Source organism: Amia ocellicauda, chromosome 1 (genome assembly GCF_036373705.1).
Source record: "Amia ocellicauda isolate fAmiCal2 chromosome 1, fAmiCal2.hap1, whole genome shotgun sequence".
In the NCBI taxonomy this organism is placed as follows: Eukaryota; Metazoa; Chordata; class Actinopteri; order Amiiformes; family Amiidae; genus Amia; species Amia ocellicauda.
Window position 1 is genome coordinate 64135100 of NC_089850.1, and position 142957 is coordinate 64278056.

Here is a 142957-nt window from a genome sequence, read left to right on the forward strand (position 1 = left end):
TCGGCCTTATTCCTCCTCAGACTCAGCAGCTGCTCATATTCTACTAAATCATTCACATCTGAAAAACTGGGGAAAGAAGGAGCTGTAATTATATGATACAGACACTAGAGGGCATACATTCCCATTACATCACCCCTTCTGGAACAGCACTGCTCTGCTACACTGTTACTACAGCACAGCCCCCTCCATTACAAAAGCGTCTATCCGTCTGTGTCTCTCTCTCCTCGTCTCTGAGTGTCAATCTGATCCACATGTCATATCTGGGTCCTGGGGAGGATTACTGATTCTGGGGGGGATGGAGGGGACAAGGGATAACTGTTGTAATTAACACTGTTTGTACTGTGTGTGTTTCTGTATTACACTGTAATTAATAACGTCAGCCTGACTGATGATGAAGGGGAGAGTAAGAGAGAGAGAAGGAAAGACAGAAGGAGTGACAGAACCAAGGAGAGATAAAGAGATTGACAATGAGGAAGGAATATTGTTAATATCCCTCCCTCATTCTCTATAAGTCAGTGTTAATGTGCTGTAGTGTCCAGTCAGTCAGTCAGTGTTAATGTGCTGTAGTGTCCAGTCAGTCAGTCAGTGTTAATGTGCTGTAGTGTCCAGTCAGTCAGTCAGTGTTAATGTACTGTAGTGTCCAGTCAGTCAATCAGTGTTAATGTGCTGTAGTGTCCAGTCAGTCAGTGTTAATGTGCTGTAGTGTCCAGTCTTGTATCTCTGTGTCTCTCCCTGTCTGTCTCTGTGTATTCCTGTGATGTATGGAAAGAGATGCAGGTGCAAAGTGTAGAACTCTCTCTCTCTCTCTCTCTCTCTACTCTTTGTGAGTCACTCTGGTCTAAACCATCTAATCTGACAGAGGAGCTGAACTGATTAGCTCTGACAAGCCTTGCTCCACCCCTCCCTCCCTTGCTCCACTATTATTGTTACTATTTTATCATTATCATTATCATTCTTTTTATTATTATTATTATTATTATTATTATTATTATTATTATTATTATTATTATTATTATTATTAGGGAAGAGGGGTTTAGGTTTATGGAGCATTGGTCTTTCTTCTGGGACAGATGGGACCTGTACAAACCGGACGGTCTACATCTAAACAGAAGGGGGGCTAATGCATTGGAAGAGCATATGGGCAGAGAAATTGAAAGTCATTTAAACTAGGGACCAGGGGGGCAGGGAGCTCTGACAATGGGAGATATTCCTCTAAGGAAAGAAAACCAAGGGAAACTGCTAGTTTGTAGTCCTGAAATGTTTGTACCTCAGTGCCAGGAGCATAAGGAACAAGATGTTAGACCTAGAAGCCACAGTGCTGGCGGGTGATTATGTTGTAGGAGTGACAGAAACATGGCTTAAAGATGCTGCATTGTACAGTGTAATCAGGACTGCATGTAGCAAGGATGTGGCTGTTATAATGGGGGATTTCAATTTCCCAAACATAGACTGGGAAAGCCCGGTTGGGACTACAGAAGCAGAAATAGAAATGGTTGAGATGGTAAATGACTGCTTTCTAACTCAATTTGTCAGGAAACCAACCAGGGAGAGAGCATGCATTGACTTGATCTTTTCAAATGACCAAGATAGAGTCAGAGGGACACTAGTTAGAGAACCAATGGCAAATTGTGATCACAACATGGTTAGCTTGGAGGCATTCTTTCAAAAAACAAGGTCCAAGTCTAAAACAATGGTCTACAATTTCAGAAAAGCAAACCTTGAAGGTATGAGGCAGCACTTAGAAGAGGTAGACTGGAGCACAATGGATACAGAGTCAGTTGAAAATGGATGGGTATATTTTAAGAATATACTACTTGAGGCTCAGGAGCAATTTGTACCTAAACTTAGCAAATTGAGGACCAAAAAACAGTGGCCAAAATGGTTTAATAGAGGTATGCAAAAAAATATCAAGAGGAAGAAAATGTTGTATAGCACATACAAAAGGGACGGAGACGAAACAAAATACATAGAATACGTTGAGCTGCAAAGAGATCTTAAGAAAGGGATCAGGAAAGCAAAGAGGGAAATAGAAAGAAACATAGCTCTTGGAGCTAAAACTAATGCAAGAGATTTTTTCAATATTACAACAGCAAGCGGTCAATAAAGGAGGAAGTGAAACAGATAAAAGGCAAAAATTGAGGTATCTTGGAAAACGAACAAGATGTAGCAAATATTCTAAATGAGTATTTCACAGAGGTTTTTACAAAAGAAAAGACAGATAACATGCCACAGGTTAACAATCAGTCCAGTCAAACCCTAAGAGAGATCAGGATAAATGAGGAGGAGGTACTAGGGAAGTAATGTTAAGACTGTACAATGTGCTAGTTAGACCTCGTCTGGATACTGTGGACAGTTCTGGGCTCCACACTTCAAGAAGGATATCGCTGCTCTAGAGCCAGTTCAGAGGAGAGCAACCAGACTTATTCCAGGTCTGAAGGGAATGTCCTACTGAGAGACTGAGGAACTGAACCTTTTCACCCTGGAACAGAGGAGACTACGTGAGGACTTGATCCAAGTCTTCAAAATCATGAAAGGCATCGACCACATCAAACCAGAGGAGCTTTTCCAGATCAGCAGGGACACACGCACCCGGGGACACAAATGGAAATTGGACTTCAAGGCAATCAAGACAGAAAACAGGAGAATCTTCTTCACACAGAGAGGCGTCACAATCTGAACAAACTCCCCAGCGATGTGGCTGAAGAGACAATTTGGGAACATTCAGAAACAGACTGGATAGGATCCTTGATCACTTAGTTATTAATGGACACCAAACAAGCACGATGGGGCGAATGGCCTCCTCTCAATTATAAACTTTCTTACTGTATGTTCTTATGTTCTTATGTACTAAAGGGACTAGCAGAATTAAAAACAAACAAATCACCTGGGCCAGATGGGATATGTCCAACAGTACTTAGAGGGAAATTATTTATAGGCCGCTAACTCAAATATTCCAAATGACACTTAGAACAGGGGATGTGCCAACTGACTGGAAGACAGCAAATGTCATACCAATCCACAAGAAAGGGGACAAAACTGAGCCAGGAAATTACAGACCAATCAGTCTCACCTGCAACACCTGTAAAATGTTGAAAAAAATGATTAGACAGAAAATAGAGGAGCATCTCAATGAAAAACATATTCTTGGAGATAGTCAACATGGGTTTAGACGAGGCAGATCATGTCTTACTAATTAATTAGAGTTCTTTGAACATGCAACTGCAGCTGTAGATCACGTGAAAGCATATGATATGATATACTTAGATTTTCAAAAAGCATTTGATAAGGTTCCACACCAAAGACTGATGCTCAAATTGGAAGCTGTAGGCAGGGTAATGTAAGTACTAGGGCCTTTGCTTTTTCTATTCTATATTAATGATCTGGACTCTGGGATAGTTAGCGAACTTGTCAAATTTGCCAATGATACTAAAATAGGTGGCTCAGTAGATACAATCTCGGCAGCACAGGCTATTCAGAGGGACTTAGATAACATTAAGGTGTGGGCTGACACCTGGCAGATGAAATTCAATGTGGACAAATGCAAGGTAATACACGCAGGTAACAAAAATGTCCACTATAATTACACTATGGGAGGAACAGAACTAGATGAAGTATCGCACGAGGAAGACCTAGGAGTCTACGTGGACTCCTCACTTTGTCCATCCAAACAATGTGGGGAAGCAATAAAAAAGGCAAACAGGATTTTAGGGTATATTGTCAAAAGTGTAGAATTGAGAACAAGGGCAGTGATGTTCAGACTGTAAAATGCACTAGTTAGAGCTCATCTGGATACTGTGGACAGTTCTGGGCTCCACACTTCAAGAAAGATATCGCTGCTCTAGAGGCAGATCAGAGGAGAGCAACCAGACTTATTCCAGGTCTGAAGGGAATGTCCTACTGAGAGACTGAGGAACTGAACCTTTTCACCCTGGAACAGAGGAGACTACGTGGGGACTTGATCCAAGTCCTGCCAGTTCAGCGACCCAACAGGGGCAGACGTCCCAGTCCAGTCCAGCTCTACAGGCCCAGTTACAGTGTAGTGACATCAGCGCTCACAATACATACGTTAGCAGGGTCAAGAGGAAGGTAGTTCAATTCCTCCCTCCGTCTCTCCCAGTCCACTCATCAATCTATCCACCCCCCCACTGCCCAGACACCAGCACTGCAGGGAACTATGTGATAAACTATTGAAGATAACTGCACTGTGTTTTCAGTGTATACTGCATTACACTGTATATATGTCACGTACCATCGAGGGTTAATACACCGCCGTGTCCAATCTCTCTCACTCCTCTCTCTCTCTCCCTAATCTCTGGTGATGTCACAGGAAGTGCTGTGTCCTGGTTTCGATCTCTGCTTCCTGTTCAGTCAACACCTCTTCCTGTTTACCTGGTGACCTTGTTAACCAGTTAGTGTCTCTGTGTCTCTCTGTGTCTCTGTCTCTGTATTTCTGTGTGTGTCTCTCTGTGTCTGTGTGTAACAGAGAGAGCTGGGGACACCAGCTACAGTACAATAACACACTGCATAGGCAGACAGAGAGAGAGAGCGACAGAGAGACAGACAGAGGCGCATTTCTCTCTGACCTGCAGCAAATACACACAGATCAGAGGTGCCTTCCTCCCCAGATTCAAATTGAATTTGAATTTGAGGGAGGGAGAGAGAGAGAGAGAGAGAGAGAGAGAGAGAGAGAGAGAGAGAGTTTATCTGTGTTATTAGCAGGGCTGCGTCTCTAATCCAGGATCAGTCTATACCAGGAGCAGCTCTGATGCAGGACACCAAGAGACACCGACAACACAGGTGAGACAGAATGACACACAGGGACACAGGGACCGAGAGACACACAGGGACACGCATACACACAGAGACAGAGAGACAAAGAGACACACAGGGACAGAGAGACACACAGAGACACACAGAGGTGTGGAGATACAGCCACACACAGAGGATGAAAGAGACGCAGTCACATAGAGAGATAGACAGGCATGCACACACACACACACACACACACACACAAAGAGATAGAGACACACAGATGGAATTGTAAACACACTCTGTCTCCTCTGTCTCTGTCCAAAGCTTTCCCTCTCTCTCTCTCTCTCCTGTATTATGTATAGAGTACTGGTGTGCCGCTGTACTGTAGTATACTGTGTTTTACTGTGCTGTAGTTCAGTCTGCTGTGCTGTGCTGTGCTGTGTTGTGTTGTGTTGTTCTCTATTGTGTTGTGTACTATGAGGTTGATTCCTTGGGTAACAGGGAGACAGTATAGACAGTACAGTACACCCCCCTCCCTCCTCTCATCTCTCTCTCTCGCTCTCTCTCAGACAGTTAATTCTGGGGCCAGATGGACAGTCTGTCCCCTTTCATTCTTCTCATTGTTCCAATCCACGATAATTAAACAGTTAATTGTAATTCTTAATCACTGAGCTCATTAAGACAGCTCTTTAGTGAATTAATTAGTGAGACTAATTAGTCTAGTAAATTAACCACCACACCCAGTACAGTGTGACAGAGTACAGTATTATGTACAGTATTATTATGCTTCTCGCGTTCTTGATTGTTTTCCTCCTTGCTCCCTTCCCATAGCCCTTGACTGTGACCCTACATCTTGACAGTACTTAGCTTTCACCATCCAGGATGTAGGACCTCACTTACTGTACTTGTGTAAATTGTAAATTGGAATTTGTAAAATGTATTATTTTGTATTGCTATGTTTTAGTTACATTGAATTTGTATTGATTGATGCCTTGTACTTAACTGTATTTTTACACTTTTTTTGCACTTATGTTGTAAGTCGCCTGGATAAAGGCATCTGCCAAGAAATAATAATAATAATAATAATAATAATAATAATAATAATAATAATAATAAAATTAATAATAATATTAATAATAATAATAATAATAATAATAATAATAATAATAATAATAATAATAATAATACAGTACAGTGTGATGTGATACAGCGAACTACAGTGTGACACAGTACAGTGTGATAGAGTGCACAAGGTTCCGCACCAAAGACTGATCCTCAAATTGGAAGCTGCAGGCATTCAGGGTAATGTAAGTAGATGGATTATGAACTGGTTGATGTATAGGAAACAGAGGGTGTCGATTAGAGGAGTCGCTTCTAACTGGAGTGAGGTTGTTAGTGGAGTTCCACAGGGATCAGTACTAGGACCTGTGCTTTTTCTAATCTATATTAATAATCTGGACTCTAGGATAGTTAGCAAACTTGTCAAATTTGCAGATGATACTAAAATAGGCGGCTCAGCAGATACAATCTCGGCAGCACAGGCTATTCAGAGGGACTTAGATAATATTCAGTTGTGGGCCGACACCTGGCAGATGAAATTCAATGTGGACAAGTGCAAGGTAATACATGCAGGTAACAGAAATATCAAGACAGAAAACAGGAGACACTTCTTCACACAGAAAGGTGTCACAATCTGAACAAACTCCCCAGCGATGTGGTTGAAGAGACAATTTGTGAACATTCAAAAACAGACTGGATAGGATCCTTGGATTACTTAGTAATTAATGGACAACAAATGAGCACAATGGGGCGAATGGCCTCCACTCGATTGTGATACAGAACAGTGTGATACAGTACAGTACAGTACACTACTGTCTCTCTCTCTTTCTCTCTCTCTCTCTGTAATAACAATACATCATTACCTCATTAATCCTCCGATCCAATTAATAAACTGACCTTGGGATGAGATGACACTGTGTCCATTCTGTCACAATGACAACACTGCTACAAACACACACACATATATATACAGTATTGTTCTGTGTGTGACTGTACTGCACTATACTATTGTTATATCTGGTGTTGTACCTCTCTCCACCCTTACCAATGCTTTATCTTTTGCAGGGCAAACTCTCAGATGAAAGGAGAGGAGTGTCTGCTCTGACAGACTCAGAGAGAGACTCAGAGACGGACAGAAGAGCCTTTCTATGAAGGAGCACTACTACCACTCCAACAACTGTTACTGTTAGTACTACTGCCGCTACTACTACTTCAGCTACTAATAATACTGCCAGTTTTATTACAACTACAATTACTACATCTACCACTATACTACTACCACTTCAATTACTGTGACTTACTACGCTCCCACTACACCAAAAAATAACTCCTGGAGAAAGGCAGAATAGGAGAGAGCGAAAGAGAGAGAAAGAGAGAGAGAGAAGGGGATCACCATCCCCTCCCATCCCCCCATCCTCTCCCAGCCATGCCCTCCTGCCCTCTCCTCATTCCTCTCCTCCTCTCCCTCTCCTTCTCCCCCGGACGGGTGTCTTCCTCCCTTTCTGCGGCCGCACAGCCGCCACCGCCCCCCCCACACCCCGCCTCCCCCGCCCCCCCGCAGGACTATGAGTACGGGGTGCCGCCCCCCCACAGCGGCCCCGTCCCCAAGTTCGTGTGCACCCCCATCCCGGCGGAGGCGGAAGCAGGTTGCCTGGGGGCGCTTGGCGGGGGGCGTGCGCCGGGGCCCCAGCACTGGTGGGAGGGGCCTGGGGGGGGGGCGGAGGACTCCCAGAGCACCATCATCCACCTGCGGGAGAACCTGGTGCAGCAGAGGGAGACCATCCTGGACCAGAGGGAGACCATCCGCGAGCTGACGGCCAAGCTGACCCTGTGCGAGGGCTTCGGGGCGGGCGGGGGTGCAGGGCGAGGGGGCGGGGCTTCCCACGGATACCCCCACCACCCCTCTTCCTCCCACCACCCCCCCGCTGCCTCCTCCTCCTACGCTCTTCACCACGGGATCCACAGCAACCACCTGCATCCCTTGGACTTCCACTACCAGCACCGAGGGAAGGGAGGGGGAGGGAACACTGGGAAGCATGGCGGGGGAGACCACGTCTTCTCCTCCTCCTCCTCCTCCTCCTCCTCCTCTCCAGAGCAGATGTCCCGAATGCTGCAGGCAATGAAAGACAGATTGGAGAATTTGCAAGTAAGAGAGAGGGAGAGGGGGAGGGAGCGGGAGAGAGGCTGTATGCGCTGTGCGAACTTGTCGTGCCAATAAAGTTAATTTTTAATGTGAATTGGGGGCAGAGGGAGAGAGCTGCCCTGGCTCTGTAATCTCCCTCTGGGACAGGATGCTCAGAGTGACGGGGGAGGGGTAATTGTCCAATCAGGGTTAATTAGCCAGATCCCAGCCGAAGCCTGTTTAAGCAGGGGCGCTTTGGGGCAGCTAATCGCATTAGTTCACTGGGGGCAGGCAGAGGCAGAGCGGTCAGTCGGTGTTAATGCACTCCCTCCCCCTCTCAGAGCAGGAACTCCTCCAGCTCATACTCCGCCTCCCTCAGGGACCTCCTGCAGAGGAAGATTATCGCCTTGGAAACGCAGATCCTGCACCGCTCCCACGGCAACGAGGGAGACCACCATGGGGACGGTCGCCATGACGACGACCACGAGGATCACCGCCGTGGCCACCCTCACCATGACGACGAGCACCACGGCCCCCACGACGACCATCACCACGACGACCACGATGACCACCGCCACGTCGACGAGCACGACGCCAGTCACCACAACGACCACGAGGCGGCCGGCCACGCCCAACCGCACCCCCAGCCGGCCTATCACCAGGGCCCGAGAGCCGCCGCCCACGGGGTCCACGCCAACAAGCTGGACGCTGTGCTCAGTCACCTGCATCACCGCAACTCAGACACGGGTTAGTGGACAGAGCTGACTGGACTCTACACACTGGACAGAGCTGACTGGACACTGCAGACTGGACTCTGCGGACTAGACACAGCTGACTGGACACTACAGACTGTACTCTACAGACTGGATTCTGCAGACTAGACTCTGTGGACTGGACAGAGCTGACTGGACGCTACAGACTGGACTCTACAGACTGGACTCTGCGGACTGGACTGCATCTAACTGGACTGGACACTGCTGGACACTGCTCGACTGTAATGAACTGCACGGACACTGGTGAGACTGGAAGCCTTGGCAGTGGTCAGAATGGACACTATCAGATAGACTTGTGGTACTCAAGTCCGGGACTAGGATTTGGGACTCGGACTCGGACTTCGTTTAACATAAGCTATGATTTCTTTCCCCGCCCCCCAATACACGTGCACAATTTGTTTTTAAACAAATACATTACAAATGTTTTGTGTATGTGTCATAAAAAAAACGTAAGATTAAAGATTATAAGCTGTGTGCAAAAAAACAAACGGCTGTCATACTACAACTGATTAAGGATACAGTAGAGCATGACTGTGCAATGAAAAGAATACCGCAGGCAAGTCTTATTCTGGGACTCACAGTAATATCAATGGCCACTGCTCTTCCTCCCATTACAGTGGTTAAGTACACTGCTCAAAAAAATTAAGGGAACACTTAAATCACACATCGGATCTCAATGAACGAAATATATTAAAGATCAAAATCTTTACTGTACATTGTGTTATTCGTTGAGAACAAAATGATGTAACAACGGTCAATGGAAACCAAAATCACCAACCGATTGGGGGCTGGATTCAAACTTGCACCGAAAATCAAAGTAAACAATTGAAATCACAGGCTGTTCCAACTTGGGTGAATTTCATCACGGCAACTCATAATGTGACTCAGTAGTGTACATGCCCCCCCCATGCCTGTATGCACTCCCAACAACGTCTGGATGGTGTCCTGGGGATCTCCTCCCAGACCTGGATCAGGGCATCAGTGAGCTCCTGGACAGTCTGTGGCGCTACTTGTCGGTGTCGGATGCATCGATACATAACGTCCCAAAGGTTCTCAATTGGATTCAGGTGTGGGGAACGTGAGGGCCAGTCAATGGCATCAATGCCTTCGTCATCCAGGAACTGCCTACACACTCTGGCCACATGAGGCCGGGCATTGTCCTGCACCTGGAGGACCCAGGGCCCACTGCACCAGCGTAAGGTCTGACGATGGGTCTGAGGATTTAATCTCAGTACCTAACAGCAGTCAGGGTACCGTTGGCTAGTATGTGGAGGTCTGTGCGACCCCCCAAGGATATGCCTCCCCAGACCATCACTGACCCACCGCCAAACCGGTCATGCTGGATGATGTTGCGGGCAGCATAACGTTCACCATGGTGTCTCCAGACTTTTTCACGTCTGTCACATGTGCTCAGTGTAAACCTGCTCTCATCTGTGAAGAGAACGGGGCGCCAATGGCGGACCTGCCAATTCTGGTGTTCTCTGGCGAATGCCAATCGAGCTGCACGGTGCTGGGCTGTGAGCACAGGTCCCACTAGAGGACGTCGGGCCCTCATGGAATCTGTTTCTGACAGTTTGGTCAGAAACATGCACACCAGTAGCCCGCTGGAGGTCATTTTGTAGGGCTCAGGCAGTGCTCCTCCTGTTCCTCCTCGCACAAAGGAGCAGATACCGGTACTGCTGCTGGGTTGAGGCCCTTCTACGGCCCTGTCCAGCATTCCTCGTGTAACGGCCTGTCTCTTGGTATCTCCTCCATGCTCTTGAGACTGTAGTGGGAGAACAGCAAACCTTCTTGCGACAGCACGTATGGATGTGCCATCCTGGAGGAGCTGGACTACCTGTGCAACCTGAATGGGCTGCAGGTACCGCCTCATGCTACCAGTGACAAGGACACTAGCAAAACTCAAAACTATAGAACAATCAGTCAGGAAGGATAAGGAGAGAGCAATTGTCTGTGGCCACCTGCAAACTTCCATTTTTGGGGGTTGTCTTGCTGTTGCCCCTCCATTGCACCTGTTGTCACTTTCATTTGTACCAAAACAGGTGACATTGATTCACAATCGCTTAGGCTTCCTAACTGGACAGATTGATATCCCTGAAGTTGAATTGACTTGGTGTTATACTGTGATGATTGTGTTCCCTTAATTTGTTTGAGCAGTGTATATCATCGGGACAATTGACAGTGGACATTTTTGTTTAGATTTTAATTTTATTTCATGTTGATAATGGTAAGAAACATAAATAAACAAAAAAGATAAATGGAAACACAGACCAACTAAACTTTAATCTTTGTAATCTGGACTTTCTCTGGATCGTTAATGTTGTTCATTAATTTAATTAAGATTTGAGTCTCCAAAACTCGGATGGACTCGGACTATGGTGACTCGGACGCAACTACAAGTCTGCTATCGGACAACAGACTGCATTACACCAGACTGGACTAGATTGTACTGGACTGGAGTGGACTACACTTTACAGCACTGGATTCTCTTCTACTGGACTGAACTGGACTGACCAGCTCTCTCTCTCCTTCTCTCAATTCAATTAAATTCCTTTCCTTCCCCTTCTCCCTCTCTCTCACTGCCCAGTCCCCAACGGCAGCAGCTCCCTGAAGAAGCCGGCCAACTCTCCCGATGGCTTCCAGGTGGGCTTCCCCATGCGCACCAACTACATGTACGGCCGAGTGAAGCGCACGCTGCTGGAGGAGATCTTCGCGCTGACGCTGTGCCTATGGCTGAAGGGTGGCGCCGGGCCGGGCCTGGGGACACCCTTCTCCTACTCCGTCCCGGGGCAGGCCAACGAGATCGTGCTCATCGAGTGGGGCAACAACCCCATGGAGCTTCTGGTGAACGACAAGGTGGGAGAGAGAGTGTGTCTGTACTGTGTGTGTGTGTCTGTACTGTATGTGTGTGTCTGTACTGTGTGTGTGTTGTGTATGTGTACGGTACTGTGTCTGTACTGTAGTGTGTACTGTGTGAATCTGTACTGTGTGTGTGTACTGTCTACTGTACTGTATCTTTCTTTCCTCCTTTAGTAACCACTGTATGAACTAAATATCTTCATCCATTCAGAGCTCAAGATTTTACGTTGTATTGTATTGAATTGTATGTTGTACTTACTGCATTAACCCCATCTCTTTCCCGCTCTCCCCCAGGCGGTCACCCTCCCTCTCTCGCTGTCGGACAGTAAGTGGCACCATGTGTGTGTGTCCTGGTCCACTCGGGACGGCCAGTGGGAGGCGTTCCAGGATGGCGTGAAGAGGGGCGCCGGGGAGAACCTGGCCAGTTGGCATCCCATCAAGCCAGGGGGCGTCTTCATCCTGGGCCAGGAGCAGGTACGACCTCTGACCTCTGAAGCAAGCAACCAGTCAGTCAGTCAGTCAGTCAGTCTGTGTTAAGGTACTGTATTAACCCATGTGGACCCCCTCTCAGGACACGCTAGGGGGCCGCTTCGACGCGACGCAGGCGTTTGTGGGGGAACTGGCCGGAGTGCAGCTGTGGTCGCGCGCCCTGTCTGCCCACGAGGTGTACAGCCTGGCCTCCTGCACCAGTCACATGACGGGGGACGTCATCGCCTGGACTGAGTCTGCCGTCGAGCTGCACGGTGGTGTCACCAAGTACCCCTTCGACCCCTGCCACTGACGACCCCTGACCTGCCCTCCTGTGTGTAACTGCTATAGTATTATACTATGGTGCAGTCCAGCAAACAAACATAGTACAGACACACAGTACAGTACACACACACACAGTACAGTACAGTACAGACACACACACACACACACAGTACAGACACACAGTACAGTACTCTAACACAGACGTGTAAAATGGTACGATATGCATTTCACACTATATAATAAAATAATAATTGTAATTATAATATAATCAAAATCTTTATTGTCTTCCTTGAACTGTATGACAATGTGTTCTTTCTACAGTATTACTCTCGCGCGGCAACAAAGGGGCAGACTGACAGTACCAGTGCTGAGAGAGAGAGAGAGAAAGAGGGAGAGTGGGGACAAGAGGATGTCTCTCTAGTTGTCTATATATCCATCCAGGCGTCATCTCCCTCGCTCTCTCCAGAAGGCAATATCTTTCTCTCTTTCAGGCTGTTGCACTATTTTTCTAACTTTTTCTCTCCCTCTGAGTTTAACCAACAGTCTCTATATAAGGCTTCCTCCACACCTTCTCTCCCTTCCCCCTCTCGCCAGTGTGTTACCTGCAGAATTAAGCTCTAGTTACACAATGTTAAAATAATAAGTGGGTGTCAATCCCCAGGGTTTGTAAATAAAGTTTCAACTTTTGACAAATTGGAGCGTCATTTCATCTGATTATTTTCAGCTCAGATAGACGAGACACACACACACACACACACACAGATAGACACAACAGAGAAACACACCTACAACACACAGAAATACAGGCACACTGACACACAGATAGACACAGAAATACAGAGACACACTCCGACACACACGACATACACAGAATCTGACACACACACACTCTCTCCGATGTCACGTCAACATCAGGGTGTGCTAACGAGGCCTAAGGAGATCAATTCGCACTAATAAGCTACTGACGTGCCTCAGAGTCAATTAATGACACAGAGAGAGTATGAAGGTGAATCTCTCCGTCACAGAGAGAGACACACTGAGAGGGACACAGAGACAGAGACCAACACACACACAGGCAGAGACAGAGACAGACAGACAGACAGACAGACACACACACACACACTACCAATGAACAGCCAGTAACAGACTGTGAATTCAATAATACATCTTTAATGAGCGACAGCAGCAGCCAATTACAGCGACAGAGGGGCGTGGTCTGTACAGGAAGCACAGGAATTGGGGGGAGGGCTCTACATCTTCTTCATCCAATCGAGCGAGGGCCCCTGGGGGTCGCAAGGGTGACTGGGGACGTCTGGGAGTCGCCCATCATCTCTGAGAGGAACTGAGGGACAAAGGGGACAGGGTTCGGTGTCATTAATCAAATCAAAGCCATTAGCTTCACATGCAGACACTTCTCTGCTGTTCGAAGTCACTCGTGTAGCGTTATGTTGGGTGTATTTTGATAAGAGCATTTTAGCTCTGAGCTGAAGCACTGATATAAAGAAGACCTCTCTCCCCCCCAAAGTTATCAGATTTCCTAAACTCATCAGCTTGGAACTGGTTTACATCAAAATGACAGTTTTGGGGAGGATGGCACCGAGAAAAGGCCAAATAGTTTGGAATCCTGCTATGAGATGTCTGGAGAAAGGGGCCTGTAGGTAATAAAAAACTCTTTGAAGTGGACGAAAGCCGAAATCCCGACATAGAGCTACGAACCCGGGCCAACCGGCATTTCCAAAAGATGGCATGGATTGACATCAGTCATAAATCAAGCCCCCCTCCAATAGGACACTGGGGGCTGAAACCGAAATCCAATCTAAAAAAATCAAGAACCAATCACCTATTGATCGGACAGACGTATAAAGAACAGCGCAGTCTCTCTCTCTCTCTCTCTCTCTCTCTCTCTCTCTCTCTCTCTCTCTCTCTCTCTCTCTCTCTCTCTCTCTCTCTCTCTCTCTCTCTCTCTCTCTCTCTCTCTCTCTCTCTCTCTCTCTCTCTCTCTCTCTCTCTCTCTCTCTCTCTCTCTCTCTCTCTCTCTCTCTCTCTCTCTCCTGAACCAGTAACTCGCTGCCACAGCTCAACCTGTAGCTCTGTAGCCCGAACCGGAGCCAGAAACCAGCCAAGTCTTTGCCGGCAACAGAAGAGTTAAACTGGGAGAAGGAGATTGAGCCGTCCGAAGAATTCTTTTAAAGGATTTTATTAAATAAAGAACTTTACAGACTGCGCTGCCCGCCTGTGCCCACCTGATCAGTGGAGTTTTACAGCTGGACAATTGACTAAGTCGACTGTATACGAAAGTGTTCAGTCATTTAAATAGTTATTTGAGTCTTAAGAAACTGGACCCTTGGAACGAACAGGGCCCTGCTTTCCTCAAAGACTTCATCTTCAAGTAACTATGGTGGAAACCCTGCTTACAAAGAAGATTTTGTGCACAACCTTGGAGCCTTCAAACCAGTGGAAAATCTGTTTGGAAAAGACTCTACATTCGCGAAACCCCAACTTCCAGGTGCATCGACTGAGTGGAAGTTCTTGGACAAAGCCGAACCGGACTGCCTTTGTTCCAACCACACGGACCTCGTGCCGTGTGCCGTTATCTGAGCCCGAAGACAGAGAGGCCTCTCTGCGATGAAGTTCAGATAAGTTTAACAGTTTGGAGTTTGTGATTCATGACATTTGAAAAATTTAATTAGAAATGTTAATCTGTGATTCATAACTCTAGAATGTGTAATATCATTTAGTTTTCTTAAATATAAATGTGTGTTGCATTAAACTGTTTTGTTGATAATTTTAGAAATAAAATCTGTCAACGCCGAGAATGCTACCAGTGACAAGGACACTAGCAAAACTCAAAACTATAGAACAATCAGTCAGGAAGGATAAGGAGAGAGCAATTGTCTGTGGCCACCTGCAAACTTCCATTTTTGGGGGTTGTCTTGCTGTTGCCCCTCCATTGCACCTGTTGTCACTTTCATTTGTACCAAAACAGGTGACATTGATTCACAATCGCTTAGGCTTCCTAACTGGACAGATTGATATCCCTGAAGTTGAATTGACTTGGTGTTATACTGTGATGATTGTGTTCCCTTAATTTGTTTGAGCAGTGTATATCATCGGGACAATTGACAGTGGACATTTTTGTTTAGATTTTAATTTTATTTCATGTTGATAATGGTAAGAAACATAAATAAACAAAAAAGATAAATGGAAACACAGACCAACTAAACTTTAATCTTTGTAATCTGGACTTTCTCTGGATCGTTAGTGTTGTTCATTAATTTAATTAAGATTTGAGTCTCCAAAACTCGGATGGACTCGGACTATGGTGACTCGGACGCAACTACAAGTCTGCTATCGGACAACAGACTGCATTACACCAGACTGGACTAGATTGTACTGGACTGGAGTGGACTACACTTTACAGCACTGGATTCTCTTCTACTGGACTGAACTGGACTGACCAGCTCTCTCTCTCCTTCTCTCAATTCAATTAAATTCCTTTCCTTCCCCTTCTCCCTCTCTCTCACTGCCCAGTCCCCAACGGCAGCAGCTCCCTGAAGAAGCCGGCCAACTCTCCCGATGGTTTCCAGGTGGGCTTCCCCATGCGCACCAACTACATGTACGGCCGAGTGAAGCGCACGCTGCTGGAGGAGATCTTCGCGCTGACGCTGTGCCTATGGCTGAAGGGTGGCGCCGGGCCGGGCCTGGGGACACCCTTCTCCTACTCCGTCCCGGGGCAGGCCAACGAGATCGTGCTCATCGAGTGGGGCAACAACCCCATGGAGCTTCTGGTGAACGACAAGGTGGGAGAGAGAGTGTGTCTGTACTGTGTGTGTGTGTCTGTACTGTATGTGTGTGTCTGTACTGTGTGTGTGTTGTGTATGTGTACTGTACTGTGTCTGTACTGTAGTGTGTACTGTGTGAATCTGTACTGTGTGTGTGTACTGTCTACTGTACTGTATCTTTCTTTCCTCCTTTAGTAACCACTGTATGAACTAAATATCTTCATCCATTCAGAGCTCAAGATTTTACGTTGTATTGTATTGAATTGTATGTTGTACTTACTGCATTAACCCCATCTCTTTCCCGCTCTCCCCCAGGCGGTCACCCTCCCTCTCTCGCTGTCGGACAGTAAGTGGCACCATGTGTGTGTGTCCTGGTCCACTCGGGACGGCCAGTGGGAGGCGTTCCAGGATGGCGTGAAGAGGGGCGCCGGGGAGAACCTGGCCAGTTGGCATCCCATCAAGCCAGGGGGCGTCTTCATCCTGGGCCAGGAGCAGGTACGACCTCTGACCTCTGAAGCAAGCAACCAGTCAGTCAGTCAGTCAGTCAGTCTGTGTTAAGGTACTGTATTAACCCATGTGGACCCCCTCTCAGGACACGCTAGGGGGCCGCTTCGACGCGACGCAGGCGTTTGTGGGGGAACTGGCCGGAGTGCAGCTGTGGTCGCGCGCCCTGTCTGCCCACGAGGTGTACAGCCTGGCCTCCTGCACCAGTCACATGACGGGGGACGTCATCGCCTGGACTGAGTCTGCCGTCGAGCTGCACGGTGGTGTCACCAAGTACCCCTTCGACCCCTGCCACTGACGACCCCTGACCTGCCCTCCTGTGTGTAACTGCTATAGTATTATACTATGGTGCAGTCCAGCAAACAAACATAGTACAGACACACAGTACAGTACACACACACACAGTACAGTACAGTACAGACACACACACACAGTACAGACACACAGTACAGTACTCTAACACAGACGTGTAAAATGGTACGATATGCATTTCACACTATATAATAAAATAATAATTGTAATTATAATATAATCAAAATCTTTATTGTCTTCCTTGAACTGTATGACAATGTGTTCTTTCTACAGTATTACTCTCGCGCGGCAACAAAGGGGCAGACTGACAGTACCAGTGCTGAGAGAGAGAGAGAGAGAAAGAGGGAGAGTGGGGACAAGAGGATGTCTCTCTAGTTGTCTATATATCCATCCAGGCGTCATCTCCCTCGCTCTCTCCAGAAGGCAATATCTTTCTCTCTTTCAGGCTGTTGCACTATTTTTCTAACTTTTTCTCTCCCTCTGAGTTTAACCAACAGTCTCTATATAAGGCTTCCTCCACACCTTCTCTCCCTTCCCCCTCTCGCCAGTGTGTTACCTGCAGAATTAAGCTCTAGTTACACAATGTTAAAATAATAAGTGGGTGTCAATCCCCAGGGTTTGTAAATAAAGTTTCAACTTTTGACAAATTGGAGCGTCATTTCATCTGATTATTTTCAGCTCAGATAGACGAGACACACACACACACACACACACAGATAGACACAACAGAGAAACACACCTACAACACACAGAAATACAGGCACACTGACACACAGATAGACACAGAAATACAGAGACACACTCCGACACACACGACATACACAGAATCTGACACACACACACTCTCTCCGATGTCACGTCAACATCAGGGTGTGCTAACGAGGCCTAAGGAGATCAATTCGCACTAATAAGCTACTGACGTGCCTCAGAGCCAATTAATGACACAGAGAGAGTATGAAGGTGAATCTCTCCGTCACAGAGAGAGACACACTGAGAGGGACACAGAGACAGAGACCAACACACACACAGGCAGAGACAGAGACAGACAGACAGACAGACAGACACACACACACACACTACCAATGAACAGCCAGTAACAGACTGTGAATTCAATAATACATCTTTAATGAGCGACAGCAGCAGCCAATCACAGCGACAGAGGGGCGTGGTCTGTACAGGAAGCACAGGAATTGGGGGGAGGGCTCTACATCTTCTTCATCCAATCGAGCGAGGGCCCCTGGGGGTCGCAAGGGTGACTGGGGACGTCTGGGAGTCGCCCATCATCTCTGAGAGGAACTGAGGGACAAAGGGGACAGGGTTCGGTGTCATTAATCAAATCAAAGCCATTAGCTTCACATGCAGACACTTCTCTGCTGTTCGAAGTCACTCGTGTAGCGTTATGTTGGGTGTATTTTGATAAGAGCATTTTAGCTCTGAGCTGAAGCACTGATATAAAGAAGACCTCTCTCCCCCCCAAAGTTATCAGATTTCCTAAACTCATCAGCTTGGAACTGGTTTACATCAAAGTGACAGTTTTGGGGAGGATGGCACCGAGAAAAGGCCAAATAGTTTGGAATCCTGCTATGAGATGTCTGGAGAAAGGGGCCTGTAGGTAATAAAAAACTCTTTGAAGTGGACGAAAGCCGAAATCCCGACATAGAGCTACGAACCCGGGCCAACCGGCATTTCCAAAAGATGGCATGGATTGACATCAGTCATAAATCAAGCCCCCCTCCAATAGGACACTGGGGGCTGAAACCGAAATCCAATCTAAACAAATCAAGAACCAATCACCTATTGATCGGACAGACGTATAAAGAACAGCGCAGTCTCTCTCTCTCTCTCTCTCTCTCTCTCTCTCTCTCTCTCTCTCTCTCTCTCTCTCTCTCTCTCTCTCTCTCTCTCTCTCTCTCTCTCTCTCTCTCTCTCTCTCTCTCTCTCTCTCTCTCTCTCTCTCTCTCTCTCTCTCTCTCTCTCTCTCTCTCTCTCTCTCTCTCTCTCTCTCTCCTGAACCAGTAACTCGCTGCCACAGCTCAACCTGTAGCTCTGTAGCCCGAACCGGAGCCAGAAACCAGCCAAGTCTTTGCCGGCAACAGAAGAGTTAAACTGGGAGAAGGAGATTGAGCCGTCCGAAGAATTCTTTTAAAGGATTTTATTAAATAAAGAACTTTACAGACTGCGCTGCCCGCCTGTGCCCACCTGATCAGTGGAGTTTTACAGCTGGACAATTGACTAAGTCGACTGTATACGAAAGTGTTCAGTCATTTAAATAGTTATTTGAGTCTTAAGAAACTGGACCCTTGGAACGAACAGGGCCCTGCTTTCCTCAAAGACTTCATCTTCAAGTAACTATGGTGGAAACCCTGCTTACAAAGAAGATTTTGTGCACAACCTTGGAGCCTTCAAACCAGTGGAAAATCTGTTTGGAAAAGACTCTACATTCGCGAAACCCCAACTTCCAGGTGCATCGACTGAGTGGAAGTTCTTGGACAAAGCCGAACCGGACTGCCTTTGTTCCAACCACACGGACCTCGTGCCGTGTGCCGTTATCTGAGCCCGAAGACAGAGAGGCCTCTCTGCGATGAAGTTCAGATAAGTTTAACAGTTTGGAGTTTGTGATTCATGACATTTGAAAAATTTAATTAGAAATGTTAATCTGTGATTCATAACTCTAGAATGTGTAATATCATTTAGTTTTCTTAAATATAAATGTGTGTTGCATTAAACTGTTTCGTTGATAATTTTAGAAATAAAATCTGTCAACGCCGAGAAATATCTTCTCATTCCTGTTTAACTGTTTAGTCTGAAATTGACACAAGTTAATAGACGTTAGATTATTGGTGGCCCTGCCTATCCTTAATCATTGAATAATAATCAGTTAAGGGAAATTGTGGTAACAAGTAATGATAGGATCTTTCTCGGCACCTAAACGTGAATGAGACTGATATATATATAACGAGAAGTTACCTGACATAAATATTAACCTGCGTAGTTATTTAATGTCTGACTAACAATACTAATGAGAGACTCACCTTCGTCTTACTAACCAGTAATGTGTTTATAACCTTTTTTGTTTAACGATTTGTGTGTTATCATATGCGATCCCATGGTCTTTGATTTGGTCACGGAAGTGATTTGTCTTTGATTTGTTGATCTAGAGTTGAATTTTAATTAGTTTTTCACTTTTGTATAATTAGTGTAGCGCTACATTTAGTCTTTGTTTTTGAATAAATTTGACAATTTATATCTTTGGAATTGGTGTCTGCGTCCAATTATTACAGAAATTGAGTTCTACAAGATTCCAGGATTCGTGATAAGGCGATACTATAAATTCACTTCTTTAATTGAAATTTGTAAGTGTACCTTACGCTACACTCGCGTTGTGCAACTGGCTTCACACACCAGAAACGCTCCAACCCTCTCACTACGCCCCTCCCCCTCTCACTATGCCCCCTCTCATAAGAACATAGTGTCCAGTCGAGAGGAGGCCATTCACCCCATCGTGGTCGTTTGGTGTCCATTAATAACTAAGTGATCCAAGGATCCTATCCAGTCCGTTTTTGAATGTTCCCAAATTGTCTCTTCAGCCACATCGCTGGGGAGTTTGTTCAGACTGTGAGACTCTCTGTGTGAAGAAGCGTCTCCTGTTTTCTGTCTTGATGCCTTTTATGATTTTGAAGACTTGGATCAAGTCCCCACGTAGTCTCGTCTGTTCCAGGGTGAAAAGGTTCAGTTCCCTCAGTTGCTCATACCCCATTTCCACTGGCCCTGTTCAGCTGCACCTCAGCGTGGCCGTGCCGTATCTGTGCACCTAAACTATGCCCAGTAGCGTTTCTACTCATTGTCCCGAGGTCCAGCTGCCCTAAGAAGTGACTGAGGCACGAAAGGTCAAAACGCATCTGGGAAGCTCGGCACTCTGTGATTTAGTATTTTAAACTAGAGGCTGAAATACCGCTAACATTAAAGTGCAATAAACTTTGGTCAATATCTAACACACATAGTATAGGTTATACCAGATATTAAAACGTAGAAACCGGGACACATTGAAACAATATAGAAAACAAATTACATCACTTAAAATGTCATCTAGTTTATTTTGCTTACCAGCGCATCGTAAATAACCGTGTTACTTCTCCCTGTATCATGATCTGATTAACATTAACAAAATAGCTTAATTTAAGTATCCTAGATATTCTCCCTTATTATTTATCTGTGGGAGAATGAGCTGCGTTGCATTATTGAATACAGTTTGCTGGGTTTAAATCTGTCCCGTGTAGCCACTACATGTCTATATCATGAAATATACAGTATGACAGTCACAGCCAGTTTCTTAAGCAAAACTCATAAATATAAATACAGCTACAACACTCTGGGATCCATAACTTACTCAAACAGTTTTCCTACAAATTCAGTGTCAGCATGTTTTCTCAGCATACCTGCAGCTTTATCAATGTGCAAAATAAAAGAGTCACATCAATAACATCACGGGGCATCAGTTTTTATTGTGAACGGGATTCCTTTAAAAACACCTTTGACACCGTATTGAATGGAGCAGTTGTATGAATCGCTCAGTTGTGTGAGGTTGTAAGGTTTGTATTTCTGCAGTCAGTAAAGCGTCTATAGTTGGATTACCATTAACATATAATTATAGCGATAACGAGGGATTACAAATATAATTAAAATATACGATTCTTCATGCGATTGATCACATAAAATTTAGCCTGTTTTAAACATTTTAATAGTTTTAAGACAGTGTAAACAGGGGGAAGCAAAAAAACGTTACATTTAAATAATTCTGAGAGGATGTACAAGACATCGGGACATTTAATTTAAATCCAGGATGAATATTTAATGTTTGCGTGTATTAATAACAAAAAATGAATGTATTTTGTCACGGCACATTGTATTACAGTCCGATGCAGTCCTTTCTCCTGCAGGATTTTTGCCTTTTTTCATTGCTTCCCCACATTGTTTGGAAAGTGAGGAGTCCACATAGACTCCTGCAGCTCCAGTGTGATCGCGGTTAAGCTGGACACTCTCAATGTGTTGGGTTTCTGGCAGGAACCTCCCTGAACATCACCAAAAGCACACATCTGTAACACTTAAAGTTTTTTCAAAAGAGCACAAATACATAAACATGAGAAAACTAATAAAATTACCTTTACACAATAAACCATGTGAACTGGTGTATAAAAAGAGTTTTGGAGCAACGCCCCGCCCCAAAACAAACACGCTGCGGAGATTCCAGAGTATCATCTAGTAGAATGGTATTCAATGACAAAATACAGAACTGGCTATTAAACGTATCGTGCAGCAGACCCCTGTGCTGGACCGGGTTAAAACGAGGTGTCGATCAGTGTGGAAGAGGGCAGAGCAGTACTGATTGATCAGTGTGGGTTACTGGTCAGTACCTGGGTAGTTGTAGGGGATGGCGGCGTTCATCATCCCAGTGTACCTTGTGTAGGGGCTGAGCAAGGGCAACAGCACCGCTAGAGACAGAGAGAGATCAGTGTGTCAATCAGACAGTCAGTCAGTATGTAAGTAAGTGTGTCAGTCAGTCAGACATCAGAAAATCAAGGACTTCTACTAGAATAGAGATGCAGTACAGCAGGGGGACAGGGCCATGACACAAACATGCAGTACAGCAGAGGGACAAACACGCAGTACGGCAGGGGGACAGAGCCGTGACACAAACACGCAGTACAGCAGGGGGACAGGGCCGTGACACAAACACGCAGTACAGCAGAGGGACAAACACGCAGTACAGAAGGGGGACAGAGCCGTGACACAAACACGCAGTACAGAAGGGGGACAGAGCCGTGACACAAACACGCAGTACGGCAGGGGGACAGAGCCGTGACACAAACACGCAGTACGGCAGGGGGACAGCACAAACAAGGGACCCACCGAGTGCTCCAATCCCACAGGACACCAGCACCACCGGCTCCTTATTCCACGCGTTCTTCAGAAACGAGCCCACTCCTGAGAGAGAGAGAGAGAGAGAGAGAGAGAGGCCCGCACTGGATTACAGGACGCCAGGAGAAGATAGAGGCCTACACTTTCCCTCCGGAGCCTCGACCTACAGTTGACACCCAGGACGGGCTAGTACGTCCCAGAGCCGGCCAGCTCGGCGCCAGGTGCCGCCAAGGTCACCTCTAACCACAAGCCGTTTAACGGGGTGATGTTTACAGACAAAACTCATTTAACTACTAACAACAAGAATAACACAAACATAATATATCTGCGCTGCTGTGCAATGTATTATACAATGGAAAACGTATTTAAAATGTTTAAACTTGAACCGCAAAGGACTCACTTCCAGCCATGTTCGACTCGATCCGTTCACCGGTCCAATCATCCACCACTCCCGGGGGCTTCTGGGAAGTGTAGTTTCGGAGGAGCGGCTTGTAGTTCTGAATCGCAGGGCGGAAACTGAGGTTTTGTGAGACACCATTTTGGATCCAGCTCTGGGTGGGATTGGAGAGTTTAGTTCTAGGAACCAAAATGGCAGCTAGACACGAAACACTGTATTATCGTAAATCAGCAACTGTCCTGCTGTATTCATAATAGTATATGCCCAGCCTGTACAACTGTGCTGTTAACACAGTAAAGTGTAGTGTGGTGGCCTGTGATTAAAAATACACATGATGAGCTGTTGTGTTGTTGTGTACTGAGATTAGATTTACACAGTATGTGTTGAGATCAAACTGCATCGAGGCAAAGTCAGTTTTTGGTATTATATACTGTAGTATAATGGGGTTATAAACAGCTGAATTAGTCTTGTGGTTATTTACATTGTATGATCAATAATAATGTGATGACTTCCGGTCGATCACAGTTGCAGAAAAGTAAAGTAAATAATAAAGACAAAAGGAGTTTGCACATCAAATAAAGTCACAAATAAACGGTTTATGTGTGCCCCTTTTCTCGGCTCGAGCACACAGCCTTATACAGTCAAAAGAGACAAACAGCTGTCCTCAGTATAGCCGAACTCATTGGAAAAGTACACAGTAAAACGAACAAGAGTTTCCCTCCTTTCCTCCATTCAACACTCTTCTCCCGTGCCGACTAGCGCACTTCCTCCTGCCGCTCCCAAGACTCCTCCGCCCGGACACTTCTCCCCTCTCTCCCCCTCCCCCCTTAGAGCGCTACAATAATAAGCATCCATTTACTTACATACTATTTCATACCTGCTATTATAGGGTGAATTATCCATGTTTGAGTTCAGACTCACTCCATGTTTGAGGCCTGTTTGAGGGTCAGTCAGTCAGGGGTCTCTGCCAGGTTAGACACCCTGTATACTGGGTCAGAGCTTCCATATATTTATTTATTAAGATATCAGCCAAACAGCTTCAGTACCGTACACTCACCAGACAGCATGAAGACTCAGTACATTTGTCATTAAAACGTATTACTATTTTATTCACATTTCATTGTCATATTTAAGTACACATATGTACATAGTAGGCCTATATAATGACACTTTCTTGAACTTTCTGTAACTGAACACTACGCTGTTCCCCACAACAGGCATCGGACACTTCAGAGCGCCAAACTTTCAAATATTGACATTGCGGTTTCTGGCATGGGGGGCATAATAAATAAGGTTTCTCCTCTGTATATTTCCTGTCTATGTATTTATTACACTGACAGTAAATACCAAATTAAAACAATACCATCATTAACCACCAATGACAATAAATACCACAAATGCAAAGATAAACGTAGATACAGAGACTGGACCAGATGCTCAGTGATATTCACTGCAATAAAAGTACACTTTTAAAAATAGTTAAACTTACACAGACGATTAAAATACATTACACTGAAAAAGTAAATGCAACTTTATTTCGCACATAAACACATACAAAATTACAAATTGGCTCCATCCTTATGAGTGTTTTACAGGGGCTTGAGTAGCTGTGACCCCGCGCATGCGCTGAGTGAGCGGGGTCTGTGAGTGAGAGAAACAGGACGCATCTATGGACTCAAATTAGCGCCATAAGTACCGCATTATATATATATATATATATATATATATATATATATATATATATATATATATATATATATATATATATATATAGTAAACAAAATTTAAAAAACTTGAGAAAAAATTGATGTCGAGATCCAAAATAAAAAAATCGAAAGCAAAATGTATAGAATTGTAAACAACAACAAAAAAAATTATCAAAAGCAAAAAAAAAAAAAGTGAAACCGAGAGCAGCCCTGTGTCTGTTGCGATGCTGCGATCTTTGCTTTCGCGCCGGTTTCTCTGTTTTCGATTTATTTATTTTCGTTACGAGTTTTGGCGCCGTTTTGTCGTGAGGGCGGGATTTACAGGGAGGCGTGGATGCTGGGTCTCCATTGGTCCAGCAGGTTTGAGTGACGGTTCTTCTAACCCAATCAGTGAGCAGGTGGGCTGGTCTGCATGGTATCGACTGTCTCGGTTTCGGCAGCAGCGCCGGTTCAGCGACTCATTAAAGCCCCTGTCTGCGCAGACCTGCAGTCAAGAGCTGCGCAATCACTGATCACCGCCATCGAGCCCAACATACAGCACTGACACACAAGTCTTCAACATCATGAAGGGCATCGACCACATCAACCCAGAGGAGCTTTTCCAGAGCAGCAGGGATAAATGGAAATTGGGCTTCAAGGCATTCAAGACAGAAAACAGGAGACACTTCTTCACACAGAGAGGCGTCACAATCTGAACAAACTCCCCAGCGATGTGGCTGAAGAGACAATTTGGGAACATTCAAAAACAGACTGGATAGGATCCTTGATCACTTAGTTATTAATGGACAGCAAACGAGCACGATGGGGCGAATGGCCTCCTCTCGACTGGACACTGTCTTATGTTCTTAAAACACAGGATCCACCTGCTACGTGCACAGTAACATGTTTAATATCATGTTCATATTAATGTAACCTGCAGAGCACTTCAATTCAGCTGCTCAGATAACACAGCGCCAGACTGATGGAGATCACGTCATTTAGCAAGAGGCAAGTGGAGGGGCATCGTATTCATTAAGAGCATGTGATGTCCCAGTTTATGTTTAGGTAAGAAACGCACACACACACACATACATACATACATACATGCACACATACACACACACACACACACACACATATATATATATATATATATATATATATATATATATATATATATATATATATTTTGTAGGTGACTGTGCATATATACACTCACCTAAAGGATTATTAGGAACACCTGTTCAATTTCTCATTAATGCAATTATCTAACCAACCAATCACATGGCAGTTGCTTCAATGCATTTAGGGGTGTGGTCCTGGTCAAGACAATCTCCTGAACTCCAAACTGAATGTCTGAATGGGAAAGAAAGGTGATTTAAGCAATTTTGAGCGTGGCATGGTTGTTGGTGCCAGACGGGCCGGTCTGAGTATTTCACAATCTGCTCAGTTACTGGGATTTTCACGCACAACCATTTCTAGGGTTTACAAAGAATGGTGTGAAAAGGGAAAAACATCCAGTATGCGGCAGTCCTGTGGGCGAAAATGCCTTGTTGATGCTAGAGGTCAGAGGAGAATGGGCCGACTGATTCAAGCTGATAGAAGAGCAACTTTGACTGAAATAACCACTCGTTACAACCGAGGTATGCAGCAAAGCATTTGTGAAGCCACAACACGTACAACCTTGAGGCGGATGGGCTACAACAGCAGAAGACCCCACCGGGTACCACTCATCTCCACTACAAATAGGAAAAAGAGGCTACAATTTGCACAAGCTCACCAAAATTGGACAGTTGAAGACTGGAAAAATGTTGCCTGGTCTGATGAGTCTCGATTTCTGTTGAGACATTCAGATGGTAGAGTCAGAATTTGGCGTAAACAGAATGAGAACATGGATCCATCATGCCTTGTTACCACTGTGCAGGCTGGTGGTGGTGGTGTAATGGTGTGGGGGATGTTTTCTTGGCACACTTTAGGCCCCTTAGTGCCAACTGGGCATCGTTTAAATGCCACGGCCTACCTGAGCTTTGTTTCTGACCATGTCCATCCCTTTATGACCACCATGTACCCATCCTCTGATGGCTACTTCCAGCAGGATAATGCACCATGTCACAAAGGTCGAATCATTTCAAATTGGTTTCTTGAACATGACAATGAGTTCACTGTACTAAACTGGCCCCCACAGTCACCAGATCTCAACCCAATAAAGCATCTTTGGGATGTGGTGGAACGGGAGCTTCGTGCCCTGGATGTGCATCCCACAAATATCCATCAACTGCAAGATGCTATCCTATCAATATGGGCCAACATTTCTAAAGAATGCTTTCAGCACCTTGTTGAATCAATGCCACGTAGAATTAAGGCAGTTCTGAAGGCGAAAGGGGGTCAAACACAGTATTAGTATGGTATTCCTAATAATCCTTTAGGTGAGTGTATATGCACAGTCACCTACAAAATTACTGGTGCCATTGATAAAGATGCGAATAAAGACTGTATGAAATAAACACACGTAATATGTAGAAAGCGATTGTCCACAACTTTGATTAAAAGCATGCTTTGTTTATAATTAAATTCCCATGTCGCTGCTCCTCTCAGTCTATGGGTCAGTCAGCGGTGACTGTCACACCAGCCCACCTGCTCACTGATTGGGTTAGAAGAACCGTCACTCAAACCTGCTGGACCAATGGAGACCCAGCATCCACGCCTCTCTGTAAATCCCGCCCTCACGACAAAACAGAGAAACCGGCGCTAAAGCAAAGATCGCAGCATCGCAACAGACACAGGGCTGCTCTCGGTTTCACTTTTTTTTTTTTGCTTTTGATACATTTTTTACATTGTTTACAATTCTATACATTTTGATTTCGATTTTTTTGTTTTTGATCTCAATATCAATGTTTTCTCAAGTTTTTTTTTTTTGTTTACAATTTTTTTTTTTTGAATGCGATACTTATGGCGCTAATTTGAGCCCATAGTATCGACCTGGAAAAACGGCAAACGGGAAATGAATACATATTGAAATACATAAATGAATAAAGAAATAAATACATGTTGAAATACACAAATGATGAAAAAATAAATACTTGTTGAAATAAATAGTTTAAATACATACATATTACTTAATAAATAAATACATGTTGAAATAAATGAATGTCCATTTATTTATTTATTTATTTATTTCAACATGTATTATATCTTGAATTTTTGGCAACAAAATGCTTCCATATATACAAACTGCCACGGTAATGCATACTCCTCCTAACCTCAATTATGCTACTGATGCCACCATTGAAAATATACCACTGTAGTTAGCCTGCATACTCCATAAAAACCAGACGCACCCACTCAGATATGACAGACACTGACGTGCAGACAGGTGTATTCTGTCAGTGATGGAAACCATCTGACCGAAAACATGGGAGTCGAAACATTTACATGCTTTACGGTAGAAGCCAGGGAGTCACTGATGACGTCACATTCCAGCGCCAATCTTTGGATGCTGTGTGGCTGCAGCCGAGCGCTCAGCGTGTCAATGAGACAACAACGACCATATTAATAGTCGCGGAAATCTTCATTTAATTATATTTGATACCGGGATGCGAGGTTTATGACGCCCGGCACTCTTTGTTGGTTACGAAAGTTAGTCTCTACGGTAAGATGATATGATGAATAATATATTGTTATATGTGCTGTAGTGTCCAGTCAGTCAGTCAGTGTTAATGTGCTGTATTGTCCAGTCAGTCATTCAGTGTTAATGAGCTGTAGTGTCTAGTCAGTCAGTCAGTGTTAATGTGCTGTAGTGTCCAGTCAGTCAGTGTTAATGTGCTGTAGTGTCCAGTCAGTCAGTGTTAATGTACTGTAGTGTCCAGTCAGTCAGTCAGTGTTAATGTACTGTGGTGTCCAGTCAATCGGGGGTAATGTGCTGTAGTGTCCAGTCAGTCAGTGTTTATGTGCTGTAGTGTCCAGTCAGTCAGTCAGTGTTAATGTGCTGTATTGTCCAGTCAGTCAGTCAGTGTTAATGTGCTGCAGTGTCCAGTCAGTCAGTGTTAATGTGCTGTAGTGTCCAGTCAGTCAGTCAGTGTTAATGTGCTGTATTGTCCAGTCAGTCAGTCAGTGTTAATGTGCTGCAGTGTCCAGTCAGTCAGTGTTAATGTGCTGTAGTGTCCAGTCAGTCAGTCAGTGTTAATGTGCTGTAGTGTCCAGTCAGTTAGTGTTAATGTGCTGTAGTGTCCAGTCAGTCAGTGTTAATGTGCTGTAGTGTCCAGTCAGTCAGTGTTAATGTGCTGTAGTGTCCAGTCAGTCAGTGTTAATGTACTGTAGTGTCCAGTCAGACAGTCAGTGTTAATGTGCTGTTGTGTCCAGTCAGTCAGTCAGTGTTAATGTGCTGTAGTGTCCAGTCCGTCAATCAGTGTTAATGTGCTGTAGTGTCCAGTCAGTCAGTGTTAATGTGCTGTAGTGTCCAGTCAGTCAGGGTTTATGTACTGTAGTGTCCAGTCAGTTTTAATGTGCTGTAGTGTCCAGTCAGTCAGTGTTAATGTTCTGAACTGTCAGGTTATTCTCTCTCTTTCTAATTCAAATTCAAATGTGCTTTATTGGTATGATATTAATAGTTTTGCCAAAGCTGATACATACGCATTAACAATAAAAATTGTAAACAGTGAAAATAAAACTTGCTGATTATTGTAATAAAGAATGCTAATGGAACAGTAGATGGAGAAATAACAAATAAATACATAAATAGAGTAAAATATTTACACACAGACAACCGGTCAAAAGTTTTAGAACACCTCCATGTTTCCAGTTTGTGTTGAAATGTACGCAGTTTAATTTCTCAATAAACACTCAGAGATAAAAAAGAAATTATGGAATCTTTTTGTTTAACAAACTGTAACCCCTTAAGCAGACAAACCCCTCTGGACCCTTAAAAAGCACCAAATCCGTGTGCTTCTCTTTAATCCCATGGGCACTCTGCACTGCTGTGTTGTTTGCCAAGTGTTTGGTATCCCATGAAAACTGAGACTCCCAGCTTCCTAATGATGTGAAGCAGTCTCTGATGTGAAAAATGTGTTTTTTATACCCCCGCCCCCCCTCCGCATTCTGAAATGGGGGGGATGGGGGGATACTTGGTCTGAGTAGGAATACAAATTCAATAAATTTATAAATTTATAAATAAATACATTTCAATAAAATTGGAAATATGGGGGTGTACAAAAGTTTTGACAGGTAGTGTGTATATATATATACACTCACCTAAAGGATTATTAGGAACACCATACTAATACTGTGTTTGACCCCCTTTCGCCTTCAGAACTGCCTTAATTCTATGTGGCATTGATTCAACAAGGTGCTGAAAGCATTCTTTAGAAATGTTGGCCCATATTGATAGGATAGCATCTTGCAGTTGATGGAGATTTGTGGGATGCACATCCAGGGCACGAAGCTCCCGTTCCACCACATCCCAAAGATGCTCTATTGGGTTGAGATCTGGTGACTGTGGGGGCCAGTTTAGTACAGTGAACTCATTGTCATGTTCAAGAAACCAATTTGAAATGATTCGACCTTTGTGACATGGTGCATTATCCTGCTGGAAGTAGCCATCAGAGGATGGGTACATGGTGGTCATAAAGGGATGGACATGGTCAGAAACAATGCTCAGGTAGGCCGTGGCATTTAAACGATGCCCAATTGGCACTAAGGGGCCTAAAGTGTGCCAAGAAAACATCCCCCACACCATTACACCACCACCACCAGCCTGCACAGTGGTAACAAGGCATGATGGATCCATGTTCTCATTCTGTTTACGCCAAATTCTGACTCTACCATCTGAATGTCTCAACAGAAATCGAGACACATCAGACCAGGCAACATTTTTCCAGTCTTCAACTGTCCAATTTTGGTGAGCTTGTGCAAATTGTAGCCTCTTTTTCCTATTTGTAGTGGAGATGAGTGGTACCCGGTGGGGTCTTCTGCTGTTGTAGCCCATCCGCCTCAAGGTTGTACGTGTTGTGGCTTCACAAATGCTTTGCTGCATACCTCGGTTGTAACGAGTGGTTATTTCAGTCAAAGTTGCTCTTCTATCAGCTTGAATCAGTCGGCCCATTCTCCTCTGACCTCTAGCATCAACAAGGCATTTTCGCCCACAGGACTGCCGCATACTGGATGTTTTTCCCTTTTCACACCATTCTTTGTAAACCCTAGAAATGGTTGTGCGTGAAAATCCCAGTAACTGAGCAGATTGTGAAATACTCAGACCGGCCCGTCTGGCACCAACAACCATGCCACGCTCAAAATTGCTTAAATCACCTTTCTTTCCCATTCAGACATTCAGTTTGGAGTTCAGGAGATTGTCTTGACCAGGACCACACCCCTAAATGCATTGAAGCAACTGCCACGTGATTGGTTGGTTAGATAATTGCATTAATGAGAAATTGAACAGGTGTTCCTAATAATCCTTTAGGTGAGTGTATATATATATATATATATATATATATATATATATATATATATATATATATATATGTGTGTGTGTTTTTGAAATATAACTAATAAGTAAAGTATTATTTTTTGTTTTGTTTGCCGGTGGGCAGGGCTGCGTGGTGGTGTGTCTGCAGGCTGTGTGCAGTAGTTCAGCACCCACTCTGTATGGAGTGCAGTCAGGGGCACCGGCCCAACCCGGCCCTGCTGGCGCTGCTGGCTGCGCTCTGTGAACCTGCAGGAGGGGTTTCAGAGCTCCCAGTGGACATTCTGTTGGGCTTTCATCCCATGTGTTGGTTCATAAGGGACCGCTGGCTTCACTGTCAGACATTTGAACCACACTTGTACTGGAGGTTTGATTTTGTAGATTTTGTGTCAGAGCGCAGCAGCCCAGTCTGAGCTCTGTGTTGTGTGGCTCTTGTGCTTCTGGTTTGACAGGTTTCTCTCTCTCTCTCTCTCTCTCAGTAATGGAGGATTTCTCAGGACTCGCTCTCCCTCCTCTCTTCGGTGGCAACATCCTGGAGGCGGAGCTGGAGACAGAGGGGGTGGAGTATGTGGATGAGGGCGGAGTCACAGAGGTCCAGGGGAGCCTGGAGGAGGGGCTGGGGGAGCGGGAGGGACAGGGGGTGAGGCTTCTGCAGGAGAGAGAGAGGGAGGAGGAGCGAGAGAAGGAGAGAGAGAGAGAGAGGAGGAAGTACCTGACTCTGAGTCAGAGGTGCAGAGAGATTGAGCAGGTGAGAGTGATAGAGACGGACAGATGGACTGACTGACACACTGACTGACACACTGATTGACTGACACACTGACTGACTGACACACTTCAATGTATATTTTCTCTCTCTCAGGTGAACGAGAGAATACTGGGCCGTCTGCACCAGGTACACAGATTGACACGCCGCCTGAAGAAGGAGAGGAGGTGAGTAGAGGGATGGAGAGAAGGATGGATGGAGGGAGGGGTTTTATTGTTCTCTGAAACGAGGTGATATTTTACTCCCTCTAAAATTGATTGATTGATTGGCTCGACAAGTTTACACGCGTGTTGCCAGAGCGTTTACAGATGCATTAAATGAAATAGAATAAGTACAATAATAAATTAAAAGTTAAATTGCTTCATGGATTAGTGTAGTGTAGATTCATTCTACATGTATGTACAGATATTTACAGGCATGTGTCAGGTGGTCTGTGGGGGCGTGTCTTCTGCTAAGGGCCTGTGTCTCTCTCTCCCTCAGGTTTCTGATGAAGACACTCTCCTCCTATGGGGATGATTTTAGAAACGCTCAGCTGACCATCCTCCTGGAGGTAAAATGACATGATATTGTCAGTCAGTTTCAATGTACTGCTGTCTGTCGCTCAGATTCAAATTCAGAGAGCTTTATTGACATGACCACTGTGTTGGTGCTTTATTGACATGACCGCTGTGTTCAGTGCTTTATTGACATGACCGCAGTGTTGGTGCTTTATTGACATGACCGCTGTGTTCAGTGCTTTATTAATGTGACTGCTGTGTTCAGTGCTTTATTGACATGACCACTGTGTTCAGTGCATGACTGCTGTGTTCAGTGCTTTATTGACATGACCACTGTGTTCAGTGCATGACTGCTGTGTTCAGTGCTTTATTGACATGACTGCTGTGTTCAGTGCTTTATTGACATGACCGCTGTGTTCAGTGTTTTATTGACATGACCGCTGTGTTCAGTGCATGACCGCTGTGTTTAGTGCTTTATTGACATGATTGCTGTGTTCAGTGCTTTATTGACATGACCGCTGTGTTCAGTGCATGACTGCTGTGTTCAGTGTTTTATTGACATGACCGCTGTGTTCAGTGCTTTATTGACATGACCGCTGTGTTTAGTGCTTTATTGACATGACCGCTGTGTTCAGTGCATGACTGCTGTGTTCAGTGATTTATTGACATGACCGCTGTGTTCAGTACATGACCGCTGTGTTCGAAGTTTTATTGACATGACTGCTGTGTTCAGTGCTTTATTGACATGACCGCTGTGTTCAGTGCATGACTGCTGTGTTCAGTGATTTATTGACATGACCGCTGTGTTCAGTACATGACCGCTGTGTTCGAAGTTTTATTGACATGACCGCTGTGTTCAGTTGCATGACCGCTGTGTTCAGTGCTTTATTGACATGAACGCTGCGTTCAGTGCATGACTACTGTGTTCAGTGCTTTATTGACATGACCGCTGTGTTCAGTGCTTTATTGACATGACCGCTGTGTTCAGTGCTTTATTGACATGACCACTGTGTCCAGTGCTTGACCGCTGTGTTCAGTGCTTTATTGACATGACCGCTGCGTTCAGTGCTTGACCGCTGTGTTCAGTGCTTTATTGACATGAACGCTGTGTTCAGTGCATGACTGCTGTGTTCAGTGTTTATTGACATGACTGCTGTGTTCAGTGTTTATTGACATGACCGCTGTGTTCAGTGCTTTATTGACATGACCGCTGTGTTCAGTGCTTTATTGACATGACTGCTGTGTTCAGTGCTTTATTGACATGACCACTGTGTTCAGTGCTTGACCGCTGTGTTCAGTGCTTTATTGACATGACCGCTGCGTTCAGTGCTTTATTGACATGACCACTGTGTTCAGTGCTTGACCGCTGTGTTCAGTGCTTTATTGACATGACCGCTGCGTTCAGTGCTTTATTGACATGACCACTGTGTTCAGTGCTTGACCGCTGTGTTCAGTGCTTTATTGACATGACCGCTGCGTTCAGTGCTTGACCGCTGTGTTCAGTGCTTTATTGACATGACCACTGTGTTCAGTGCTTGACCGCTGTGTTCAGTGCTTTATTGACATGACCGCTGCGTTCAGTGCTTTATTGACATGACCACTGTGTTCAGTGCTTGACCGCTGTGTTCAGTGCTTTATTGACATGACCGCTGCGTTCAGTGCTTTATTGACATGACCACTGTGTTCAGTGCTTGACCGCTGTGTTCAGTGCTTTATTGACATGACCGCTGCGTTCAGTGCTTGACCGCTGTGTTCAGTGCTTTATTGACATGAACGCTGTGTTCAGTGCATGACTGCTGTGTTCAGTGTTTATTGACATGACTGCTGTGTTCAGTGCTTTATTGACATGACCACTGTGTTCAGTGCTTGACCGCTGTGTTCAGTGCTTTATTGACATGAACGCTGCGTTCAGTGCTTTATTGACATGACTGCTGTGTTCAGTGCTTTATTGACATGACCGCTGTGTTCAGTGTTTTATTGACATGACCGCTGTGTTCAGTGCATGACTGCTGTGTTCAGTGCTTTATTGACATGACCGCTGTGTTCAGTGCTTTATTGACATGGCTGCTGTGTTCAGTGCTTGACCGCTGTGTTCAGTGCTTTATTGACATGACCGCTGCGTTCAGTGCATGACCGCTGTGTTCAGTGCTTTATTGACATGACTGCTGTGTTCAGTGCTTTATTGACATGACCGCTGTGTTCAGTGCTTTATTGACATGGCTGCTGTGTTCCGTGCTTGACCGCTGTGTTCAGTGCTTTATTGACATGACCGCTGCGTTCAGTGCATGACCGCTGTGTTCAGTGCTTTATTGACATGACCGCTGTGTTCAGTGCATGACTGCTGTGTTCAGTGTTTATTGACATGACCGCTGTGTTCAGTGCTTTATTGACATGACCGCTGTGTTCAGTGCTTTATTGACATGGCTGCTGTGTTCAGTGCTTGACCGCTGTGTTCAGTGCTTTATTGACATGACCGCTGTGTTCAGTGCTTTATTGACATGGCTGCTGTGTTCAGTGCTTGACCGCTGTGTTCAGTGCTTTATTGACATGACCGCTGTGTTCAGTGCTTGACCGCTGTGTTCAGTGCTTTATTGACATGACCGCTGTGTTCAGTGCTTGACCGCTGTGTTCAGTGCTTTATTGACATGACCACTGTGTTCAGTGCTTGACCGCTGTGTTCAGTGCTTTATTGACATGACCGCTGCGTTCAGTGCTTTATTGACATGACCACTGTGTTCAGTGCTTGACCGCTGTGTTCAGTGCTTTATTGACATGACCGCTGCGTTCAGTGCTTTATTGACATGACCACTGTGTTCAGTGCTTTATTGACATGACCGCTGCGTTCAGTGCTTGACCGCTGTGTTCAGTGCTTTATTGACATGAACGCTGTGTTCAGTGCATGACTGCTGTGTTCAGTGTTTATTGACATGACTGCTGTGTTCAGTGCTTTATTGACATGACCACTGTGTTCAGTGCTTGACCGCTGTGTTCAGTGCTTTATTGACATGAACGCTGCGTTCAGTGCTTTATTGACATGACTGCTGTGTTCAGTGCTTTATTGACATGACCGCTGTGTTCAGTGTTTTATTGACATGACCGCTGTGTTCAGTGCATGACTGCTGTGTTCAGTGCTTTATTGACATGGCTGCTGTGTTCCGTGCTTGACCGCTGTGTTCAGTGCTTTATTGACATGACCGCTGCGTTCAGTGCATGACCGCTGTGTTCAGTGCTTTATTGACATGACCGCTGTGTTCAGTGCATGACTGCTGTGTTCAGTGTTTATTGACATGACCGCTGTGTTCAGTGCTTTATTGACATGACCGCTGTGTTCAGTGCTTTATTGACATGGCTGCTGTGTTCAGTGCTTGACCGCTGTGTTCAGTGCTTTATTGACATGACCGCTGTGTTCAGTGCTTTATTGACATGGCTGCTATGTTCAGTGCTTGACCGCTGTGTTCAGTGCTTTATTGACATGACCGCTGTGTTCAGTGCTTGACCGCTGTGTTCAGTGCTTTATTGACATGACCGCTGTGTTCAGTGCTTGACCGCTGTGTTCAGTGCTTTATTGACATGACCACTGTGTTCAGTGCATGACTGCTGTGTTCAGTGTTTATTGACATGACCGCTGTGTTCAGTGCTTTATTGACATGACCGCTGTGTTCAGTGCTTTATTGACATGGCTGCTGTGTTCAGTGCTTGACCGCTGTGTTCAGTGCTTTATTGACATGACCGCTGTGTTCAGTGCTTTATTGACATGGCTGCTGTGTTCAGTGCTTGACCGCTGTGTTCAGTGCTTTATTGACATGACCGCTGTGTTCAGTGCTTGACCGCTGTGTTCAGTGCTTTATTGACATGACTGCTGTGTTGCTCTTCCAGGAGGAGGGAGGGACCCTGCTGGACTCCGCCCCTGTGGGAGAGGAGGAGAGCCTATTGGATGGCCCCAGCTCCTCCCCCTTGCCCCTCGTCCAATCAGCCGGTGGGACAAAGAGGAAGAGACACCGAGTGCCAAGAGAGAGAGAGACTCAGGTGAGACGACAACAACAACAACAACAACACTATGAGTGTTGTGGCGCTGCACTGACTCCCTCCCTCTCTCTCTCCCCCAGGTCGAGGGGCCGCTGTCAGTGCTGTGTGATCCTCCGTTCTCAGGGTTCCCCCCGCCCAGCCCCCCTGCCTACCCCTGACCTCCCTGTGACCCCTGACCTCTCACCCCCAGGGCTGTATTGCTGTACAGAAGTAGTTTTTTTGTATCAATATGTAAATAAACCAATTAGCTGATTATCTTAACAATGGGTGTTGTCTTTGTAACCTGTTCACACACAGTACAGCACAACATAACACTCACAACACAGTACAACATGACATCCACAGAGAGGGAGACACTACAAGAAATGCAATATACAACTGCACAGACACACAGTGCAGACATACACACAGTGCACACACACAGTACACACACGCACACAGTGCAGACACACACACACAGTGCAGACACACAAACAGTACAGACACACAGTGCAGACACACACAGTACAGACACACACACACAGTACACACACGCACATTACAGACACACACACACACAGTGCACACAGTACAGACACACACACACACAGTACACACACACACAGTGCACACACACAGTGCAGACACACACAGTACAGACACACACACACACAGTGCAGACACAAACAGTACAGACACACACACACACAGTGCAGACACACACAGTACAGACACACACACAGTACACACACACAGTGCACACACACAGTACACACACGCACACAGTGCAGACACACACACACACAGTGCAGACACACAAACAGTACAGACACACAGTGCAGACACACACAGTACAGACACACACACACAGTACACACACGCACAGTACAGACACACACACACAGTACAGACACACAGTGCACACACACAGTACACACGCACACAGTACAGACACACACAGTGCAGACACACACACAGTACACACACGCACAGTACAGACACGCACACACACAGTGCACACAGTACAGACACACACAGTGCACACACACAGTACGCACACAGTACAGACACACACACACACAGTACAGACACACACAGTGCACACACACAGTACACACACACACAGTACAGACACACACAGTGCACACACACAGTACAGACACACACACACAGTACACACACGCACAGTACAGACACACACACACACAGTGCACACACACAGTGCACACACACAGTACACACGCACACAGTACAGACACACACAGTACACACACACACAGTGCACACACACAGTACACACACACACAGTGCACACACACAGTACACACGCACATAGTACACACACAGTGCACACAGTACAGACACACACACACAGTACAGACACACACAGTACACACACACATAGTACACACACAGTACACACACGCACACAGTACAGACACACACGCACACAGTACAGACACACACACACGCAGTACATACTCACACAGAGTTATTAACTACAGCCACACCCAGCGTAAGCAGTCACCATGACAGCAGTCAAAGTCCGAGAGGGAGAGACGCTGCACTTCCTGGAGAGAGAGGGACGGGTGGACCTACCTGGGACCCCACAGCACACACTGCGCTGAGAGAGAGGGATGGGACGTTCTTGTGTTTGTTTCCCACTTCCTGGAGACAGAAAGGAGAGAGAGAGAAGCCGGCAGTGACGGACTGAGACAGAGGGACAGATCGAGGAAGACGCACTGAAAGGACCAGTCCAGAGATTGGGAGGGAAAGACAGAGAGATGGAGTGGAGTAGACAAGGTGATCGCTGGGGGTCAAGAGCTCAAGTCTGGCCAGAGACTAAAGGTCTGTGTGTGTGTGTCTCATAGTACAGTTTAACTGTCTCTCTCTCCTCAGTACCCCAGTGGGACTGTGTGTGTGTGTGTGTCTATAATATTCTACCAAAAGTGATTTATTGACATTCTTATTAGAAGAAGAATTATCTTGTAACAAGAAATATATTGGCCAGTTTACACAAGTTAATACACCTTGTGTTTTCTTGGTGTAAGAAACTAAATGGAATTACAGCAATTGTAAAGTAAAATCTAACTTAACCTAAAATAACCTCCAGTTCCAGGTTATATTATTCAATTAATAATAATTATAGTAATATTCATTTTCTTAGCAGAAGCACTGACCAAGAGCGACTTACAGATTAAACTAAATATACACAGTGCAAGAATCATCATACAGTACAATAAACGACAAGAGCGCGTTTATTACAGTCATTGCGGACACAAATCTAAGATCTACTTCAAAATGAATCATTGTGTTTGCAAATGTCACAAGGGGTTAAAATAAATGGAAAGCATGTTTAAATAAGTTAGTTCAGTACAAACATAAAAACCATTTAAAACTTTTAAACGCAACCAAGTTCAAAGATAAATCAACGTGATAGAAATAATCTCTCTTTAAATTGTCCTTACACTAATGATGTGCGTTTGAGTTTGTGAATTGGTTTAAAGAGCACGTTATCTGACGCAGTGCTTCGTGTGAGTGTTGACATTATGAACATTGTTAATTGTTAACAATGCGCAGTCATTGTGCTCGGCTCCGGTCACTGGTCACTGGTCACTGGTCACTGGTCAGCGGCGCAGTCCGGCTGAACCGCCGTCCCAACGTCTCCCGACGAATGAAGAGCAACTGCAGCGCTCCCGGGGTGAGTCGCTTCCACGCATGCGTCAATCAGCGCACACGGAATTCGATAACACGGAGCTCATTAATTGAATCGGTTTGGTATTTCGTGAAATAGTGCGCGTATTTGTCTATAATATTGCTTTGTTATTGTTGCGAGTGAACTCACTGTATGCAGAATTGGGTATTTGGATGCTGTTGTCACAGTGGAACGTGCCGTTCAAACTCACAACTCCATAACGTCATGGAGACGCGATAGTGCTACTACACATTTAAAACTATCCATGACATATCGGGTTGTGTAAAATAAGTTTTGAGCTGAATGAAGTTGCGGGCTGCTAACACAACGTGCATCAGAGGACTTCTCTTCTACTGTACAGTTAGGAGCTCCCAATACAATGATCTCATTTCAGCACAGACATCTGTGAACCGTCTGGCAGTGTAACATTGTGACGAATCCTGTTCCACAGATGTGCTTAAAGACAACAATGAAATGTATGCCATGCAGCCACTTCCGGAAAGCGAAGGCTGTGCTAAAGCTGGAGTAGCAGGTTTGCTCTTTGCTCCAGAGAAGAAGAGAAGCAAGGCTCTTCTGCCAGGTCTCTCTCCTGCGGGGCAATCTGCTCCTCCTGGCTTGAAAAAGAGTGTGATGCAGCTCCAGTCTGTGTATTTTGATGGGACAATGAATTCAATCTTCAATGTAATACAACACTCCATGTTTTTTGTGTTTGTTTTCCATTGATTTTAGGCTTTTGCACTTAGTTAAGAAAGTGAAAGAAATATGAATACAATCTTAAGTTAAGAAAGCAAGAAAGTTAAGAAATTTGAATCATTACTCAACACATTAAATAAGTTCTTGTTCTCTTGATAGAAGAAACTGATCTCGAAATCATTGGAGTAATTTAACATAAGAAATAACTTCTTGACAAACCCATGGGATGTGAATACATTTCTTGAGCCAAGAGGAATTGTTGTTGGTGAGGAGACATTGCTGTGTGTTTGTCTATAGTACAGTATAACTCTCTCTCTCTCTCTCTCAGTACCCCAGTGGGACTCTGTGCGCTCCAGACGCACCTCCCTGGGTGTCGGTGCTCGGGAGCCCCCCGGCCCCCCGCGGAGCCCCAGCCCCTCAGCACAGAGTGAGCAGGGCGACACAGAGGGGGTCCAGATGCTCAGAGAGCTGCCACTGCCCATGGGTCTGAAGAGAGCGGTCAGGTACCTGTCCATTGACACCCTACACCCACTGACACACATACACACACACACACAACACCCTGACACACACACAGAATCAAGGAGACACAGTGACTGACTGACAGACACAGGGACACACACACACACACAGACACTGAACGAGATGCACAATATTGACTCTCAGACAGGTGCGGGACCTGCAGGTGCCTGCGATGTCATCACGCTGGCAGTCCTGGCTGCGCAGCCAGAACACACGCCTGCGCAGACTGCAAGAGGAGGCAGGGGAGCTGCTGGGCCGAATGCAGCTGTGGAGGAAACCCCTGGAGACCATTGGGGGTGAGAGAGAGAGACTGGACTGTCTTGTACTCTGTCTCTGTGTCTCTATGTGTGTATCTATGTCTCTGTGTCTCTCTGTGTCTCTATGTGTGTGTCTGTGTTTCTGTGTGTCTCTATGTGTGTCTCTGTGTCTCTATGTGTGTGTCTCTATGTGTGTTTCTCTGTGTGTCTCTATGTGTGTATCTATGTCTCTGTGTCTCTATGTGTGTGTCTGTGTTTCTCTGTGTCTCTATGTGTGTCTCTGTGTCTCTATGTGTGTTTCTCTGTGTGTGTCTGTGTCTCTGTGTGTCTCTATGTGTGTGTTTCTGTGTGTCTCTATGTGTGTGTCTGTGTGTGTGTGTGTGTGTCTGTGTCTCTATGTGTGTGTCTGTGTGTCTCTATGTGTGTATGTCTCTGTGTGTGTGTCTCTCTTTCTCTGTGTTGCTCTTTCTCTCTCTTTGTATAGTAGAAGATTAATAATTATCCCTCCTCCACTTTCACTCCTCTCTCTCTCTCTCAGGTCAGTTTGGGGGCGGAGTCCAGTCATACTTTCTGTTCCTGCGCTTCCTGGTTCTACTCAACTTCCTGTCCTTCACACTGATCGCCGCCTTTGTACTAATCCCCAACCTCGCCCTGCCAATCAATAACACCGATCAGTACAGCAGCAACGCAAGTACTGGTAAGAGTTCAGTACAGACACACACACACACAGTACAGACACACACACAGTACAGACACTCACAGTACAGACACACACACAGTACAGTACACACACACACAGTACAGACAGACACTCACAGTACAGACAGACACTCACAGTACAGACACACACACAGTACAGTACACACACTCACAGTACAGACACACACACAGTACAGTACAGACACACACACAGTAAAGACACTCACAGTACAGTACAGACACACAGTACAGTACAGACACACAGAGTACAGTACAGACACACACACAGTACAGACACTCATAGTACAGTACAGACACACACACGGTACAGTACAGACACACACACACACACACACAAAGTACAGACACACACAGTACAGACACACACACACACAGTACAGACACTCACAGTACAGTAAAGACACACACACAGTACAGACACAGACACACACAGTACAGACACACACACAGTACAGACACACACACACACAGTACAGTACAGACATACACACACACACAGAACAGACACACACACACATGTTCTAAGAGTTAAAGGTCACCCCTGGCAAACGTCTTTCAGTAACCTGTTGGACCAGGAAGTAAACAAGAAAAATAAAAACAATTCAAAAGAACCTCCTCCCTGTCTCTCTCATCCCCTCTCCCCTCTCCGTCTCTCCCTCTCTCTCTAACTCAATTCAAATTCAAATGCAAATTGAAAATGAGTTTTATAGGCATGACAAGATTACACAAATGTTGCCAAAGCATTTACAGAAACAGTATAGAGAACAGAATAAACACAGTATGTTAAATTGCTTTGCACAGTTTACACGTGTGCAGTTATCTTTCCAGTCCGAAGCACTACCCAAGGGGGAGGGGTTTCTGTGCAGTTCCGTAGGAAGAAGGAAACGTGTCTCTATCAAAGCTGCCATTGGCCCCTGCGCCCGTCACTCAAACAGGTCCCTTCCACTTCCGGTTTGTATATAAGGTGACGTCTGCGCAGGTTTGTCCTCTTTTGCCTCTTTGCTGGACTTGAGACGTGAGTTCTCTGTGTCTGTGTTTGCAATTAGACCCTTCAATACTGCGTGTCTCAGTGGCTGGCTTCACTCTGTAGTGTTGTCCACTGTTGTTGTAGGTGTGTTATTATTATCTTATTCCTGCTTCTGCTCCATTCGTGCCTCAGTTCAGTATCGGTAATAATCGTGTTAATATAGTGTTTTCTCCACAGCAGGAGCGCTAGCAGCGGCAGTAAAGTCCGGCTGCCCGGCCTGAGCCTTGTTGTGTCATAAGAGATCTTGCCCGTGTGAGGGGCTCCTCCGCCGGCTTGCACCCACACTACAGCCCTCGGCTGCGGCTGTAGGAGATCTCGCTCTCTCAGCTTGCTGGGATTGAGCTCTGCTGCATTCCACTGTCCGCAAACTTGGTTCTAGGCCCCGCTTCAGCTGGTGGTCTACTACCCTCGACTCCCCGGACCCCGGACCTGCGTCACCCGGTGTCCCCGGAAACCCCGGAACACATGGTGTGGTTAAGCCTTCGGGCCTACGCGGCGCTTGTATCCCACACTCCGGTGTCTGGATACACAGTGTTCTGTCTGGCAGCAGCAAGGTTATGTGTTTGGTGTCGCAGTGCCACCGTGTCTGCTAGTGTTGCCGGGAGGAGATGTGCTCACAGCTCACAGTGGCGGCCCAGTTGTTGTGTGAACCCGCCACTGCGCCTGACGAATCCCCTTCTGCGGCGAGTGCCAGCAGGGTGGCCTTGGACCTCCACCCCTCCCCGAGCCCCTCTGTCTCCTCCTCCTCCTTTACCTGCCCCAGCTGGCCGAGCCCTCGGTCGCAGCCGACGTTTCACCACCCCGCCCCCTATCTGGGAGAGAGTGGCGGCTGACCTGGCAGACAGTGAAGGTCTGTTCACACCGGACACACCACGATTTGTCGTGTGGCAAAGCGATTTTGTCCCCGCAACACAGCCTGTCACACTGGTAGCCACACATGTCTGTCACAGGCACGACGGGTCCCTGAGGCAGACAGGACCTGCCTTATGGATGCCCCATTTCACCGTGTTTCACTTTTGGCCCTCCGTGGAGGAGATGCTGACACGCTGTGTTGTTGGTGGTGAGGAGGAGACATGGCTGTGTTGGTGGTGTTGTTGGTGAGCAGACATGACTGTGGTGTTGGTGTTTGTGAGGAGACATGGCTGTGTTGGTGATGTTGTGGGTGAGGAGACATGGCTGTGTTGTTGATGGTGGTGAGGAGACATGGCTGTGTTGTTGGTGTTGTGGGTGAGGAGACATGGCTGTGTTGGTGAGGAGACATAAGAACATAAGAAAGTTTACAAACGAGAGGAGGCCATTCGACCCATCGTGCTCATTTGGTGTCCATTAATATCTAAGTGATCCAAGGATCCTATCCAGTCTATTTTTAAATGTTCCCAAACTTTCAGCTTCTACCACATCGCTGGGTAGTTTATTCCAGATTGTGACTACTCTCTGTGTGAAGAAGTGTCTCCTGTTTTCCGTTTTGAATGCCTTGAAGCCCAATTTCCATTTGTGTCCCCGGGTGCGTGTGTCCCTGCTGATCTGGAAAAGCTCCTCTGGTTTGATGTGGTCGATGCCTTTCATGATTTTGAAGACTTGGATCAAGTCCCCACGTAGTCTCCTCTGTTCCAGGGTGAAAAGGTTCAGTTCCCTCAGTCTCTCCGAGTAGGACATTCCCTTCAGACCTGGAATAAGTCTGGTTGCTCTCCTCTGAACTGCCTCTAGAGCCTCTAAGTGTGGAGCCCAGAACTGTCCACAGTATCCAGATGAGGTCTAACTAGTGCATTGTACAGTCTGAACATTACTGCCCTTGTGCTCAATTCTACACTTTTGACAATATACCCTAGCATTGTGTTTGCCTTTTTTATTGCTTCCGCACATTGCTTGGATGGACAAAAGTGAAGAGTCCACATAGACTCATAGATCTTTCTCATGCGTTACTTCATCTAGATCTGTACCTCCCATAGTGTAATTATAGTGGACATTTTTGTTACCTGCATGTATTACCTTGCACTTGTCCACATTGAATTTCATCTGCCAGGTGTCGGCCCACAACTGAATGTTATCTAAGTCCCTTTGAATAGCCTGTGCTGCCAAGATTGTATCTGCTGAGCCACCTATTTTAGTATCATCTGCAAATGTGACAAGTTTGCTAACTATCCCAGAGTCCAGATCATTAATATAGATTAGAAACAGCACAGGCCCTAGTACTGATCCCTGTGGAACTCCACTAACAACCTCACTCCAGTTAGAAGTGACTCCTCTAATCAACACCCTCCGTTTCCTATACATCAACCAGTTCATAATCCATCTACTTACATTACAATTACAATATTTTACAAGTGATGCAGGTGAGACTGATTGGTCTGTAATTTCCTGGCTCAGTTTTGTCCCCTTTCTTGAGGATTGCTATGACATTTGCTGTCTTCCAGTCAGTGGGCACATCCCCTGTTCTAAGTGTCATTGTTGTATTGTAGTATTGAAAAAAGCTCCTTGCATTAGTTTTAGCTCCAAGAGCTATGTTTCTTTCTATTTCCCTCTTTGCTTTCCTGATCCCTTTCTTAAGATCTCTTTGCAGCTCAACACATGGCTGTGTTGTTGTGGGTGAAGAGACATGGCTGTGTTGTTGGTGTTGTGGGTGAGGAGACATGGCTGTGTTGGTGGTGGTGTTGGTGAGGAGACATGGCTGTGTTGTTGTTGGTGAGGACATGGAGGTGTTGGTGGTGTTGGTGAGGAGACATGGCTGTGTTGATGGTGAGGAGACATGGCTGTATAGGTGGTGTTGGTGAGGAGACATGGCTGTGTTGTTGTTAGTGGTGAAGAGACATGGCTGTGTTGATGGTGTTGTGGGTGAGCAGACATGGCTGTGTTGGTGGTGTTGGTGGTGTTGAGGTTGAGGAGACATGGCTGTATTGGTGGTGTTGGTGGTGAGGAGACATGGAGGTGTTGGTGGTGTTGTTGGTGAGGAGACATGGCTGTGTTGTTGTTGTGAGTGAGGAGACATGGCTGTATAGGTGGTGTTGTTGGTGAGGAGACATGGCTGTGTTGGTGGTGTTGTTTGATGAGGAGACATGGCTGTGTTGGTGGTGTTGTTGGTGAGGAGACATGGCTGTGTTGGTGGTGATGGTGAGGAGACATGGCTGTGTTGGTGGTGATGGTGAGGAGACATGGCTGTGTTGATGGTGAGGAGACATGGCTGTGTTGGTGGTGATGGTGAGGAGACATGGCTGTGTTGGTGGTGTTGATGGTGAGGAGACATGGCTGTGGTGATGGTGAGGAGACATGGCTGTGTTGGTGGTGATGGTGAGGAGACATGGCTGTGTTGGTGGTGATGGTGAGGAGACATGGCTGTGTTGGTGGTGATGGTGAGGAGACATGGCTGTGTTGATGGTGAGGAGACATGGCTGTGTTGGTGGTGATGGTGAGGAGACATGGCTGTGTTGGTGGTGTTGATGGTGAGGAGACATGGCTGTGTTGGTGGTGCTGTTTGTGGTGTTGGTGAGGAGACATGGCTATGTTGGTGTTGGTGAGGAGACATGGCTGTGTTGGTGGTGTTGTTTGATGAGGAGACATGGCTGTATAGGTGGTGTTGTTGGTGAGGAGACATGGCTGTGTTGATGGTGAGGAGACATGGCTGTGTTGGTGGTGATGGTGAGGAGACATGGCTGTGTTGGTGGTGATGGTGAGGAGACATGGCTGTGTTGGTGGTGTTGTTTGATGAGGAGACATGGCTGTATAGGTGGTGTTGTTGGTGAGGAGACATGGCTGTGTTGATGGTGAGGAGACATGGCTGTGTTGGTGGTGATGGTGAGGAGACATGGCTGTGTTGGTGGTGCTGTTTGATGAGGAGACATGGCTGTGTTGATGGTGTTGTGGGTGAGGAGACATGGCTGTGTTGGTGGTGTTGTTGGTGAGGAGACATGGCTGTGTTGGTGGTGCTGTTTGATGAGGAGACATGGCTGTGTTGGTGGTGTTGATGTTGAGGAGACATGGCTGTATAGGTGGTGTTGTTGGTGAGGAGACATGGCTGTGTTGATGGTGAGGAGACATGGCTGTGTTGGTGGTGATGGTGAGGAGACATGGCTGTATAGGTGGTGTTGTTGGTGAGGAGACATGGCTGTGTTGATGGTGAGGAGACATGGCTGTATAGGTGGTGTTGTTGGTGAGGAGACATGGCTGTGTTGATGGTGAGGAGACATGGCTGTGTTGGTGGTGATGGTGAGGAGACATGGCTGTGTTGATGGTGTTGTGGGTGAGGAGACATGGCTGTGTTGGTGGTGTTGTTGGTGAGGAGACATGGCTGTGTTGGTGGTGTTGTTGGTGAGGAGACATGGCTGTGTTGTTGTGGGTGAGGAGACATGGCTGTGTTGGTGGTGTTGTTGGTGAGGAGACATGGCTGTGTTGATGGTGAGGAGATATGGCTGTGATGGTGAGGAGACATGGCTGTGTTGGTGATGTTGATGGTGAGGAGACACGGCTGTGTTGATGGTGAAGAGACATGGCTGTATAGGTGGTGTTGATGGTGAGGAGACATGGCTGTGTTGATGGTGAGGAGACATGGCTGTGTTGATGATGAGGAGACATGGCTGTGTTGGTGGTGATGGTGAGGAGACATGGCTGTGTTGGTGGTGCTGTTTGTGACGCAGCTGTCCTCTGTGAATCTGGGGAGGAAGGCATCTCTCATTTGTGTGTATCTGGTCTGAGCCGGACCTCCTCTCTCTCTCTCTCTCTCAGGGCTGTGTAGGATCTATGACCCAACTCCTGAGGGACTGGTGGACTTCTACAGCTACATCCTGGACCTGCTGTCAGGAACGGTGAGAGGGAAATAGACGGAGTCAGTCAGTCAGTGTTAATGTGCTGTAGTGTCCAGTCAGTCAGTCAGTGTTAATGTGCTGTAGTGTCCAGTCAGTCAGTCAGTGTTAATGTGCTGTAGTGTCCAGTCAGTCAGTCAGTCAGTGTTAATGTGCTGTAGTGTCCAGTCAGTCAGTTTTAATGTGCTGTAGTGTCCAGTCAGTCAGTGTTAATGTGCTGTAGTGTCCAGTCAATCAGTCAGTGTTAATGTGCTGTAGTGTCCAGTCAGTCAGTGTTAATGTGCTGTAGTGTCCAGTCAGTCAGTCAGTGTTAATGTGCCTGTAGTGTCCAGTCAGTCAGTGTTAATGTGCTGTAGTGTCCAGTCAGTCAGTCAGTGTTAATGTGCTGTAGTGTCCAGTCAGTCAGTGTTAATGTGCTGTAGTGTCGTCAGTCAGTCAGTGTTAATGTGCTGTAGTGTCCAGTCAGTCAGTCAGTGTTAATGTGCTGTAGTGTCCAGTCAGTCAGTCAGTGTTAATGTGCTGTAGTGTCCAGTCAGTGTTAATGTGCTGTAGTGTCCAGTCAGTCAGTTTTAATGTACTGTAGTATCCATTCAGTCAGTGTTAATGTGCTGTAGTGTCCAGTCAGTCAGTCAGTGTTAATGTGCTGTAGTGTCCAGTCAGTCAGTCAGTGTTAATGTGCTGTAGTGTCCAGTCAGTTTTAATGTGCTGTAGTGTCCAGTCAGTCAGTGTTAATGTGCTGTAGTGTCCAGTCAGTCAGTGTTAATGTACTGTAGTATCCAGTCAGTCAGTCAGTGTTAATGTGCTGTAGTGTCCAGTCAGTCAGTGTTAATGTGCTGTAGTGTCCAGTCAGTCAGTCAGTCAGTGTTAATGTGCTGTAGTGTCCAGTCAGTCAGTTTTAATGTGCTGTAGTGTCCAGTCAGTCAGTGTTAATGTACAGTAGTGTCCAGTCAGTCAGTGTTAATGTGCTGTAGTGTCCAGTCAGTTAGTTTTAATGTGCTGTAGTGTCCAGTCAGTCAGTGTTAATGTACTGTAGTGTCCAGTCAGTCAGTGTTAATGTGCTGTAGTGTCGTCAGTCAGTCAGTGTTAATGTGCTGTAGTGTCCAGTCAGTCAGTGTTAATGTGCTGTAGTGTCCAGTCAGTCAGTTTTAATGTGCTGTAGTGTCCAGTCAGTCAGTGTTAATGTGCTGTAGTGTCCAGTCAGTCAGTGTTAATGTACAGTAGTGTCCAGTCAGTCAGTGTTAATGTGCTGTAGTGTCCAGTCAGTTAGTTTTAATGTGCTGTAGTGTCCAGTCAGTCAGTGTTAATGTACTGTAGTGTCCAGTCAGTCAGTGTTAATGTGCTGTAGTGTCGTCAGTCAGTCAGTGTTAATGTGCTGTAGTGTCCAGTCAGTGTTAATGTGCTGTAGTGTCGTCAGTCAGTCAGTGTTAATGTACTGTAGTGTCCAGTCAGTCAGTCAGTCAGTGTTAATGTGCTGTAGTGTCCAGTCAGTCAGTGTTAATGTGCTGTAGTGTCCAGTCAGTCAGTGTTAATGTGCTGTAGTGTCCAGTCAGTCAATCAGTGTTAATGTGCTGTAGTGTCCAGTCAGTCAGTCAGTGTTAATGTGCTGTAGTGTCCAGTCAATCAGTGTTAATGTACTGTAGTGTCCAGCTCTTTATCTCTCTCTCTCGCTCTCTCTCAGGGCTTCATGGAGCTCTCAGTGCTGTTCTATGGGTGGTACGGGGGGGTTGGGACAGCAGGCGTGGTGGGGGGGTGGTACAACGTGCCCGTGGCGTTCCTCCTCACCTCCATCTTCTACCTGCTGTTCTGCCTGTGCTGCATCATCGCCCGGTCAGTGATCAATAACCCACTAGCAATAATCATTAGCCAGTGATCAATTCTGTCTCTTCTGTCAATGTAAATACAGTCATTGAGTCAATACAGGATCAAAACACTGTCAATCAGTAATCAATATATTGTTAATGAGAGATTCATAGAGTATCAATTCAGAATCAATACACAATAAGCGTACAGGATCCATACAGAATCAATGCTGTATCAATAAAGAATCGATATCCTGTTCTTCAGTAATCAATAGTCTCTCAGTGTTGCCCTAGCATTGACAGGCCCAGTAGTGACAGACAGGTCCAGGACCCAGTGGGTATCTGCCTCTCAGCGTGGGGCAGGCAGTGATGCATTGTCTCTCTTTCTCCCTCCCTCCCTCTCACCCTCCCTCTCTCTCTCTCTCTGTGATTGACAGGTCAGGCAGTGCTGTGCGGGTTGCTGTGATGACAGGGGGCGGGACGGTGGGCGGGTACAGTCTGCAGGTGTTCACTGGCTGGGATCACAGAGTGACAGGAGAGAGAGACACTCAGCTCAAGCACAGCAGCATCACCTACCAGCTACAGGTACTGACAGATATGCTGACTCCTGTCCTCTCTGTGTCCACCTCTCCTGTCTCTCAGTGACCACACTGTCCTCTCTGTGTCCACCTTTCCTGTCTCACAGTGACCACAGCGCCGGTCCTTTGATTTTCTGACAGCTACCAGGTATTCTGCCAGGGTGTTGTGTAACTTGGTTTAGTCCTGGGGTCTTCAACCTGTGGTTCTGGGGACGCAGCAGGTCTTTGAGACCTGGTTTATTATCAGCATACATTTAGTTAGTAGTTTTTTATGGTATTTTAAGTTAGACCCATAATCGGGTGTCTAAAATGTGTTCAGGGATGGTTTAACACTAAAATCGCCGACATTTCAAATGATGCTGCCTACTAAAAGCACCAAAACTGGTCAAATGGACCAATATATTCAGTGTTAATTTAAACAGAGAATTGCCATCTCACGCACAAAACACCCGAAAACTGCAAATTCCCATGTCGTTTTACACAAACATCACAGAGCACTGAGCCACTGAAACACCCCAGCAATATTGTACTGCTTATACACAAAAGAAGAAAAACACCTGGACATGAATACTGTGACTGGGGCAGAGAGCAGCAAAACTTCCACCGTCCTCCAGTCGCATTCCGAGGGGTCGCACCGGCGTTGAGGAAAGAAGTCTGCCAGTCTGAAGCCACTGGGGGCTGTGAATCCCGTCCCCTTGCACCTGGGATATCTAAGGAAATGTTTAACTGGCTGGGCTCATGGCTGCCTCCCTAACCCTCGTCTGGCATCTCCGTTCTCCTGACCTCTCCCTCGCTCCCTCTCTCCCGCTCTCTCCCTCCCTCACTCCCTCCCTCAGGTGGAGCTGGAGGAGGAGACTCGTAGGCGGGTCAATGCGTCTCGCTCAGCGCTGGGCACGGCCGCTCTCTACTCAGTCCGGCTGCTGCTCAACATCCTGGTCCTGGGACTGATCGGGGGGGCCTTCTACTGCATCCACCGGTCCACTGTGTTCAGCCAGGTGAGATTGTACTGTGTGTGTGTGTGTATGAGAGAGAGTGTGTGTCTGTACTGTGTCTCTGTACTCTGTACTGTGTCTCTGTACTGTGTCTCTGTACTGTGTGTCTGTACTGTGTGTGTGTATGTCTGTAATGTGTGTGTGTATGTCTGTACTGTGTGTGTGTGTGTCTGTGTGTCTGTACTGTGTGTCTGTACTGTGTGTGTGTGTGTGTGTGTGTGTGTGTGTGTGTGTGTGTGTGTGTGTGTACTGTGTGTGTCTGTACTGTACTGTGTGTGTGTGTGTCTGTACTGTACTGTGTGTGTGTGTCTGTACTGTACTGTGTGTGTGTGTGTGTGTGTGTGTGTCTCTACTCTACTGTGTGTCTGTACTGTACTGTGTGTGTGTGTGTCTGTGTGTCTGTACTGTGTGTCTGTACTGTGTGTGTGTGTGTGTGTGTGTGTGTGTGTACTGTGTGTGTCTGTACTGTACTGTGTGTGTGTGTGTCTGTACTGTACTGTGTGTGTGTGTCTGTACTGTACTGTGTGTGTGTGTGTGTGTGTGTGTGTCTCTACTCTACTGTGTGTCTGTACTGTACTGTGTGTGTGTCTGTACTGTACTGTGTGTGTGTCTGTACTGTGTGTGTGTCTGTGTGTGTGTGTCTGTACTGTACTGTACTGTGTGTGTGTGTGTCTGTACTCTGTGTGTGTGTCTGTACTGTGTGTGTGTGTCTGTGTGTTTGTACTGTGTGTGTATGTCTGTACTGTATGTGTGTGTGTGTCTGTACTGTGTGTGTCTGTACTGTACTGTGTGTGTGTTTCTGTACTGTGTGTGTGTGTGTGTGTGTCTGTACTCTGTGTGCGTGTGTGTGTGTGTCTGTACTGTGTGTGTGTGTGTGTGTGTGTCTGTACTGTGTGTGTGTCTGTATTGTGTGGGATAGATGGGACCTGTACAAACCAGACAGTCTACATCTGAACAGAAGGGGGTGATGGGGATGAATACAAGTTGGAAAGATACACACAGTTTAGGAGAGACAGGCAAAATCAAAGAGGGGGTGGGGTAGCATTATATGTGAAAAATGACATTGAGGCAGAAGAACTCAAATTAGATCCCAGTAACGGAACATAATCTTTGTGGGTCAAACTTTTGAACAAGAGATGTGGAGGATTAGTGGTAGGAGTGTGTTACAGGCCACCAAACTCAGATATTCAGAAAGATGCTGCATTGTACAGTGTAATCAGGACTGCATGTAGCAAGGATGTGGCTGTTATAATGGGGGATTTCAATTTCCCAAACATAGACTGGGAAAGCCCGGTTGGGACTACAGAGGCAGAAATAGAAATGGTTGAGATGGTAAATGACAGCTTTCTAACTCAATTTGTCAGGGAACCAACCAGGGAGAGCGCAGGCGTGGATTTAATCTTTTCAAATGACCAAGATAGAGTCAGGGGGACAGTAGTTAGAGTACCAATGGCAAATTGTGATCACAACATGGTTAGCTTTGAGGCATTCTTTCAAAAAACAAGGTCCAAGTCTAAAACAATGGTCTACAATTTCAGAAAAGCAAACCTTGAAGGTATGAGGTGGCACTTAGAAGAGGTAGACTGGAGCACACTGGATACAGATTCAGTTGAAAATGGATGGGTATATTTTAAGAATATACTACTTGAGGCTCAGGAGCAATTTGTACCAAAACTTAGCAAATTGAGGAACAACAAACATTGGCCAAAATGGTTTAACAGAGGTATGCAAAAAAATATCAAGAGGAAGAAAATGTTGTATAGCGCATACAAAAGGGACGGAGACAAAACAAAATACATAGAATACACTCGCCTAAAGGATTATTAGGAACACCTGTTCAATTTCTCATTAATGCAATTATCTAACCAACCAATCACATGGCAGTTGCTTCAATGCATTTAGGGGTGTGGTCCTGGTCAAGACAATCTCCTGAACTCCAAACTGAATGTCTGAATGGGAAAGAAAGGTGATTTAAGCAATTTTGAGCGTGGCATGGTTGTTGGTGCCAGACGGGCCGGTCTGAGTATTTCACAATCTGCTCAGTTACTGGGATTTTCACGCACAACCATTTCTAGGGTTTACAAAGAATAGTGTGAAAAGGGAAAAACATCCAGTATGCGGCAGTCCTGTGGGCGAAAATGCCTTGTTGATGCTAGAGGTCAGAGGAGAATGGGCCGACTGATTCAAGCTGATAGAAGAGCAACTTTGACTGAAATAAGCACTCGTTACAACCGAGGTATGCAGCAAAGCATTTGTGAAGCCACAACACGTACAACCTTGAGGCGGATGGGCTACAACAGCAGAAGACCCCACCGGGTACCACTCATCTCCACTACAAATAGGAAAAAGAGGCTACAATTTGCACAAGCTCACCAAAATTGGATAGTTGAAGACTGGAAAAATGTTGCCTGGTCTGATGAGTCTCGATTTCTGTTGAGACATTCAGATGGTAGTCAGAATTTGGCGTAAACAGAATGAGAACATGGATCCATCATGCCTTGTTACCACTGTGCAGGCTGGTGGTGGTGGTGTAATGGTGTGGGGGATGTGTTCTTGGCACACTTTAGGCCCCTTAGTGCCAATTGGGCATCGTTTAAATGCCACAGCCTACCTGAGCATTGTTTCTGACCATGTCCATCCCTTTATGACCACCATGTACCCATCCTCTGATGGCTACTTCCAGCAGGATAATGCACCATGTCACAAAGGTCGAATCATTTCAAATTGGTTTCTTGAACATGACAATGAGTTCACTGTACTGCCCCCACAGTCACCAGATCTCAACCCAATAGAGCATCTTTGGGATGTGGTGGAACGGGAGCTTCGTGCCCTGGATGTGCATCCCACAAATCTCCATCAACTGCAAGATGCTATCCTATCAATATGGGCCAACATTTCTAAAGAATGCTTTCAGCACCTTGTTGAATCAATGCCACGTAGAATTAAGGCAGTTCTGAAGGCGAAAGGGGGTCAAACACAGTATTAGTATGGTGTTCCTAATAATCCTTTAGGTGAGTGTATGTTGAGCTGCAAAGAGATCTTAAGAAAGGGATCAGGAAAGCAAAGAGGGAAATAGAAAGAAACATAGCTCTGGAGCTAAAACCAATGCAAAGAGCTTTTTTTCAATATTACAACAGCAAGAGGACAATAAGGGAGGAAAACGAACAAGATGTGGCAAATGTTCTAAATGAGTATTTCACAGAGGTTTTCAAAAAAGAAAAGACAGATAACATGCCACAGGTTAACAATCAGTCCAGTCAAACCCTAAGAGAGATCAGGATAAATGAGGAGGAGGTGCTAAAGGGACTAGCAGAATTAAAAACAAACAAATCACCTGGGCCAGATGGGATGTTTCCAACAGTACTTAAAGAAATGAGGGAAATTATGTATAGGCCGCTAACTCAAATATTCAACATTACACTTAGAACAGGGGATGTGCCAACTGACTGGAAGACAGCAAATGTCATACCAATCCACAAGAAAGGGGACAAAACTGAGCCAGGAAATTACAGACCAATCAGTCTCACCTGCATCACTTGTAAAATATTGGAAAAAATGATTAGACAGAAAATAGAGGAGCATCTGAAAACCATATTCTTGGAGATAGTCAACATGGGTTTAGACAAGGCAGATCATGTCTTACTAATTTATTAGAATTTTTTGAACATGCAACTGCAGCTGTAGATCACATGAAAGCATATGATATGATATACTTAGATTTTCAGAAAGCTTTTGATAAGGTTCCACACCAAAGACTGATGCTCAAATTGGAAGCTGTAGGCAGGGTAATGTAAGTACTAGGGCCTTTGCTTTTTCTAATCTATATTAATGATCTGGACTCTGGGATAGTTAGCGAACTTGTCAAATTTGCCAATGATACTAAAATAGGTGGCTCAGCAGATACAATCTCGGCAGCACAGGCTATTCAGAGGGACTTAGATAATATTCAGTTGTGGGCCGACACCTGGCAGATGAAATTCAATGTGGACAAGTGCAAGGTAATACATGCAGGTAACAAAAATATCCACTATAATTACACTATGGGAGGAATCGAACTAGATGAAGTAACGCATGAGAAAGACCTAGGAGTCTATGTGGACTCCTCACTTTCTCCATCCAAACAATGTGGAGAAGCAATAAAAAAGGCAAACACAATGCTAGGGTATATTGTCAAAAGTGTAGAATTGAGAACAAGGGCAGTGATGTTCAGACTGTACAATGCACTAGTTAGAGCTCATCTGGATACTGTGGACAGTTCTGGGCTCCACACTTCAAGAAAGATATCGCTGCTCTAGAGGCAGTTCAGAGGAGAGCAACCAGACTTATTCCAGGTCTGAAGGGAATGTCCTACTTGGAGAGACTGAGGAACTGAACCTTTTCACCCTGGAACAGAGGATACTACGTGAGGACTTGATCCAAGTCTTCAAAATCATGAAAGGCATCGACCACATCAAACCAGAGGAGCTTTTCCAGATCAGCAGGGACACACACACCCGGGACACAAATGGAAATTGGGCTTCAAGGCATTCAAGACAGAAAACAGGAGACACTTCTTCACACAGAGAGGCGTGACAATCTGAACAAACTCCCCAGCAATGTGGCTGAAGAGACAATTTGGGAACATTCAGAAACGGACTGGATAGGATCCTTGATCACTTAGTTATTAATGGACACCAAACGAGCACGATGGGTCAAATGGCCTCCTTTCGATTGGACACTGTCTTATGTTCTCGTGTGTGTCTGTACTGTGCTGTGTGTGGGTCTGTACTGTGTATCTGTACTGTACTGTGTGTCTGCTGTACTGGACAGTTTATCTGTCACTGTAACTGGAGAAGAGCTACAGCAATGCATTATGGGGGTTTTGTCATTTTATATGCTCCATACATAAGACATGTTAAGTATTCTCTCTCTCTCTCTCTCTCTCTCTCTCTCTCTCTCTCTCAGAGTTTTCAGTATCAGGACAATTTCTTTCTGAATCTGCTGGTGGAGTACCTCCCCTCCATTGTTATAACGGCCGCCAACTTTGTGGTCCCCACCCTCTGTGACATCATTGCTCGGCTGGAGGGACACGGCCCCACCACCCAGATCATTCTGTCACTCTTGCGGTGAGAGAGAGAGAGTTGTACAGTCCACTGTCAGGATGGTGGGGATAGTCTCTGAATTGATGAGTTATTTAATAAGCAGCCAGTCAGTGTGTCGGTGTGTCAGTCAGTGTGTCAGTGAGTCAGTCAGTGTGTCAGTATGAACTCTCTCGCTGTGCTTAATTGTCTCGCCCATCGTCGGCACTGTGGCCTCAGTTGACATCTTAACAGATGTTGGTGAACATGGAAGGGATGTGTTTGTGTAAATACACAACAGGGAAACCACAGGACCACAGAAAAAGAGTGATGGATATGGGAGGAGCAGGAGAGACAGATAGAGAGACGGATCATACCAATAAGACATGAATTAATAGAGTAGTTAAAGAGGCTATAGAATGAAATGTGTATAACAATGTTACACCTCTCATTACATACTCATATCATTCTCTCTCTCCTCTCTCTCTCTCCCTGTGCAGCTCAGTGTTCCTCAGGCTCGCCAGTCTTGGGGTGCTGCTGGCGTCTCTGTGGAGTCAGATCACCTGTAAGGGAGGAACTGACACTTCAAACTGCAGAGCTTGTGGATACAACTACAAACAGTACCCTGTACATAACAGCGACGCACTGCCTGACACACTGACACACTGACTAACTGATACACCAACTGACTGACTGACACACCCACTGACCGACCGACACTGGCTGACTGGACACTTCAGTGACTCTCTCTCTCTCTCTCTCTCTCTCTCTCAGTGCTGGGAGACCACGGTGGGGCAGGAGATGTATAAACTGGTGATCTTTGACTTCTTGATCGTGGTGGCCGTGTTGCTGCTGGTGGAGTTCCCCCGATGGTAACCCCCTCACTGTGTTCTAATTCACAGTGTGTGTCTGTCAGTATGAGTCTGTGTGTGCTCATCTCAACCCACCCCCCTCTCTCTGAAGGATGGTCGTGGATTACTGCCCCTGCAGTCTGGCCCGCTGGCTGGGCCGTCAGGAGTTCTCTGTGCCGCAGTGCGTCCTGGGATTGGTGTACGGGCAGATGGTGGTGTGGACCGGGGCGTTCTACTGCCCCCTGCTGCCCCTCATCAACACGGTCAAATTCATCATCTTCTTCTACTGCAGGAGGGTCAGTCCTGTGTGTGTGTGTCTGAGTGTTTGTGTGTCTGAGTGTGTCTCTGTGTGTGTCAGTGTATTTCAGTGTGTGTCAGTGTATTTCAGTGTGTGTCTCTCTGTGTGTCAGTGTATTTCAGTGTGTCTCTCTGTGTGTGTCAGTGTATTTCGTGTCTCTCTGTGTGTGTCAATGTATTTCAGTGTGTGTCACTCAGCGTGTGTGTGTGTGTGTCAGTGTATTTCAGTGTGTGTCTCTCAGTGTATCCGTGTCTCTGAGTGTGTTTCTCTTGTGTTGTCTCTGAGTGTTTCTGTGTGTGTGTCTCTCTCTCTCTCTCCAGAGAACTAGTAAAGTGGAAGTTGTTGCTCTGTAGTAGTGTAGTACACTGAACACAAATATATACACAACATGCAACAATTAGAGGTGGCTTAATGGTAGAAAAATTTACATTCAGTTCTCTGGCAGCAGCTCTGGTGGACAGTCCTGCAGTCAGCAGCCAATCGCACACTCCCGCAAAACCTGAGCCATCCGTGTGTTGTGTGACACAACTGCACATTGTAGAGTGGCGTTTCATTGTCCCAGCACCAGGGACTCCTGTGTAACGATCACACAGTTTAATCAGTCACCCGCCAGGCAGATCATCTCGGCAAAAAGAAAAGCTCACTAATAGGGATGTAACAAACGTGTGCACAACATTTGAGAGAAATAAGGTTTTTTTGCGAATGGAACATTTCTGGGATCAACACTTTACATGTTGCGTTTATATTTGTGTTCATTCACTCTGTCTCTCTCCCTCTGATATTAATAACAGTTGTTCTCATTTCCTCCGTGTCAGCTGTTTACACACACACCAGACGGGTCTGTTTGTCTATCTGCCATCGACGTGTGTGTCTGTGTGTAACTAGTGTATCTCTCTCTTCTCCTCTGTCATCCTCTTGATCTTCTCCACTCCTCCCTTCACCCCTCCACACAGAGTGCCCCCCCGAGCAGTGTCTAGTCAGTCAGTATCTCTACCCCTCCCCCCTCTCTTTCTGTCCCCCACTCTCTCGGGGCTTCATGGCTCTCATTGATAGTATTGACCCTCTCTCTCTCTCTCAGGTCTCTCTCTCTCTCTGTCGTCCGGCTCAGCGCACGTTTCGCTCCACCTCGTCATCCTTCTTCTTCCTCCTGGTGCTGCTGCTGGGACTGTGTGTGTCCTGTGTACCGCTGGGCTGCAGCCTGGGACTGTGAGTCTGCTCAGCAAAAGCTACAGAGAAGAGACAGCAAGGCATTATGGGGGCTGTTGAAATACAGGTTTCACTGAAGCACGCAAGCAACTACAGCTGCCAGGGTCCTTTGGGCCAGAGCTCCACAGTACGGCATCATGGGGGCTTGTAGTCTTCCAGTTTCCAGTCTGCAAACAATTCTGCAACACAACCACCACAACAACAACAACACCACCACCATCCTGTCAGTCCGTCAGTGTTAATGTGCTGTATCGTCCAGTCGTCTTGAATGTGTATATACATTGTACTAACCCTCTCTCTCCTCTCAGGTTGCAGCCCTCTCAATCCTGTGGTCCGTTCCGCTCTCTGCGCCGGATATGGGATGCTCTGCCTGACTCCTTCTCCTCCCTCCATCCCACCCTCCGCTCCTTCCTCCTATTCCTCGGAACCCAGGCCTTCGCTGTGCCTCTGTTCCTGCTGAGCAGGTGAGAGAGAGAGAGAGAGAGAGAGAGAGAGAGAGAGAGAGAGAGAGAAAGAAATGTGGAAAAAATACTTTGAAAACCTTTATAAAGATGATAAACAAAGTTGATCTGACACAGGAACAAATTGAAACTAGGGAAAAACTAAAATTACTTGAACAATCACATTAAAAACAATCAAAACACACTTGACCCTCCAATCACCCTACAGGAATGATCTAGAAAGCTCCAGGCACTTAAACCCGGAAGAGCTGCGGTCCTGACGCATCAGCACTGAGATGCTCAAACACAGCAGCCCACAATTGCAGGAGGCTGTGCTTACATTGTTCAACATGGTCCTCAGTACTAGTTACTTCCCTGACATCTGGAACCAGGGGCTGATCACCCCAATCTATAAGAGTGGAGACAAATTCAACCCTAACAACTATCAGAGCATCTGTGTGAGCAGCAACCTGGGGAAGGTGTTTTGTAGCATCTTTAACGCCTGGATACTGGCCTTCCTCACCACACAGTGTCAGAGTAAGAGTCAGATTGGCTTCCTACCAAAACACCGCACTACAGATCATATTTACACCCTACACACCCTCAAGGACAAACACGTCCACAAAGAAAATAATTTAAGAAAGGCATTCGATTCCATTTGACACGAGGGACTTTATTACAGTCTGAGCCCAACACTGTTCAACATCTACATCAACAAGTTGACCACAGTGTTGGAGCAGTCTGATGCCCCTGGCCTCACCCTAAATGACACAGAAGTCAAATTCCTGCTCTACGCAGATGACCCAGTCCTGCTGTCGCCCACAGAGTAGGGGCTTCAGCAAAACCTGGCACTGCTAGAGCAGCACTGTCAGACCTGGGCCCTGGCAGTAAACATGAAGAAGACAATGATCATGATCTTCCAAAAAAAGGCCAGACCTCAGGGAAACAAATACACATCAATCTAGGCAGCACTGTCCTAGAACACACCTCAGACTACACTTACCTGGGCCTGACTTAGTGCGTCAGGGGGCTTTAATCTGGCAGTGAAGGCACTCAAAGACAAAGCAAGAAGAGCTTTCTACGCAATCAGAAGAAGATTCTATAACATTAATATTCCAGTCAAAATCTGCCTCAAACTAACTGACAGTGTGATCCAGCCCATTGCGCTGTACGGTAGTGAAGTATGGGGTCCACTCAGTCAACAGGACTACACTAGGTGGGACAAACACCCAATAGAGACCCTGCATGCTGAACTCTATAAACACATACTGCAGGTGCACAGGAACACACCAAACCATGCCTGCTGGGCAGAATTACCCAACTCTCATCAACATCAAGAAAAGAGCCCCTCCTGACTGGATCTCACTGTGGTCACTGAGAGACAGGAGAGGTGGACACAGAGAGGACCGGCGCTGTGGTCACTGAGAGACAGGAGAGGTGGACACAGAGAGGAGTGGCGCTGTGGTCACTGAGAGACAGGAGAGGTGGACACAGAGAGGAGTGGCGCTGTGGTCACTGAGAGACAGGAGAGGTGGACACAGAGAGGAGTGGCACTGTGGTCACTGAGAGACAGGAGAGGTGGACACAGAGGAGCGGCGCTGTGGTCACTGAGAGACAGGAGAGGTGGACACAGAGAGGACAGTGTAGTCACTGAGAGACAGGAGAGGTGGACACAGAGAGGAGTGGCGCTGTGGTCACTGAGAGACAGGAGAGGTGGACACAGAGAGGAGCGGCACTGTGGTCACTGAGAGACAGGAGAGGTGGACACAGAGGAGCGGCACTGTGGTCACTGAGAGACAGGAGAGGTGGACACAGACGCACTTTCTCGTGCACTGCAATAAATACACACCAATAAGGGAGACTTTTACACAACAAATCACCAATTCTGTCCCCTTTACCCCTAACAGACAGAGAGATAAGCTGGGTCCAGTCCTGGGAGACTGCAAAATATGTAGCAACATGTCACAGGGGCCACAGTGATCGCTCCGCTCAGCGCTGCGCCATATGGGTGCATGTGTGCATATAGGTATATTATCTGATGTATTTTCTTTTATTTGTATACGTATTAGGGCTGTCAGTCGATTAAAATATTTGATTGGTTAATCAATGGGCATTAGCTGATTACTCGGGCACTTGTTAAAATAGGTGTACTGGTCTTTAAGTGGCTGTGATACACAGTAATACTTTAATAAACACCAGGCATTGATATAACAGTAATGTATATTTAAACACGTTGTAGATGTTGAGCGAGTGGGGGGGTTCTTCTCACAAATGATTCTGTGAACTCCTCACTGCCCTTGTGAGAAAAGCATCGCTTGCAAATTAAACAGAAAACCTTTACTTTGTCTTCAGTGTTTGTGTACGAATCCAGTTTGAACCCACAGCTCGACTGTAGTTTTTAGCGTCTGTAACCGTGCAGTTTGTGCCGATCCCGCACAACAGCCTGCTTTATAACTGAACCGTATAATCGCCAGTCATTGTAATAAAAACAAAATCTGCTCGATTAAATAGAGAAAAAGTGTATCGTTGATTAATCAGTCCAATTAATAAATTAATCGAAGCAGCCCTAATATTTATATAATATACACTCACCTAAAAGATTATTAGGAACACCTGTTCAATTTCTCACTAATGCAATTATCTAACCAACCAATCACATGGCAGTTGCTTCAATGCATTTAGGGGTGTGGTCCTGGTCAAGACAATCTCCTGAACTCCAAACTGAATGTCTGAATGGGAAAGAAAGGTGATTTAAGCAATTTTGAGCGTGGCATGGTTGTTGGTGCCAGACGGGCCGGTCTGAGTATTTCACAATCTGCTCAGTTACTGGGATTTTCACGCACAACCATTTCTAGGGTTTACAAAGAATAGTGTGAAAAGGGAAAAACATCCAGTATGCGGCAGTCCTGTGGGCGAAAATGCCTTGTTGATGCTAGAGGTCAGAGGAGAATGGGCCGACTGATTCAAGCTGATAGAAGAGCAACTTTGACTGAAATAAGCACTCGTTACAACCGAGGTATGCAGCAAAGCATTTGTGAAGCCACAACACGTACAACCTTGAGGCGGATGGGCTACAACAGCAGAAGACCCCACCGGGTACCACTCATCTCCACTACAAATAGGAAAAAGAGGCTACAATTTGCACAAGCTCACCAAAATTGGATAGTTGAAGACTGGAAAAATGTTGCCTGGTCTGATGAGTCTCGATTTCTGTTGAGACATTCAGATGGTAGTCAGAATTTGGCGTAAACAGAATGAGAACATGGATCCATCATGCCTTGTTACCACTGTGCAGGCTGGTGGTGGTGGTGTAATGGTGTGGGGGATGTGTTCTTGGCACACTTTAGGCCCCTTAGTGCCAATTGGGCATCGTTTAAATGCCACAGCCTACCTGAGCATTGTTTCTGACCATGTCCATCCCTTTATGACCACCATGTACCCATCCTCTGATGGCTACTTCCAGCAGGATAATGCACCATGTCACAAAGGTCGAATCATTTCAAATTGGTTTCTTGAACATGACAATGAGTTCACTGTACTAAACTGGCCCCCACAGTCACCAGATCTCAACCCAATAGAGCATCTTTGGGATGTGGTGGAACGGGAGCTTCGTGCCCTGGATGTGCATCCCACAAATCTCCATCAACTGCAAGATGCTATCCTATCAATATGGGCCAACATTTCTAAAGAATGCTTTCAGCACCTTGTTGAATCAATGCCACGTAGAATTAAGGCAGTTCTGAAGGCGAAAGGGGGTCAAACACAGTATTAGTATGGTGTTCCTAATAATCCTTTAGGTGAGTGTATATATATATATATATATAATATATATATATAGTGTAAAACTGCTTTGGCAACACAATATGTATGTCATTCCAATAAAGCAAACTTGAATCGAATTGAACTGAAAGAGAGGGAGAGATGATATGTGTTGCAGTTTCATTTGGTCAGTATTCTCTGACCTTCCCTCTCTCCCTCCCTCTCCCTCAGTGTGGCGCTGTGCTCTACCGTGGCCGTGGCGTTGGCCTACAGTCGCAGCGTCTCTCTCCTGCGCACACAGCTCAAACTGGTGAGTCCCTCCCTCCCTCTTTCCATCCCCCTCCTCCCTCTCTCTCGCTCTCTCTCTCTCTCTCTCACTCACACCATCTCTGTCTGTCCGTCTGCCTCAGGAGGGGCGGGACAAGCTGTTCTTGGTTAAACAGATAGCGGAACTCTCCTCAGCCAATCAGAAGAGCGCGGCACCCCGGGGTCCTTCAGGCATCGCTCTGGACAACTGGGACAGCAGTGGACCCCTGGAATAGTTAATACCAGGAACTGGTCTCTGTACGCCCTGCACTGATACTGTGTGTTTTAACTGTCACAGATTAAATCTCTCTCTCTCTCAAATTCAAATGTGCTTTATTGGCATGATCTATCACAATATTGCCAAAGCAGATACAAATGTTCTATCAAACAAAACAAAACATAACAATACAAGATTCAGTGGAACAAATATCGTACACATTGAAATAAAATAAAGTAGAATATAAACCATATTTGTTGTTTGTATCAAAATTTGTGTCATGACAACACAAAAATCATTGTTTTTATTATGTTTTGCAAATGGAGTCCCACAGGCTGGTGTCACACACTGTCTCGCAGGCTGTGGCAGGTGGACACATTGCGCTGCTAAGATGGCAGTGCGCTCCTCCTCTCCCAGCAGGACGGGGAGTTTGCAGCAATCAGGGATCATGCTGAACTCAGGGATTTGCATTTTGAATATTTTAAAGTATGTCTCCCTGATTTTTGTGTATTTAGGGCAGGACAGCAGGAAATGCGCCTCTGTTTCGACTTCCCCTAGGTCACAGTGGCTGCACAGCCGCTCTTCTCTGGCCACCCAGAATTTTCTGTAGCGGCCTTTTTCAATGTCGAGGCTGTGGAGACTGAGCCTGTATTTAGTTAGATTTTGTCTCTCTTTTATATTTTGGATTTTTAAGTATTCAGCCAATTTAATGTTTCTATTCAGGGCCCGGTAGCATTTGTTTTGTAATTCTAATTCGTGTCTCCATTCTTTTGTGTATTTGCTTTTCAGATACTTGTCAATTTTCCCAATTGTTGTTGTTTTGGTCATTGTGTGTTCGGGCTCTGTGTGACCGGGCTCTGTGAGCCTCAGAGCCAGCCGGCCAAGGGGGTCCTTGTCTGGAGAGAGGTGGTTGCTCAGTAGGGCCTTGTATTGGTAGGACTGGGTCTCTGCTGTGTTTAGGTGCAGCCAGAACTTGGTTGCTCTTTCTTGTATGGCTATGTGCAGAGGGAAGAGTCCTAATTCGGCTCTGCAGGCGATGCTGGGGGCGTTTCTGTGTACACGGGCTGCTGTGCTTCAGCATCTCAGGGCTGATGCTGTCGGGGCCGCAGGCTTTCCTGGGTTTGAGGATTTTTAGTTGATATTTTAGTTCCTGTATTGTAATTGGGTTATCTAAGGGATTTTGATTATTCTTAATGATTTCTTCCAATTTATTTAGGTTTTTTAATATTTTAACCTGTTCTGGGTTTGGATTGTTTTCAACATTTTGGTAAAGTTTTTCAAAGTGTGTTGTCCAGATTTCTCCATTTTGAATTGGTATTTCATTTTTTGTTTTTGGGGTATTTATTTTTTTGTATAGTTCCCAGAAAGAGTTTTAGTCAATAGCCTCTTCGATCTCTGTCAGTTTTCTGCCCATATAGTGGTCTTTTTTCTTCCTGAGGAGTTGCTTGTAGTGCCGCAGGGCCTGGCAGTAGCTGAGGCGAGCCTCCTGGTTGTCGGGCTCTCTGTGTTTAGTGTTGGAGAGATGTCTCAGGTGTTTCCTAGAAGTTTCACACTCCTGGTCAAACCACTGTTCTTTTTTCTTTTAGACGATTTTATATTTTGGTTTTTAATTGTTTTAATGTTTGATTTTAAAGCCAGTCTTTCAAATATTTCTTTCAATGTTTTGGTGGCTGAGTTTATTCCGTTTTGGTTTTTTTGATAGTGTGAGGATTGATATCTGTCTAACATGTTTTCAATCTCATTACTATTCATGGCTCTTGTGTAGTTCTCTGTGCTGGGCTCTGACCATCTGTAACTGGGGGGCAGGGAGACCAGTTTTGTGGGAAGTTTGGCTCTGATTTTTTTAGGTAAAGTGTTATTTGGCTGTGGTCTGATAGTGGAGATTGTTGTCTGACTATAAACGCATTGATGGCTTGTGGGTCCAGGTCAGTTATGGCGTAGTCCACCACACTGCTGCCCAGAGCCGAGCAGTATGTGAATCTCCCCAGAGAGTCCCCCCTGGTCCTGCCATTGATGATATATAGACCCAGGCTTTTACATAGGCGCACTACCTGCTTCCCGCTCTTGTTTACCACGCTGTCGTGGCTGTGTCTCAGTGTGGAGGTGTGTGTGTGGCACAGCGGGGAGTCTCCGTACAGGTGTGTGTTCCCCTCTGTATTGATGTAGTCCATCTCTCTGCCAGTCCTGACATTGAGATCGCCACACAGCAGTACAGAGCCCAGGGTCTGGAAATGGCAGATTTCTTTTTGAAGCTCTTGAAAACCTTCCTCATTATAGTAGGGGGAGTCTGCGGGTGGCATATAAATTGCACATAGGTATATATCTGTGTTATTTTGTAGGGTGTCTTTTCTGATTTTCATCCACAGGTGTGTGTCTCCTCTCTGTATTGGGCATAGGGCTGCTCGGAGCTCCTCCCTGTACCACACGATAATCCCCCCCGAGGCCCTGCCACACCTGACTTTGGTTTTTTTATAGGAGGGCACAATCAGCTCCCTGTATCCATTGGGACAATGTGTAGACATATCTGCACAGCACCAAGTCTCTACAAGAATGAAAACATCTGAACTATTTACAGTGTTGATCAGTTCAGGGTCTGTGCTCTTCATTCCAAAAGTTGAGGGGTCTCAGGGGCTGGGGCTGGGGCTGGGGTGGGGCCGGTGGCTGGGGATGTGGCCGGGGGCTGGGGGGTTTGCTCCTGGTCTCGAGGTGGGGGTGTGTGGGGTTTCGGCCCAGGGTTGTGTCCTTGAGGACCTTTGCGAAGATCCTCACACCCGTCTTGTTGAGGTGGACGTGGTCATACAGGTGATGTGGCAGGATGTCTCGGTGGTGTGCCAGGTGGACGTTGGGGAGGAGGGCACATCTTCGGGACACTTCTGCGTTGATCGCCTGGATGATGTGCAGGGGCACGTCTGTGCGGGGCAGCAGTGTGGAGATTCCTCTGTGGCTTTCGTTGCCACCTGTCTCAGGGCTGAGGCCACATCACCCCTGCGGGCACTCAGGTCGTTAGTGCCGGTGTGGATGAGGATGTGTTTGGCCTGGCACAGCCTCCTCTTGGAGAGCAGCTCCAGGGCTCTCTGTGCTGTCGGGCACCAAAGCTTTTTCACTTTTCGCCCAGGGAAGAGGCTCCTCTCATCCAGGAACTTCCCATTGGAGTCGCTCAGAATGACCACCTCTGCGTTGACCTGCCACTCCGGGTTTGCGTTGGGAGTGGTGGGGGCAGCGGGTGTGTTTTGGGGGAGTGGCTTTTCAGGGGTTTGTGTATTAGTGGCAGGTCTGGTGATAGTGGGGGTGTCTGGAGTGGTGGGGAGTGTGGGTGGGTCAGTGGGTGCGTCAGGGGTCGGAGGTGTTGTGGGGTCAGTGCAGTGCAGTCTCTGTGCTCCAGTGCTGTGTAGCTCCTCTCTTACCTCCTCCAGCTGGCTCTGCAGGCTCCTCAGCTGGCTGTGCTGGGGTGTCCTGGTCAGCTCCTCCCTCGCTCTGCGCAGCTCCGTCCTCAGGGTTTTGCTCTGCTCCTCCAGGTCTCTCACTGCTGCTCTCAGCTCATGGATCTCAGCCTTGTGCTGCATCTTTAGTCTGTGCATCTCATCCCGGAGCTGATCGCACAAGGAGGTCTGGGCCAGGGTGCTCAGGGTCTGCTCCCTGAACTCCGCAAACTCCAGCTCCAGCACTGATAGGCATTCCTTTAGTGTTTTAATGTTGCTGGAGAGTTTTGAGGAGATGGGGGGGCAGTCTGTGGGAGATGGGGCACTGTCTGGCTCCGTGTGGCTGGGGGCAGACTGCAGGGTGGCCGGCTCTGGCTCTTGTTTCTCTGCCTCAGTCTGCTGCTTTAAGGTGTGGAAGCAGAGAGCGAATTGGTCCAGGCTGCTCTCGCTGCCCTGCACCATGATGGTCCCGTTGTGGTATACATTAAAAGTGAGCATCACACTGTCTTTGTCTTTCTCTACCAGCACTGAGATCTGCCTGCCTCTGCTAATGCCCCTCTTGTTGTTATTGGGGTATGTCTGGCACAGGGTTTTGTAAAAGGCGGTGGGGTACTGGGTGTAGAACAGTAGATTGTTCTTGACCCTGTTTTCTCCTTTACCGGTGTAGTCTAGGATGAGGGTCTCAGGAGATGCTCAAAAGGCAGCTCTGCAGTCAGACTGCTGTTCGATACATTTGTATCAGTCTCAGTGGCAGTTGGGCTCTCTCTAACTGTCACTCTATTCAAATCGGAGCTCTGCATTTTCATTGGCTACTACTCAAGTCAACTACTGAGAATGCTTATTTATTTTATTTATATATATTTTTTAGTTTAATTTAATTTTTTGGTTAATTTGTCTCTATAGGTGAAAGGTCTTACCTCCAATTCTTGTCTTCAGCTTTTCTTTTCTGACTTTTCTTCCTTTGCTTTGCTTTCTTCTTTTTGCATTTCTCTTAAAATTATTATTTTTTGAATACTTTTTCTTCTGAATTTCTATTCCATGTCTTCTGTGTATGTTTATAGTGCTATATATTCATTTGTAAATCACAAATTAAACCTGACTATGTATAAAAACAAATGTTTTTTAGGAGCTCATATTCCTCTCTCTCTCTCTCTCTCTCTCTCATATATATATATATATATATATATATAATTTAAATATACTTTTTCAGATTTAAATATTTTCTGATATATTAATGTTTCTTATAATAAATTCATCATAATAAAAGTTTCCCTGTACAATCGTTGTTGTTGTTCTTCTTATTATTAGTGGTTATATGTGGGGAAGCAATAAAAAAGGCAAACACAATGCTAGGGTATATTGTCAAAAGTGTAGAATTGAGAACAAGGGCAGTGATGTTCAGACTGTACAATGTGCTAGTTAGAGCTCATCTGGATACTGTGGACAGTGCTGGGCTCCACACTTCAAGAAAGATATCGCTGCTCTAGAGGCAGTTCAGAGGAGAGCAACCAGACTTATTCCAGGTCTGAAGGGAATGTCCTACTGAGAGACTGAGGAACTGAACCTTTTCACCCTGGAACTACATGGGGACTTGATCCAAGTCTTCAAAATCATGAAAGGCATCGACCACATCAAACCAGAGGAGCTTTTCCAGATCAGCAGGGACACACGCACCCGGGGACACAAATGGAAATTGGGCTTCAAGGCGTTCAAGACAGACAACAGGAGACACTTCTTCACACAGAGAGGCGTCACAATCTGAACAAACTCCCCAGCGATGTGGCTGAAGAGACAATTTGGGAACATTCAAAATCAGACTGGATAGGATCCTTGATCACTTAGTTATTAATGGACACCAAACGAGCACGATGGGGCGAATGGGCTCCTCTCGATTGGACACTTTCTATGTTCTTATATAGGTGTGAATAGGAGAGTAAACATGTAAAGCATAATTCAGTAGTCCATCCATCCATTTTCAAAACTGCTTATCCTTGTGGGTCACAGGGGATACTGGAGCCAATCCTGGCAGGTATAGGGCGCAAGGCAGGAATACACCCAGGACAGGATGCCAGTCCATCATTGGGTAACACACACACACACAGGGCAATTTAGTGTAGCCAATCAACCTAACCTGTATGTCTTTGGATGGTGGGAGGAAACCAGAGAGCCCAGAGGAAACCCACGCAGACACAGGGAGAACATGCACACTCCACACAGACAGGCACGCTGATCCGAGACTCAAATCCAGGACCTCTGGAGCTGTGCAGCAGCAGTGCTAACCACTGCACCACTATGCTGCCCTAATTCAGTACTATTACACTAAATTAGAATCAGCAGGAATTGCATAAGTATAAATAATGTCAATCACATGGCAGTGAATCGGAAATGTAACTGTAGCAGTGGTCCTACTAATATGAAGAGTTCACTAGCAGCAGGCCGGCAGTGGGGGGGGGGGGTCGGCCTATAAAGCATCAGTCTGCTACTCGTGGTTTCTGGATCCCCCTGCTGGCCGCGGCGCGGAACTGCACACGCGCAGCGGTCAGCTTTACAGACATGCGCAGTTCTGTCTGTGCCTTTATTTACTGAGTCACGATTGTGTAAATATCTCAGACACGAGACTGGGAATATTATTTGTATTAATAACATAATTATGCTTATTGTTGTTATCACGTATTGCTGTTGTTGTTTTTATTAGTATTAGGTAGGAAATCAGGTTAAAGTAATCTGAACACCAACCGATTAATTTCCATTTTGATCAAATTAATCGTTAATTCGCTTCAGAAAACAATCACGAATATAAATATGTTGCAGATATGTATCCGTGTGTTTCTTTATTTATGTGTAATTTCATTCTTTTAATAACTGAGTTACATCTCCCTACCGTTAAAAGAGCGACTCGCTCCTCCAATCAGAAATGCGGAACTGAGGGAGCGGGCGGGGACAGAACGATGGGCAAGGTCCTTATGTGGCAATTCTCACCAATCAGCATTAAAATACCTCCTGACTTACGGACAAGTTGACCAATCATAGAGAAGAGTAGGCGGAATCCTTACTGATTGAGCTCTAGAACTATCCAATCACGGTCATAGTGGCTTGCGAGACAAGGGGGCTGAGTGACAGAAAATGTTGTCCAATCGCAGGTCAGAACTGCAAGGTGAAAGAGGCGGGACTGCGAAGGTGGTCTCCAATCAGCGGCCTTGTGGTGGACAAATGCGGATGTGCTCGGAAAGAAAGGGTTTTTGCTCTTTTCTTGAGCGGCAGAGAGAGCGGGGTCGGCGGTGTGTCCCGGGCTCTGCGGATCCTCCTGCTCGGCTGCTGTGTTTCAACCCGCTGTACTCATCCGGCATCCGACACACAGCGGAGCAGGCAGAGGGCGGGTTCCCCTCGCCGACTGACAGTGGGTTCCACCAATCGCTGACGAAGAGTTCGTGACTGGCACATGCGTGTCCAATCACAGGCAGACACAGCACGGTAAGGGGCGGAAGTCGAGTGGTGTGGACCAATCAGGCTCACTATTGCCGGAACCAAATGGAAAAGCGCCATCTTTATTTCTTCGTTTTTCGGAATAGTTTTGTTTACATGACGTAACACAGTTTACACTCCAGTATCAGGATATATCGCCGCTAAACTGCCAGCATCGCGCCCGTCACCCGGTAAGACAACCGTATTGTGTTATTAGCGTCAGTTCCGCGGGCCTGCAAAATAAGACACTAGTAACTGTGCAGTAGTGTAGTAGCAGTTCTAGTAGTGCAGTAGTGTAGTAGCAGTTCTTGCAGTGCAGTAGTGTAGTAGCAGTTCTAGTAGTACAGTAGTGTAGTAGCACTTCTAGCAGTGTAGTAGCAGTTCTTGCAGTGCAGTAGTGTAGTAGCAGTTCTAGTAGTATAGTAGTGTAGTAGCACTTCTAGCAGTGTAGTAGTGCAGTAGTGTAGTAGCAGTTCTTGCAGTGCAGTAATGTAGTAGCAGTTCTAGTAGTGCAGTAGTGTAGTAGCAGTTCTAGCAGTGCAGTAGTGTAGTAGCAGTTCTAGTAGTACAGTAGTGTAGTAGCAGTTCTAGCAGTACAGTAGTGCAGTAGTGTAGTAGCAGTTCTTGCAGTGCAGTAGTGTAGTAGCAGTTCTTGCAGTGCAGTAGTGTAGTAGCAGTTCTAGCAGTGCAGTAGTGTAGTAGCACTTCTAGCAGTGCAGTAGTGTAGTAGCAGTTCTAGTAGTACAGTAGTGTAGTAGCAGTTCTAGCAGTACAGTAGTGTAGTAGCAGTTCTAGTAGTACAGTAGTGTAGTAGCAGTTCTAGTAGTACAGTAGTGTAGTAGCACTTCTAGCAGTAGTAGCAGTTCTAGTAGTGCAGTAGTGTAGTAGCAGTTTTAGTAGTACAGTAGTGTAGTAGCACTTCTAGCAGTGTAGTAGCAGTTCTAGCAGTACAGTAGTGTAGTAGCAGTTCTAGTAGTACAGTAGTGTAGTAGCAGTTCTAGTAGTACAGTAGTGTAGTAGCACTTCTAGCAGTGTAGTAGCAGTTCTAGTAGTACAGTAGTGTAGTAGCAGTTCTAGCAGTGCAGTAGTGTAGTAGCAGTTCTAGTAGTACAGTAGTGTAGTAGCACTTCTAGCAGTGTAGTAGCAGTTCTAGTAGTACAGTAGTGTAGTAGCACTTCTAGCAGTGTAGTAGCAGTTCTAGTAGTACAGTAGTGTAGTAGCAGTTCTAGTAGTACAGTAGTGTAGTAGCAGTTCTAGCAGTGCAGTAGTGTAGTAGCACTTCTAACAGTGCAGTATTGTAGTAGCAGTTCTAGTAGTACAGTAGTGTAGTAGCAGTTCTAGCAGTACAGTAGTGTAGTAGCAGTTCTTGCAGTGCAGTAGTGTAGTAGCAGTTCTAGCAGTGCAGTAGTGTAGTAGCAGTTCTAGTAGTGCAGTAGTGTAGTAGCAGTTCTAGTAGTACAGTAGTGTAGTAGCAGTTCTAGTAGTGCAGTAGTGTAGTAGCAGTTCTAGTAGTGCAGTAGTGTAGTAGAACTTCTAGCAGTGCAGTAGTGTAGTAGCACTTCTAGCAGTACAGTAGTGTAGTAGCACTTCTAGTAGTACAGTAGTGTAGTAGCAGTTCTAGCAGTACAGTAGTGTAGTAGCAGTTCTAGTAGTGCAGTAGTGTAGTAGCAGTTCTAGCAGTACAGTAGTGCAGTAGTGTAGTAGCAGTTCTTGCAGTGCAGTAGTGTAGTAGCAGTTCTAGCAGTGTAGTAGCAGTTCTAGCAGTGCAGTAGTGTAGTAGCAGTTCTAGCAGTGCAGTAGTGTAGTAGCAGTTCTAGTAGTGTAGTAGCAGTTCTAGTAGTACAGTAGTGTAGTAGCACTTCTAGCAGTGTAGTAGCACTTCTAGCAGTGCAGTAGTGCAGTAGCAGTTCTAGCAGTGCAGTAGTGTAGTAGCAGTTCTAGCAGTGCAGTAGTGTAGTAGCAGTTCTAGTAGTGCAGTAGTGTAGTAGCAGTTCTAGTAGTGCAGTAGTGTAGTAGCAGTTCTAGTAGGGCTCTAGTACAGTAGTTGTAGTAGAGCAGTAGCCTTAGTGTAGTATTTAATCTGACAATGAGCTCCTCAGTATAGTAGTAACAGTATAGTATTATGTCACATCAAGGGGACCCTATAGTATCAATTAATGATTAATTAGGGGTGTGGATAAGGGTGTCTCCCAATAAATATTATTAATAATAATAATAATAATAATAATATTATTATTGTTGCTGCAGTTCTCCTCCCGGCCTGTGCACAGTGAGGGCTGCTGTAACCATCCACCATGAACATTCTGCCCAAGAAGAGCTGGCATGTGCGCAACAAGGACAACGTGGCGCGAGTGCGCAAAGACGAGCTCGACGCTGCCCTGCAGGACAGAGAGACGCAGCGCCGGGTGCAGCGAGCACAGCAGGAGGTCAGTGAGTGGCTGTGTGTGTGTGAGAGTGACAGTGTGTGTATGTGAGAGTGACAGTGTGAGTGAATAACAGTGTGAGTGACGGTGTGTGAGTGACAGTGTGTGTGTGAGAGTGAGTGACTGTGTGTGTGTGAGTGTGAGAGTGAGTGACAGTGTGTGTGTGAGTGAGTGACAGTGTGAGTGAATGACAGTGTGAGTGACATTGTGTGTGTGTGAGAGTGAGTGAATGACATTGAGTGATGGTGTGTGAGTGACCGTGTGTGTATGTGAGTGACAGTGTGTGTATGTGAGAGTGAGTGAACGTGTGTGTGTGAGAGTGACAGTGTGAGTGAATAACAGTGTGAGTGACGGTGTGTGAGTGACAGTGTGTGTATGTGAGAGTGAGTGAACGTGTGTGTGTGAGAGTGACAGTGTGAGTGAATAACAGTGTGAGTGACGGTGTGTGAGTGACAGTGTGTGTATGTGAGAGTGAGTGACTGTGTGTGTGTGAGTGTGAGAGTGAGTGACTGTGTGTGTGTGTGTGTGTGTGAGAGTGAGTGACAGTGTGTGTGTGAGAGTGAGTGACTGTGTGTGTGTGAGTGTGAGAGTGAGTGACAGTGTGTGTGAGTGAGTGACAGTGTGAGTGAATGACAGTGTGAGTGACATTGTGTGTGTGTGAGAGTGAGTGAATGACATTGAGTGATGGTGTGTGAGTGACCGTGTGTGTATGTGAGTGACAGTGTGTGTGTGTGTGAGGGACAGTGTGAGTGAATGACAGTGTGAGTGACGGTGTGTGAGTGTGAGAGTGAGTGACAGTGTGTGTGTATGTGAGTGACAGTGTGTGTGAGGGACAGTGTGAGTGACAGTGTGTGTGTGTATGTGAGTGACGGTGTGTGAGTGACAGTGTGTGTGTGTGTGTGTGTGTGTGTGCGGGACAGTGTGTGTGTGTGTGTGTGTGTGTGAGAGTGAGTGACAGTGTGTGTGTGAGAGTGAGTGACAGTGTGTGTGAGTGAGTGACGTGTGTGTGTGTGTGTGAGTGACTGTGTGTGTATGTGTGAGTGACTGTGTGTGTGTGTGTGAGGGACAGTGTGAGTGACAGTGTGAGTGTGAGAGTGAGTGACAGTGTGAGTGTGAGAGTGAGTGACAGTGTGTGTGACAGAGTGTGTGTGACAGTGTGTGTGTGAGAGTGACAGTGTGAGTGACAGTGTGTGTGTGACAGTGAGGGACAGTGTGAGTGTGTGTGTGTGAGTGAGTGACTGTGTGTGAGGGACAGTGTGAGTGACAGTGTGTGTGTGACAGTGTGAGTGTGAGAGTGAGTGACAGTGTGAGTGACTGTGTGTATGTGTGAGTGACTGTGTGTGAGTGAGTGACAGTGTGAGTGACAGTGTGTGTGAGTGAGTGACAGTGTGTGTGTGAGAGTGAGTGACTGTGTGTGTGTGAGTGTGAGAGTGAGTGACAGTGTGTGTGTGAGTGAGTGACAGTGTGAGTGAATGACAGTGTGAGTGACATTGTGTGTGTGTGAGAGTGAGTGAATGACATTGAGTGATGGTGTGTGAGTGACCGTGTGTGTATGTGAGTGACAGTGTGTGTATGTGAGAGTGAGTGAACGTGTGTGTGTGAGAGTGACAGTGTGAGTGAATAACAGTGTGAGTGACGGTGTGTGAGTGACAGTGTGTGTGTGAGAGTGAGTGACTGTGTGTGTGTGAGTGTGAGAGTGAGTGACTGTGTGTGTGTGAGTGTGAGAGTGAGTGACAGTGTGTGTGTGAGAGTGAGTGACTGTGTGTGTGTGAGTGTGAGAGTGAGTGACAGTGTGTGTGAGTGAGTGACAGTGTGAGTGAATGACAGTGTGAGTGACATTGTGTGTGTGTGAGAGTGAGTGAATGACATTGAGTGATGGTGTGTGAGTGACCGTGTGTGTATGTGAGTGACAGTGTGTGTGAATGACAGTGTGAGTGACGGTGTGTGAGTGTGAGAGTGAGTGACAGTGTGTGTGTATGTGAGTGACAGTGTGTGTGTGAGGGACAGTGTGAGTGACAGTGTGTGTGTGTATGTGAGTGACGGTGTGTGAGTGACAGTGTGTGTGTGTGTGTGTGTGTGTGCGGGACAGTGTGTGTGTGTGTGTGTGTGTGTGTGTGAGTGACAGTGTGTGTGTGAGAGTGAGTGACAGTGTGTGTGTGAGAGTGAGTGACAGTGTGTGTGAGTGAGTGACGTGTGTGTGTGTGTGAGTGACTGTGTGTGTATGTGTGAGTGACTGTGTGTGTGTGTGTGAGGGACAGTGTGAGTGACAGTGTGAGTGTGAGAGTGAGTGACAGTGTGAGTGTGAGAGTGAGTGACAGTGTGTGTGACAGAGTGTGTGTGACAGTGTGTGTGTGAGAGTGACAGTGTGAGTGACAGTGTGTGTGTGACAGTGAGGGACAGTGTGAGTGTGTATGTGTGAGTGACTGTGTGTGAGTGAGTGACAGTGTGAGTGACAGTGTGTGTGAGTGAGTGACAGTGTGTGAGTGAGAGTGACAGTGTGAGTGACAGTGTGTGTGTGAGAGTGAGTGACAGTGTGTGAGTGAGAGTGACAGTGTGAGTGACAGTGTGTGTGTGAGAGTGAGTGACAGTGAGTGAGTGAGTGATTGTGTGTGTGTGTGTGTGAGAGAGTGAGTGACAGTGTGAGTGAATGACAGTGTGAGTGACGGTGTGTGTGAGAGTGAGTGACAGTGTGTGTGTGAGAGTGAGTGACAGTGTGTGTGTGAGGGACAGTGTGTGTGTGTGTGCGGGACAGTGTGAGTGACAGTGTGTGTGTGTGTGTGTGTGAGTGAGTGACTGTGTGTATGTGTGTGTGTGTGAGGGACAGTGTGAGTGACAGTGTGAGTGTGAGAGTGAGTGACAGTGTGTGTGACAGTGTGTGTGTGAGAGTGACAGTGTGAGTGACAGTGTGTGTGTGACAGTGAGGGACAGTGTGAGTGTGTGTGTGAGAGTGAGTGACAGTGTATGTGTGACTGAGTGACAGTGTGTGTGAGGGACAGTGTGAGTGACAGTGTGTGTGTGACAGTGTGAGTGACTGTGTGACAGTGTGAGTGACTGTGTGTGTGTGTGAGTGAGTGACAGTGTGAGTGACAGTGTGTGTGAGTGAGTGACAGTGTGTGAGTGATTGTGTGTGTGAGAGTGACAGTGTGTGTGTGAGAGTGAGTGACAGTGTGTGTGTGTGAGAGAGTGAGTGACTGTGTGAGTGAGTGACAGTGTGAGTGACGGTGTGTGAGTGACAGTGTGTGTGTGTGTGTGTGTGTGTGTGTGTGAGAGTGAGAGTGACAGTGTGTGTGTGAGAGTGAGTGACAGTGTGTGTGACAGTGTGAGTGACTGTGTGTGTGAGTGAGTGACAGTGTGAGTGACAGTGTGTGTGAGTGAGTGACAGTGTGTGAGTGATTGTGTGTGTGAGAGTGACAGTGTGTGTGTGAGAGTGAGTGACTGTGTGAGTGAGTGACAGTGTGAGTGACGGTGTGTGCGGGACAGTGTGTGTGTGTGTGTGTGTGTGTGTGTGTGTGAGTGACAGTGTGTGTGTGAGAGTGAGTGACAGTGTGTGTGAGTGAGTGACGTGTGTGTGTGTGTGAGTGACTGTGTGTGTATGTGTGAGTGACTGTGTGTGTGTGTGTGAGGGACAGTGTGAGTGACAGTGTGAGTGTGAGAGTGAGTGACAGTGTGTGTGACAGAGTGTGTGTGAGTGTGTGTGTGAGAGTGACAGTGTGAGTGACAGTGTGTGTGTGACAGTGAGGGACAGTGTGAGTGTGTGTGTGTGAGTGAGTGACTGTGTGTGAGTGACAGTGTGTGTGTGACAGTGTGAGTGTGAGAGTGAGTGACAGTGTGAGTGACTGTGTGTATGTGTGAGTGACTGTGTGTGAGTGACAGTGTGTGTGAGTGAGTGACAGTGTGTGAGTGAGAGTGACAGTGTGAGTGACAGTGTGTGTGTGAGAGTGAGTGACAGTGAGTGAGTGAGTGATTGTGTGTGTGTGTGTGAGAGAGTGAGTGACAGTGTGAGTGAATGACAGTGTGAGTGACGGTGTGTGTGTATGTGAGTGACAGTGTGTGTGTGAGAGTGAGTGACAGTGTGTGTGTGTGTGAGGGACAGTGTGTGTGTGTGTGCGGGACAGTGTGAGTGACAGTGTGAGTGTGAGAGTGAGTGACAGTGTGTGTGTGAGAGTGACAGTGTGAGTGACAGTGTGTGTGTGACAGTGAGGGACAGTGTGAGTGTGTGTGTGAGAGTGAGTGACAGTGTATGTGTGACTGAGTGACAGTGTGTGTGAGGGACAGTGTGAGTGACAGTGTGTGTGTGACAGTGTGAGTGACTGTGTGACAGTGTGAGTGACTGTGTGACAGTGTGAGTGACTGTGTGTGTGAGTGAGTGACAGTGTGAGTGACAGTGTGTGTGAGTGAGTGACAGTGTGTGAGTGATTGTGTGTGTGAGAGTGACAGTGTGTGTGAGAGAGTGAGTGACTGTGTGAGTGAGTGACAGTGTGAGTGACGGTGTGTGAGTGACAGTGTGTGTGTGTGAGAGTGAGTGACTGTGTGTGTGTGTGTGTGAGAGGGACAGTATGAGTGACAGTGTGTGTGTGACAGTGTGAGTGACAGTGTGTGTGTGAGTGAGTGACAGTGTGAGAGTGACAGTGTGAGTGACAGTGTGTGTGAGTGAGTGACAGTGTGTGTGTGTGTGTGAGTGAGTGACAGTGTGAGTGAGTGAGTGATGTGTGTGTGTGTGTGTGTGTGTGAGAGAGAGTGAGTGACAGTGTGTGTGAGTGACAGTGTGAGTGAATTACAGTGTGAGTGACGGTGTGTGAGTGACAGTGTGTGTGTGTGTGTGAGTGAGTGACAGTGTGAGAGTGACAGTTGAGTGAGTGACGTGTGTGTGTGTGTGTGTGTGAGTGAGTGACAGTGTGAGTGAGTGAGTGATGTGTGTGTGTGTGAGAGAGTGAGTGACAGTGTGTGAGTGAGTGACAGTGTGAGTGACGGTGTGTGAGTGACAGTGTGTGTGTGTGGGTGTGAGGGACAGTATGAGTGACAGTGTGTGTGAGTGACAGTGTGAGTGTGAGAGTGAGTGACAGTGTGTGTGTGTGAGTGACAGTGTGTGAGTGTGAGAGTGAGTGACAGTGTGTGAGTGACTGTGTGTGTGTGTATGTGTGAGTGACAGTGTGTGTGTGTGTGTGTGTGTGAGGGACAGTGTTAGTGACAGTGTGTGTGTGAGTTAGTGACCGTGTGAGTGATGGTGTGTGTGAGTGAGTGACAGTGTGAGTTAGTGTGAGTGACGGTGTGTGAGTGACTGTGTGTGTGTGAGAGTGAGTGACAGTGTGTGTGTGTGTGTGTGTGTGTGTGTGTGAGGGACAGTGTTAGTGACAGTGTGAGTGTGTGTATGTGAGTGACAGTGTGAGTGACATTGTCTCTCTGTCAGGCACGCACAGAGTTCCTGAGGAACAGGGCGCGCGCTGCTCTGCCCCAGACTGAGGCAGGGACAGACGGAGGACAGAAGGAGACGCACCTCAACCTCTTCTCCCTGGAGGAGGGAGGAGAGAAGCTGCAGAACGAGGAGTACCTGGAGGAGAAGAGGAAGGAGAAGGTGAGAGTGTCATACTGGCAGACTTCAGCACCTTCCTCCTGACTGGTCCTCACACCTGTCTGTCTCCCCGCCATCAGGAGGGGCAGGAGCGTGCCATTGGCCTACTGGTGTCCCTAGGCCCCGCCCCTGGGACAGAGGCCACACCCTGGTATCTGCAGGAGAAGGGGAGCGGCGAGAGAGAGGGAGAGACGGAGAGAGAGAGCAAGAGGGAGAGGGGGAAGAGCGAGGGCGAGAAAGAGAAGAGAGACTTGAGGCTGAAAGACAGCCTAGACCCCCTGAGAGAGATGGAGAAAGCACTGGAGAAAAAGAACAGGAAAGAAAAGAAGAGGAAGAAGGAGAGGAGAGAGGGAGCAGGAACTGGAGCAGCAGAGGAGAGGTGAGAGAGGAGTGGTCAGTCAGTGTTAATGTGCTGTAGTGTCCAGTCAGTCAGTGTTAATGTGCTGTAGTGTCCAGTCAGTGTAAGAAGTCTCTCTCTGTCTCTCAGCTCCATGGAGCGATTGCATGCAGAGCGATTGCGTCGGGAGGCAGAGGAGAGGCGCAGAGCCCAGGCCCTGCTGGAGCGAGGAAGTGGGGTGGAGAAGGAGAAAGAGAGAGAGGAGGAGGAGAGGAGTGACAGAGATCGGCGCTACAACAGCCAGTACTTCCCAGAGCTGGCGAGGAAACGACAGAAGAGAGAGTGAGAGAGGGATGGAGTGACAGAGGGAGGTGAGCTGAAGACTACAGCTCCCACTGCACACTGGAGCTTCACACTACAGCTCCCATGATGCACCGCAATGGCTGGTCTCAGCTCGGTGCAGCGCTGATCTTGTCAATACTTGTAAATAAACTGGTCCTTTTATGGGTTTGTATTGTCACAACTCTCTCTTTCTCAGTGTCTTCACACAAACACAGTGACACAGACACTGTGTTGTTAATGTGTGAGCGCTCAAAGGGCACAGTGTATGTTGTGTTAGAGTAAACAACACTGAAGTTTAAAAAAAACATTCTTATCTCTGTTTTACTTATTTGTGTAAATAACATTATATATATTAATAATCAGTATCTTAAAATCACAAGCATCTGTTTAACCAGAAAATTGACCAATAAAGATGTCTGTGCCAGTGGGGGCTGCCACCGGAGGGCATGTTACTGGACTGTGCGCTGACTGTGACCTTTGAGCCCCTGTGCGGTGTTATTGGAAGATGTCCAGTGATCCGTGATTCATTTTTAATGTTGTTACAATCTGCTGTCAACTCCACCCCCCCGTCGTCAAACTGCCAGCACTGCCGCTCGGTTGACGCTTCGACGTGCCCTGAGAGGCAGATTCACTTCTCGAACATCGAGGACTGCGTGTCCTGTATGAACTGTCAGTGCCAGGAAAACATTTAATACCATGAGTGGAGCGTGATGCATGAGCAGTAATTCTGTACATACGGAGATACACACATACACTACTGTACTGATACAGATGCACTGTCAAATATATACTCAAACTATTGTATGGATATACGCTACATGGCCAAAAGTAACGTCTCATTGCAGATTTTGGGCATGGGAGCTGGTCCCCCTCTGCTGCTCTCACAGCCGGCTCTCCTGGGAAGGCTCTCCACTCGAGGTGGGAACATTGCTGCAGGGATTTGCTTCCGTTCAGCCACCAGAGAGATCGTCATGGTTGCCTGTTGTTGCTGTGCAGCATCTCCTCCCCGCAGCTCAAGTCCCTGCCCTTTGGAGACGGGGCCCTTCTGAAGGGGGGGCACTGAGGCTGCTGGCGCTGACTGCTGGTGCAGGGGTCCAGGGGGCTGTTAAATATATCACCTGTAACTAATTAGGATAGCGCGCACCTGAGTTGCGTTGAATGACACAAGGCTGGTCAGGATGGCCCTCCCTCCCATGCAGGACTGCTAATAGCACAATTAATGGCCACTTAATATCTGAATACAGACAAAGACAGTGCCAGACACACGCAGTTACACTGAACAATAGCTTGAAGTAATGTTAAACAAATGCTAAATAATCACAGCCTACAGTGTAACGCTTCTGATTGCAGACAGGGCGTGTCGAGTGCGCCAAGTTACTTGCTAAATTCACTAACAGTCGCTCCTCTTACTACAAAACAGGTGCATGATATATAATTCGTAGCTAAACAACAAACCACATAAACAATCAATGTAACTCTTAACTAAATTAGGAAACGCGAGAGAAAAAAACGATACTTGGCTGCGGCGACTTGAGCGACTTCTCAGCTGGCTTGCCCGAAGTGTATTTTGTTTAATCTCCATCCCTTTTGTATGTGCTATACAACATTTTCTTTCTCTTTATATTTTTTTGCATACCTCTATTAAACCATTTTGGCCACTGTTTTTTGGTCCTCAGTTTGCCAAGTTTTGGTACAAATTGCTCCTGAGCCTCAAGTAGTATATTCTTAAAATATACCCATCCATTTTCAACTGACTGTATCCATTGTGCTCCAGTCTACCTCTTATAAGTGAACCCTCATACCTTCAAGGTTTGCTTTTCTGAAATTGTAGACCATTGTTTTAGACTTGGACCTTGTTTTTTGAAAGAATTCCTCAAAGCTAACCATGTTGTGATCACAATTTGCCATTGGTTCTCTAACTAGTGTCCCTCTGACTCTATCTTGGTCATTTGAAAAGATCAAGTCAATGCATGCTCTCTCCCTGGTTGGTTCCCTGACAAATTGAGTTAGAAAGCAGTCATTTACCATCTCAACCATTTCTATTTCTGCCTCTGTAGTCCCCACTGGGCTTTCCCAGTCTAAGTTTGGGAAATTGAAATCCCCCATTATAACAGCCACATCCTTGCTACATGCAGTCCTGATTACACTGTACAATGCAGCATCTTTCTGAATATCTGAGTTGGGTGGCCTGTAACACACTCCTACCACTAATCCTCCAGATCTCTTGTCCAAAAGTTTCACCCACAAAGATTCTGTTCCGTTACTGGGATCTAATTTGAGTTCTTCTGCCTCAATATCATTTTTGACATATAATGCTACCCCACCTCCTCTTCAATTTTGCCTGTCTCTCCTAAACTGTGTGAATCCTTCTAACTTGTATTCATCCTCATCATTTCATGTAAGCCATGTTTCTGTCACTCCTACAACATCATAGTCACATGCCAGCACTGTGGCTTGTAAGTCCAACATCTTGTTCCTTATACTCCTGGCATTGAGGTACAAACACTTCAGGACTTTCCTACTAGCGGGTTCCCTTTGTTTTCTTTCCTTAGAGGAACATCTCCCATTGTCAGAGCTCCCTGCCCCCCTGGTCCGTAGTTTAAATGATTCTCATTGGAGCATTGGTCCCATCTATCCCAGAAGAAAGACCAATGCTCCATAAACCTAAAGCCCTCTTCCCTACACCAAGATTTCAACCACGTGTTGAACTTTCTAATCTCTGCCTGTCTCCCTGGCATGATCAAACTGAGCTGCTGGGCCAGGAGGTCGGCACTGAAGGAGCAGTGTGTGTGTCCACTGTGACCCTGCGCTCCACAAAGCTGGGCTGTAGAGTGGCGCGGAGAATCCGTCAAATGCATCCCGTGTGGAGTTTGCCATAAGGCGTGTGGGAGACACGGTACAGCACGGCAGGGCAGCGTTGGGGACGCTCCTCATGGGCAGAGACGGGGAAACCTGTCAGGACTGAGGGCAGGATGGATGGAGACAAATACAGGATAATCCTGGAGGAACCTGCTTCAGTCCGAGAGCCCTGGCACTGGGGCAGAGGGGCACCTTTCACCTAAACGCACAGCCAGGCCACACTGTAACACACACACACAATGACACACTTGCTCAACTTGCAAGTCGCTCAGTCTCTGGTGCGCGGTCGCTGAGCCCTGCATTGCATCACACTGCCCGCTTGGGGGGGGCGTGTCTTCCTAATTTATGCCAGCAACAACCAGGAAGTTGAGTGTTTTATTTGATGTCAATTGTAAAATGACGGCAAACCTAAATGCACAAATGGGGTGCATTCCTGCAACAAATAAACACTGCTGGAGCTCTCTTTAGCCCTGGCCCTCTCTCTCCTATACATGTATCTCTCAGGTTTATCCATCTTTTCTTGCTCTCCTCAACTTTTATAATCAAAAACATTGTGCACCTCGGTATATAGATTGCTTTCTGTATGTAATGTCAATATAATAGTGTCTGTGTGTAGTTCTACATATAGAGGGGCTAAACATTCTCTTGGAAACTAAAATGCTATCACATAATAAAATGGTTTAGCAGCTCCACTACGCACACACAACATGCACACTATAAACACACAACATGCACACTACACAACACTACACACCCACCCCAGGACTGAGTGTCACTCCACACACACACAGTATGTGTTTATTTTGAAAGCATAGTTCATTAAACACAAGGAACGGCCTGTAATTGCCGTAGTGCCCCCAAGGTGACGCTTTGACAGCAGCTCCAGCTGTGAGTGCTTTTGGGCCAGTCTGTCCAGCTGTGCACATCTGGATCCTGTCCCATCTACCCACTGCTCTTGTCATAGCAGCTCGGGCCCTCAGCGCCGGGTAACAGCAGCGTTCAAGTGTCGCCACAGGTTGGCCATTGGCTGGAGGTCTGGGTGAGTGTGTGTGTGTGTCACAGTGTGGCCTTACTGTGTGTCATTGTGTGTGTGTGTGTCTCACACTGCCCGCTCTAGCGCTACAGAGTGACTCGCTCCCATTCATTTCCAATGAGAGCCGTGCATAGCATTCCGTTTGCCTTTTTGCCTACACTATGGGAGGTACAGATCTAGATGAAGCATCGCATGAGAAAGACCTAGGAGTCTACGTGGACTCCTCACTTTCTCCATCCAAGCAATGTGGGGAAGCAATAAAAAAGGCAAACGGAATGCTAGGGTATATTGTCAAAAGTGTGGAATTGAGAACAAGGGCAGTGATGTTCAGACTATACAATGCACTAGTTAGAGCTCATCTGGATACTGTGGACAGTTCTGGGCTCCACACTTCAAGAAAGATATTACTGCTCTAGAGGCAGTTCAGAGGAGAGCAACCAGACTTATTCCAGGTCTGAAGGGAATGTCCTACTGAGAGACTGAGGAACTGAACCTTTTCACCCTGGAACAGAGGAGACTACGTGGGGACTTGATCCAAGTCTTCAAAATCATGAAAGGCATCGACCACATCAAACCAGAGGAGCTTTTCCAGATCAGCAGGGACACACGCACCCGGGGACACAAATGGAAATTGGGCTTCGAGGCATTCAAAACGGAAAACAGGAGACACTTCTTTACACAGAGAGTAGTCACAATCTGGAATAAACTACCCAGCGATGTGGTAGAAGCTGAAAGTTTGGGAAAATTTAAAAATAGACTGGATAGGATCCTTGGATCACTTAGATATTAATGGACACCAAACGAGCACGATGGGTCGAATGGCCTCCTCTCGTTTGTAAACTTTCTTATGTTCTTATTAATTTCACGTTGATTCACATGTGGTCTAACCATCTTATTTGTGTAATAACAGGTAGAGATCAAGTAGGGATGTACTGTTCATGGTTATAGTTCCCACTGCTACCTGAAAATATAGGGGAAGCATCAGTCTCCGCAATTATTAATAAGTATTTATTATTTTTGTGACTCCACTACTAAAAATGTATTAAAAATGTGATTCCCAACGATCTCTGAAACATTCTTCCATGCATCCATTTTTAAAATGATATCTGTATCATAAATAATGGGGAAACCGGACACCCCAATGATAAGTTTCTCATCCGTGTTTTAGGCTAGCGAGTAGAAAGAGAAGGCACTTCCAGATGCAGAGAACATCTGCCTGCCATTGGGAGTCACCGGACTCCGTCACTGCCGCTCGCTGGACATTAGCACACAGCTGAACACGCTCCACTCTCGCTGCCGCTGTCGCCGGGACGCACGGCTCTCATTGGAAATGAATGGGAGCGAGTCGCTCTGTAGGGCTAGAGTGGGCAGTGTGAACGCACCTTGAGGCCACACTGTGAGACACACACACACTCACCCAGACCTCCAGCCAATGGCCAACCTGTGGCGACACTTTAACGCTGCTGTTACCTGGCACTGAGGGCCCGAGCTGCTATGACAAGAGCAGTGGGTAGACGGGACAGGATCCAGATGTGCACAGCTGGACAGACTGGCCCAAAAGCACTCACAGCTGGAGCTGCTGTCAAAGTGTCACCTTGGGGGCACTACGGCAGTAACAGGCCGTTCCTTGTGTTTAATGAACTGTGCTTTCAAAATAAACACATACTGTGCCCCTTCAGGGTGTTGTGTGTGTGGAGTGACACTCAGTCCTGGGGTGGGTGTGTAGTGTAGTGTGCATGTTGTGTGTGCATAGTGTAGTGTGTTGTGTGTGTTTGTAGTGTAGTGTGGTGTGTTGTGTAGTGCGCATGTTGTGTGTGTGTAGTGTGTTTTGTGTGTGTGTAGTGTATTGTGCATGTTGTGTGTGCGTAGTGTAGTGTTGTGTAGTGTGCATGTTGTGTGTGTAATGTAGTGTAGTGTGCATGTTGTGTGTGCGTAGTGTATTGTGTATGTTGTGTTTGTGTGTAGCGTAGTGTGTGTGTAGTGTGCATGTGTGTGCGTAGTGTAGTGCGTTGTGTGTGTGTTGTGTAGTGTGCATGTTGTGTGTGCGTAGTGTAGTGTGTTGTGTGTGTGTTGTGTAGCAGGGGTGCCAAATGAACAGGCAGAGGCAGAGCTGCAAAACAAACAGAATTTACTCACTTATATATAATATATTCAGGCAAAGTGAACCCCCTGCATCCCGACGCCCTCCTCTCCGCCCGGCTCCGCCTTCCTGCGCTCGTTAACTGGGCTGCGTAATTGGGTCGGACTGTACCGGGCTACGCTGACTACAGCAGGCCAGGCCAGCGAAGCCACGGAGCCTCGCGGCCGGGGAGCTTACAGTCTGCCTCGGCCAGAAGACGGGAAGTGGAGGAGCAGAGAGGAGCGTCTCTCTCTCCCTCTCTCTCGGGGGTGACGGGGCGGACTGGGACAGACTCCCACAGGGAGAAAAACTCCAGCCCTCCTCCTCTTCTCTTTCATTACTTCCCTCTCTCCCTCTCTGTCTGTGTGTTCAGTTTAGATCCAGGAATGTTGTCTGTACATGTCTGCTCTACTGTAGCGCGCTCTCCTCCTTATTCCCATCCCTCTCTCCCTCCCTCCCTCCCTCCCTCCATCACTGCAGGTCTCTGTCCTCCAGGTATCGGTACTCGAAGGTGAATCCCTCTTTCTTCCTCTGGCCCCACTTCTCATAGTCGAAGTAAATATAGGTGCCCTGGAGGGAGAAAGAGAGAGAGGGAGAGGTTAATATAGACTGGACACCACAATGACTGACCACAGACAGACAGAGGGAGGAGAAGGAGGAGAACAGACAGAGGGATGATGAGGAGGAGGTGGACAGACAGAGGGGGGAGGAGGAGGAGGTGGACAGGTGGACAAACAGAGGGAGGAGAAGGTGGACAAACAGAGGGAGGAGGAGGAGGAGGTGGACAGGCGGAGGGAGGAGGCGGACGGATGGACAGGGTACGTGCAGGTTTCGGACAGTTACATTTAAGACTTTTCGATGCCTCTTGGAATGAGGCTGAAGCCCAGTTTTAGACCAATTCCTGTTCTTCAGTAGAAGCGCTGCGAGTCTGAAACACGTCTCATGCTCTGCAGTCTCACATGTTAAACGGACCACATCCGTGTTAAGAACATAAGAAAGTTTACAAACGAGAGGAGGCCATTTGAACCATCGTGCTTGTTTGGTGTCCATTAATATCTAAGTGATGAAGGATCCTATCCAGTCTGTTTTTTAATGTTCCCACATTGTCTCTTCAGCCACATCGCTGGGGAGTTTGTTCAGATTGTGACGCCTCTCTGTGTGAAGAAATGTCTCCTGTTTTCTGTCTTGAACGCCTTGAAGCCCAATTTCCATTTGTGTCCCCGGGTGCGTGTGTCCCTGCTGATCTGGAAAAGTTCCTCTGGTTTGATGTGGTTGATGCCTTTCATGATTTTGAAGACTTGGATCAAGTCCTCACGTAGTCTCCTCTGTTCCAGGGTGAAAAGGTTCAGTTCCTCAGTCTCTCAGTAGGACTTTCCCTTCAGACCTGGAATAAGTCTGGTTGCTCTCCTCTGAACTGCCTCTAGAGCAGCGATATCTTTCTTGAAGTGTGGAGCCCAGAACTGTCCACAGTATCCAGATGAGCTCTAACTAGTGCATTGTACAGTCTGAACATCACTGCCCTTGTTCTCAATTCTACACTTTTGACAATACACCTTAGCATTCTGTTTGCCTTTTTTATTGCTTCTCCACATTGTTTGGATGGAGAAAGTGAGGAGTCCACATAGACTCCTAGGTCTTTCTCGTGCGATACTTAATCTAGTTCTATTGCTCCCATAGTGTAATTATAGTGGAGATTTTTATTACCTGCATGTATTACCTTGCACTTGTCCACATTGAATTTCATCTGCCAGGTGTCGCCCACAACTGAATATTATCTAAGTCCCTTTGAATAGCCTGTGCTGCCGAGATTGTATCTGCTGAGCCACCTATTTTAGTATCATCTGCAAATGTGACAAGTTTGCTAACTATCCCAGAGTCCAGATCATTAATATAGATTAGAAACAGCACAGGCCCTAGTACTGATCCCTGTGGAACTCCACTAACAACCTCACTCCAGTTAGAAGCGACTCCTCTAATCGACACCCTCTGTTTCCTAGACATCAACCAGTTCATAATCCATCTACTTTCATTACCCTGAATGCCTACAGCTTCCAATTTGAGGATCAGTCTTTGGTGAGGAACCTTATCAAAAGCTTTCTGAAAAACTAAGTATATCTTATCATATGCTTTCACGTGATCTACAGCTGCAGTTGCATGTTCAAAGAACTCTAATAAATTAGTAAGACACGATCTGCCTCGTCTAAACCCATGTTGACTATCTCCAAGAATATGGTTTTCATTAAGATGCTCCTCTATTTTCTGTCTAATAATTTTGTCCAACATTTTACAGGTGATGCAGGTGAGACTGATTGGTCTGTAATTTCCTGGCTCAGTTTTGTCCCCTGTCTTGTGGATTGGTATGACATTTGCTGTCTTCCAGTCAGTTGGCACATCCCCTGTTCTAAATGTCATTGCAGTATTGTAGTATTGAAAAAAGCTCTTTGCATTAGTTTTAGCTCCAATAACTATGTTTCTTTCTATTTCCCTCTTTGCTTTCCTGATCCCTTTAAGATCTTTTTGCAGCTCAACATATTCTATGTATTTTGTCTTGTCTCCATCCCTTTTGTATGCGCTATACAACATTTTCTCTCTTGATATTTTTTTGCATACCTCTCTTAAACCATTTTGGACAATGTTTTTTGGTCCTCAGTTTGCTAAGTTTTGGTACAAATTGCTCCTGAGTCTCAAGTAGTATATTCTTAAAATATACCCATCCATTTTCAACTAACTGTATCCAGTGTGCTCCAGTCTACCTCTTCTAAGTGCTGTCTCATACCTTCAAGGTTTGCCTTTCTGAAATTGTAGACCAACTCAATTTCTATTTCTGCTTCTGTAGTCCTCACTGGGCTTTACCAGTCTATGTTTGGAAAATTGAAATCCCCCATTATAACAGCCACATCCTTCCTACATGCAGTCTTGATTACACTGTACATCTGTCCGACCTCCTGGGCCACGTGTTGCTCATCATGATGATGGTCTGCGCAGGTGTGTGATTGGCTACCACGATTGACTGCAGTAACGGAAGGAATGCCTCCATCCCGGAACACCGATCCCCTGAACGCGAGGCTCCACAGAGGCAGCCACACCCTGAACGCCGTGGGCTGCACTGGGAGCAGTGGGTGTGAATGCTGTGGGCTGCGCTGGGACCAGTGGGTCTGAACGCCGTGGGCTGCGCTGGGACCCTCTTTGTAAACGCGGGTGATGGTGTAGTTTTGACTTCACTGTTTGCGGTTGACTTGGACACAAAGCATCACTGCTGAGGCACCAATGACGACGCACTGATTTTTATTACGGTTTACACAGCCTGTGCGAAACAGGGCGAGTAAGGGAAGAGCAGCTGGCGCTGTTCTACACACAGCCTAGAGACAAAGTGCGTCTGACCACATACTGATACACGCAGACCAGCATGAACCTAAACCTCCAACACCAACCATCACTGTTCTTCACTGTGTCGGTGCCTTCCAAACGAGCTCCCTCACTTCCCTGAACTCAGAATGTCCTAAATCAGAGCCATGTCACTTGTTTTATAAGGAGGGGGTTTTAAAATAACATTGTATAAGGAGATTATTGTCTTATTTCAGAAGGCATGAGGAGGAGGAGGAGGAGGGCAGACAGGCGGGACAGAGGGAGGAGGAGGGCAGACAGGCGGACGGCAGGAGGAGGAAGAGGGCAGACCTGCTCAAACTCATCGGTGATGGTCTTGGGCTCCTCGTGTCGCTGGAACCACATCATGTACTTGGTGTGGAAGCGCCAGGACTGCTTCTTCAGGGCCTTCGCTGCCAAATACTGCGCCTTGGTACCCTGTGGGAAGGGAGAGGTGCATCAGGAAGCCTGCCACATACTGATACTGCACACACACTGCCACATACTGACACACACTGCCACATACTGACACAGTACACACACTGCCACATACTGATACTGCACACACACTGCCACATACTGACACTGCACACACACTGCCACATACTGACACTGTAAACACACTGCCACATACTGACACTGCACACACACTGACACATACTGACACACACTGACAATGTACATACACTGCCACATACTGGGCCCTGGTAAACTGCCACATACCAAGACCAAGAGCACTACAGACACACACAATTGACATAGACAGGAAGAGATAGAGACACACACATAAAGCTCCTTTGAATTGAATTGAATTGAATTGAGACACACAAACACAGACAGAGAGAGAGAGAGAGAGAGAGAGAGAGAGAGAGGGAGAGAGAGAGAGAGAGAGAGAGGCCCCTGGCCTCACCCTAAATGACACAGAAGTCAAATTCCTGCTCTATGCAGATGACCTAGTCTTGCTGTCGCCCACAGAGCAAGGGCTTCAGCAAAACCTGGCACTACTAGAGCAGTACTGTCAGTCCTGGGACCTGGCAGTAAACATGAAGAAGACAAAGATCATGATTTTCCAAAAAAAGTCCAGACCTCAGGGAAACAAATACCACTTCACGCTAGATAACACTACACTAGAACACACCTCACACTACACTTACCTGGGCCTGACTATTAGTGCATCAGGGGGCTTTAACCTGGCAGTGAAGATGCTCAAAGACAAAGCAAGAAGAGCATTCTATGCAATCAGAAGAAGATTCTATAAAATTAATATTCCAGTCAAAATCTGGCTCAAACTAATTGACAGTGTGATCCAGCCCATTGCGCTGTACGGTAGTGAAGTATGGGGTCCACTCAGTCAACAGGACTACACTACGTGGGACAAACATCCAATAGAGACCCTGCATGCTGAACTCTATATTAACATACTGCAGGTGCACAGGAACACACCAAACCACGCATGCAGGGCAGAATTAGGCCGCTTCCCAACCCTCATTAATATAAAGAAAAGAGCACTGAAATTCTGGATGCACCTGAAGAAAAGTGAGTCAGACTCTCTCCAGTACAAGGCCCTCCAAACCCAAGAGCTCAGCCCTGAAAAGAGTCCCCTGAGTCAGCTGGCCCTGAAGCTCACGGCACTGACCCCCGCTAAGACTGCGAACAGAGACCAGCTTCAGGTCAGCACTGCTTACCTGCCCCCAATTAGAGTCAATCAAACCATAAAGATAACCAAAACCTCCTCTCTGGAACATTGGAACAATGAAACCAAATCCCAAAGTCAACTGGATTGCCATCGGGCCCTAAACAGAGAATACATCCTGGCAGAGTATCTCTTCACTGTCAGAGATATGAAGCAGAGACGGATCCTGACCAAGTACAGGCTCAGTGACCACAGCCTGGCCTTAGACACGGGCCGACACAGGCAGAGCTGGCTGCCCAGAGAGGAGCGGCGCTGTGGTCACTGCGAGACAGGAGAGGTCGAGACAGAGATGCACTTCCTCCTCCACTGCAATAAATATGCCAAATTAAGGGACACATTCTTTAATAAATTCATAAATATTACAAAATAATTCTCTGAATTGATAAATGAAAAAAAAATAGCTATCCTCCTGGGGGAGGGACATACAGCCCCCCTGGCCGCCCAATATGTAGCCGCCTGCCACAGCCTGAGGGGCTCACTGTGAAAACATACATGAGCACCAGCTGTAAACTTGTTAACTATAAATAAAGTAAATGTACATGTCTATTAAGATTTTATTTATAAATTATATTGTACTGTTTCAATTTTTTTTTTCTCTTTCTCCTTTTTCTTACCTTTTATTATTTTTCAATGTATGTATATAATATCAACTGCTTTGGCAACATTACAAAACTGTTTGTCATGCCAATAAAGCACCCTTGAATTGAATTGAATTGAATTGAGAGAGAGAGAGAGAGAGACACACAGAGAGAGATAGACACACAGAGAGAGAGAGACAGACACAGATTCACAGAGAGAGACACAGACCCACAGAGAGAGAGAGAGACAGACACAGACACACAGAGAGAGACAGACACAGAGAGAGACAGACACACAAAGAAAGAGAGAAAGACACAGAAACAGACACAGACACAGATGCACGCAGGTCTCTGTACCTCCAGGTAGTAGAAGATGAAGAACAGGGTCTCAGTGGACAGACGCTGGTAGAACTCCACTGAGTCTGAGTGTGGGGGGGGCACCTGGTGGTGGAAGGGCAGCGTGGGGCAGGGGTTCCTCATCAGGTACTGCCTGAGAGGGAGAGAGAGGCAGTCAATATGAGACAGTGAGTGTGTGTTCGGAGCCTCGCGGCGGAGCCCTCTACCTCCGTACCGTATCCTCTCCGAGTCCGAGGGGTGAGGCATGTGAGTCCAGGCCGCCTCCTGCATGGCCTGCTGGTACAGCTGGTCTTTGCTCAGCGGCACGGGGCCGAGCGGACACACGCCCAGCGATGGGGGGATGCTGACTTCCGCCAGGCCGGGGGGGGGCGGCGCCGGGGGTCCGGTGCTGGAGGAGCCTGAGAACAGGTCTGAGAGAGAGAGAGAGGGGTCAGGAGTACTTCAGTGTAGCGTTCTGTAGTGCAGTACAGTGTTGTGTAGTGCAGTACAGTATGGTGCAGTGTTGTGTAGTGCAGCACAGTGTTGTGTACTGCAGTACAATGCAGTACCGCATTTTGTAGTGCTGTACAGTGTGGTGTAGTGCAGTACAATGTTGTGTAGTACAGTGTGGTGCAGTGCAGTAAAGTGCAGCGTTGTGTAGTGCAGTACAGTACAGTGTGGTGCAGTGCAGTAAAATGCAGCGTTGTGTATTGCAGTAAATTGTAGCGTGGTGTAGTGTAGTGCAGTACAGTGTGGTGCAGTGCAGTAAAGTGCAGCGTGGTGTAGTGTGGCGTTGTGTACCTCGGTCAGTGAGGTGCAGGGAGGGCAGCTCCCCCTCCAGCCCAGAGCCCAGTGCTGCTCTCTCTGCCATGGACTTCAGAGAGCTGAGCTCCTGAGCCTGAGAGAGAGAACAGAATGAATACACACCAATGGACTAGACGTACATATACACCTCCTCCTCTCTCTCTCTATCTCTCTCTCTCTCACCTTCACTCCATCTCCCTGGCTGTAGCTGTGCGGGCCGTTCAGAAGCCCCGCCCCTTTGCCGTCGCTGTAGGAGGGGGAGGGCGAACTGGGAGGTAGAGACATGGAGCCCAAGAGACTGGAGCTGCTCACCACACTGTCCTTCCTGAGGACAAACACAGAGAGAGACAGGGTCAATACACCACTGGACATTAACACTACAGCACATTAACACTGACTGACTGGACACTACAGCACATTAACATTGACTTACTGACTGGACACTACAGCACATTAACACAGGAACAGGGGGAGGGTAATAAAGGTTAATATACCACAGAATATTTACACCTACTGACTGAATGAAAGCGAGAGGCGGGACAGTGTGCAGTACTCACGCTGGATTGGCTGTTGAAACCAGAGATGATGGCTGGCTGTTCTGTGATTGGCTGGCACTGTTTAGGGTGGAGTCTTGAGTGCTGTCTGCTACTACAGAACTGTAACCTGAAATAGAGTACAGTATTATTATTATTCTTAACAGACACCCTTGTCCTGGGCAACTTGGTGCAATAATACAATGCAGTTCAAGGCATAATACATTTTACACATTCAGAATTTACAGTACAGACACACACACACACACAGTAGAGACATGCGCACACACACAGTACAGACACACACACACACAGTTGTTATAGTCTCTCACTTGTGCTGCCGTTCTGTTTCTGTCCACTGGGCGGTCTATTGGTTGCTCCGCTGCCGACGACTGCCACCCCACCTCCTCCTCCTCCCCCTCCTCCTCCTCCTCCTCGTCCGTTGCCCCCGATCACACCGGAGACCAGTCCTGCCCCTGGGGCCCCACCCGCCCCCCCCACGCTGCCGCCGGGGCCTCCGGAGGACCCCTGTCCTCCCAGGCCCGGCCCCAGCCCCAGAATCCCACTGCTGACGCCACTAATTGCCCCAGGGCTCGAGCCCAGGAGGCCTGTGGATACCCCTGAGCTGCTGTTACTGCCCCCTCCCACAGCACTGCTGCCCCCCGGCCCCGCCCCCCCTGCGGCCGCCTGAGCATAGGGGGTGGTGGTGGCCACGCCCGACCCCCCACTGCCACCCAGCAGACTGGCCATCGTCCCCCCCAGGGACACCGGGGGCATTCCGGCCAGCCCCAGGCCTTGTAACTGCCCCCCCGCCGTTCCTGCCGACACCCCTGACCCACCCGGCCCTGCCCCCGTTGCACCTGGGCCGCCGCCCGTGCCCGGGCCCTTGCCCAGCCCCACCACCAGGCCAAGGCCCAGGCTGGAGCCCGCGGAGCCAGGCCCGAGGCAGGCCTGGGACTGGGAGTTGGGGTTGCCCGGCACCGAGCCCCCCAGGCCGGGCGCAACGGCCGCAGCGGAGGAGGAGGAGGACGAGGAGGAGGAGGAGCAGGAGGACGAGGAGGCGGTGGAGGAGGAGGAGCAGGAGGAGGCTGCGGGGGAGGCACTGGGCGGGGGCAGCAGGAGGAGGCTGGAGGGGGAGGTGGAGGCGGGGTTACTGCCACTGGGGCCGCCCACCACCCCCACCGCGGCCTTGCCCTGGGCCAGCGCCAGAGACTGGGGCGCAGCGTTGAAGGGGGTGGAGCCGGGCAGCAGCCCCCCCATGCTGCCCAAAAGACTGCTGCCCCCAGAGATGCCGCCCCCCACGCCCATCATGCCACTGTTCATGCCACCACCCCCCCCAGAGACGGCCCCCGCGACGCTGGCCATGGAGACCAGTGAGGAGGAGGATGTGCTGGAGGAGGAGGACGAGGACGAGGATGAGGAAGAGGGGTTCCCGTTTTTTACCGGACTCTGAGAGAGAGGAGGAGAGTGGCAAAGAGGGGTTAGTACAGAACATTACAATCACACAACACACACAGGGGGTTAACACACTGATAACACAGTCCATTACAATCACACAACACACCAATAACACAGTCAATTATAATCACACAACACACACAGAGGGTTATAACACACTGATAACACAGTCCATTACAATCACACAACACACACAGGGGGTTATAACACACTGATAACACAGTCCATTACAATCACACAACACACCAATAACACAGTCCATTATAATCACACAACACACACAGAGGGTTATAACACACTGATAACACAGTCCATTACAATCACACAACACACACAGGGGGTTATAACACACTGATAACACAGTACATTATAATCACACAACACACTGATAACACAGTCCATTATAATCACACAACACACACAGGGGGTTAACACACTGATACAGTGCATTATAATCACACAACACACACAGGGGGTTAACACACTGATACAGTGCATTATAATCACACAACACACACAGGGGGTTAACACACTGATACAGTGCATTATAATCACACAACACACACAGGGGGTTAACACACTGATACAGTGCATTATAATCACACAACACACACAGGGGGTTAACACACTGATACAGTGCATTATAATCACACAACACACACAGGGGGTTAACACACTGATAACAGTCCATTATAATCACACAACACACTGATAACACAGTCCATTATAATCACACAACACACACAGGGGGTGAACACACTAATAACACAGTCCATTATAATCACATAACACACTGATACAGTGCATTATAATCACACAACACACACAGGGGGTTAACACACTGATAACACAGTCCATTATAATCACATAACACACGCAGGGGGTGAACACACTGATAACACAGTCCATTATAATCACACAACACACGCAGGGGGTTAACACTGATACAGTGCATTATAATCACACAACACACACAGGGGGTTAACACACTGATAACACAGTCCATTATAATCACATAACACACACAGGGGGTGAACACACTGATAACAGTCCATTATAATCACACAACACACTGATAACACAGTCCATTATAATCACACAACACACACAACACACACACGGGGTGAACACACTAATAACACAGTCCATTATAATCACACAACACACTGATAACACAGTCCATTATAATCACACAACACACACAGGGGGTGAACACACTGATAACACAGTCCACTATAATTAGGACCGAAGCACCAACATTATCGTCCGTTTACAGATATCGGTATTGGCACATATTCCTCCGATAATGTTAAAGGGGTCATGAACTGAGAAATCAAAATGATGTAAAAATCTTGATAACATTATAAGTGGACCTCGGAGAACAGTACAAAAAAAAAAAAAGGCAGTTCATGACCCCTTTAATGTTTTTTCAAATGACCATGAAATCCTTCATCACACTGCAGAGAGCAAATAAATACAGGTTCATTTGGTTCTACAGTGGTTATTTTATGCCTCGGTTACACTGGCTTAAACATCCGTGCCGTGATATTTAGTATTATCATCATCATTTGTGCTAGTATATATGTATTTTAAACGGCACAGCGTGACTCCCTTAATTTATTACTCTTTCTGCAGATTTGTAACTGCAAACAATACTTTTTGCCATATTATTTATAATTTACTTAGCAGACCTGGCAAGTTACAGTTGAAACAAAATACACACGTTTCACGATTAATCATCCAGATACAATATAGCAGGTTATAACTGAACTAAAGTCTCAGTCATGGCATTTATGGACTTATGGGTGCATTTATTAATCCAGTCCTTAATGTTTTAGAGGGAAACCCAGATCTGCTGTATTTATTAATTCATTAATTTAACTTGTAAATGGGCACATGTTAAATGAATCGTGTTCGCCTTCATACTGACTGGCTCTGCAGATTGTCCTGCACACCATTCACAAAACAGCCTGAAACACGTCCAGCTGTTCATACAATATGAATAACATCAGAGCGGTAGCAGCCGAGAGCAGCAATGAGACGTTGCTCATACAATGTGGGTCAGGATAGACTGTCACACCCTGCATTGTGCTGCTATACTCTGAACAGACTCAGCGGACAGGTTACATTACCCAGGGCGTTTTTAAACGCCTGCACTAGAAGCTGCCCTGTGTGAGCGGCAGTGTTGAGCGACACGTGTAACACGCTAATACAACACTGGACACGTTCTTATTCTGTGTTCTAATGTATAGAACATCTTTATTGTCCCTTATTCGAATGTATATCATTCATTTTTGCAATGGTGATTTGTAATGAAAAGTAATGTTAACTCACAGAAGTTTCAAACTCCTACAGATCTGAGAGACATCTGAGGGATCCGTGTTAGAGAGCGTGTTTTACATGCTACCAAAAACAGGCCATATTGACAGACATAATTTCCCGATGGCCGATATGCTCCCCGATTATCGGTATCGGACCCAAGAAACGTGCATTGGGCGGGCTCTGATTATAACAGTGGTTCTCAACCTTTTTTCCCACTGGCCGCACTACGGTCCAAGTGCATGTCTCACGGGCCACACATAATTTGCATATGATGTCATCAATGCAAAATAACCGGATTTAATATTATGATATTAGCGGTTAATAGTATGATATATAATGTTTCACCACATTTATAGTTCAAAAATAACTTATCAAAACATAATTGTACAGTAAAGTAAACATTTTCAACACCGTGTAAACTTTGTTTTCAACATACAGTGCGTGAATTAACTGTAGCTTTGTATTTCAATAAACGATTTACTATATTTAGCCTGCATACCTGACAGCTTGTACAGTCACACAGGACAGTTTCTGCAATTTCCCTGCATGAGATCGTCCCTCACACTGCATTGTGACAGCCTCTCCAGGTGACACTTTTACTCCACTAATATATAGCATCACAATAAATGCTCCTCCGCTGATAATGTCTGTGAATCATTATTTTGGTGGATGTGCTGCGCTATTGCACTCTGTACTGCAGTAACATCGCGTATTGATCAGTAGAGTAAAAGCACTCGGTGCCAATTGGACCTGGCGTTTCACTCGCAGTGTTTTCACAGCACTGGAACCAAACCACAAATGATCGGATGCCCCTGAATCAGCCATGTTCATATACATGGCATTTCCAACACGAGCTCTCTTCAGTCTCCATTTTCAATCCATGTTTATTTGCGGGTAATCACTGTATCAGCTCAATCTGAATACAGCTGTAAGAAAACACCTGTAATGCTGTACAATGTGTGTGTTTTTCAAGCACATGAAAGACTGTAGACATGTAGAGATCGCTGTAGGCATGTTTAATACATATAGGTAGGAAAAGCCACGAACGGGTATACGCAGTGTATTTAGGAACACAGAGTAATTCCAATTTTATTAACCAAATCGGCTCAGCGCTTCTAGTGTTAAATATGGGTGTCATATCGTGGGCTGCACTTCCATGCGTGACGGGCCGCAGGTTGAGAACCACTGGATTATAATCACGCAGCACAGGGGGTTAACAAACTGATCAAGAGCAACACAGAGGGAGAAAGAGACCAGGGGGCAGCTCACCTGGCTGACCTCGCTGTCTGTTGATCTCCCGCGCTTCCTGTCATCCTCCGAATTCTCCTGGAGAGGCAGAGGGAAGAGGAGGGGACAGTTACTTTAGTCACAGTGCGACTTCGCTTGCACAGCACGTCCAGTGTGCGACATTATATTGCCACAATGTTGTAGTACAGCCTTGTGATGTGGCGAGGGATAAACGGACGAAAAGGAGGAGTGTATTTATATATAGTGTAACTCAGTACAGCCATATATTAGTGTGATCTGTGGGAGAAGGAGTTTTACCGTGGTGCAGTTGGCGGGGGATGGAGGGATGGGCGAGGAGGAGGTAGTGGATGTTGGCGTGCTGCTGGACTGGTTGAAGATCTCGTCTTCCATGTGGGAGTGACCAGGAGGAGAGGTGGCCACCAAGGACTGAGCTACAGAGAGAGAAATGAGAGTGTGATTAAGAGAGACAGATGGACAAAGAGGGACAGAGGGACGGACACAGACAGAGGGACAGAAGGATGGATACACACAGAGGGACAGACACTGAGGGACAGAGGGACGGACACACAGAGGGACGTACGGATGTCCTCCAGGTCCAGGTCATCGTACAGGAACTCATTTTCCTCGAAGTCGGGGTCCTGGGAGGAGTCCAGGTAGTACTCCACATCGTCCTTGATCTTCCTGATGGACTCCACCTGCAGCACAGCAACGTCACTCGACTACCTTTTGTGTGTGTGTGTGTGTGTGTGTGTGTGTGTGTGTCTGTCTGTCTGTCTGTCTCTCTCTCTCCTCAACGCTCCCTCTCCTCTCCTCTCTCTCCTCACCTGCACAGAGTCGTTGTCCAGCATGCGCAGGATGGTCTCCAGCATGCGTATGTGGTACCTGTGCTTCTCGATGAACCTCTTCAGCTCCTCAATGCGATCCTGCTTCTACAGACAAGAGAGATCGAGAGGGGGAGAGAGAGAGGGGAGGGGAGGGGATGGAGAGAGGCACTGAAAACTATACAGGGACATGGTACACACAACACAACACCATGCAGTACACACACACACACACAGAGCACTACACATACACAAACAACACGATGCATTACACTCACATACAGCAGAGACACACACACACACATACACACAGTACACTACACACACACACACACACAGCACAGACACATACAGTACATACACACACACAGCACAGCCACATACAGTACACACACACAGCACAGACACATACAGTACACACACACAGCACAGACACATACAGTACACACACACACAGCACAGAGACACACACATGCAGTACAGTACACACAGACACGCACACACACTGTACAGAGACACACACATACGCAGTACAGAACACACACACACACAGGCAGTACAGTACACACACACACACACACACACACACACTATCCTTGTGGGGACTTTCCACAGACAATGATTTTTATAATGTACAAACTATAGATTATATCCCCTAAACCTAACCCTCACAAAAAACTTTCTGCATTTTTACATTTTTAATAAAACATCATTTAGTATGTTTTTTAAGTGATTTGACTCATGGGGACTCTAGACAAAGTCCCCACATTTCACATTTATTGCATAATAACCTAGAAATTACCAGTTTGTAACCTAAAAAAAAGTCCCCATATATCACGAAAACCTGTACACACATACACACACACACAGGCAGTACAGTACACACACACACACAGAGCACAGAGACACACATATGCAGTACAGTACACACACACTCACACACAGCACAGCGACAGACTGTACACACACATACACACACACACACACAGCACACAGACACTCACATGCAGTACAGTACACACAGTTTAATCTCTCACCTCCTTGTCTCCCTTCTTCTTGCGCGTCTGCACGGACAGGGACTCCACCTCACTCTCGAACTGATCCACCTGCATGTTCAGAGTGTCTATCGTGTTCTGTGAGAGAGAGACCGAGAAGATGTGGCTGAAGAGACAATTTGGGAACATTTAAAAACAGACTGAATAGGATCCTTGATCACTCAGTTATTAATGGTCACCAAACGAGCACGATGGGGCGAATGGCCTCCTCTCGACTGGACACTTTTTCTCATGTTCTTAAGAGTCCATTAGGACCACTGAGACGCACGTGACTCAATGAGGATCCAGTACCGAGACGCATGCAACTCTAGGAGCACGCCGCACCGAGACACACGCAAGTCAATGTGGACCTGGTGCCAAGACGAACGCAATTCTAGGGGGACGCCGCACCGAAACGCACACCGCTCTAGGGGGACGCTGCGCCCAGACGCATACAAACCTAGAGGCACGCCACGCCGAGACGCAGCGACGGAAGGGGGATGCCGCACCGAGACGCACACCACTCTATGGGGACGCCGCACCGAGACGCACGCGACTCAATGTGGACCCGGTGCCGAGACGCACGCAACTCAATGTGGACCCAGTGCCGAGACGCACGCCGCTCAATGTGGACCCGGTGCCGAGACGCACGCTGCTCTAGGGGGACGCCGCGCCGAGACACAGAGAGGGTCAGTCTGCAGCCCCTGGCCCACCGGGACTTTATTCTGAGCAGAGAAGCAGGTTTGATGGATCCAGTCATTTAGAAAGCTTTGGCACAGCCGTTTGAATGCCTTCAGCCTCTCGGCTCCCTTGGTTGACTTGCTTAATTGATTGATTGGAATTAGAATTAGATTTTGTGAAAGAGAGAGACAGACACAGACACAGAGAGAGAGAGAGAGAGGAGACAGGCACAGAGGGAGAGAGAAATATGTAAATATATGCTGAAGTCTGTATACTTTATTTAGGGAAGGCATTGCCAACAGTTCACTGGAATCCTGAGGCGCACCATGCTGGCTCGCCTCACAGCCACGGCGGCACGCGTGGACTCAGGCCTGCCCCACATGCCAGCTGACGTCAGACTAGCACAGTGCAGTAACGGACCTATGCACAAGGACTGAGAACTGGGCGCTGGCGTGTAGTGTTGATAGCGCTGGAGAACTGACGCGGTGTGCAGGGGGGAACTGCATGAATACCAAATTCAAGTAATACGAACATACACCACAAACAGAATGAAATGAACATCGAAACGAACGATGTCCAAATGACTCGATTGCAAACTGTTTTCAAGTGTTATAAAGCTGCACATGAAGTCGCTGATTCTAAAAGGAGCATCTGAAATACACTTTTTAGATTCAAACAGATGTTTAAAAGAACAAAGTGTAAATGACTCGGCTGTCATGTTTTACAAGCGTGTCTTTCAGTGACGTTGAGCTGGAGGTTCTGTACCAAAAATGCCACAACGGCTGCGTCCGGCCCGAATGATGATTGCATCGCAGCTGCCGGGGTGCACTGTTCATCTTAAATACATCTGCAATGGCGCCCAGGACAAGATCACATCGTCACAGCTTTGCACTGGAGCCAAAACACTGAACAGGACAACTACACAAACAATGCGCACTTATCAACACACGATGCAGGGACAGGCCCAGTGCTGCGAGGGCCACACAGGACTTGCGCAGCTCCTGCTCATGGACTGCCTCGTCTCATGTCTTGTCCAGGACGGCACGGCCGGGTCACAGCAGACAGCCCACGCTGCAGGCCCTGACCAGGCACTGTGCTGCAAGCCACGGGCGCAGTCTGAGCGGCTTTGCTCCCCGCAATTGAAGTGCAGAGTCACTGCCACCGTACAGTGTCTTCAAACAGGTCCTCTCAGAAACTGATGTCATGGTAATAGGTTATAGGTAATAGGCTCGTCCTGTAGAGCAGCGTGTGCCGCCAGCGGTCACAACACCGCCGTCTCGTCCTGTAGAGCAGCGTGTGCCCCCGGCGCTCACCACACCGCGCCGCCGTCTCGTTCTGCTGTCGAGCCGGCCTCTGCCTGCCGCTGCAGATCTTCAGCTCCTGAATATCGCATCTTACAGACATTTTTAATGATGCTGTTAGTAAATGTCAATCACAAATGACAGCCTGTGCTTCTGTTTACTGTCCAGGAATACGCACTGTGGCCCGGTGTGCGTCGCCCATTGCCCTGATCCTGAGCCCTGGGGCCCGATGTCAATACTCGACCACACGGACGTAACGCAGTCAAGCCTCCCTGAGTTCATCTGAACTGAGAGAGAGAGAGAGAAAGAGAGACGCACAGAAACACACACTTACTGTGAGCCACTGTCCAACTTCCTCCTTCTCTCTCTGCGCCGGGTCGACCTTCTGCGCGAGTCCCAGGCCCTCCTTGGAGTAGGCCTTCGTCTTCGTCTCCCGCTCCACTATCTTAAACCGCTCCATTTGCTAGAGAGACAGAGAGAGATAGAGAGAGAGAGAGAGAGAGAGACAGAGAGGGGGGGACAACGACAGAAAAGGAGATTACTTAAACACACTCACAGACACACAGACACACAAACACGCAGTAACGGACACACAAGCCCTCTCCGTCCCGCCCCTGTCCCGCCCCTCTCTAACCGTCTCTATGAGTTTGCGGTTCTCCACTAGTTGCCTCTTGTCCTTGATTTCGTTGGAGGCGACCCAGGTCTTGATCTGGTCCCTCAGCCTCTGAGGGAGAGAGTGGGGTTCAGTGCACATACTAACTGTGTGTCAGTCACAGTGTGCCAGTCAGCCAGTGTGCCAGTCACAGTGTGCCAGTCACAGTGTGCCAGTCACAGTGTGCCAGTCACAGTGTGCCAGTCAGTCAGTGTGTCAGTCAGTCAGTGTGTCAGTCAGCGTGTTGAGTGTTGTTGTCTCTGTCTCCCTCTCCCTGTTTACCTGTAGTTTTTTTATCTCTTTCTTCAGGTCTGCTTCATACTTCTCCTTCTGATTGGCGTTGGCTGCGTTGTGGAGCTACGGGGGTCAGAGGTCAACACTGTCAGTCCCCACTACCACCATTACAGCATTTCAATTGCCTTAACGCAGTGGTTAAGTGGTTATCGAGGACTCACCTTCTGCCAGATATCCTCAAACTGCTCCACCCCCTCTGCTACTTTCTTCAGACAGCGATCTATCTCTCCTGGAGGGAGGGAGAGAGAGGGGAGTGATATTAATAATACAGACACACAGTACAATATACACGCACACAGTACAGACACACGATACGGTAGAGAGACATGTTACCTTGTAGTTTTCTCTTGTCCGCCATGACTCCTGGACTAGCACACTGTCCTCATACCGTCAGTCACTGAGATAGAAAGAAAGAGAGAGAGTTCATACCCTGACTGACTGGACACTACAACACATTAACACTGACTGAACACTACAACACATTAACACTGACTGACTGACTGGACACTACAGCACATTAACACTGACTGACTGACTGGACACTACAGCACATTAACACTGACTAACTGACTGGACACTACAGCACAATAACACTGACTGACTGAGTGGACACTACAGTACATTAACACCGACTGACTGACTGGACACTACAGTACATTAACACCGACTGACTGACTGGACACTACAGCACATTAACACCGACTGATTGACTGGACACTACAGCACATTAACACTGACTGACTGACTGGACACTACAGCACATTAACACTGACTAACTGACTGGACACTACAGCACAATAACACTGACTGACTGAGTGGACACTACAGTACATTAACACCGACTGACTGACTGGACACTACAGTACATTAACACCGACTGACTGACTGGACACTACAGCACATTAACACCGACTGATTGACTGGACACTACAGCACATTAACACTGACTGACTGACTGGACACTACAGTACATTAACACTGACTGACTGACTGGACACTACAGTACATTAACACTGACTGTCTGACTGGACACTACAGCACATTAACACTGACTGACTGGACACTACAGTACATTAACACTGACTGACTGACTGGACACTACAGCACATTAACACTGACTGACTGGACACTACAGCACATTAACACTGACTGACTGACTGGACACTACAGCACATTAACACTGACTGACTGACTGGACACTACAGTACATTAACACTGGCTGGACACTACACAACTCTGCACTCATTTACTCTCTTAAGAAGAAACGCTGAACCCACACTAACGTTTTCTTATTAAAAACCGTTACTGAAGTATTTACGTCACACACACACACACATACACCTGACACATATACACACAGACAACCTGCTCTCTGTCACACCTGACACACACACACACACACACTACTATCTCTCTCTCTCTCTCTCTCTCTCTCTGTGTGATCGGTCTGTACAGGCGGCCCGGGGCTCACGCTGCAGATGCCCGGCTCTGACCCCAGTACGGCGCAGGTCTGGCCGGTGCACTGCGGGACTTTACCGCCTCGGTCCCGGACAGCGGGCCCCCGCAGAGCCCCGGTCCCGCATGGGCCGCTGATCCGGGTCGAGCTCCGCTAACGGACGGACGGACGCGCTGCCGCCGCCGCTGTGCTCCGGTGCTGCTGCCCGGGAGTTTGTTATGGGCTGCTGGTGGTGAGTGTGAAGGCTCTCGCTGCTGTGGATGTAAAAGCTGTACCGTTATATTTCTGTGGCGTCTCCCTGTCTTCTCCTCCGCTTAGTCTCCCTCTTTCCGTCCGTGAATGTTGTGTAAATACTGATTTCAATCGCGCTCTCTGTCTTTCTCGACAGACAGACAATCGGCTGCAGATCCAAGATGGCCGCCAGCCTCCCTCCTCCTCCTCCTCCTCCTGCGATCGAGCGACAGGCTTCCCGCTCCGGACCCGCCCCTCATCCGCACAGCAGCGCTCCATTGGCTGCTGTGGTCCCACCGCAGAGCGCTATTGGTCACGATTCTTTGTCACTCAGGAAGATGTTTTTTTTCGTTGTCCCCCCCTTCCACACCGCTGCAGCGGGATTGGTGGAAGTGGCAGAGGTGGCAGGTGAAAGGTGAAACGGTGCTGGCATCTGATTGGAGGAGAGGTCCATCAGTCATGCAGTGGGGCGAAATAGAGCGGTTTCTGGTGACATCACAAGCGGAAGAAGAACTTTCCTGAACACACGTCCGGTCTTCTGTGCTGACTACTGATGGCAGTTCGATTCTTTTTAGTGCCTCGATTCATTTGATTCAGTTCAGTTCGGTGAATCGGTTCATGTCGTTCACTGATTCAGACTGGACCCCTGCAGCCCGAATCAGGACGGGTCAGACAGACTTGAACCGGCAAGAACGAGTCGTTCACCGCACGCCACAAAAGCATGGAGAAGTGTATTTGACTGGGGTAAAATAAATACAGTTGTGACAGATATATATTTAAAATACCGGAGAAAACAACAGTTTGAAGTTAACATTATTTAGCCAACATGATTAATCTAATATATTGTTTGGACAAGGGCGTCTGCTAAATAATAATAATAATAATATCGTTACATAAATGTCTTGTGCATAGGTGTATCTCAATTATTATTAATATTAATAATTATTTTGTTGATTTACTTCAAGATGACTGCAAGTATTAATAATACATTGTGCAAAATGTTTCATGTGTATAAAACATTACAAAAACAGACTTCATAGCGATATATTATATATTTTTGTTATGTTTGGCAGACGTACGCAATGAATACGGACTAATACACACACACATTATGTACAGTATATAAAATATTGCATAAACGTCTAATCTCATTTTCTGACAGTATAGTCTATACTCGGTCTGGATGATGTAACTGACGCCATTTTGGCTCATACATATTTATTTTTTATGCAATAACAAGAGGGAATTTGGAAACAACATGGCGCATACAGTTCAGTTTCATAACTCAACGACTCGTCAGGACGAGCGAGTCCGCCGGACTGAGAGTCAGAGTCAGTGATGGAGGTGCGGGTCTCCGGCTCCTGAGCGCCGCTGCTCACAGCGAGTCAGCAGAGCCGAGTCTTGCGTCACGGATCCGAGTCCCATCGGGCACCAGAATGAGTCTCTCAAAAAGAACGAATCGTTCGCGAACTGCACGTCACTACTGACCACTACAGCCATCAAGTGACTGACGGGGCTGTAACCGGGCTGTGTGCAGAGCTGTTATTCAGGCTAATCTCCGAGCAGCTGCAGCAGCCCGTCCAAGCGTCAGTGAATGCGCATTGCCAGCGCTTTCGAATCTGTTCTGTTGAGACTATCAGGGTTAGATTATATTACACTAAGGGAGGTCGGGGCATGTTGCTCGAATGTACACCGAGCCAACCCGTACAAACGGCATGGATCCCCACAGGTGTACAAATGTTCAAACGGCAGAATCGGAGCCAACACCGAGTGCAAAACCCGAGAGAGACTGACAGGGAGAGGGAGGGAGTAAAGCAGGGGCGTCGCAGTAGACCTCAGCTCACCCGGGGTTGACAGTGATATCTCCTGTAGGAGCGGGGGAGGGTCAAAAGCCCGCGTCTAACGACGCCGATGGAGTAAAGAGTGCTGTATAGACAGACAAGACAGGGGAGAGGGAGTAAACAACATAAGAAAGTGTCCAATCGACAGGAGGCCATTCGCCCCATCGTGCTCGTTTGGTGTCCATTAATAACTAAGTGATCAAGGATCCTATCCAGTCTGATTTTGAATGTTCCCACATTGTCTCTTCAGCCACATCGCTGGGGAGTTTGTTCAGATGGTGACGCCTCTCTGTGTGAAGAAGTGTCTCCTGTTTTCTGTCTTGAATGCCTTGAAGCCCAATTTCCATTTGTGTCCCGGGTGCGTGTGTCCCTGCTGATCTGGAAAAGCTCCTCTGGGTTGATGTGGTCGCTGGCTTTCATGATTTTGAAGACTTGGATCAAGTCCCCACGTAGTCTCCTCTGTTCCAGGGTGAATAGGTTTAGTTCCCTCAGTCTCTCCGAGTAGGACATTCCCTTCAGACCTGGAATAAGTCTGGTTGCTCTCCTCTGAACTGCCTCTAGAGCAGCGATATCTTTCTTGAAGTGTGGAGCCCAGAACTGTCCACAGTATCCAGATGAGCTCTAACTAGTGCATTGTACAGTCTGAACATCACTGCCCTTGTTCTCAATTCTACACTTTTGACAATATACCCTAACATCCTGTTTGCCTTTTTTATTGCTTCCCCACATTGTTTGGATGGAGAAAGTGAGGAGTCCACATAGACTCCTCGGTCTTTCTCATGCGTTACTTCATCTAGTTCTGTTCCTCCCATAGTGTAATTATAGTGGACATTTTTGTTATCTGCATGTATTACCTTGCACTTGTCCACATTGAATTTCATCTGCCAGGTGTCGGCCCACAACTGAATATTATCTAAGTCCCTTTGAATAGCCTGTGTTGCCAAGATTGTATCTGCTGAGCCACCTATTTTAGTATCATCTGCAAATGTGACAAGTTTGCTAACTATCCCAGAGTCCAGATTATTAATATAGATTAGAAAAAGGACAGGTCCTAGTACTGATCCCTGTGGAACTCCACTAACAACCTCACTCCAGTTAGAAGCGACTCCTCTAATCGACACCCTCTGTTTCCTAGACATCAACCAGTTCATAATCATCTACTTACATTACCCTGAATGCCTACAGCCTCCAATTTGAGGATCAGTCTTTGGTGTGGAACCTTATCAAAAGCTTTTTGGAAATCTAAGTATATCACATCATTTGCTTTCACATGATCTACAGCTGCAGTTGCATGTTCAAAAAATTCTAATAAATTAGTAAGACATGATCTGCCTCGTCTAAACCCATGTTGACTATCTCCAAGAATATGGTTTTCATTAAGATGCTCCTCTATTTTCTGTCTAATAATTTTGTCCAACATTTTACAAGTGATGCAGGTGAGACTGATTGGTCTGTAATTTCCTGGCTCAGTTTTGTCCTCTTTCTTGTGGATTGGTATGACATTTGCTGTCTTCCAGTCAATTGGCACATCCCCTGTTCTAAGTGTCATTTGGAATATTTGAGTTAGCAGCCTATAAATAATTTCCCTCATTTCTTTAAGTACTGTTGGAAATATCCCATATGGCCCAGGTGATTTGTTGGTTTTTAATTCTGCTAGTCCCTTTAGTACCTCCTCCTCATTTATCCTGATCTCTCTTGCTATGTTATGTCTTTTCTTTTGTAAAAACCTCTGTGAAATACTCATTCAGAACATTTGCCACATCTAGTTTGTTTTCCATACCTCAATTTGTGCCCTTTATCTGTTTCACTTCCTCCTTTATTGACCTCTTGCTGTTGTAATATTGAAAAAAACTCTTTGCATTAGTTTTAGCTCCAAGAGCTGTTTCTTTCTAGTTCCCTCTTTGCTTTCCTGATCCCTTTCTTAAGATCTCTTTGCAGCTCAACATATTCTATGTATTTTGTTTTGTCTCCGTCCCTTTTGTATGCACTATACAACATTTTCTTTCTCTTGATATTCTGCATACCTCTATTAAACCATTTTGGCCACTGTTTGTTGGTTTTGGTACAAATTGCTCCTGAGCCTCAAGTAGTATATTCTTAAAATATACCCATCCATTTTCAACTGACTCTGTATCCAGTGTTCTCCAGTCTACCTCTTCTAAGTGCCACCTCATACCTTCAAGGTTTGCTTTTCTAAAATTGTAGACCATCGTTTTAGACCTGGACCTTGTTTTTTGAAAGAATGCCTCAAAGCTACCCATGTTGTGATCACAATTTGCCATTGGTTCTCTAACTAGTGTCCCTCTGACTCTATCTTTGTCATTTGAAAAGAAGTCAATGCATGCTCTCTCCGAGGTTGGTTCCCTAAACTGTGTATCCTTTCACTTTAGGAGAGACAGGCAAAAATCAAAGAGGTAGTGGGGTAGCATTATATGTGAAAAATGACATTGAGGCAGAAGAACTAAAATTAGATCCCAGTAACAGAACAGAATCTTGGGTGTGGGTGCAGTAAAGAGTGCAGTATAGACACAGACAGACAGGGCAGAGGGTGTAGAGTGCAGTATGGACACAGTCAGGGCAGCACAGGGCAGTACTGGGTAACTTGAAGCCCAAAGCGCATCCACTTAAAAATAAAATAATATGAAGTAGTATGTTTATGACAACTGCATATATTGTATCAATGTGGATTTACTGCATTATAGGGCTGTTCTTCATGAAAATGTGGCATATGTGGGAACACCCTGAGCCATCGAGGTCGCCCACCCCCACTGCAGACAGACAGATGGACGAATGGCAGAGAGAGAGGACGGGGGGGAGTACAGGCAGACAGCACAGAGTCCTTTTTCTCCAGTTTTATTAAAAATGTTCAAACACCAGAACCCACAGACGGAGTAAGACCAGAGGGCACAGTCTGCTGCAGGTACAGCGGCTCTTCGAGGGAGCAGTGCACTCTGGGGGCTGTAGTCCACATTAAAAACACTCATTAACTTCACAGGGGGTCGCTGCCCAGGGCGCTGTGGCCGCAATGCATCCTGGGGGCTGCAGTCCTCAGGGCCGCTCCTCCCCCTCTTTCTTGACCTTGAGGAACTCGGCCATGTTGGAGAAGTACTTCTGACTCGCCTCGGCCACCTTCTTCTCCGCGGCCTGAGGGTTCACGATCTCCAGCCCCTGAGAGAGAGAGAGCACAGTGCAGTCCAGACCCCGCTTCACTAGACCCAGAACAGAGGCTCGGCTCAGGAGGTCCCTGCGGACCGGACCGGGCAGTGTACCTGCAGGGGTGTGAAGGCGACGCTGCTGCTGGTCCCCGAGGAGCGGTCCCTCACGGTGGACTTCCCCCCGTAGACAACGCTCTGCTTCTGCAGGGTCCGCTGCAGAGTGACACGGCACACGTTAACACACACCCGCGCCTCCGCACACGTGAACATGTTAACACACACACACCCGTGCCTCCGCGCATGGCACACTAACACACACCCACGCCTCCGTACACCGATCCACACAGCACACATTAACACCCAACCGCGCCTCTGCAGGGTCACACACGTGGGGTCAGGGAGAGGTCACCTGCAGGGACTTGGAGATGCGGGCCTTGGTGACCTCGTTGACCTGTGCCTGGCGGACACGGCCACTGCCTGCCTTGCCCAGCTGCCCCAGACTGAAGCCCAGGTCCTCCTGATAGGCATCGTCCTCGATCTGAGAGGGAGAGCAAGAGAGGAAGAGTTCTCAGAGTGGCTCGTCGGTGTGGACTGTAAGAATGAGGCTCATGGTGCCCATCGTGGCTCTGACCTCAGCGAAGGTCATGCGGTTGGCGTGTTTCCGAATCTCAGTCAAACCCAAGCGCTCCTTCATCTTGCGGTACCTGAGGGGGGGGGAGGAGAGACGAGACATTAACATCGACTGAGAGACACGGCCCCCCCATTCACAGTGACTCCGTGACCTCTGACCTGCGACCCCCTCTCTTCTTCCTCTGGCCGTCCAGCGGCGCGGGCAGCGGCTTCACCTGCTTCACAGGTGGTGGCTCCTGCCACTTATCGAACTTCCTCTCGATCTCCTCCTTCAGCTCGTAGCCGACCTGTCAGAGCGCGGGGCGGGACAGCAAGACCAGCAGCACAGTGTGCAGTGAAACTAGTCACGGCCAATACTACAGAATACTGCGCAGTTCCTGTCCGTTTCTACACCGGTAATGCCCGAGTCAAGTTCTGTTCATCTAGGGCCGGACCAGATCTGCCTACACTGCACACAGTAATGTACACAACACACACAGACCGGACGCACATACTACACACTGCACACACACCTTGCCGTCTGCGCTCTCGTGGAAGCTGTCCACCCTGGCGGCCAGAGCGCACTTTGCGGAGACGAGGCGAGCCGCCTTCCTCCGGAGATCCTGAGAGAGGGAGCAAACGCAGCATATGAGAGAGATGGAGCATGCAGACGCACGCGCACACGCACAGAGCACGCAGACGCACACACGCACCGGGGGCAGGGTCTGCACGAAGTCGCTGTGGTAGATGTAGCCGGTGTGCGGCAGCAGGGAGGTGCTGCTGAAGCCAGACAGTGAGCGGCGCTGAGCCCCCAGCAGCATCAGGTTACAGGCCGGCATCTTCGACAGGTGGGTCAGCCCTCCGGCCACCCCTGAGAGGAGCGAGACAGAGAGTTACTCAGTGGTCCGGTTCGCTGGACTCCGTCCCTCTCCTCTCGCCCATCTCTCACCCATGATGCGGGCGGCAATGGAGGCTCCCACGATGATGGACAGGTTGGGGGCGATGAAGCTCATGCGTGACTCCACGTACTCGAAGATGCTGTGCTTGGATTGGTTGAGCTCCAGCGCCATGTCACACGCCTCCTCCAATCGCTGCAGCTCCTCCTCACCCAGCAGCGTCCTGCAGGAGAGGGGAGGGTCAGCGTGCCAGCCTGTCCGTCCGCCCGCCAGTCAGTCAGCGTGCCGGTCGACAGTCACTTACCCCTGGGTGGTGGACGCCGTCACGCTGACCACCATGATTGTGGCATTGGTCAGAATCTGCTGCAGCGTCTCGTTGCTCTTGCACTTCTCCAGACTGTTGCCCAGCTCCTGTGGGAGGTCAGAGGTCAGAGGTCCACTGCTTAATTGATTTATTGCCAATTGTCAATGGGGCTTAATTGATCAATGGTGATAACTGGTAGTCGCTACGAGTTTTAACAGGTATAATTGACCCTAGTTGACCATTAACCGGCCCCTAGCGGGGCAGCTGGCACTCACCCGTACGGTGCGGACGTAGTCCAGGGAGTTGGGCACCAGGGACTCCAGCTCCGGGAACCGCTTGGAGTATTTATCACGAACAAACTTGTGTATGATATCTGAGGGGAGGGAGAGGGGTATCGACATAAACACTGAGGGGGCAGCAGCTATCCACCTGCCCCAGTGCGGCACGAGCACGCACACACACGCGCGCACCACACACACACGCGCACACATGCACGCACACGCGCGCACACGGAAACTGACACCAATGGCACTCACTGAGCTCGTTGTCGATCTCCACGGTCAGGTTGTTGGCGTCGACGATGAGACGGTACTCCGGGTCGGACTCCACTGGACCAGCGACTGGGTGGGGAGAGAGACACTCAATCTGCCGTGAAGGTTGATCTTACATGCGTCTCCAGAGTGATGGGGGGGGTAACGCTTGTTATCAATCAGTACACACAGGAAATGAGTGCAGAGCTAGGAATGGGCCTGGATTAGGGCCTCTGCCAAGAAAGAAATAAAGGCTGTCCTTCACTGGGGCTGCGGGCGAGAGACCACACCCTACATGACACCGAAACCTAGCTCCTGCTCTACAGAGGACCTGGTGCCACCGGATCTGCAGCAGAATCAGGGCTGCTGGAGCAGAACCGTCCGACCAGGTCCATTATAAAGATGTCAGAAGCTCTGGTGGTGTTATAAACCGAGCGTTTTAAGTCCATCTGCCCCTACTTTAAGTGTTTCAGGGTTTCCTGCTGCTATATACATCCCACAGTGCGGAGACCGGCATTGAAGGGGGGTAGCAGAGGGTTAACAGCGCTGAAGGGGGGCAGTAGAGGGTTAACAGCACTGAAGGGGGGGGGCAGCAGAGGGTTAACAGCGCTGAAGGAGGGGGCAGCAGAGGGTTAACAGCACTGAAGGGGGGGGGCAGCAGAGGGTTAACAGCACTGAAGGGGGGGGCAGCAGAGGGTTAACAGCGTTGAAGGAGGGGGCAGCAGAGGGTTAACAGCACTGAAGGGGGGGGGCAGCAGAGGGTTAACAGCACTGAAGGGGGGGGGGCAGCAGAGGGTTAACAGCACTGAAGGGGGGGGGGGGGGGGCAGCAGAGGGTTAACAGCGTTGAAGAAGGGGGCAGCAGCCGGAGACGGACGCACTCACCCTCGGCGCTGCTCCTCTGGTGGCCGATGTACTGGCTGATCTTCTCCATGATCTCTGCGAACTGCAGAGGAGGCACCGCATGAGAAGAGACGCGCAGACGGACAGACACGGGCGGCGGACGCACTGGCACTCACCGGTTTGCTGTGTCTCAGTTTAGCGATGGCCGTCACTCTCTCGGCATCCGCCCCCCCCTCCACCTCCATCTCCTCTGGGATGTCTGGCAGCCCCCGCCGCAGACCCAGGCCCCCCATGGCCCCGCCACACATCGCCAGCCCTCCATCATCCTCCTCATACAGCCCCCCATCGCCCTCACCGCCCTCACCGCCCTCCTCCCCGGCCTCCTCCAGGTCCGCCAACAGCTCGTCCGCCAGAGACATCTGGGGGAGAGAGAGGGGTAATGATCGCAATGTGGGCTGAGAACTACACGTTAGGCTCCAGCGGCCCGTCTCTCCTCGCACTAAAATAATGTCGGTCGCTGCGGTCACTGTCCGCCAGTGGACACAGTGACTGAAACGGGACCCCCTCACCTCTGTTCCGCGGTGTGCGCCTCGCTGTGCCGCTGTCTCTCGCCCTGTCCCGCCGCGGCTCCTCAGCAGACAACACGCAAACCACCGCCGCTTTGTGTGCAGACTCTCGACTGCGAAACGTCCACAGCACCAGGCGCAGGAGAAATGCGTCACGAAATATGAGGCCAATGAGAGAAATCTGGGCACCATAGAGTGAAGTGGTAGAGAGGCATGACGGGATAGTGGAGGACTTTGACACTCCGGCGAGGTTTTGTTGTTTTTTTATCAATCGCTGGTCATAAGAAGTAAATTATAAAAAAGGATTGTGTTTCTTTCAGTGTTTCTATCTATTTGTTAATCTGTTGATCGAACTGGTATTTCTTGAATGCTCACAGAAGCTGTTAGTGTAATAAGATGCCATTGTGGTGGTGATGTAATATTATGACACTCACTCAGTCATAGACACAGTCTGTCATACACACAAGCACTCATACACACACACTTTCACACATGCACTCATACATACACACTCACTCATACACACACGCACTCATACACACACACACGCACTCATACACACACTCACTCACTCATACACACACTCAGTCATACACACACTCACTCACTCACTCATACACACACGCACTCATACACACACTCACTCACTCATACACACACGCACTCATACACACTCACTCACACACACACGCACTCACTCACTCATACACACACTCACTCACTCATACACTCACGCACTCATACACACTCACTCACTCATAAACACACGCACTCATACACACACTCACTCACTCATACACACACGCACTCATACACACACTCACTCACTCACTCACTCACACACACACTCATACACTCACTCACTCATACACACACGCACTCACTCATACACACACGCACTCACTCATACACACACACGCACTCATACACACACGCACTCACTCACTCACACACTCACTCACACACTCACACACGCACTCACTCATACACACACGCACTCATACACACACGCACTCACTCACTCACACACACTCATACACTCACTCACTCATACACTCACTCACTCATACACACACTCACTCACACACGCACTCACTCACACTCACTCACTCATACACACACGCACTCACTCATACACACACGCACTCATACACACTCACTCACTCATACACACACGCACTCATACACACTCACTCACTCATACACACACGCACTCATACACACACTCACTCACTCATACACACACGCACTCATACACACTCACTCACTCATACACACACGCACTCATACACACTCACTCACTCATACACACTCACTCACTCATACACACACGCACTCATACACACACTCACTCACTCACTCATACACACACTCATTCATACACACACGCACTCATACACACACGCACTCACTCACTCACACACACGCACTCATACACACTCACTCACTCATACACACACGCACTCACTCACTCACTGATACACACACGCACTGATACACACACTCACTCACTCACTCACTCATACACACACACACACACTCACTCATACACACACACAGTCATACACACACGCACTCACACACACACGCACTCATACACACTCACTCACTCATACACACACGCACTCATACACACTCACTCACTCATACACACTCACTCACTCATACACACACGCACTCATACACACACTCACTCATACACACACGCACTCATACACACACGCACTCACTCACTCACACACACGCACTCATACACACTCACTCACTCATACACACACGCACTCACTCACTCACTGATACACACACGCACTGATACACACACTCACTCACTCACTCACTCATACACACACACACTCACTCATACACACACGCACTCATACACACACTCACTCACTCATACACACACGCACTCATACACACTCACTCACTCATACACACACGCACTCATACACACTCACTCACTCATACACACTCACTCACTCATACACACACGCACTCATACACACACTCACTCACTCACTCATACACACACTCACTCATACACACACGCACTCATACACACACGCACTCACTCACTCACACACACGCACTCATACACACTCACTCACTCATACACACACGCACTCACTCACTCACTGATACACACACGCACTGATACACACACTCACTCACTCACACACTCACTCATACACACACACAGTCATACACACACGCACTCACACACACACGCACTCATACACACACACACACGCACTCCAGCATTACTCACTCACACTCACGCACTCAAGCATCATTCAATCATACACACTCACTCACATAAACAGAGATTACAATGCTGGAGTTGTTGTTTTCATAGAAGACAGTTCAGTTCAGTTTATTGTCGAGATAGGATGGGGTCAGGGATCGGGGGTCAGGGGTCACAGTATCTTGCCTGCAGGTGTCAGAATTGTACAGGAGGCTCTGACACCGGCTCATTAAACACTACTAGGAAATTAACTAACGAGGCCTCTGAACAAACAGACAGACAGAATGTGGAGGGGGGGCAGTATGACACACAGGCACACAGAGAGAGACAGGCACACAGACAGTCTGTCTCACACACACACACACACACTCATAGACAGACACACACACAATCAGGGGAGACTTATTCTAGATTACAGTTCAGACTAAATGTGGGTCGTGGGCGGGACTAACGGTAAACCGCGATGATGTCACTGAACGAGGACACGCCCCTCTGCTGTTGATGGACAGTTCCTCCCGGTCCGTGTCTCCACTGACACCTGCTGGAGACAAGAGGAATTACAGCCTGAAGCACAATGTCAGTACAGAGGAAGTGTTAGTGTAACACAGTACAGACACACACACACACACACAGTACAGTACAGACACACACACACACACAGTACAGACACACACACACAGTACAGACACACACACACAGTACAGACACACACACACAGTACAGTACAGTATAAACTAGTCCAGTCACACAGTTGTCGGTCTGTTTCATGTTGATATTGTCAAGAGGCTGACCTGGGCTGTCCGAGAAGTCTGCTGTTGCATCATAGGAGGAAGAAGGGCTGGTGGGGTCAGAGCCACAGCTCAGCTCATTGGTTGGAGTTTCCTGTGGGTGTGGGATAAAACAGGGGGAAGAAGAGGAGAGAAAAATCAGTATACACAACTACACTCTGATATAACACACACACACACACACACACACACACACACACACACACACACAGTACAGTATAGACACGCACACTGTACAGTACAGACAGACAGACAGACACATACACACACACACCTGGTCGAAGAGATAAATGGTGACATCATCAAAGAAGGAGACATTCCGGGGGCGCTCCCTCTCCCCCTCCTTCTCTCCGTCCCGCTCTCCTCCCTCCCCCTCCCCATCCCCCTCTCTCTCCATTGGCTCTCGGGGGGATTTCAGCAGGCTGCGCAGTCCCAGCCGTCTGTCAACGTCCGTCTCTGTGATGACGATGACCCGCCCAACCCCATCCTCCTCCCCCTCCTCTTCCTCCTCTTCCTCATCCTCCAGACGACGTCCCCCCCGAGACCCTCCCTCCCCCCCGTCCCAGAAGCCTCGGCTGGGGCTGGGGGAGAGGGGCAGAGAGAGGGCGAGCGGGGGCAGGGAGAGAGAGAGTCGGGCAAGTTTTGCTGAAGGAGAGAGAGAGAGAAAAAGAGATGAACACAGACCCTAATACAGACCCCACAGACACTCCTGCCACAGAGACACACAGACCCTAATACAGACCCCACAGACACTCCTGACACACAGACCCTAATACAGACCCCACAGACACACAGACCCTAATACAGACCCCACAGACACTCCTGCCACAGAGACACACAGACCCTAATACAGACCCCACAGACACTCCTGACCCAGAGACACACAGACCCTAATACAGACTCCACAGACACTCCTGACAAACAGACCCTAATACAGACCCCACAGACACTCCTGCCACAGAGACACACAGACCCTAATACAGACCCCACAGACCATCCTGACACACAGACCCTAATACAGACCCCAGAGACACTCCTGACACACATACCCTAATACAGACCCCACAGACCATCCTGACACACAGACCCTAATACAGACCCCACAGACACTCCTGACACAGAGACACACAGACCCTAATACAGACCCCACAGACCATCCTGACACACAGACCCTAATACAGACCCCACAGACCCTAATACAGACCCCACAGACCATCCTGACACACAGACCCTAATACAGACCATCCTGACACACAGACCATAATACAGACCATCCTGACACACAGACCCTAATACAGACCCCACAGACACTCCTGACACACAGACCCTAATACAGACCCCACAGACCATCCTGACACACAGACCCTAATACAGACCCCACAGACACTCCTGACCCAGAGACACACAGACCCTAATACAGACTCCACAGACACTCCTGACAAACAGACCCTAATACAGACCCCAGAGACACTCCTGACACACAGACCCTAATACAGACCCCACAGACCCTAATACAGACCCCACAGACACTCCTGCCACAGAGACACACAGACCCTAATACAGACCCCACAGACACTCCTGACACACAGACCCTAATACAGACCCCACAGACACTCCTGACACACAGACCCTAATACAGACCCCACAGACACTCCTGACCCAGAGACACACAGACCCTAATACAGACTCCACAGACACTCCTGACAAACAGACCCTAATACAGACCCCACAGACCCTAATACAGACCCCACAGACCATCCTGACACACAGACCCTAATACAGACCCCACAGACACTCCTGACCCAGAGACACACAGACCCTAATACAGACCCCACAGACCATCCTGACACACAGACCCTAATACAGACCCCACAGACCATCCTGACACACAAACCCTAATACAGACCCCACAGACCATCCTGACACACAGACCCTAATACAGACCCCACAGACCATCCTGACACACAGACCCTAATACAGACCCCACAGACCATCCTGACACACAGACCCTTATACAGACCCCACAGACCATCCTGACACACAGACCCTAATAAAGACCCCACAGACACTCCTGACACACAGACCCTTATACAGACCCCACAGACACTCCTGACACAGAGACACACAGACCCTAATACAGACCCAACAGACACTCCTGACACACAGACCCTAATACAGACCCCACAGACCATCCTGACACACAAACCCTAATACAGACCCCACAGACACTCCTGACACAGAGACACACAGACCCTAATACAGACCCTTGGTACCTTTCATTGATTGGTTAGAGACTGGCAGAGGGGGCGTGATCTCAGTGTCTCGTCCAATCGCGATGGTCGGATCGCTGCTGACAGTCACAGGCTCCTCCCCTTTCCCAGGATGCTGTACGGCAGGGGTCAGGGGGTCAGCTAGGGTGTCACGTCTGCCATGAAACCAGAACCCAATGGATCAATAATCAAGCTCAATCAATACAGTTATTCTATTATTCTTAATAATAGTCTTCTATTGATCTCCACGTCTCTCCCTTATGATCCTCTCTCTCGCTCTCTCTCTCTCTCTCTCTCTCTCTCTCGCAACCTTCTCTCCTTCTCCTTTCCCTTCTCACTGCCTCTCTCTTTCCCTGTCTCTCTCTCTTCATCCCTCTCTCCCTGGTTAGTACTACCACTGCTCCACTCTTACAGTGGCTCTCAAAAGTATTCAACCCCTTAGAGTTTTCCACATATCATTGTGTTACAGCATGAAATCTGAATGGGTTTAATTAGTTCATGCCACTGATCAACACAGAAAATGTCCATAATGTCAAAGTGAAAAATATAATCTGCAAATTGTTCTAAATTATTTACAAATAAAAAACAAAACATAATTGAATGCATAAGTAATCACCCCTTCAGTCAATATTTGGCACCTACAATACAATTCCAGCCATGAGTCTATGTGGATAAGTCTCTGTGGACACAGCAATGTTTCACCATTCTTCTTTGCAAGATTGCTCAAGCTGCATCAGGTTGGATGGGGACCTTTGGTGAACCGCAATGTTCAACTCTTTCCACATATTCTCAATTGGATTGAGGTCCGGGCTTTGACTGAGCCACTCCAGGACATTGACCTTTTTATTTTTAAGCAATTCCAGTGTGGCTTTGGCTGTATGTTTGGGATCATTGTCCTGCTGGAAGATGAATTTTCTCCCAAGTCCCAGGTCTCTTGTAGGTTTTCTTCCAGGATTTCTCTGTACTTTGCTGCATTCATTTTGCCCTCTATCTTTACAAGGTTTCCAGGTCCTGACGCAGAGAAGCATCTCCATAGCATGATGCTGCCACCACCATGCTTCACGGAAGGGATGGTGTTCTCAGGATGATGTGCCGCGTTAGGCTAGCGTCAAACGTAGCGCTTAGCATTGAGGCCAAAAAACTAAATTTTGGTTTCATCAGACCATAGAATCTTCCTCCACTTGGTCTCAGAGTCTCCCACATGTCTTCTGGCAAACTCTAGCCCAGATTTGTTGCGAGTTTTCTTCTCTCCCATAAAGGCCATTCTTGTGAAGCCCCCGGGCAATTGTTGCAGTCTTCACAGTGTGTCCCAGCTCAGCCGTGGAAGACTGTAACTCTTTAGAGCTGCCATAGGCCTCTTGGTGGCCTCCCTGACTAGTGCCCTTCTCACCCAAATACTCAAGTTTTTGAGGACGGCCTGATCTAGGCAGGTTCACAGTTGTGCCATATTTTCTCCATGTCTTAATAATGCACTTTACTGTGCTCCAGGGATATTCAATGCCATGGAAATGCTCTAATATCCGACCCGATTGGTGCTTTTGAAGAACCTTATTCCAGATTTGCTTTGAATGTTACTTCGTCTTCATGATGTAGTTTATATTACAAATTGTACTAACCAGCTGTGGGACCTCCCAGAGAGGGGGGTATTTAACCTGAAATCATGTGACTCACCTTCATTGCACAGAGCTGGACTCCATTCAACTAATTACGTGACTTCTAAAGACAATTGGTTTCCACAGCTCAATCAGGTGTGTCAGAGCAAAGTGACATTATGGACATTCTCTTTGTTGATCAGCAGCAAAAACTCCTGATTAAATCCATTCTGATGTCATGTTGTAAAACAATGACATGTGGACAAGTCCAAGGGGGTGAAACAGAAGTAATTACAAGTTGCCACAGAGAGACACAGGAGAGTACAGGTGAGAGGCAGCCATCTTGTTGTTTGACTAGTTTCAGACCAGTCTTAGCATTGCTCATTTTGTTTTAAGTTTGCCCTTAATTGACGTTACATTGTCTGTAGTTTGCCTAAATTGAAGTCAATTCAGTTCAGCTGCTGAGTTGGTGAAAGTAAACAGGTTGTAGAAGGGAGTGTCTGTCTAGAACTAGCAGGAATTCTGTTGCAGGAGGAGCCAGGTGGGGCCAGTTAGGTGTGAATTGGGGGCAGGTAGACAAAAGCTACTTAAGCAGCTGTTGAGACCAAGAGGTAAACATAAGTATTTTCAAGTTGCTGTGGAAGGAAAGTTAGAAATTATTTCTCTCATACCCGTTTTACTCTCTTGTATACTTAAGAAAGATAAGGTCAAGCCAGAAGGTCAGGCCAGAAGGTAGTTTGATTTCTGTTTGTTATTTACGATGAGAAACTTGGAGAGAATGTCAAACAGTATGATTTGTGCCTGCTCTATAAATCCATGTGTTGATCTATGAACTCTGTCCTATAATGATATATATTCTGCTTAGCTAACTCTCTAAGATAATATAGTAATGACTTTCTGATTACAACCAGATCTTTGATTTTGTGTATAAAAGCCTCTGACTTTTAAAATGAAGGCAGAGCGACTTTGGGATCTTCTTGAGTCACTGTTCCTCTCCACGCTGCGTGTATTAAAGGCATTGCAACTAACGTTCCAACCTGATTGAAGATTGTTCTTCTTCCACATTGCCACAGACAGACACTGCTGTGCTGTTTCTCGGTGACAGACAGTTAAGCAGTCGATTAGGGAACAGGTACCAATAGCCAAAAAAAAAAAAAAAAAAAAAAGACATTTAGAAGCATGTGGCCACTACAGTGTCAGGTTTGCAGAATGATTGCCTTCCTGGATGAACTCATCCAAGAAGATTTCATTTGTGAACGTTAACGGCAGGTTGAAATCCTAGGTTCGTGATCTTGAGGCTCAGCTTGTCGATCTGCGCTGTATTAGGGATATAGAAGAATTGGTCAATCAGCCCATGAGAGAGATGGTGTGCAGCCAAAACCTAGGAGAGTAGAGACCTCAGAGCAGGACAGTGTAGAGAACTGCTGGGTTACAGTAGGTCATAACCGCAGAAAAGGGCGCACACAACGCCTAGAGACATCCCAAGAGCTAGAAATGCCCAACCGGTCCAAACTGCTAGACACCGAGTTGGACAGTGACAGCTCAGAGGGTGATGGGAGGTCAGTTGAGCACCAGAGCACCATGGTGCCCACTCCCCCCAGAACAGGGAGGTAGTTATAGTAGGAGACTCAATTCTTAGATGCGTAGATCACACAGTGTGTTCAAGTGATAAAGAGACCCGCATGGTATCTTGCCTGCCTGGTGCTCAGGCTGCAGATCTCCCTAAACTAGTAGACAGGCTACTGGCCAAAGCCGGGGGTAATCCACTGGTCATGGTCCACATTGGAACCAATGACATAGGAAAAGGTAGGACAGAGGTTCTTCAAGACAAATTTAAAGAGTTAGGAACAAAACTAAAGAGCAGAACCTCCACGGTAGTTTTATCTGAAATATTTCCGGTACCACGTGCCAGGCCAGGGAGACAGACAGAGATTAGAAAGTTCAACACATGGTTGAAAGCTTGGTGTAGGGAAGAGGGGTTTAGGTTTATGGAGCATTGGTCTTTCTTCTGGGATAGATGGGACCTGTACAAACCGGACGGTCTACATCTAAACAGAAGGGGGGCTAATGCATTGGGAGAGCGTATGTGCAGTGAAATTGAGAATCATTTAAACTAGGGACCAGGGGGGCAGGGAGCTCTGACAATGGGAGATGTTCCTCTAAGGAAAGAAAACAAAGGGAACCTGCTAGTAGGAAAGTCCTGAAATGTTTGTACCTCAATGCCAGGAGTATAAGGAACAAGATGTTATACCTAGAAACCACAGTGCTGGCATGTGACTATGATGTAAGAGTGACGGAAACATGGCTTACAGAAAATTATGGGGATGAATACAAGTTGGAAGGATACACACAGTTTAGGAGAGACAGGCAAAATCGAAGAGGGGGTGGGGTAGCATTATATGTGAAAAATGACATTGAGGCAGAAGAACTCGTATTAGATCCCAGTAACGAAGCAATCTTTGTGGGCGAAACTTTTGAACGAGATGTGGAGGATTAGTGGTAGGAGTGTGTTACAGGCCACCCAACTCAGATATTCAGAAAGATGCTGCATTGTACAGTGTAATCAGGACTGCATGTAGCAAGGATGTGGCTGTTATAATGGGGGATTTCAATTTCCCATACATAGACTGGGAAAGCCCAGTGGGGATTACAGAAGCAGAAATAGAAATGGTTGAGATGGTAAATGACTGCTTTCTAACTCAATTTGTCAGGGAACCAACCAGGGAGAGCGCATGCATTGACTTGATCTTTTCAAATGACCAAGATAGAGTCAGAGGGACACTAGTTAGAGAACCAATGGCAAATTGTGATTACAACATGGTTAGCTTGGAGGCATTCTTTCACAAAACAAGGACCAAGTCTAAAACAATGGTCTACATTTTCAGAAAAGCAAACCTTGAAGGTATGAGGCAGCACTTAGAAGAGGTAGACTGGAGCACACTGGATACAGAGGTAGTTGAAAATGGATGGGTATATTTTAAGAATATACTACTTGAGGCTCAGGAGAAATGTATACCAAAACTTAGCAAATAGAGGAACAAAATACATTGTCCAAAATGGTTTAATAGAGGTATGCAAATAAAATCAAGAGAAAGAAAATGTTGTATAGCGCATACAAAAGGGATGGAAACGAAACAAAATACATAGAATATGTTGGAGAGATCAGGATAAATGAGGAGGAGGTACTAAAGGGACTAGCAGAATTAAAAACAAACAAATCACCTGGGCCCGATGGTATATTTCCAACAGTACTTAAAGAAATGAGGGAAATTATTTATAGGCCACTAAGTCAAATATTCCAAATGACACTTAGAACAGGGGATGTGCCAACTGACTGGAAGACAACAAATGTCATACCAATCCACAAGAAAGGGGACAAAACTGAGCCAGGAAATTACAGACCAATCAGTCTCGCCTGCATCACCTGTAAAATGCTGGACAAAATGATTAGACAGAAAATAGAGGAGCATCTCAATGAAAATCATATTCTTGGAGAAAGTCAACACGGGTTTAGACGAGGCAGATCATGTCTTACTAATTTATTACATTACATTATTTGTCATTTAGCAGACAGGGTGACTTACATTTGTACCCATTTATACAGCTGGGTATTTTACTGGAGCAATCTAAGTGAAGTATCTTGCTCAAGGGTACAACAGCACTCCCCCAAACAGGATTTGAACCCACAACCTTCCAGTTATGAGTCCAGAGCCCTAACCACTACTCCAATTTATTAGAATTTTTTGAACATGCAACTGCAGCTGTAGATCATGTGAAAGCAAATGATGTGATATACTTAGATTTCCAAAAAGCTTTTGATAAGGTTCCACACCAAAGACTGATCCTCAAATTGGAAGCTGTAGGCATTCAGGGTAATGTAAATAGATGGATTATGAACTGGTTGATGTATAGGAAACAGAGGGTGTTGATTAGAGGAGTCGCTTCTAACTGGAGTGAGGTTGTTAGTGGAGTTCCACAGGGATCAGTACTAGGGCCTGTGCGGTTTCAAATCTAATCTTTTCTTTTCCCTCTTCTGACCCTCTCATCCCCTCTCGCATCTCTTCCTGCCTGTCTGCTATCTCTGCCTGGATGCACTCGCACCACCTCAAGCTCTACCTCTCCAAATCGGATCTCCTGTTTCTCCCTGACTCTCTCTCACCTTCTGCTGACCTCCCCATCTCGATCCCCTTGGAATCCATCACACTCTCTCTCCTTCTTCTGCAAAAAATCTAGGAGAGACCCTCAATCCTGCGCTCTCTTACACCCAGCACATCACCACGCTGACCTGTAGATTCTTCATGAATAATATATGCCGAATCCGTCCCTTCCTCACCGACTACTCGAATCAGCTGCTCGTCCAGTCCCTAGTCCTCTCCCGCCTGGACTACTGCAACTCCCTCCTGGCCTGCCTGCAACTACTACCCGCCGCTCCAGCTCATCCAGAACTCTGCGGCTCGTCTGGTGTCTCTCTGCCCCGATTCACACACGCTACTCCACTGCTCCGCTCCCTCCACTGGCTCCCGATACCGGCACGCATTCAGTTCAAGACACTGACCCTCACCTACCGCTGTCTCGACCACACTGCACCAAGCTACCTTCAGACACTCGTCTCTCCATACATCCCCTCCAGACCACTGCACTCCTCCAGCGCCAGAAGACTTATGCCGGGGTCACACTACACGATTTTAAGCCTGATTTGAGCCCGATTTGACCCTCACGACAGATCGGCACTGATTGTCACAAGCAGTCTGGTCGGGGCGCGTCCCGCTGGTGATGGTCGTGTAGTGAGAGACGGGCTGCGATGCGATTGCTTGCCCTCCGATCCGATCATAAGCTCATCGGAGCCGCTACGATTTTATTAAACATGTTTAATATTTACAATGGGATCGGCGCCAATCATGGAGAGTGACATCAGCAGCAGCCAATGAGAGCCGAGCTGACTGAAGAAGAGAAAAGAAACCGAAGAATAAACATGACAGGAGAATAAGAATGTCATACGTATTTATTAAAATACTTCCAATACCAATGGTTGTTTCGGGGCACGTTATTTTAAAATACTATACGCTTTTTGTGTTTGTCTGCACAGACGAACACAAACAGCAGCAGCGGCTTGTGGTCGCGTTCTTTCCGCAGTTTTGCGCAGATCTGCAGAAATCCACTGATCCCATTGGTGGAGCAGCACAGATCTGCGCTACACAGACGTGACCTGTACATGTGCATGTCCGTGTTTGTTGACCTTTTCTCTGTGTGGATCACGCGTGTTTCTGCGAGATTTGGAGGCTGTGACGCAGATCGCCACGACAAGGATGTCAGATCAGTCGTGTAGTGTGTGTTCTCCTGTACTTAAGTGATCGGGTATTGTGCAATCCTTCACGACGCAAAAGACACAAATTCGGTGCAAAATAGTTGTGTAGTGTGACCCCAGCATAACTCTACCTCCTCTCTACTCTCCTTCCTCCAGAGCCGCTCCTTCTCTTCCCTGGCCCCTAAATGGTGGAACGACCTGCCCACCGAAGTCAACACAGCAGAGTCCTTGACCTCATTCCAGCCCTAACTCAAGACGCATCTTTTCAAACAGTACTTGTAATATTAGTCCTTTTTAATCCCCGTTAGATAGCACTTCATGCTTCTTGCACTATTGATTGATTTTGCTCCTTGCTCCCTTTCCCGTAAACCCTTGACTGTGACCTTACATCTGGACGGCACTTATCTTTACTTTCCAGGATGTATGTCTGCACTTATTGTACTTAACTGTAAATATTGGAAGTTGAGAAATGTATTATCTTGAATTGCTTTGTTTAATGTAAAATTGAATTTGTAATATTGATGCCTTGTACTTAAGTGTATTCTTGCACTTTGTATTGCACTTTTGCTGTTAGTCGCCCTGGATAAGGGCGTCTGCCAAGAAATAAAAATAATAATAATAATAATAATAATAATAATCTATATTAATAATCTGGACTCTGGGATAGTTAGCAAACTTGTCAAATTTGCAGATGATACTAAAATACGTGGCTCAGCAGATACAATCTTGGCAGCACAGGCTATTCAGAGGGACTTAGATAATATTCAGTTGTGGGCCGACATCTGGCAGATGAAATTCAATGTGGACAAGTGCAAGGTATTACATGCAGGTAACAAAAATGTCCACTATAATTATACTATGGGAGGAACAGAACTAGATGAAGTATCGCATGAGAAAGACCTAGGAGTCTATGTGGACTCCTCACTTTCTCCATCCAAACAATGTGGGGAAGCAATAAAAAAGGCAAACAGGATGTTAGGGTATATTGTCAAAAGTGTAGAATTGAGATCAAGGGCAGTGATGTTCAGACTGTACAATGCACTAGTTAGAGCTCATCTGGATACTGTGGACAGTTCTGGGCTCCACCCTTCAAGAAAGATATCGCTGCTCTAGAGGCAGTTCAGAGGAGAGCAACTAGACTTATTCCAGGTCTGAATGGAATGTCTTACTGAGAGACTGAGGACCTGAACCTTATCACCCTGGAACAGAGTAGACTACGTGGGGACTTGATTCAAGTCTTCAAAATCATGAAAGGCATCGACCACATCAAACCAGAGGAGCTTTTCCAGATCAGCGGGGACACAAATGGAAATTGGGCTTCAAGGCATTCAAGACAGAAAACAGGAGACACTTCTTCACACAGAGAGGCGTCACAATCTGAACAAACTCCCCAGCGATGTGTCTGAAGAGACAATGTGGGAACATTAAAAAACAGACTGGATAGGATCCTTGATCATTTAGTTATTAATGGACACCAAACGAGCATGATGGGGTGAATGGCCTCCTCTCCATTGGACACTTTCTTATGTTCTCATGACTGTTTGTATGTTCTAATACTTTTGAGAGCCACTGTATCCATCTATCTGTCTCTCTCTCTCCTCTCCTATCTCTCCCTCTCTGTGCCTCTCTCATATCCACTCTCTCTCTCTCGGGATTATTACCGATGCTCATTGCTCTTCTCCTCCCTCTCTCTCCCTCTCTCGTCGTCTCGACCCCAGGCTCGCAGCTGAACCGTCTCACTCAGTGGCGCCCCCCACAGTGCTGGCCTGCGCACTGCCTCACACACCGACACCTGTAGCCTCTCCTCACACACCTGATACAGAGAGAGAGAGAGAGAGAGAGAGCGGTTAATAAGACTGACTGACTGACTGACTGGACACTACAGTACATTAACACTGACTGACTGACTGGACACTACAGTACATTAACAGTGACTGACTGACTGGACACTACAGCACATTAACACTGACTGACTGACTGGACACTACAGTACATTAACACTGACTGACTGACTGGACACCACAGTACATTAACACTGACTGACTGGACACTACAGCACATTAACACTGACTGACTGACTGGACACTACAGCACATTAACACTGACTGACTGACTGGACACTACAGCACATTAACACTGACTGACCAGACACTACAGCACATTAACACTGACTGACTGGACACTACAGCACATTAACACTGACTGACTGATTGACTGGACACTACAGTACATTAACACTGATTGACTGGACACTACAGCACATTAACACTGACTGACTGGACACTACAGCACATTAACACTGACTGACTCGACACTACAGCACATTAATACTGACTGACTGGACACTACAGTACATTAACACTGACTGACTGGACACTACAGTACATTAACACTGACTGGACACTACAGACAGTAACAGACTGACCTGCATCATTAAGCCGTTCTTGGTGGGCAGTTTGGACAGTGACCTCTGACCCCTGCCTTTGTCAGGATGAAGGGAGGACACAGGTGGGCATCCTCTCTCTCTCTCTGTCTCCTTCTCTGCCAGCTGGACAGATTCCGTGGATTCCTCAGAGCTCAGTTCATCTTCCTGTTCCTCCCCCTCTCCCCCTCTCCTCCTCCTCCTCCTCCGCCCTCTCCTCCTCCTCCTCCTCTCCTCCTCCCCCTCTCTCTGAAGTCGAGATACATCCGTCTTCCTCTCCTCCTCCTCATCTCTCTCTCTCTCCATCGGGCCTGCCCATCCAGAGAGGATTGAGGCAGGGGACTCCCCTAGAGCTGCTTCCCCAGTCCAGGCTCTCCTCCCTGGGACGGCTGGTCCTGTGTCCCTTCCTATCTGCCAGGTCTGCCGGGTCAGAGAGGCCTCTGTGTTGTTGGCCGCCCCCTCCCTGTCTCTCTCGCTCCTCTCCTCCCACTCCTCCTCGTCCTCCTCTCCCTCCTCCTCTCGGCACAGCCTCTCCAGCGTCTCAAAGTCTTCCAGCGTGTCCTGCTCCAGGTTCTGTCTCCACTCTGACAGCAGCAGCTGGGGGGGCGGTGTGGGTGTCTCTGTGTGTGTGGGAGTGGGTGTCTCTGTGTGTGTCTCTGTCTCTGTGTGTGTGGGAGTTGGTGTCTCTGCGTGTGTGGGAGTGGATGTCTCTGTGTGTGTCTCTGTCTCTATGTGTGTGGGAGTGGGTGTCTCTATGGGTGTCTCTGTCTCTGTGTGTGTGGGAGTGGGTGTCTCTGTGGGTGTCTCTGTCTCTGTGTGTGTGGGAGTTGGTGTCTCTGTGTGTGTTTCTGTGTGTGTGGGAGTGAGTGTCTCTGTGGGTGTCTCTTTGTGTGTCTCTGTCTCTGTGTGTGTGAGAGTGGGTGTCTCTGTGTGAGTCTGTGTGTGTGTGGGAGTGGGTATCTCTATCTGTGTCTGTGTGTGTGTGGGAGTGGAAGTGGATGCTTTTGTGTATGTCTGTGTTTCTATCAGTGTCTCTGTGTATGTGGGTGTGGGGGTCTCTATCTGTGTCTCTGTGTGTGTGGGAGTGGGTGTCTCTGTGTGTGTCTCTGTCTCTCTGTGTGTGGGAGTGGGTGTCTTTGTGTGTGTGGGAGTGGGTGGCTTTGTGTATGTCTGTGTTTCTATCAGTGTCTCTGTGTATGTGGGTGTGGGGGTCTCTATCTGTGTCTCTGTGTGTGTCTGTGTTTCTATCTGTGTCTGTGTAGGTGTCTCTTTCTGTCTGGGTGCCTCTCTCTGTGTGGGTGGGTGTCTCAGTGTCTCTGTCTGTTTGGGTGTCAGTGTCTCTGTATGTGTCTCTATATGTGTGTGTGTCTCTGTCTGTGCCTCTCTCTGTGTGGGTGTGTGTCTCAGTGTGTCTGTCTGTGTGGGCGTCTGTGTGTCTATCCATGTCTCTTCCTGTGAGTGTGGTTCAGGGCAGTGGGAGTAGGAGTGGGTGATGACTGTACTGGCATTATCCCTGACTTTACTGACAGCTCCCTTCTCCCCCCCGCTCTCTCCTCTCCTCCTGCTCCTCCTCTCCCCATCCTCCTCTCCCTCTCTCTCTCCCTCAGTCTCTGTGTTATCCGTATCTCCCTCCCTCTCCTCCTCCTCTCTCTCTCTCTCTCTCTCTCTGTCAGGGGGGCACTCTTGATTCTCCACTTCTTCGTCTCCTCCCCTCTCCCTCTCTCCTCTCTTCTCCTCCCTCTCCCACTGCTCCCTCTCCCTCTCGCCTCTCTCCTCCACGCTCTCTCTCTCGGGATTCTCTAAGTTCTCCACGTCCCTCCAACTTTCTCTCCCTCCTTTGCTGTCCTCCCTCCATCCCTCTCTCTCTTCCCACCATCCTTCGCTGCTCTCCTCCAGCACCTCCAGGTTCTCTTCCTGCTGTATACCCAGGTCTTTGAAAGAGTGGGATGCCCCTCCCTCTCTCTCCCTCTCCCTCTCTCTTTCTGCTTCCATTTCCTCCTCTTCTCTGGCAGTGGCCTCTGACCCCAGCCTTTCGTCGTTCCCCATTTCTCGCTCTCCCTCTCTCTCTTGCAGGAGGAGCAGGAGGGCAGGGTGTGTTTCTTTCTCGGCCAGCTCATCATTTTTCTCTTCCTCCTCCTCCCTCCCCACCTGGCTCCCCCTTTCTTTCATCTCTTTTCCTTTCCCCGCCTGTATCTGTAAATCTCTCTCTTCAAATTGCCACACTCCTCGGCTGCTGTTTTCTCCCTCTCTGTCCACCTCCTCCTCCTCCTCCTCCTCCTCTCTCCCCAGTCCTCTCAGGTTCCCCAGATCCACTGTCCCCTCCCTCCTTTTCCTCTCCTCTACCTCCTCATCCCTCCATCCTGCCTGCCACTGCTCTTCTTCACTCCATGTAGAAAACTCACTGAATCCCGATTCTCTCTCTCCCCCGACCCCCTTGACCCCACCCTGACCCTTGACCTCTGACCCCCACCCCTCCCCGGTCATAGAATGGAGAGAGAGAGGAAATGCACTTGTTTTCCTCCCCCTCTCCCCCTCCCTCCGCCACTCTTCCTCTTCCACACGCAGCACTGCCGCCCCCAGTGAGGGGAGCAGCTGGGACATGTGGACTTGGCCTCCCCCCCCATCCACAATGTCAAAGGTCAGAGAGAGGTTGTGACCCTTGGCATCACTGTTCGAAAGCGTGGGGCAACTCAGGTGTCTCTCTCTCTTCTCCTCTCCACCCTGATCCCTCTCTCTCTCTTCTGTCACCCACATGGCCTGTCTCTCCTTCCCTTCCTCCCTCTCTCCCTCCTCGGTCTCTGTCTCCCTCTCCTGGATCCCAGTCAGTTTGCACACGCTCCCTCTCTCCCCTCCTCTGCTGCTGCCCGGACGAGACTGCATCCCTCCATCCCCTCCATCTCCTCCTCCCCATCTCCTGCCTGCCCCCTCCCACTCATTGTCGCCGTCAGAGAAGTAGGCGGAGTCTCTGTGGGGGGTGTCCATGCCCAGCGCCCTCCAACCCCCGCCCCCTAACCCTTCCCAGGGGTCGCCGGGGGTCAGGAGGTCGAGGGAGCTGGAGGTCATGGGTGAGAGGGCAGAGTCACTGGGGGTGGCGGCTGAGAGGGAGAGGTCAGGGGTCGTGGGAAGGAGGGCTGAGAGGGCTGGGAGATCGGGGGGGATCATTCCATTTGTCTTTCTCGCGCTCTGTGCATCATTCTCTCCCTCTTTCTCTACTTCTCCCTCTCTTGCTCTCTCTCCCTCTTCTCTGGGAATGTGCTGCGAGGGCTGTGAGTCTGTCCTGGTACCGACCTCTCCCTCTCCCTCTCCTCTTGTCTCCCTCTCTCCTTCCTCTTCTCCCTCCCCTTCTCCCTCGATCTCTCTCTCTGGCTCTTCGGAGGTGGACTGTACCCTGGCCTGCCGGGACAGCCTGGAGAGTTCGGCCCGAAGCCTGGGCCTGGAGTCCGCCGCTCCCCGCCTGGCGGGGGACCACACCGGGCAGGACGAGTCCACGGCGTCTCTCTCTGTCTCCACGTTCTGGGGAAGCAGCAGTCCGTTCTTGGGCATGATCTCACAGAAGACGAAGCTGGGGGCCGGAGCCTGGGTGTCCGATCGCGAGGCCGTTCCTGGGGGTGCGCTCATGACGGCACTCCTCATGGGTGGGGCAGACTCCAGGCGCACCGCGTCTCCCCCGCTCTCTCTCTCCCCCTCTCTCTCCGCCTCCATCTTCCCCTCGTCCTCTTCCTCCCTCTGCTCCTCCAGCATCTTCTCTTCCTCCTTTTCTTCCACTGCCTCCTCTTCCCGCTCCTTCTCCTTCTCCGCCTCCCTGTCCTCTTCCCTGTCCTCCCTCTCTCCCTCTCTCTCTCGAATCTCGGTGATGAAAAGCTCCCCCGGGGGCTCGTCTGTGCAGAAGGAGAGAGACTCTGTCCTTTTTCTCCTCCCCCTCCCATTCCCAAGAGCATCGTCTTCGCCGCGCCCCCCACAGCCACCCCCCCACTCCTCCAGCAGGGAGTGCGAGCGCCGCACCCCCCTGGGCAGAGGGGTGGGGCCGGGTGGGAGAGGGGCATGGCCGGAGGGGGAGGAGGGCGGTAGGATCTCGGTGAGGAAAAGATGGAGAGGAGAACAGTCAAAGTCCACTGACTCTCTCCCTCTTTCCCTCCTTCCCTCTCTCTCTCCCTCCCTCCCTGTTCTACTCTCTCTCTCTGTCTCTGCTTCACTTTCTACCAGTCTCCCTCCCTCGCTCTCTGCTTCTCCCGGTCCTTCTCTCCTTCCCTCTCTCTCTCCTCCCTCTCTCTCTCCTCCCTCTCTGTCTGTCTCAGGCTTGCAGGGGCTGTGTGTGTTCACTGCACCAGGGCTGGAGAGGTCGAAGGTCACAGTGTCCATGGGGGGAGCTGTAGCGACAGGGCGTGAGTAGTGGGCTGGGAGAGGGGGCGGGGGAGAGAACGGGGGAGGTAGGGAGGGAGAGAGCGACAGATGAGGGGGCAGGGAGGGAGAGAGGGATGGAGAGGGGGGCAGGGCATGGCGCAGGCGCTGGAACCCCAGGAGGTCAAAGTTCACCAGAGGGGCGGGGGCATCGGGCGGACCAATGGGGAAGGAGCGGCCCGGGGTCTGGGCCAATGTCGGCGCGCGGGGGCGGCTGGGGGGCGGGGCCGGGAGGGGTCGGGAGTGCAGGTGATTGGAGAATGGCAGACAAGGGGCAGCGGCAGTCGGCTTTGGGGGCGGGGCTGGGGCGGCCGGGGGGCCAATGAGGAGCGAAGACAGCCTGGGCCCTGGGAATGCCGAGATGTGATTGGCCGAAGAGCGGGAGGGGCACACGTCGATGAAAACGTCGTTCTCCCCCTCGCTCCTCCTGCTCCCGCACTCCTCCCCCTCCTCCTCCTCCCCCTCTCCGAGCTGCACGACGGAGAAGTCCGTCACGGGGCCGCAGTCGGGCCGGGTCACCTGCACCACGACCGTGCCCGAGCTCAGGACGCGCACCTCACCGCAGCGCACCCTCTCCGGCCCCGCCGCCCCCCCACCCCGCTCCCGGCGCAGCTCCACCAGCTCCAGGTCCACCGGCCCCTCCCTCCACTTCCTGGCAGGGGGGGGCAGAGAGAGGGGCAGCGGCGGGGTTAGGGGGCCGCCTCTGCCGCAGGGCGAGGGCGCGTGCTCCTCCAGGCGGATGTAGTACTCGCTGGCCAGTGAGGGGCTGCGGGCGCTGATGACTGGGACCACGGTGGGCGTGTCCAGGGAAGGGCGGGGCTGTGCCAGTTGGGGGGCATGGCCCGGTGGCAGGGGGAGGGGCTGTGTCGACAGGGGGAGGGGCTTATAGCCGCGGCCGCCGCGCTGTGCCCGCTCCCACAGACACTCGAAGTTCAGCCCGCGGCTCGTCTCCGTCACCGTCAGGATGTCATCCAGGTCGAAGGTCGAGGAGGAGGATGTGGGCGGGGCCAACACTGGGAGGGGGAGGGGCACCGGGTCCAGGATGGGGAAGGAGTTACCATTGGCCACCACTCCTCCCCCTCTCTCGCCCTCCCTCGATCGCTCCCTCTCTCTCTGCCTCCCTCGCTCCCTCAGCTGGTCCCAGCGCCTCTCGAAAGAATCCTCGCTCTCCTCCTCCCTCCTCCTCCTCCCACCCCCTCCCCCACCACACTCCTCCTCCTCCTCGCACTCTTCCTCCTCCTCTTCCTCCTCCTCCTCTCCACACTCCTCCTCCTCCTGCTCCCGGCTCATCCCTTGCTCCGCGGCCAGGAGGGAGGAGAGGAGAAGGAAGACGTCGGCAACGGAGGGGCGCTGGGCTGGAGGGAGCCAACAGGACTGCATCACTTCATACCTGAGAGATGGAGAGAGGGAGGGAGGGAGGGAGGGAGAGAGGGTGCGAAAGAGAGAGGACAGAGAGAGGGAGGGAAAGAGGGAGGGAGAGGACAGAGAGAGGACAGAGAGAGAGAGGGAGAGGGGGGTGTAACATTAAATGTTTTGGCTATACTAGATCACTTCCATCATGCCAATAAAGCCAATAAAGCAACACACACAGACTACCACCCCACACACACACACTACACCACTGACACACACACACTACACCACTCACACACACACACTAACACACACACACACTGACACACACACACACTCACTACAACACTCACACACTACACCACTCACACACTAACACACACACTGACACACACACACACTCACACACACACACACGCTGACACACACACACACACGCACCAGTAGTCAGCGTGGTGCAGGCGCAGGCGGGGCTGGGCCAGGCTGATCTGTCGCTCCTGGATCACAAAGGTCAGGACCTCCTCGTCACTCAGGTGACGGTGAGGCTGGGAGCCCAATTCAAACAGCTCCCACAGCACCACCCCAAGAGACCTGAGGAGCGAGGGAGGGGGAGAGATGGAGAGAGGGAGGGAGAGAGAGAGAGCGAGGGAGGGAGAGAGAGAGAGGGGTAGAGGGGGAGGAAGAGAAGGAGGGAGAGAGAGAGAGACTCAGACCATGGGTAGCACTCCCACACCCATCTGCACCGGCTGAGAAGCCACTCCTCACAGCCCAAATGAAGCCCAATAAAAAAGCACCGCCCCTCTGCAGCGTTCACAGAGAGGACTGGCGTCTGTGCAGTTGTGTAGTGTGAAAGAGCAATACCAACTGCCTGGCATTCACCTCACTTCATCTGACTACCAGCCCGGGATATCGAACCTAAACCGGACCCACGACCTCGAGAGCGGACCACCATGCCAGACCCCTGGCAGACTGATTAAACAAGATAGGCCACTCCCCCTTTTCTTCCATCTTTGAGACGCAATGTATCATGGGAGTAAAATGATTTTTAATTGGTTTTAATTAATTCTGGATTTTAAAATGCACTTATTTTGTTTGGATGTTTTAGGTTTTTTCCTTTGTCAAATGCGTTAACTGTTATGTTTATTATTTAAATGCATCAGATTGTTTTGTTTTTGTTATTTTTTTTTAATGTTTTTGTTAATTTATAGATTTATCTGATGCATTTCCCGTTTAATTTAACGCATTTGACTGTTTTGTTGGTTTTGGCAGTTTGCCCTTAAAGCAGTTTAATTTGAATAATTTGTTGCACATGTATATTTAAGTTCAGGTTTTTTTTGGTTTATTTTTATCACGTTAAGATTTTAAAAAATTTAAGTGATTTTAAGTATAAAAAATTTGTATGGTTTTAAATTTTGAAAATGTAAAATACTTTCCAATAAAAACAGTATCATGGGAGTAAGACAGAGTTCTGGTGGCGCTTCCTCCTAATAGATAATAGAAAACCTGCCTCAGTTCATAGTCAAAGATTTCTCTTTTAAAGACAAGTGCATTTTTACCACAATGCACCTGGATTGTATTATAGAGCGATGCTTTCACCTGCCTGACAAGAGCGCTGTATCGCCGAAGTGCTGTCCTAGTTGCAGCCTCATGAATATTCATGTTCATATTCAAAGCAATTGAACATACACTCACCTAAAGGATTATTAGGAACACCATACTAATACTGTGTTTGACCCCCTTTCACCTTCAGAACTGCCTTAATTCTACGTGGCATTGATTCAACAAGGTGCTGAAAGCATTCTTTAGACATGTTGGCCCATATTGATAGGATAGCATCTTGCAGTTGATGGAGATTTGTGGGATGCACATCCAGGGCACGAAGCTCCCGTTCCACCACATCCCAAAGATGCTCTATTGGGTTGAGATCTGGTGACTGTGGGGGCCAGTTTAGTACAGTGAACTCATTGTCATGTTCAAGAAACCAATTTGAAATGATTCGACCTTTGTGACATGGTGCATTATCCTGCTGGAAGTAGCCATCAGAGGATGGGTACATGGTGGTCATAAAGGGATGGACATGGTCAGAAACAATGCTCAGGTAGGCTGTGGCATTTAAACGATGCCCAATTGGCACTAAGGGGCCTAAAGTGTGCCAAGAACACATCCCCCACACCATTACACCACCACCACCAGCCTGCACAGTGGTAACAAGGCATGATGGATCCATGTTCTCATTCTGTTTACGCCAAATTCTGACTACCATCTGAATGTCTCAACAGAAATCGAGACTCATCAGACCAGGCAACATTTTTCCAGTCTTCAACTATCCAATTTTGGTGAGCTTGTGCAAATTGTAGCCTCTTTTTCCTATTTGTAGTGGAGATGAGTGGTACCCGGTGGGGTCTTCTGCTGTTGTAGCCCATCCGCCTCAAGGTTGTACGTGTTGTGGCTTCACAAATGCTTTGCTGCATACCTCGGTTGTAACGAGTGCTTATTTCAGTCAAAGTTGCTCTTCTATCAGCTTGAATCAGTCGGCCCATTCTCCTCTGACCTCTAGCATCAACAAGGCATTTTCGCCCACAGGACTGCCGCATACTGGATGTTTTTCCCTTTTCACACCATTCTTTGTAAACCCTAGAAATGGTTGTGCGTGAAAATCCCAGTAACTGAGCAGATTGTGAAATACTCAGACCGGCCCGTCTGGCACCAACAACCATGCCACGCTCAAAATTGCTTAAATCACCTTTCTTTCCCATTCAGACATTCAGTTTGGAGTTCAGGAGATTGTCTTGACCAGGACCACACCCCTAAATGCATTGAAGCAACTGCCACGTGATTGGTTGGTTAGATAATTGCATTAATGAGAAATTGAACAGGTGTTCCTAATAATCCTTTAGGTGAGTGTATGTATGGGGAAAAAAATACAAATAATAATAATATTATTATTATTACTTATTATTATTATTATTATTATTATTATTATTATTATTATTATTATTATTATTATTATTATTTTCTCTCCCACCCCCTCTGTATCTCTCTCTCTCTCCCTCTCTCACCACACGTTGCTGCTCTTGCTCTGGTCCGTCACCACCAGCCCGCCCCGGTACTCCTGCAGCAGCTCGGGGGCGATCCACCGCAGGGGGATCCACAGACGGTCCGGGGTCAGGTAATAATCCTCCTGAGAGATGGAGAGAGGGGACAGGAGGGGTCAGGGCAATGTTTTCTTTGGAATTTGAAATTGAGAGAGGGAGAGGGGAGAGGAGAGAGGGAGGAAGAAGAAGAGAGAGAGGAAGAAGGGAAGAGGAAGAGAGAGGCAGCATGGGAGAGAGGACAGGCAGGTGAGCTCAATACTCAGCTCTGATATTGCCGATCATTCAGTCTCACCTTGTAGTGGTTGTGAGAGAGGCCGTAGTCCCCGATGCGCACAGTGAGGTCAGAGGTCAGCAGGCAGTTCCTCAGAGCGAGGTCACTGTAAAACAAGAAACAACACTGTCACACACACCCACACACAGATACACATACAAACACACACAGACTCACACAGACACACACACTCACTCACACACACACAGACACAGACACACAGAGACACAGACACACAAAGACACACACACACACGCACTCATGCAGCCACGCACACACACACACACACACACACACACACATAGACACACACACACTGACACAGACACACAGAGACACAGACACACAAAGACACACACACAAACGCACTCATGCAGCCACGCACACACACACAGACACACACACGCACAAACACACACACACACACACTGACACACGCGCACACACACACACACACACACACACAAACACTGACACACGCGCACACGCACACGCACAAGCGCACGCACACTCACACACACACACACACACACCTATGGATATAGTTGTTGTCATGGAGATGCAGTAACCCAGAAGTGATCTCCAGGGCCATGCGCTGCAGGGTCAGGAGGTCACGGGTAAGGAGGTCAGGGGTCATGCCATCAGACTTCCTCTGAGCGCGGAGATATCGTTTCAGATCCCCCTGAGAGAGAGAGAGAGAGGGAGAGAGAGGGGGGAAAGGGGTAAGACTGACAGGCAGGCAGACAGATGTTAAAAATTCTCCTCATAAAAACCCAAACTGAGTTGTAACATCCTGACCCTGACCTGACCTGACTCTGACCTGACCCTGACCACGAGACAGTATACAATTGGTTACAAAGTGCAAAACTCCTCGTGACCTCCTCAACTCTTTAAATAGTATTATAAGAACATAAGAACATAAGAAAGTTTACAAACGAGAGGAGGCCATTCGACCCATTGTGCTCATTTGGTGTCCATTAATATCTAAGTGATCCAAGGATCCTATCCAGTCTATTTTTAAATGTTCCCAAACTTTCAGCTTCTACCACATCGCTGGGGAGTTTGTTCCAGATTGTGACTACTCTCTGTGTAAAGAAGTGTCTCCTGTTTTCCGTTTTGAATGCCTTGAAGCCCAATTTCCATTTGTGTCCCCCGGTCCGTGTGTCCCTGCTGATCTGGAAAAGCTCCTCTGGTTTGATGTGGTCGATGCCTTTCATGATTTTGAAGACTTGGATCAAGTCCCCATGTAGTCTCCTCTGTTCCAGGGTGAAAAGGTTCAGTTCCCTCAGTCTCTCAGTAGGACTTTCCCTTCAGACCTGGAATAAGTCTGGTTGCTCTCCTCTGAACTGCCTCTAGAGCAGCAATATCCTTCTTGAAGTGTGGAGCCCAGAACTGTCCACAGTATCCAGATGAGCTCTAACTAGTGCATTGTACAGTCTGAACATCACTGCCCTTGTTCTCAATTCTACACTTTTGACAATATACCCTAGCATTCTGTTTGCCTTTTTTATTGCTTCCCCACATTGCTTGGATGGAGAAAGTGAGGAGTCCACATAGACTCCTAGGTCTTTCTCATGCGTTACTTCATCTAGATCTGTACCTCCCATAGTGTAATTATAGTGGACATTTTTATTACCTGCATGTATTACCTTGCACTTGTCCACATTGAATTTCATCTGCCAGGTGTCGCCCACAACTGAATATTATCCAAGTCCCTCTGAATAGCCTGTGCTGCCGAGATTGTATCTGCTGAGCCACCTATTTTAGAATCATTGCTAACTATCCCAGAGTCCAGATCATTAATATAGATTAGAAACAGCAAAGGCCCTAGTACTGATCCCTGTGGAACTCCACTAACAACCTCACTCCAGTTAGAAGCAACTCCTCTAATCGACACCCTCTGCTTCCTATACATCAACCAGTTCATAATCCATCTACTTTCATTACCCTGAATGCCTACAGCTTCCAATTTGAGGATCAGTCTTTGGTGTGGAACCTTATCAAAAGCTTTTTGGAAATCTAAGTATATCATATCATATGCTTTCACGTGATCTACAGCTGCAGTTGCATGTTCAAAAAATTCTGATAAATTAGTAAGACATGATCTGCCTTGTCTAAACCCATGTTGACTATCTCCAAGAATATGGTTTTCATTAAGATGCTCCTCTATTTTCTGTCTAATAATTTTGTCCAACATTTTACAGGTGATGCAGGTGAGACTGATTGGTCTGTAATTTCCTGGTTTTGTCCCCTTTCTTGTGGATTGGTATGACATTTGCTGTCTTCCAGTCAGTTGGCACATCCCCTGTTCTAAGTGTCATTTGGAATAATTGAGTTAGCAGCCTATAAATAATTTTCCTAATTTCTTTAAGTACTCCCATTTGAACCCATTCTAGAGGCACTGAGGAAGCATTGGACGTGTGTGATAACACGGAGCAGCGTGGGTGTGGTCTGTGGACATATGACAACACGGAGCAGCGTGGGTGTGGTCTATGGACATGTGTGACAACATGGAGCAGTGTGGGTGTGGTCATGGACATGTGTAACAACACGGAGCAGCGTGGGTTTGGGCTGTGGATGTATGTGACAACATGGAGCAGTGTGGGTGTGGTCGTGGCTGTGAAATTTAAATCTACATGAAGTCCATGAAATCAGGCAGATTTTGCTTTCCCAACCACACATCACTATGGGACGCACCTAGCGAAAAATAGACATTATGCAGGAAACTAGATGCGGTTTCTGGTGCTGGTCAATCACATGAGCTCATCACAGGGGACGTTACCCTCAGTAAGGTCAGTACAGTTCAGAGGAGACCTGGTGCTTTTGCGCAGTGACTGATCGCTCTCCTGCGGTGCGGAGCTCAGGGAGGCGAATCTTGAGCAGGAGCCCCGATGCACCGGCTACACAAGAATCTCCTATTTATTCCAGACTTGCCATGGTCCCGTAGTACCCCCCTAAATACACCACTGCACACACACACACACACATACACAGTACACACACATACACACGTTTGTTTTGCTATCCTTGTGGGGACTTTCCATAGACATAATGATTTTTATACTGTACAAACTATAGATTCTATCCCCTAACCCTAAACCTCACAAAAAACTTTCTGCATTTTTACATTTCAATAAAACATCATTTAGTATGTTTTTTAAGCGATTTGACTCATGGGGACTCTAGACAAAGTCCCCACATTTCACATTTATAGCATAATAACCTAGTAATTACCAGTTTGTAACCTGAAAAAAGTGCCCATATATCACGAAAACCTGTACACACATACACACACACAGGCAGTACAGTACACACACACACACACAGACACAGACACACACAAACACACACACACAGAGAGACACACAGACAGACCAGCTGGCAGAACTCCATGATGAGCAGGTATGGGAGGCTCTCGCTGCACAGACCGAGACACTGTAGGATGTTTGGGTGATTCAGACTCCTGACAGAAAGAAAGAGAGAGAGGGTCAATATAAACACACTGTACTGTGTGTGTGTGTGTGTGTAGTGTGTGTGTGTCTGTACTGTGTGTGTGTGTGTGTAGTGTGTGTGTGTGTATAGTGTGTGTGTGTCTGTACTGTGTGTGTGTGTGTGTGTCTGTACTGTGTGTGTACTGTACTGTGTGTGTTCTGCAGTACCTGTAGGGCTCTGACTCGGACAGGAACTTCCTCTGCTCCAGCGGACCGGCGCCGACCCGCAGCTCCTTCACTACCGCCTGAGACACCTGGGCACAGCTGTCACTCACCTCGGCCAGGATCACCTGAGAGAGAGAGTCAGTGTGTCAGGGATTCAGTGTGTCAGTCGGTGAGTCAGTCAGTCAGTGTGTCAGTCAGTCAGTCAGTCAGTCAGTGTGTCAGTCAGTCAGTATGATGTGTGTCTGTCTCTCAGTCAGTCAGTGACTCAGTATATGGTACCTTTCCAAACCAGCCGTTCCCAATCTCCTGCAGGTAATTGAGCGTGTGTCTCCTGAAGCACTGAGACTCTGAGCCTGACAGAGAGAGAGAGAGAGAGAGAGAGAGAGAGAGAGAGAGAGAGAGAGAGAGTTAATACAGTACAGACACACACACACAGTACAGACACACACAATACAGTGGTGGTTGCAGTACCCGCAGTGTCCTGCAGGGGGCAGTGTGGCCGATCTCTGAGGGGCAGGGTGTAAACCTCTGGCAGGGAGGGGCAGGACGAGAGACTGTCCTCTGGAGGGGGGCTGGACCCTCCTGAACACTCCTCCCCGTCAGCATTGTCAAACTCCTGAGAGAAAGAGAGAGGTTAACAGAGTTCAGTACACACACACACACAGTACAGACACAAACACATATAAACATAAGAATCGACAGGAGGCCATTCGCCCCATCGTGCTTGTTTGGTGTCCATCAATAACTAGGTGATCAAGGATCCTATCCAGTCTGTTTTTTAATGTTCCCAAATTGTCTCTTCAGCCACATCGCTGTGGAGTTTGTTCAGATTGTGACGCCTCTCTGTGTGAAGAAGTGTCTCCTGTTTTCGGTCTTGAATGCCTTGAAGCCCAATTTCCATTTGTGTCCCCAGGTCCGTGTGTCCCTGCTGATCTGGAAAAGCTCCTCTGGTTTGATGTGGTTGATGTCCTTCATGATGTTGAACACTTGAATCAAGTCCTCACGTAGTCTCCTCTGTTCCAGGGTGAAAAGGTTCAGTTCCTCAGTCTCTCAGTAGGACTTTCCCTTCAGACCTGGAATAAGTCTGGTTGCTCTCCTCTGAACTGCCTCTAGAGCAGCGATATCTTTCTTGAAGTGTGGAGCCCAGAACTGTCCACAGTATCCAGATGAGCTCTAACTAGCACATTGTACAGTCTTAACATTACTTCCCTTGTTTTAAATTCTACACTTTTGACAATATACCCTAGCATTCTGTTTGCCTTTTTTATTGCTTCCCCACATTGCTTGGATGGAGAAAGTGAGGAGTCCACATAGACTCCTAGGTCTTTCTCATGCGTTACTTCATCTAGATCTGTACCTCCCATAGTGTAATTATAGTGGACATTTTTATTACCTGCATGTATTACCTTGCACTTGTCCACATTGAATTTCATCTGCCAGGTGTCGCCCACAACTGAATATTATCTAAGTCCCTTTGAATAGCCTGTGCTGCCAAGATTGTATCTGCTGAGCCACCTATTTTAGTATAATCTGCAAATGTGACAAGTTTGGTAACTATCCTAGAGTCCAGATCATTAATATAGATTAGAAAAAGCAAAGGCCCTAGTACTGATCCCTGTGGAACTCCACTAACAACCTCACTCCAGTTAGAAGTGACTCCTCTAACCGACACCCTCTGTTTCCTAGACATCAACCAGTTCATAATCCATCTACTTTCATTACCCTGAATGCCTACAGCTTCCAATTTGAGGATCAGTCTTTGGTGTGGAACCTTATCAAAAGCTTTCTGAAAATCTAAGTATATCATATCATATGCTTTCACATGATCTACAGCTGCAGTTGCATGTTCAAAAAATTCTAATAAATTAGTAAGACATGATCTGCCTCGTCTAAACCCATGTTGACAATCTCCAAGAATATGGTTTTCATTAAAATGCTCCTCTATTTTCTGTCTCATCATTTTCTCCAACATTTTACATGTAATACTTTGGAAAAAATGATTAGACAGAAAATAGAGGAGCATCGTAATGAAAACCACACACACAGACTCACGTTGAACCCCACTCCTCCCCTCTTGCAGCAGAGGCAGGCAAGCAGCAGGAGGATGAAGGAGACGAGGCCAGAGCAGGACACCACCACCACAACCGAGGGCGGAGGGGCCAGGGAGTGGCCCCGAGCGTCCGGCACTGATGGAGAGAGGGAGAGAGGGAGAGAGAGGGAAAAGATAGAGACAGAGAGAGTTATTACAATATATCTACCAGGCTGGACACTACAGTACATTCACATCATTGAGGATGACAGAGAGACCCAGAGAAGATGTGATGGGGAGGGAAGAGAGGGAGAGAGAGCCTGTGCTAGTACAGCAAGGAAACCAGAAAATAAAATTATAATTAGTTTAAAATTCAAAGGAGGATTAATTAATTTTTTTGAAGACAAAGTGAAAGTCAGAGGAGGTACCACTGAGGACAGATACAGGGGTCCAGTTCAGAGGAAGAAGCAGAAGAGGCCATTGTAAGTGCCAAGGGGGGGTGGTAGTCAAAATAGTTTCACTTTGAAAGAAACCATTCGAGAGAAAGTCAAAGGGGTTTGGAGTGGGTTAGAGCTATAACTGGGGGAAACCATTCCAGTTTTGAAAGGAGAGATTAAATTAAGGCATTCCCTGGGAAATATCACCTGGAGTGCAGGAAGGGTGGGGGGGTACTGGGATTTTTATAGAGGAAAAGACCAGTTTAAGAGAATAGGGGGGAAAGTAAGTAGAGGTTAGAATAATCACTCAAGTTTCTGGGAGAAACCATTTGGGGTGAGAGAAGAAGGGGAGGGGCATCTTTAATATTGTACCTCTGATTGGACGACTGAGTGAAGCGAGCCATCTGTGAAAAAGAGAAGGGGTGGTGAGCATTATTAAAACTGGAGCCCTGAAGTGACTGAGAGAGAGAGAGAGAGAGAGAGAGAGAGAGAGAGAGATAGAGAGAGAGAGGGGGGGGGAGGGATGCTGTGTATATGAGAGTGTGTGTGAGAGAGAGAGAGAGAGGGGGGGTACACATGGCTGAGGTGTTGGAGCATGTTCTCTAAGACTTGGTGTTGTGTCTGGACTGCCCTGTCTGTCTCTCCACGTGGTCTTTCTCTGTATCTGTATCCTTCTCTTTCTGTCTGTCTATATATGTATCTGTCTTTCTCTGTCTGTATCTGTCAGTGCTTTATTGGCATGACAGACATGAGTAATATTGCCAAAGCACATATAAACACACATGAACAGCACCAGTGAACCTCCGAACACACTGGCCGCCCCTGAACACAGGGGCTTGGGATACGGCAGGGAACACACAGGGGCAGGAAGAATGTATACAATACAAGCACACCTACATTCTCTGTCTGTTTGTCTCTCATTGTCTCTCTGTCTGTCTGTGTGTCTCTCTCTCTCTCTCTCTCTTTCTGTCCATCTCTGTATCCCTCTCCCGCTCTCTCTCTCTCCCTCCCCCTCTCTCTGTGATGACAGCTCTACAGTTAGTCTCTCAGGCTTGTTACATCAGAGACACAACAATCCCCAGATCAGAGACTCACAGACTCACTCACTACACATACAAACACACTCACACTAACATAGA

At 47.6% G+C, this 142957-nt stretch overlaps 7 protein-coding genes and 1 long non-coding RNA gene across 12 annotated transcripts; 5 read left to right on the forward strand and 3 right to left on the reverse strand.

Annotated features, from left to right (window-relative positions):
- Positions 1-4311: 4311 nt before the first annotated feature.
- LOC136759613 (neuronal pentraxin receptor) lies at positions 4312-17563 on the forward strand. The gene is made up of 9 exons (XM_066714598.1): positions 4312-4797; positions 6877-7957; positions 8275-8680; positions 11294-11562; positions 11860-12039; positions 12137-12340; positions 15837-16118; positions 16416-16595; positions 16693-17563. Exons 2-9 carry the CDS (start codon positions 7238-7240, stop codon positions 16900-16902), a joined length of 2451 nt encoding a protein of 816 aa, XP_066570695.1. The 5' UTR covers positions 4312-4797; positions 6877-7237; the 3' UTR covers positions 16903-17563.
- A 457-nt stretch (positions 17564-18020) lies between these two features.
- ndufa3 (NADH:ubiquinone oxidoreductase subunit A3) lies at positions 18021-23330 on the reverse strand. Its single transcript, XM_066712948.1, has 4 exons — positions 23233-23330; positions 22824-22898; positions 22328-22405; positions 18021-18212 (listed from the first exon to the last, which is right to left on the reverse strand). The coding sequence occupies exons 1-4, from the start codon at positions 23240-23242 to the stop codon at positions 18121-18123; spliced, it is 255 nt and encodes an 84-aa protein (XP_066569045.1). The 5' UTR covers positions 23243-23330; the 3' UTR covers positions 18021-18120.
- A 5060-nt stretch (positions 23331-28390) lies between these two features.
- On the forward strand, positions 28391-36921 carry tfpt (TCF3 (E2A) fusion partner). Its single transcript, XM_066712935.1, has 6 exons — positions 28391-28563; positions 31851-32119; positions 32231-32301; positions 32615-32684; positions 36508-36657; positions 36738-36921. The coding sequence occupies exons 2-6, from the start codon at positions 31853-31855 to the stop codon at positions 36813-36815; spliced, it is 636 nt and encodes a 211-aa protein (XP_066569032.1). The 5' UTR covers positions 28391-28563; positions 31851-31852; the 3' UTR covers positions 36816-36921.
- Positions 36922-38196: 1275 nt separating this feature from the next.
- tmc4 (transmembrane channel-like 4) lies at positions 38197-63099 on the forward strand. 3 transcript variants are annotated; one of them, XM_066712961.1, is made up of 16 exons: positions 38197-38484; positions 40353-40527; positions 40691-40842; positions 41342-41500; positions 47267-47346; positions 49022-49170; positions 49580-49727; positions 50557-50715; positions 55657-55817; positions 56270-56396; positions 56544-56641; positions 56733-56916; positions 57997-58124; positions 58433-58588; positions 62555-62633; positions 62734-63099. In XM_066712961.1, exons 1-16 carry the CDS (start codon positions 38421-38423, stop codon positions 62863-62865), a joined length of 2151 nt encoding a protein of 716 aa, XP_066569058.1. In that variant the 5' UTR covers positions 38197-38420; the 3' UTR covers positions 62866-63099. The 3 variants fall into 3 exon arrangements, with proteins under 3 accessions (XP_066569058.1, XP_066569067.1, XP_066569077.1); XM_066712970.1 differs by having other exon boundaries at positions 38197-38439; XM_066712980.1 differs by lacking the exon at positions 38197-38484 and adding an exon at positions 39625-40012.
- Positions 63100-69808: 6709 nt separating this feature from the next.
- On the forward strand, positions 69809-80061 carry leng1 (leukocyte receptor cluster (LRC) member 1). 2 transcript variants are annotated; one of them, XM_066712999.1, is made up of 6 exons: positions 69809-69918; positions 71975-72153; positions 77558-77722; positions 77800-78098; positions 78207-78427; positions 79244-80061. In XM_066712999.1, exons 2-5 carry the CDS (start codon positions 72022-72024, stop codon positions 78400-78402), a joined length of 792 nt encoding a protein of 263 aa, XP_066569096.1. In that variant the 5' UTR covers positions 69809-69918; positions 71975-72021; the 3' UTR covers positions 78403-78427; positions 79244-80061. The 2 variants fall into 2 exon arrangements, with proteins under 2 accessions (XP_066569096.1, XP_066569088.1); XM_066712991.1 differs by lacking the exon at positions 79244-80061 and having other exon boundaries at positions 78207-78564.
- Positions 80062-84401: 4340 nt separating this feature from the next.
- Positions 84402-103434, reverse strand: cnot3a (CCR4-NOT transcription complex, subunit 3a). 2 transcript variants are annotated; one of them, XM_066713022.1, is made up of 19 exons: positions 103259-103434; positions 101861-101924; positions 101689-101756; positions 101516-101590; positions 101216-101305; positions 100916-101044; positions 98603-98698; positions 97569-97667; positions 97325-97439; positions 97042-97175; positions 96766-96822; positions 92049-93165; positions 91741-91846; positions 91367-91508; positions 91181-91277; positions 90615-90810; positions 90401-90533; positions 88085-88210; positions 84402-84979 (listed from the first exon to the last, which is right to left on the reverse strand). In XM_066713022.1, exons 2-19 carry the CDS (start codon positions 101883-101885, stop codon positions 84881-84883), a joined length of 2904 nt encoding a protein of 967 aa, XP_066569119.1. In that variant the 5' UTR covers positions 101886-101924; positions 103259-103434; the 3' UTR covers positions 84402-84880. The 2 variants fall into 2 exon arrangements, with proteins under 2 accessions (XP_066569119.1, XP_066569110.1); XM_066713013.1 differs by having other exon boundaries at positions 97569-97673.
- LOC136758550 (uncharacterized) lies at positions 102457-107106 on the forward strand. The gene is made up of 2 exons (XR_010819975.1): positions 102457-103215; positions 103372-107106. It is a non-coding gene; the product is annotated as an uncharacterized LOC136758550 (long non-coding RNA).
- Positions 107107-107892: 786 nt separating this feature from the next.
- On the reverse strand, positions 107893-112107 carry prpf31 (PRP31 pre-mRNA processing factor 31 homolog (yeast)). The gene is made up of 14 exons (XM_066713044.1): positions 111961-112107; positions 111568-111810; positions 111434-111494; positions 110556-110639; positions 110295-110392; positions 110020-110126; positions 109769-109938; positions 109533-109690; positions 109353-109442; positions 109000-109127; positions 108842-108914; positions 108620-108748; positions 108325-108423; positions 107893-108223 (listed from the first exon to the last, which is right to left on the reverse strand). The coding sequence occupies exons 2-14, from the start codon at positions 111808-111810 to the stop codon at positions 108104-108106; spliced, it is 1560 nt and encodes a 519-aa protein (XP_066569141.1). The 5' UTR covers positions 111961-112107; the 3' UTR covers positions 107893-108103.
- Positions 112108-142957: the final 30850 nt, after the last annotated feature.

Coding starts and splice junctions, on each gene's coding strand:
- prpf31 (XM_066713044.1), bottom strand. CDS start 111,810: ATGTCTCTGGCGGACGAGCTGTTGGCGGACCTGGAGGAGGCCGGGGAG. Junction 109,939..110,019: donor ACGGCGTCCACCACCCAGGG/GTAAGTGACTGT, acceptor CCTCTCCTGCAG/GACGCTGCTGGGTGAGGAGG. Junction 108,749..108,841: donor ACCGCATGACCTTCGCTGAG/GTCAGAGCCACG, acceptor TCTCCCTCTCAG/ATCGAGGACGATGCCTATCA.
- tmc4 (XM_066712961.1), top strand. CDS start 38,421: ATGGAGTGGAGTAGACAAGGTGATCGCTGGGGGTCAAGAGCTCAAGTC. Junction 40,843..41,341: donor ACCCCTGGAGACCATTGGGG/GTGAGAGAGAGA, acceptor TCTCTCTCTCAG/GTCAGTTTGGGGGCGGAGTC. Junction 58,589..62,554: donor CCTCTGTTCCTGCTGAGCAG/GTGAGAGAGAGA, acceptor CCTCTCCCTCAG/TGTGGCGCTGTGCTCTACCG.
- LOC136759613 (XM_066714598.1), top strand. CDS start 7,238: ATGCCCTCCTGCCCTCTCCTCATTCCTCTCCTCCTCTCCCTCTCCTTC. Junction 7,958..8,274: donor ACAGATTGGAGAATTTGCAA/GTAAGAGAGAGG, acceptor TCCCCCTCTCAG/AGCAGGAACTCCTCCAGCTC. Junction 12,341..15,836: donor AGTACCCCTTCGACCCCTGC/CACTGACGACCC, acceptor CTTCTCCCTCTC/TCTCACTGCCCAGTCCCCAA.
- leng1 (XM_066712999.1), top strand. CDS start 72,022: ATGAACATTCTGCCCAAGAAGAGCTGGCATGTGCGCAACAAGGACAAC. Junction 77,723..77,799: donor AGGAGAAGAGGAAGGAGAAG/GTGAGAGTGTCA, acceptor CCCCGCCATCAG/GAGGGGCAGGAGCGTGCCAT. Junction 78,099..78,206: donor ACTGGAGCAGCAGAGGAGAG/GTGAGAGAGGAG, acceptor TCTGTCTCTCAG/CTCCATGGAGCGATTGCATG.
- ndufa3 (XM_066712948.1), bottom strand. Junction 22,406..22,823: donor CTGTGGGATTGGAGCACTCG/GTGGGTCCCTTG, acceptor CTCTGTCTCTAG/CGGTGCTGTTGCCCTTGCTC. Junction 18,213..22,327: donor CATCCCCTACAACTACCCAG/GTACTGACCAGT, acceptor TTTGTCCCTCAG/TTCCTCTCAGAGATGATGGG.
- tfpt (XM_066712935.1), top strand. CDS start 31,853: ATGGAGGATTTCTCAGGACTCGCTCTCCCTCCTCTCTTCGGTGGCAAC. Junction 32,120..32,230: donor GGTGCAGAGAGATTGAGCAG/GTGAGAGTGATA, acceptor TCTCTCTCTCAG/GTGAACGAGAGAATACTGGG. Junction 32,685..36,507: donor AGCTGACCATCCTCCTGGAG/GTAAAATGACAT, acceptor TTGCTCTTCCAG/GAGGAGGGAGGGACCCTGCT.
- cnot3a (XM_066713013.1), bottom strand. CDS start 101,885: ATGGCGGACAAGAGAAAACTACAAG. Junction 97,674..98,602: donor AGAAGAAGGGAGACAAGGAG/GTGAGAGATTAA, acceptor TCTTGTCTGTAG/AAGCAGGATCGCATTGAGGA. Junction 90,811..91,180: donor CCTGCACCTCACTGACCGAG/GTACACAACGCC, acceptor TCTCTCTCTCAG/ACCTGTTCTCAGGCTCCTCC.